Source organism: Xiphias gladius, chromosome 3 (genome assembly GCF_016859285.1).
Source record: "Xiphias gladius isolate SHS-SW01 ecotype Sanya breed wild chromosome 3, ASM1685928v1, whole genome shotgun sequence".
NCBI classification, from domain to species: domain Eukaryota; kingdom Metazoa; phylum Chordata; class Actinopteri; order Istiophoriformes; family Xiphiidae; genus Xiphias; species Xiphias gladius.
In genome coordinates, this window is record NC_053402.1 from 25,608,748 (window position 1) to 25,747,249 (window position 138,502).

General features: G+C 45.1%; 9 protein-coding genes, 1 long non-coding RNA gene and 1 other non-coding gene across 21 annotated transcripts; 7 read left to right on the forward strand and 4 right to left on the reverse strand.

The window, feature by feature from the left end:
• The first annotated feature begins 1,188 nt into the window (after positions 1–1,188).
• trnas-uga lies at positions 1,189–1,270 on the forward strand. Its single transcript has one exon. It is a non-coding gene; the product is annotated as a tRNA-Ser (tRNA).
• Positions 1,271–1,914: 644 nt separating this feature from the next.
• Positions 1,915–17,941, forward strand: LOC120788313 (suppressor of cytokine signaling 7-like). The gene is given in 11 exon segments (XM_040124013.1): positions 1,915–4,051; positions 4,054–4,271; positions 7,581–7,642; positions 9,906–10,010; positions 10,142–10,279; positions 12,542–12,681; positions 13,754–13,922; positions 14,840–14,968; positions 15,445–15,580; positions 16,911–17,053; positions 17,829–17,941. Coding segments are annotated over 10 exon segments (2,847 nt in total). The 5' UTR covers positions 1,915–2,422; the 3' UTR covers positions 17,032–17,053; positions 17,829–17,941.
• On the forward strand, positions 17,836–38,771 carry LOC120788319 (properdin-like). Of its 3 annotated transcripts, XM_040124029.1 has the most exons (14): positions 17,836–21,493; positions 23,290–23,555; positions 23,665–23,736; positions 26,456–26,594; positions 26,913–27,076; positions 28,014–28,181; positions 28,400–28,609; positions 28,708–28,875; positions 30,359–30,550; positions 31,067–31,240; positions 32,186–32,383; positions 33,441–33,552; positions 34,079–34,233; positions 38,663–38,771. In XM_040124029.1, exons 1-13 carry the CDS (start codon positions 21,366–21,368, stop codon positions 34,215–34,217), a joined length of 2,130 nt encoding a protein of 709 aa, XP_039979963.1. In that variant the 5' UTR covers positions 17,836–21,365; the 3' UTR covers positions 34,218–34,233; positions 38,663–38,771. The 3 variants fall into 3 exon arrangements, with proteins under 3 accessions (XP_039979963.1, XP_039979964.1, XP_039979961.1); XM_040124027.1 differs by lacking the exon at positions 38,663–38,771 and having other exon boundaries at positions 17,837–21,493; positions 34,079–35,827; XM_040124030.1 differs by lacking the exons at positions 30,359–30,550; positions 38,663–38,771 and having other exon boundaries at positions 34,079–35,827.
• Positions 22,109–23,450, reverse strand: LOC120788347. Its single transcript, XR_005707223.1, has 2 exons — positions 23,364–23,450; positions 22,109–23,026 (listed from the first exon to the last, which is right to left on the reverse strand). It is a non-coding gene; the product is annotated as an uncharacterized LOC120788347 (long non-coding RNA).
• Positions 38,772–39,327: 556 nt separating the features above from the next.
• On the reverse strand, positions 39,328–49,510 carry LOC120788312 (NACHT, LRR and PYD domains-containing protein 3-like). Of its 5 annotated transcripts, none has more exons than XM_040124008.1 (10): positions 49,254–49,510; positions 48,207–48,868; positions 47,570–47,705; positions 46,926–47,272; positions 45,960–46,067; positions 43,234–45,079; positions 42,435–42,608; positions 41,847–42,020; positions 40,854–40,900; positions 39,328–39,889 (listed from the first exon to the last, which is right to left on the reverse strand). In XM_040124008.1, exons 4-10 carry the CDS (start codon positions 47,197–47,199, stop codon positions 39,339–39,341), a joined length of 3,174 nt encoding a protein of 1,057 aa, XP_039979942.1. In that variant the 5' UTR covers positions 47,200–47,272; positions 47,570–47,705; positions 48,207–48,868; positions 49,254–49,510; the 3' UTR covers positions 39,328–39,338. The 5 variants fall into 5 exon arrangements, with proteins under 5 accessions (XP_039979942.1, XP_039979941.1, XP_039979945.1 ...); XM_040124009.1 differs by having other exon boundaries at positions 39,358–39,528; positions 39,687–39,889; positions 48,207–49,510; XM_040124007.1 differs by having other exon boundaries at positions 48,207–49,510.
• LOC120784246 (serine/threonine-protein kinase WNK4-like) lies at positions 49,505–76,691 on the reverse strand. Its single transcript, XM_040117865.1, has 25 exons — positions 76,387–76,691; positions 75,397–75,936; positions 68,125–68,297; positions 67,375–67,595; positions 67,036–67,193; positions 66,872–66,960; positions 66,417–66,636; positions 66,081–66,323; positions 64,778–64,973; positions 64,442–64,641; positions 63,079–63,152; positions 62,561–62,696; positions 62,344–62,460; positions 61,403–61,555; positions 60,980–61,034; positions 59,232–59,339; positions 58,143–58,717; positions 57,369–57,426; positions 57,217–57,293; positions 56,812–56,860; positions 54,932–55,201; positions 54,718–54,901; positions 52,578–52,783; positions 52,364–52,458; positions 49,505–50,888 (listed from the first exon to the last, which is right to left on the reverse strand). The coding sequence occupies exons 2-25, from the start codon at positions 75,811–75,813 to the stop codon at positions 50,886–50,888; spliced, it is 4,077 nt and encodes a 1,358-aa protein (XP_039973799.1). The 5' UTR covers positions 75,814–75,936; positions 76,387–76,691; the 3' UTR covers positions 49,505–50,885.
• Positions 76,692–81,298: 4,607 nt separating this feature from the next.
• On the forward strand, positions 81,299–84,180 carry LOC120788235 (leucine-rich repeat-containing protein 3B-like). Its single transcript, XM_040123841.1, has 6 exons — positions 81,299–81,459; positions 82,556–82,681; positions 82,811–82,975; positions 83,189–83,267; positions 83,774–84,019; positions 84,133–84,180. Exons 1-5 carry the CDS (start codon positions 81,328–81,330, stop codon positions 83,980–83,982), a joined length of 711 nt encoding a protein of 236 aa, XP_039979775.1. The 5' UTR covers positions 81,299–81,327; the 3' UTR covers positions 83,983–84,019; positions 84,133–84,180.
• Positions 84,181–87,023: 2,843 nt separating this feature from the next.
• psmd3 (proteasome 26S subunit, non-ATPase 3) lies at positions 87,024–99,923 on the forward strand. 2 transcript variants are annotated; one of them, XM_040123714.1, is made up of 13 exons: positions 87,056–87,147; positions 87,250–87,426; positions 89,399–89,589; positions 90,221–90,361; positions 91,440–91,576; positions 91,842–92,032; positions 92,502–92,605; positions 92,682–92,796; positions 93,252–93,371; positions 93,627–93,730; positions 98,224–98,379; positions 99,019–99,069; positions 99,634–99,923. In XM_040123714.1, exons 2-13 carry the CDS (start codon positions 87,255–87,257, stop codon positions 99,709–99,711), a joined length of 1,560 nt encoding a protein of 519 aa, XP_039979648.1. In that variant the 5' UTR covers positions 87,056–87,147; positions 87,250–87,254; the 3' UTR covers positions 99,712–99,923. The 2 variants fall into 2 exon arrangements, with proteins under 2 accessions (XP_039979647.1, XP_039979648.1); XM_040123713.1 differs by lacking the exons at positions 98,224–98,379; positions 99,019–99,069; positions 99,634–99,923 and having other exon boundaries at positions 87,024–87,128; positions 93,627–93,796.
• Positions 99,924–105,987: 6,064 nt separating this feature from the next.
• Positions 105,988–113,691, forward strand: LOC120788449. The gene is made up of 5 exons (XM_040124300.1): positions 105,988–106,310; positions 107,914–108,086; positions 108,182–108,292; positions 110,171–110,302; positions 110,388–113,691. The coding sequence occupies exons 1-5, from the start codon at positions 106,295–106,297 to the stop codon at positions 110,586–110,588; spliced, it is 633 nt and encodes a 210-aa protein (XP_039980234.1). The 5' UTR covers positions 105,988–106,294; the 3' UTR covers positions 110,589–113,691.
• Positions 113,692–117,082: 3,391 nt separating this feature from the next.
• Positions 117,083–124,656, reverse strand: samd14 (sterile alpha motif domain containing 14). Its single transcript, XM_040117878.1, has 11 exons — positions 124,620–124,656; positions 123,568–123,725; positions 122,776–122,892; positions 122,497–122,731; positions 122,294–122,393; positions 121,785–121,853; positions 121,526–121,682; positions 119,729–119,851; positions 119,527–119,589; positions 118,804–118,959; positions 117,083–117,865 (listed from the first exon to the last, which is right to left on the reverse strand). Exons 1-11 carry the CDS (start codon positions 124,654–124,656, stop codon positions 117,710–117,712), a joined length of 1,371 nt encoding a protein of 456 aa, XP_039973812.1. The 3' UTR covers positions 117,083–117,709.
• Positions 124,657–132,188: 7,532 nt separating this feature from the next.
• Positions 132,189–137,574, forward strand: LOC120805508. Of its 4 annotated transcripts, none has more exons than XR_005709560.1 (5): positions 132,189–132,604; positions 133,166–134,421; positions 134,778–134,908; positions 135,439–135,602; positions 135,786–137,574. XR_005709560.1 is itself a non-coding variant. In XM_040155804.1 (3 exons), exon 3 carries the CDS (start codon positions 135,838–135,840, stop codon positions 136,675–136,677), a length of 840 nt encoding a protein of 279 aa, XP_040011738.1. In that variant the 5' UTR covers positions 132,194–132,604; positions 133,166–135,602; positions 135,786–135,837; the 3' UTR covers positions 136,678–137,574. The 4 variants fall into 4 exon arrangements, 1 of the variants encoding a protein (XP_040011738.1); XR_005709561.1 differs by having other exon boundaries at positions 133,166–133,603; positions 134,177–134,908; XR_005709559.1 differs by having other exon boundaries at positions 133,166–134,908.
• The last annotated feature ends 928 nt before the right edge of the window (positions 137,575–138,502 follow it).

Sequence of the window (138,502 nt, forward strand, 5' to 3'; positions counted from 1 at the left end):
TGTCGGTCTCAAACTGACTCGCTGGACTCGTGTTACATAATCTCAGTGTGGTTTTATTAAACCTCGGCGGCTGCTGAAGGTTCATTTCCCCAGTAAAACCGATCGTGATTCAGTTATTACCAGAGAAACGACATCACAAGCATCTTCAGGCTGTCTGATATAAAACGGACTACAAACTCAGGTGTTTGAATATTTACGTCCATAAAACCAGTCTGCACTTTGGCTCTTTTTAGATCTTATTTTTACTTTTTTGTACTTGAACCATGAAAACCTCATTGAAATTAAAAATCTTTTTTTCAATAGGCAAGTCTGGACTACCGACCGGCCCCCCTGGGCCCAGACCCTGAGGGGTCCTAAAAGCCCCAGGTTCATCTCTCTGCACTGGTCCTGGGCATTTGATTGGTTGCAGATGTGATAAATTATCTGAGACCCGGATCATCAGCTAATGAACCGGCCCTGAAACTAAAACTAGTGACAAGACTTTGACAAAACTTTACCTGACGGATCTTCTCCGTGCTCCTCGATCATTTACCTGCCTTTACAAACATATGACCTCCACTCAAAGTATAAAGTAAAAATGCTCCTTAACTTCAGTCTCAAAGTTCTGTTACAAGTAGAAGTCCTGCATTCACACCTTCACTTTAAAAGGGCCAAAAGTCGAAGTACTTGTGCAGATTAATAATAATCATCGACGCATTCCCGCGCTCAGGACTTTACTGTGGCAGCTGCTGAAGCTGGAGCTGGTTTTCATGACTCGGCTGCCGCAGGGTCGAGAGTTTCGCAGGTGATTATATTTGGTTTCCACCGTTTACATGCGCAGAGTGACCGCAGCTGCCGGACAAGGGCGGAGCAGTAAAAGTACAGTATTTCTCCGGGGTTCGGTACAAGCACCTCGGCATTGAACCCGAACGAATGAATCTTGCTGCTTACGTGACAATCGCTGGTAGTAATCCTACAAGTCCGATGTAACTGACAGGAGTACTTTTACTTTTTGATACTTTAAGTGCAATGTGATAAAAGTTCTGTACGAGTGCAGGACTTTTACTTGTAATGGAGTACTTTTACAGTGCGCCGTCGTTACTTTTATGTCTGAAAGCTTCATCCGCCGCGGGTCTAGGACCGGACCCCCCACCTCCCTCCCTCTGTGGGTGTGTCAACTCCGGTCCGGGAACCGGTCCTCCGGGAGCAGCTGTGATGGCCGAGTGGTTAAGGCGTTGGACTTGAAATCCAATGGGGTCTCCCCGCGCAGGTTCGAACCCTGCTCGCAGCGACAGGTCTGGTTTTGGAGACACGTGATCTCTGGCGCGCAGCCGGTGCTGTTTCTAGTCGCAATATTTTACAATATTTAACCAAAAACATCTTGGTCACACACAAACTGAACGAATCCTAATAATGTCCATGTATTTGTTTACGTGTGTCGGTGTGTTATCACGTGACCACAGGTACCGGAACCTGCGAGGTAAGTGGAACTTGCGTTTGAGGTCAAGAGGTTGACCCCTGAGGTCAAGATGGATCCCCGCTGTCAAAACTTTAAAATAAGACTAAATCAATAAAAATCAATGAAATAAAACAAAAGTAAAAAAATAAGACTAAATAAAATAAAGTCAAATAAGAAAAGAAAACAACAGGAGATCAAATCAAAGGTGAAAGGAACAGGTGAGGAGGGTTTGCTTGTGGATTTGGCCCCAGGTGAGTTCACCTGCTCACGAATTCAGGTTCAGTTGTTCTCAGAACCATCGACAAATAAAAAACAAACAAACTGCAAATCCAAAACCGGGTCCGGTTCCATCTGACGGTTTTTACCCACGAACAGTGACGTGGTTGTCTGGCCTTGGACCGAGCAATCGATCAATCGATCATGGAGGCGACTCGACCGGAGCTCTCAGGTGTTTGTGGCACAGCGAGAGACAGAGCGAGAGACAGAGCGAGAGAGAGAGAGAGAGAGACCTCCGGTAGTGACGGAGGCTCTCCGGTACCGGGCAGCGTTCGCCGTTGGAGGTTTGGGTTGCGGGCCCCGCCGTTCACAGTGTGCACGAGCCTCCGTTTATCAATCAGCACCGATCGATTATTGATGCCGCCGCTGCGCAGCCGCCCCGCGCGCCCCCCCGTGTTGTCTGACCGGAGGATGAGGCGGTAGGAGGCCAGCAGCTAGCTAACGCTACCGAGCGGCGGTACCGGGAGGGTTTCTCATGTCCGTTCATGTTCTGTCGTCGTCCAGCCGAGCCGTTACCGTCACGAACCGGTCCGGACGTTACATGGTCGTCGGTCGGTCGGTGTTCCGTCGGGCTGCCCGGGTAGCTCGGCGGGAGGATGCAGCCGCTAGCCGCCGCTAGCCGCCGTTAGCTCCGCAGCCGTTTATTTATCTCGGTGTTATGTAAGCGCGGAGCCCGTGTAGCCGCGCAGCTAACGTTAGCCTGTCAGCATGAACGACGCGCAGCAAGAAATGTCCCCGGACTTCGTCCTGATGCGGCTCGTGTCCGCGGCCGAGTACGACCGGCTGGACGAGCCCGACGACCTGATGTCCGGAGGCGGCGGGTTCGGGCCCGTCAAAGCCGTGCTGGGACACCACGGCGGCGGGTTCGATCTGGACCCCAGCGGCCCCTCGGCAGGCCTCGGCTCGGCCTCCCCGCACTACAGCTCGCCGCTCCCCGGAAAAGGCGAGCTGGACGGCGGGCTGGTGTTGACGCAGGCCCCGCAGGGCTCCGAGGCGCCGCTGTCTCCTCCGCCGCCAGAGGACTTCGCCATAGCGGCCCAGCGGTTCGTGGACTTCCCGGTGCCGCACGGGCACGGCTCGGGGGCGCACGGGTCGAGGGCGCAGCTGATGGTGTTTCAGAACTTGCTGCGGTCCGGAGACCGGATCCTGGAGTTTGGACTGGAGCAGCCGCCTCCGGGGTTCCTTCAGGAGGAAGCAGAGAGACAGAGACAGCAGCAGGATTCCGGATCAGGCACCGGTCCCGGCAGCACAAGAGCCGGTCCCGGGCCTGGAGGCGGGAAGGACCAGAGCTCACACTGCATCCCCTCTGCAGAGGAAAACCTGCAGCCGCAGCAGCCGCAGCTGCTCCAGTGGCACCCGGTCCTCAGACTGTCCAAAGGGTCTGACGGGTCCCAGACTCCACAGCAGGGCGTCCCGACTCTGGACTCTGAGTCCGGGTCAGTCCTGTGCCACCGACACCGCCTGCTGACGGACCGACTAGCTAAATGGCCCCCCGGCCTGCTGGACCAAGCCTTGCGTCTGGGCCTGCTGGAGCCCAGGAAGAACTGTTCCGCCGAGGGAGAGGACCCGGTCCTGGCTCTGGCCCGGAGGCTCGGTCAGCTGGGTGAGGGGAGGGAGGGCGGCGGCGGCGGCGGAGGAGGAGGAGGAGGTGGTGGGGGAGAGGAGATGGTGCTCCCACTGCCTCGGTGCTCTTGTCACAGTGTCCTGTCCTCGGGGACGGGGGGCATGGGGCCTGGCGAGGACCCGAGTGAGACCAGCGACGCCCTGCTGGTCCTGGAAGGTCTGGGGTCTGAAGAGGTGGGAGGGCTGGGTGAGGGTGGGGACAGGGATGGAAGGGACATCGGGGATGCTGAGAAGGGAGAGAGGGTGGGGGGAGTTGGAGGTGTGGGGACTTCTGGGGGGGCGGGGCCCGTGTTCTCCAGCGGGACTCTGAGCGGTCTGATGCGGCAGGTCCACAGACTGGCGGAGGAGGCGGGGGTCTGCACCGATCAGAGATGCCGGTCATCGCTTGCTGTCCTGGGTGCTGCGATGTCCCTATCCCCCTGTGTGGAACCCCGCCCCCCCATCGGCAGTACCACCACCCCCTGTCTGTACCCCCCTATCCGCCCGCAGGCCCCCCTGTCCGCAGCAGCCCTCAGTGGTCTCCAAGTTTCCCCTGACCCCCTCCCCTCCTCCAGCCCGGACCCAAGCCACCGGCCACAGCATCAGCACCAGTCCCGCTCCCAGCCCCAGAGCCGCGCCACCACCCCCAAACTCGGCATGGCCTCGGGGGGAGCGGGGCGGTCCGCCTCCCCCCTAGTGGTCCTGGAGGGGGAGGGGGAGGGGGAGGGGGAGGAGGAGGCGGGAGGGAGGGCGAGAAGACACAGCGGGGGAAGTCGAGGAAAGGGGGGTCCCTGAAGGTCCGGCTCAGCAAGCTGTTCAGAACCAAGAGCTCCAGTGGGGGGTCGGGGGGGCTGCTGGACAAGAGGCCCTCCCTGGCCTCGTCCACCTCGTCCGGGGGGAGTCTGCTGGATGTGTGGGGGTCCACCTGCAGCAACACGGAGCAGGACAGCAGCAGGTAAGAGCACTGGGGCGGGGGTGTCGGTCCCCGTCAGGAGGGGGACTCTGACGATCCAGATTCTTGTTTGAAACCGTGTGAACGTCAGACTTTGTTCACGACGCTGATGATGGTTTTTTTCTGAGCTGCAACTACGTCAGTGGACTGACAGAAATTTAAGTAGCAGCTATTTTGATGTTTGAGTTTCAAGCAGAAACTGTCAAATATTCTCTGATTTCAGCTCCTCCAACCTTCGGACTTGCTGCTTCTCTGTTTTGAATCTTTCACACCGATTTTTTTTTTGGGGTTTGGAGCTGCAGGTCGGACACAACGAGACGTTTGAAGTCAACAAACATTTTCCACCATTTTTTTTGTTATTTCATAGACCACCTTTAATCGGTTAATCAGAACAAATTAAATTATATATTGTGGATTAATTGTCATTGTTTTGTCTATAAAAAGTGAGAAAATGACGAGGGATGCTCGTGGTGACTCCCCACATCCTGGTGTCGTCAGACCAGAAGTCCCAAACCCCAAAATCTTCGGTTTACAGTCGTATATTATAAAGAGAAACGGTAAATGATCACATTTGAGAAGCTGGAACCATGAAAAATTTGGCATTTTTGCTTAAAAATTTAAAGGAGACGTTTACTCAATTATCAAAATAGGTGCCGACTAATGAATCGACTAATCATTGCAGCTCAAGCGTCCGGTGTCATTTGAGATTTTCCCTTGAAACCCTTCAAAAAGACGTTAGTTTCAGGAAAAACGTTTGAACAGAAAACAGCAAACTTGTAACTCTGGACTGCTGGAAGGACCAGGGAAGCATATCCTCACGGCAACGTCGGTACCGTTTACCCCGAGCAGGAGAACTGAAGAAGTGAAAGCGCTGATGGGGACGACCACAGGTGTCCTGCCTCCTGTCGTCGCAGAAACCTTCCTTTGCTGTGCCGCTGTGAAGCATCAGCACATGAAGGACGTGAACACTGTAAAGACTATTTCAGTGTTTCCAGCTTACATTTAAACAAACCGTAGATACAGGACCAGTGTGTTGCAGGTCCCGAGCTACGAATCGGGAACTTTTTATCATAGATCCTGTACAGTTAGATACATGTAGGTGTAAACGCCTTCACTCACTCTGTCGGCCCCGTCTGCATCCCTGCACGTCGGCACCTCGGCTTGTTTGTTTTTGGGTATTTGGACTTTTGGCCGAACAAAACACGGTGTTTCAAGATGTCATGTTCATTTTTGCAAAGTTGCGATGGGCAGTTTGGACAATTGTTTTTTGACAGAAAAACAATTTGCAGCTATTTTGATAATCAAGTAGCGTTTAAGGTCATTTTTCAAAAACTGCAAACATTTCTCTGTTTTCTGTCACAGTAAACTGAATCTCTAGGCTTTGGACTGTGAGTCGGACAAAACAAGACGTCTGAAGACATCACCGTGGACTCTGGGAAAATGGGACAGGCATTTCTTTCGCAGTTTTTTGATATTTCATAGAACAAACGATTAATTGATTAATCGGAAAAATGATCGGCAGATGAATCCATAATGAAAATAATCATTAGCTGCAGCCCTACTTTACAGTTTGGCTGAATATTTTCATGCTGCACAGTTTTACATTTTTGGATGTTTTTTTTCTCCCCCATGGGAAAAATGCATTTGATAATATCGTCAAAAATGAACACGTCATGTACAACTGATGAGACGAGAAGCAGCAAAGCAACAGAGAATGATCATTCATTTTCAAACATAACCTCCATCCCTCCTCTGGTGTCAATTTCCCCGCCGTTTTCTGTTTTTTTTCTGTTTCTGAGCTGCAGCGATAGGTCGACTAATTGATTAGTTGATTGGCTGAATAATAATTGTCAATTATTTTCGATAAACATTAAAGCAATTTTTTCTGCAAAAATAGCAAAAAAAAGTTGTTTTCAGCCTCTGAAAAGTGAAGATTTCCAGCTTTTTTGGACTGTTGGTCGGACAACCACGACGTTTGAAGACGTCAGCATAGACTCTGAGGAACTGACTGTTTTCTTACATTTTAAACCCTTAATAGTTGATCGATCAGATCACAGAACAACTGACAGACGAATCAATAGTGGAAATAATCGTTAGTTGCATTTTCAGCTTCAGGGGTTGAGAGAGACGGTTAGACCGCTTCTCACCTTTTTCATCAGGTGTGTCACTGAGTTCTGCATCGGAAAATTACTTTGGACTCCACTCCGTCCCCGTTAAAACATAATAATCTCTTCTCTGTGACTCCAGCCACGAGGAGTCACTTCTGTTCTTTCTGTTATTCTGTCCACCCCTCCTGTGGCTGTAACCGCTGGTCTCAGGTCAGCATTAAGCTCTAATCTGAAATTGAACAGCAAAACAAACTTTGGAGGGACTCCGGGAGAACTTTTTGGGCGACTGTTGTCATGGCGACAAGCATCCTCGCCGTTCAGGAGAGGGCGCGGTTGCCATGGCGACAGCATCGTTTCACTCAACAGTTGAACCTGCCAGAGTCCAAAGCTGTTCTGGTTAGACGGAGCCCGTCTCCATGGCAGCAGCGTTTGGTGACGTTGAGGCGTGGGGGCGTGGCCTCCTGGTCTGAGTGCTCAGGTGTGTAGAAAGCTGTTTAAATCCCCATCAGCTGATTGTCAAACAGCAACAGGAGGTGGAGACGCTGTCGGACACTTTAAAGCGTCTATAATGTACAACAGACCCAGTCAGAGACCAGCTGCTGGACATAGCGGAGCATTTAACAGCTAAAGAGCCAGATGTTTCCCTCAGGAGCTGGTGGAGACCAAAACCAGAGCTAAGAGAGAGGGAGTACTGCACTAGGATTCATCAGATGGACTCAGACACCTGATCCAGGTGAAGGATCATGTTGCTCTGTAACTGCTGTGGGGGAAAAAAACACATAAAAAAACCCCACATTAACTGAAAAGCTGACGATACGTCAGTGTTGTGTTCACTGGTTGTTTCTGCTGGAAACACAATCATCAGTTAGTGCAGGTAAATTAGTAGGTGGATGAAATTTCTCGTGGACCTGCTTTTATGGTAAAGTCATGTTGGTTTTGTTTTAAGGTGTGAGCTCAACAACAACGTGGTGAAAACTGTGTTTTAATTTTTGCGCTTAAAGAACTGACTGGAGCATTTTGATTGTCACGGCGCGGAAACATTTTTGTGGTAGGCGCTGAAATCATCCAGGTCTCAGTAGCACACAGACCGAGTGGTTTTAGAACAGTGGAGTCATGGCGACAGTGGTGATGATGATGATGATGAAGCTGCTGCACTAACTCTCAGTTAGAGTCAAACTCTCTGATGTTCCTGTGTTTCCATCAGGCTGCAGGTGTCCAGACCTCACAGTGCCTTCTCTCCAGTGCCCTTCACTCCTGCTTTCACTGGTAAGTCTAAATGTATGCTGTGTGTGCGTGCAGGTGTGCCCTTTTTACATGACTTTGAGTGAGCGGTGGTCTCTCGGGTGGTTTTCAGCTCCAGTCAGCAGCTCTCTGATCTGCAGCAGCTTCGGGTTTTTGTTCTGCAGAGAAGAGTCCGGTTCTTTCGGCGCTGAGACTTTAAAACTAAATCCACTTGAACGGTTTTAGATAGTTCACGTCTGTCCCAACGGTCCTCACATGTTCATATGTGCATGTAAAGACTTGGGTTGGTGTGCGTGATCGTTTCCTCTCGTTCACATTGATGACACAACTACACTGTAAGACCTGGACCTGGAGGACGAAATCCTTCTCACGCTGATCCAAAGCTACCAGGAGGCTTCATGTGAACTAAAGTGTCTGTGTTGCCATCTCCACTGCGGCGCAGCAAGAAAACGCAGCGGGTCCGATTTACTGAGGCGATGTCCTCTGGCGTTTTTATCAAGTTCATGGTCGCAGACTGTGGACTCGGTGTCTGATCCACTAAAGACACAGTCAGGTCCTGGACTGATCTGTATGAATCTCCAGTCTCACTGTGAGCTCAGTGGGATCACTGTGTAGTCACTAAGCTCAGAGGAAAACTTTCCCTGATGCTCAAAATATAACTCAGCAGGATGCAGTGTGAGTACTAGAGCTAAGCGGATGTATCACCTGGTCCCAGATCTCAGACAGTGTGTGTGGTCTACCAGGGACAGTTAGTGTGAGTGTGGAAATATGAAAGACAGTTTCGAGCTCATTTAGGGACAGTGTCTCCACCAGAGAGCTCAGATGATTTTCACTGTAAAATGTCGCGGACATGACAGATCTGAGTCGAACCTTTCTTCAAACCACGTTGATAACAGGTTCAGGTTCAGGTCTGCTGTCATTTCCACACACGTGCTTGACATACCGTACACGCAGGGAAAGGAAATGCGGTTCCTGGATGTAAACGGGGTCCAGTGTGTTTGCTCCTCTTGTTGTAAACGTGACGTGTCGGCGGAATTTCAGCAACAGTCCTGAAATTTTCCTGACCGAAGACGGCGAGAAGTCGTGGTGGTGCTGCGCGTTGCTCGCTGATGCTGCCGTACGGCTCTGGCAGACCTCTGCGGTAACGGCGGCGGGCTCCTCTCTGCAGACGGGCCGGCGTCGGACCGCGCACCTTTCCCCACAGTCCCTGCTACCGGTCCCACCAGACGGCGATGAGTCCCCGTCGCAGTAGTGGCTTAGTCCGTCCGGCTCCATGGTCCCTGATGTTGCTGTGTAGCCGCGTTTCAATTAAAGCAAAGCAGCGGCAGTTGATTTGACGCCGGATAGTCCGTCATACCCGACCTCCAGAAGATCCGACAAAATGCCCAGAAATATCTGGTCCTCCAGAGGCCGCTGCGTCTGCGCGCGGCGCCATGGAACCACGTCATCATAAACGTCCGTGTTTATGTGTCGGCTGATATATTGTTATCAGGTATTTTAGTCTGAGCATCAAAATTCAGTGAGCGTGTTTACGTGTGCACAAGTGTCCTGGTTGTTTGTTACACCTGTAAACACCTTACCTTGGTTTTGAGAAACCTAGAGGTGCTAGCTGGAGTACTCAGGCAGAGACCAGGATCCTGTGACATGAGAACTCCTGATCCAGGTCTCTGGTTTGTTTGTAGGTTCTTTGTCAGCTCAGGTGTCATAGAAGTGTGTCAGTAAAACAAAGGCTACGCTGCATGTTGTTGTTTTGTTGTTTGAAATCCAGCAGAACGCAAACTCTCATTCTCAGTCAGGAATCAGGACACATCTGCAGAGACCTGGATCCAGTTCTGATCATGTAAACTGGGAGCTGAATCACCAGGTTTCTATGGATCCATGTACACATCATGTTTTTTATTTGATGAGAGCAGGACACTTAACACACTCAGCGTCTCAGCTCTTTGTGTTTGCATCAGAACAGCCCAGCGGCTGGACCGGCTTTCTGAATCCAGTCCGCCCTGCTGCACTCAGCTCTTGTTCTGATCCCAGCAAACGATTCACAACAAATGTTTTGAACAGAGCAGTTTCTTCTTCTGCTGAAACTTCTGCTTTCTTCTTCTGTGTTTCCAGTGCTTCCTCCTCCTCCTCCTCTTCCTCTTCCTGCTGTTGAACACTAACATTTTAAATTTTCACTCCTCTGCTCTAACATCTCTTCCTCCTCTACTCTGTGTGTGTGTGTGTGTGTGTGTGTGTGTGTGTGTGTGTGTGTGTGTGTGTGTGTGCGCGTTTAAATGTGTGTGTCCAGGTGAGACGGTGTCTCTGGTTGATGTGGATATTTCTCGGAGAGGGGGAAGCTCTCTTCACCCCCCGACTCCCCCTCCCCCGCCCAGACGGAGCCTGAGTCTGCTCGGTACTTTTCTTCTTCTTCTTTCACTCTGTTTTCACTTCCTGTGTGTCTGCGTGCGTCCTCCTTCCTCTCAGGTGACTCTGGGGTCATGTGACCGTGAAACGTGAGTACTTTTCTATCTCGTTGATCTCCAGATGACTTCGCTGGTCCTCCTCAGCAGCAGGGGTCGTATGTGGAGCGCAGCGTGGGGGCGTCAATGCAATCTCTGCCCCCGCGACCGCTGGCCCTGCCCCCCTCCCTCAGCACCATCCAACACAGCCTGAGCCTCAACGGTGAGACACGCGCACACAAACATATAAACAGACCATAAGTATTTGGACAGTTACACATTGTTCTTTCCCAGAATTTGGAGACGAGAGATTGGTGTTAAAAGAATCTGTTTAATAATTATATTTTTTGACTAAAAAGAAAATGTTTCTAAATGTTCATAAGGAAATATTTGTAGGTTGTGACTTGGGATTTTATTCCAGATCTTAGTACAGGTACAGACAGTTAATAAGGAAAAGGTCTGGAGTTAAAGTTAAACGACAATGTGAGACAGTGATGTTCAGGAGTCTCTGGTGGTGATTTATCCGTTGAACCTGCATCAGCTCCCCTTTGGGTTTACGGAGCTTTAAAGTGAGTTCAGCTCGTGGTTTATCCGTTGACTAGTCTGGTTCGCTCTCGCCGCTCTCGTAACGCCTCTTTCAGAGAAACAGCTGTAAAAAGCCTCTGTCCGCCGCCCGCTCAGCAGAAAAACAGCAGACAGACACTCAGGGCGTTTATGTGCCCGACTGTGTCTTGACTCTGAGCAGTTGTCCACCAACCAGCGGAGACTGTAGGAGGTGCAGACGTATAAACCTCCATATAACGTTGATTTGATGCTTTTCCACTTTTCCACAAAGACGAAGCAAACGAGGCAGAACATGTTAATCAGTGAGCTTTGGAGCAGGGCAAATGAAAATGAAGGGGCACAGTTATTTTTTAAAGAAATAATATGGATGTTTCTCTTTTTTAAACATTAAACATAAAATATGCATAATACACAGCAGTAGATCACTAAGATGCACCTGGACCAGGCTTCTTCGTGCTTTTCAACCAGCACAGAGTCGACTAAATCATTTTAGGCTCTGAAGATAGGGTTGGTATTCTAGCACATTTTTCATTCCCTTTCTCTTTCTTGAACCTGTTGATGTTTACTGTTCGGCTCTTGAAGGTCACTTAAACTATAAAAAACATCCAGAACATCCAGTGGAAATGTGAAAGGACAGCAGCCTGATCATGATCCCAAACTGAAAATGACATCAGGTGGATTCATCCTGGGTCTGGGTGGTGAAAAGACAAGTTTACATCAGAGCGGAAGATGCTAAATGTCGATTACATCTGTCTGTACAGTTTGAAGAGTTGATTGGCTTCATTTACTGATCTGATCTGAATGAAATTCCAACTGACTGAGATTCTTCTGGTTGTATTATAGAAGACGTCTCACTCTGTTGGAGTTGTTGTGCTACAGAAACACTCAGCGTGTACACTGTTGATACAGAGTGGAGCGTCTTTTACCTCATAAACAAGCTTTGGCTGACAACAGACCAAAGGGTTGTGTTGAGGCCTGTTTCCCCACCGGCTGCAGGGAGCACACAAACACTGCATGTCGTCAGTTCAGTCCTGGAGTCGGTCAGTTAGTCGGTCGGTCAGGCAGTCAGTCAATCTGTCAGTCGGTCGGTCAGCTAGTTAATCAGTCAGTTAGTCAGTCAATCGGTCAATATGTCAGTCGGTCAGTTAGTCAGTCGGTCAGGCAGTCAGTCAATCTGTCAGTCGGTCGGTCAGTTAGTCAGTCAGTCAGTCGGTCAATTAGTCGGTCGGTCAGGCAATATGTCAGTCGGTCAGGCAGTCAGTCAATCTGTCAGTCGGTCGGTCAGTTAGTCAGTCAGTCAGTCGGTCAATTAGTCGGTCGGTCAGGCAGTCAGGCAATCTGTCAGTCGGTCGGTCAGCTAGTTAATCAGTCAGTTAGTCAGTCGGTCAGTTAGTCAGTCGGTCAGTTAGTCAGTCGGTCAGTCAGTCAGTCGGTCAGTTAGTAAGTCGGTCAGGCAGTCAGTCGGTCAGGCAGTCAGGCAATCTGTCAGTCGGTCGGTCAGCTAGTTAATCAGTCAGTTAGTCAGTCAGTCGGTCAGTTAGTTGGTCGGTCAGGCAGTCAGTCGGTCAGTTAGTCAGTCAGTCAGTCGGTCAGTTAGTCAGTCAGTCAGTCGGTCAATCTGTCAGTCGGTCAGTTAGTCAGTCGGTCAATCTGTCTGTCAGTCGGTCGGTCGGTCAGTCGGTCAGTTAAGTGCCTGAATGTTTAGTGTAGTAGTCAAGGTACAGCAGCCGGGACGCACCGATACAAGGAGAGAAAGAAGTGAAACGGTTCATGTTCAACAGGAAGGCAACAACAACAGTGCAGAGAAGAAAGAACCGGTTTCTCCTCAGAGAGTGAAGTGAGAGTCGTCTGAAGTCTGAATAAAGACCAATGAAATCTCGACATGTCGAACTAGCATGTCTTTGCTCTGTGTGTTGCTCAGACACCTTCCTGCGAGGTTTACCGAGGCCAGTCCCCCTGCGCCCCGACGGTCAACATCCCCCGCCCCGACTCGCCCCCCGCTGCCCCCTCAGTCGCCCCGACGGCAGCAGCTTCGCCACCAGCCTCAGAGAACTGGAGAAGGTTGGACCCGGGGCCACCTCTGGGGCCCCTTAACCTTTATTTATTTATTACACAAGGAGGCGGCGTATCAAACTTGTCTTCACGATGAAGGTGACGTTTAGAAACAATTTAAATCATATTCTTCAACAAACAACACAGGAAAAGACTGATCGGTACCCGCCGAAACCAGTTCTACTTTTTTATTAACAGGCAACATACGTGTCCTTTTCCTCCAGCCGCTTTAGTAGGTAGAGGTAGTGACTGATTAAATCTAAATTCTGAGCAACATGTGCCAAATCTTTCACAAATATTTGATAAGAAAATACATCAGTAATATCATTTTTCAAAATCCCTTTAAGAAAGTTTGTAAAAAATTGGTGAATAATGAATCCGAAGGTTGGATGTGAATCATAGTTTGTTGCAGCAGTGGAGACTCAGTCATGCTTTTATCGCCTCCTGGAGGAAGAGAGACGCCTTGTTAATGAAATGAAAAAAAAGAACAACAAATAATCATTTAACTATGGAAATGTAGGCTTGAACACAATTAACATACCAAAGAAAAACGAGAAACTCCAGTCTGGATCCCAGTACGGCTCTTTGTACCATTGGAGCCTTAGAGGGTCATAATGCCTTAAAGGGAATTAATTGTCCAGGTATTTTTGTTTTTCTTGGAAAGCGAATAGAACGAAGTGCAGGAAGAAACACTGAGCTGAGGAAGAACTTGGATAATTTTCAAGGATACTTTTGTATGGAAGCCCATTTCCACCATTACCAGAAACACATAAGAAATGGTAGTAATGGTTAAATGCTCATGGTAACTCAAAAGTTTGACTTCAGCTAAAATTATGAGATCAAAAATCAAAATTCTGCCTTTTTTTTTCCTTGTATTTGGACTTTGTATCCCTAAATTTCATCGATGGTGACTGGCAGAAGTGGCTGGATGGATCTGGAAAATTTTGGAAACGTTTTGGTGAATTGAGATGAATCAGAATTATTAGTGAGGGGGTGTCAGCGGTAACGTGTGTGTGTGTGTGTGTGTGTGTGTGTGTGTGTGTGTGTGTGTGTGCGTGTGTGTGCGTGCGTGTGTGTACAGTGTGGCTGGTACTGGGGCCCAATGAACTGGGAGGATGCTGAGATGAAGCTGAAGGGGAAACCAGACGGATCGTTTCTGGTTCGAGACAGTTCAGATCCTCGATACATCCTGAGTCTGAGCTTCAGGTCCCAGGGAGTCACGCACCACACACGCATGGAGCACTACAGAGGTAACACACACACACACACACACACTGTAGTTTAACAATGGTAAACTGACGGTAATGGTCTGTAGAGTCAGTGTTGTTTTCCTCACTCTGGGTTCACATTTCAGACATTTATTGAATCGATCTCCTGCGTGTTACTGGACACTGAAACTCAGGATTTAAGGACGAGTGATCAGCAAGTTTCCACAAAGTCATAACAGCTACGGACGTTTTCCCTTTTCCGGTTCGGTCCGGTCTGGTGTAGGAACGTAAACCGGTTCAGTAATCTCTGTCAGCAACCTGTCCCGACGACGTCATGGCGCTGAAGCCAACTTGTATTGCGTTAGTAATAAGCAATATGACGACGTGATGAACATAATATCATGTTTGTTTATTAGCGGACAAATGGAGCCACTAGTGTCTGACGAGTAGGTTGAACTGTGGTTGTGAGAAATAAAACCAGGATGTGTCACTCAGTCGTCCTGCTGGTCGTGGCGCCGCTTCGCTCTGCTGCTTCTTCTGTAGCGTTTTTTGGTGGTTGGCAAACCAGCTCAGAGGTGCATTAGCACCACCAAGTGGACTGGAGTCGCTACAGCCTCGTTTATCGGCTCTCTCTGTTTCATTACGTTCCACTCGGGAGCATCTGCCGAGTCAAGTGCGACACCAAGCGGTAAAATGTTTTGCACCGGTCCAATCCTGTGTTTGGCTTTATATAGAACCCGTTTGGAAATGTTTACACCGGCCCAACGCTACTGGTTAATTAACATGAGACACACCCCAGTGAAGACAGCAGCTCGTAGCAGTGATGATGCTAAACGAGGATAAACGGGTGCAAACATCAGCCATCAACCCAACGTTAGCACGAATAACCTCGGCTCCTCTCTGACAGGACGCTGCTCACATCGAACTCTCACCTTTTATCCTCCTCCTCTGTCCTTCAGGAACGTTCAGCCTGTGGTGTCATCCCAAGTTTGAGGATCGTTGTCACTCCGTGGTGGAGTTCATAGAAAGAGCCATCATGCACTCCAAGAACGGAAAGTTCCTCTACTTCCTGCGCTCCAGAGTACCCGGTAACCAGCCAACCAATCACCTCTCACTGTCTGTCTCTTTATGACACAGGTCCATACTCAGACTATCAGTATGTTCCTTTCATTAATGTTGGATGAATGTTACAGCTGGTGGAGTTTATCTGGTTTATTTAAAGGGCAGTTTCACCCAAACCACAGAAGAAAGGTCTGTCACGCTGTCTTTGCTCTGGCGGTGTCTGTCCAGTCAGAGAGTTGTGGGGATCTTTGTTTGTGGGATTTCTGAATGGGTTTCCCACAGCCTGCTTCAGCAGGTGGAACGTGCCCAGGTGTTTTGTTGTTGTGTTCACACGAGAACATGCAGCCATCGGACACGATAGGGTCTGTGTGGGGACGATGCTCAAAGCCCCTACAGGTGCTCGGTCCAAGTCCGCCGGCGTGTTTGAGTCTGTATGCGTGACACGTCTTTAAGAGTGTTCTGGGAACCTTCCTAGTTCATCATCTGTGTGTGTGGTCCTCAGGTCTGCCCCCGACCCCGGTCCAGCTCCTCTACCCGGTCTCCAGGTTCAGCAGCGTTAAATCTCTGCAGCATCTATGCCGCTTCTGCATCAGACAGCTGGTCCGTATAGACCACATCCAGGAGCTGCCGCTGCCCACGTGAGTCTACGTTTGTCCTGAGCCCCTAAACCTAAATCTCACAGTAATCTTAATCCTAAAACCATTTTACTGCCAAACAGCCCTTTGAAGAAATGACGACCAGAGACAATGTGAAAAATCAAACTTTATTTATTGTCCGCGGTTGTTGAAATTCGTCTATTAATGACAGAGGACAACACTTAAAACATTCCAGCCTTAATGCAGGAAGAAAATGTCCTCACGCTCCAAATATAATCGGTGTGTTGGCGGATCATTTCTACAGAAAGGTGGCGGACATTAAACTGTGTCTCAGATGTGTGAGTAAACACAACTTCACTCCAGACTTAGGTGCCAAAACACATCCTTTTCGATATCTATCTAATATAAAAAATGTTTCTTGACAAACCTTTTTCAGTTGGACTGTAAATGTCATTGTTTAATGCAGGAACACAAACACGAGAACTCTGATTAAAATACAGTAAGAAAAGAAACAACATGATGATTTAAATGAGGAAATTTCCAATCAGAGGATTAATGTAAATATACTGTGAACAGATTATAGTCTGGATTTGGGACACAGCTCTGGTTTCATTAGTATGGTACTGTGGTATTTATGTAACTTTTATTTGAGCTCAGCGACCTCTTTTTCAAGGGAGACCTGTCCAGGACGGCAGCATTAAATGTCAATAATCAGTTTGTAGACTGAGTTTGGTCCAGACGTCCCGCAGCTTTTCCAGAAGACAAGTGGTCAAACGGTCCGTTGGAGACGTCTCCCTGATGAATGAAGAGATACAAAGTGGTGATTTTCCTCAACCTGTTCTCTTCAGTGGCTCATAACTGATCTATTGAGCATCAGTCAACATTTATCAACCATTAATAAATCTATTGATTACAGTTTATAAGTGGTGCCTTATCAGTAAGAGGGACCAGATTAACGTAACAGGTAAAACCAGAGCTGTGTCCCAAACCAGACTATACACTGCTGAGAGTATGAACTACTACACTCATGTTGCCGTAATCCAAAACGTCCAAAACGTCAACAGGCTTTACAGCTTCGTGCTGACGGGGGGCCGATACAAGACGGGCGCCATCAGCGCCATCAACTGCGACTTTAACGTGTCGCTGCATGTTTTTTTTACTTTAACTTCCGTAGGATCTCTGTGGAGCCCGTCTCACCGTCATCGGCAGTTACCTTTAAATGTTAACCTGCTGCTGAGTTTATCGCGAGTGTTTTATGTCTGACGAACCGAAACACGCCGGCGACCGAATATCGGTCTCGCATGAACGTCTGAACCAGAGACACTGTCCGTCCTTAGAGTCGTGACATGGCTAAAAACCGCTCTCTCTTCAGGCCTCTGATCGCCTACCTGAGGAAGTTTTATTACTACGACCCCGAGGAGGAGATCAGCCCGACGCTGAAGGAGAGGGGGCCGGAGCAGAGCAGCCAGCCGGGGGTCGAGTCCCAAACGTAGCACTGGAGCCTGAGAGGACAACGTGAGTCAGGTTTAACATAAGAAACGCTTCACCTGAAAATCAGTCATTTACGTTTTAAACGGCTATAAATGCATTTTGATGAGTCCTAACTACGACTCGACCGATCTGGAAGGTGACTAAAATATCTGCAGATGCACTTTGAGTGGTCAGAAATCCTTTAAGATGTCTGGGGTCTCAGATTCGGAAGGTTTTTCAGACCGACAGCGTGTTAGATAGATGTCATCCACAGAGCTTCCGTTTGAGCAGCGTTTCTTCGGCTTTCACCAAATTACATGTAAACTTTGTAAACTGCTCAGTCAAACCGGCGGAAGAATTTATTTATGAAGCGCAGGAATTTATATCACTTTTGTGGGTACTTCCCAGCCGTAAATAATAATCCCTAATAATATAACTGACGGAGGTAACGCGATGAATTACTGAGCAGCATGTCCAGAGCCTCTGTCTGAAGTGTTTATGTTTCCTGTTTGAAAGTCCCAGAGCTCAGTTAAAAACACACAACCACCCAAAAAAGACCAAAAAAACCAAAACTGACTCACTGACACTTAAAACGATCCAACCACGGTCACCGCAGAGCAGAGATGTTGTTATTAAATGTCCAAAAACACATCTGGAAGGGATCCTTTCTCCACTCGGAAGCTCGTCATTCCAGTTGGAATGATGTGGCCCGAATGCAGCCTTGACTCAGACATGAGACCGAACGACTTGTGCAGCTTTAAGTAAAATCCTGATTCGCTGAAATAATAAAAACATGTTTCCTCTCTTCTTCTCCCTCCAGTTATTTTCTTTTCTTTGTTTTTCGGACACTCGATCAGCTCACTGAGGACATTCAAACATCCGGACTGGACTCACAGACTGCAGCCAATCAGCTCCCGCCGCTCAGTCCTGTATCCGGGCGAGTTTCAGATGATCCGCCCTCCTCCGGGCTCTCCGATTGGCTCACGGGGAGCCGACAGGGGAGGGACAGGGGATGTGGAGACTCCGCCTCTCTTCTGATGTCATCACTGAGCAGCTGAACTAAAGGAAACTTCACTGTTTAGCGACAACACTAGAATTTGTAAAAGAGAAAACAAAGAACCTCCGTGTGAGGAGAGAAACATTCAGTCGCCTCTAGGATCCTTTAACTTCCAACACTGGAACCTGATCATGAGAAAGCACCTTGGGATTTGAACTGACAGTGACTTTAAATGTTCAACGAGTACACAATAACACTGGAGGCCTTTCTCAACACAGGGTACATCAAGTCTGAACCTGACCTCTCAGCAGTGCGCAGTACGATCAATTCTGCACCGGTTCAACAGAAATTTCTCAACCCAGAGTCCATTTAGTAACTTTACTGGAACCTTCAGCCGTGTTCGACGGGAGAGATGTGGTAACACTGGTACATAAACATCCACAGAGGGAGCTCTGTTGTTAAACCGCCCAATAAAAACACAGGATTAACTTCACCTTCTACGATGGGGGATTAGAGCCACTGTTAGGACAAACATCTGAGAGTGAGAAAACTGTTACATCCAGAATAAAGTCAGCACGACCAGAAAAACGTTGCCTCGAGAACAAAATGCCACGCGTCACGATTAGACTGGGATGCTTTATTAACGCCGCTCGGACATATTCGAAAAAAGGCGAGATTCATCTACGCTTCATCGTAAATGTACAGGACGCTGCCGAGGTTTCATTCGGTTTCGTGCTTTCGTGACTTTATGTTTTAAATGTAAAGTTTCAGTGGCCCTAATAATCCATCGTATCGGACAAACCACTTCGGCTCCAGAGATCTTCCAAAGTTATTCTGTCTTCTGTTCCGCAGAAACGTCGGATCCGGCTGAGGAGATCGTGTTGTTCCACAAGAACACGAGAACCGATCGGAACGCAGATTGGGAAAGGCCTGGACACCGCTCGGTCTTAGATCCCAACATGTCTCCCAGCTCAGCGCTGATGTCGGACACCCAAAGATCTGGGAGACATTCTGGGATTTTGTGAAGCTGAGAGCTAAACTGAGAGCAGGGATCGTATCTTTAACACAAACGAAACAGGTGAGGTCAAAAAAACCTCGGCACCAAATTGTCGATCGGTTGACAAAACGATCCACCACCAGCTGTTGTGGGGCTTTCAGCATCAGGTAACACTACAGAGTCTTCAGAGGGAAAAGAGAAAAATTCTCCGCACTGTTTACGTCTGCTCACTATCGACAACGTCGACGTCTAAATTTGACCCGAACCAGATTTTATCATCCACAGTTGTGTGATAACTGCACACATCCTCTGCTGATGACACCATCAGAATCTCCGGAACTGAATGGACCTTGTGCTGAGATTATTTTGTAAACACTTCCAAATGATTTAGCGCCGAGTCGGATCCGTCAGCTTTCATGTAAATCTGAATTGACACGAACGGTCGTTTTTAGGCGGAGACTTTTAATTACTGTAATTCTAATGCGTTTTCATTGGTTTAGAGCCAGATCACCTGCTTTTCTGAGAAATCTTGAGGCGCGTCTAAATAATTGTTCCCATATCAGAATCGGGCAACTGAAGGCCAGGGTCTCCTTGAAATGAACTAGTTTGACGACCACGTCTAAAGTCAAAAGTGTTTATAGCTGTTACCGATGGACAGACGGGGTGAGGATCAAACCCCGCCTACGTTCACACCTTCGCGCACCTGACCATTCACCGAATAAAGTGGCCGAGGTCGTGGTTGTCCGAAAGCTGAAAACAAAAGTCTGACGTCAGAATGGAGGTTTCACATGCCACCAAGCTCTTTGTTTGAAGCCTGGCGCGCCAACGGTTATTAGCCTCGGGTCTCGGGTCGGGTTCGGATCTTAAAGATGCTGGTTCAGGCTGAGTTCTCATGCAGAAATTCAAATCTACGACAGCCTTGAATCGAAAACACACAAACCCAAAAAATGCTATTCACGCTCCTCCTCTTGTTTCTTTCTTTTTAAAGTACCGAGTCACGATTTAAGGAAGAAAGGGCTCGACTACAAGAGCAGTTACAGATAAATTAGGGCAGAGTTTGTCTGTGCAACGGTAAAACTTGATTATGGCTCATGCCTGGCTTTTACTTTTGTTTTCAATTTTGTTTGCCAAGGATTTGTCAAGAAATTGTTCTAGAATTCACTGCCCTGTGTAACGGAGAGCAGGAACAGCAAACCTCCACATTGGTAGGAAAAACAGGATCCTGGAGGCGACCGCCGCACTGACTATTGTGGCAGTATTACCAAAAAAAAAACCAGAAGAAGAAGGGGGAGGCTTACCGTGACGACTACTGAACTACAACGTTACCTTGGTGACGTCAAAGATCCTGACGTTTCACTGGAACAAGCTGGTGTTTGGATGGACTGGAGATTTATTGACTCAGACACCGGTTCTGAGCGAGTCCTGTCCCAGCAGAGACTGGGAAAACTGGGGACACTGGAGCTTGGACCTGAGAACCCTGTGGGGACACTTCCATGATGTCAAAACAGCGAAGGGGAGGAGGGGGGACACACATAATAATTACAACTGCACACTGAAGGACTGGAGACCTGCTGAGAACTGAAAGATGAAATGTTATTTTTGGTGTGGGGGAACAGTGAAGTAGTAATCTGTCATCTTTGGTGCAAAGCGGCCATTTTTGTGCAGTAACCTGTTAATAAAACAGTGTGGGCGGGGCTTACGTTTGTCCGCAGGTGGAGCTTCTTTCTGTCTCTGTTCTCGTAAAGCCAGCAGGGCTGGACGTCAAACCTCAGCTCTCTCCTGCTACAGACCGAAACGTGTCTGTAGCAAAGTAAAGTATCAAAACTAGTTCCAGCCCTGGCAGTTGGCATCAAATGTCTCATCAGGTTTCTCTTCGATCAGATTTTTCCCTCGTTGAAATCATTTCTCCACGTTTAGACTGAATTTTATTCAAAGTTGTTGCACTTTGGCTTCTTCTGTTCAGTGGGGGGGGGTTTTGGAGAAAAGCATGAATCAAACTAAAGCATCGAAAAGAATTTCACAGGAGAACCAGCCTCGGTTGCCAGAACGCTATCACATCAGACTCACAAAGTATTGGACGCATTAAAACCTTTGTCCTGATGATGGCGCTAGAGGAAAAGCCAGCATCAGCAGTTATTCGTCCGTTTGTCCTGAAGGGAGCATGCAGTGGTTGTGGAGGTTTCAAAGTGTCCCACCTTAATGTCTTCTGCTGCTGACACAGTTTTGCTGTTAGCCGTTAGCATCAACACACACTAACATAGGAACTGACTAAGAACTGGGAGCTAAACACACACACTACCTGGTACAGGTGACAGTAAGTCTTCAACCAGCGGGTTTCTCTCTGTCTGAACCACGTCGTGGACATGTTGACTCTCTACAGACTCCTCCAGGGTTCACACCACCATGCTGGACTGACTCTGACCGGCCTGCAGCTTCGTCCTCCGGTCTGCTCACCTCTGCAGCCCGCCCCTCCGCACCTGCTCTGTCTCAGGTAACTTTATTGAAAAGAAGAACCTTTCTCTAGTGGTTCCGGTCTCCAAAGGCAGGTCTAGAGCCGCTGCCGAAGTAAAAGCTGAACCAAGAGGCAGTGAAATGAGTCTCTGCTGTGGATGTGCTCAAGTTAATAGACCATGTTCAGTATTTACTGCTGTGGCTGGAATAAAAGGATAAAGACATTAATAGTTTGTTGTTGTTTCAGCAGGTCAAAGCTGATTTAACAACAAAACAAGGCAGTAAAACAAGTCGTTTCTGTTCAGTTTATTAAAACAAAGAATTCAAAGTTTGTAGCTAGAGCTAAAATATTCGACTAAATGTATTGACATGAAGATTAACACGCTGCCTTTATAGTCTTATATCACTTCATTTGAATAGTTACAGAAATTGTAAAGTTGACCTCAAAAAAAAGTGTTTAAAACAGACAAGTTTCCTGTTGATTTGACAAAGTGAGTCGAAAGATACTTCATTCCTGTCAACAGATGAAGTTTCCCAGCAGTAAAAGAAGAAACCTTGAACTAAAACTATTTCTGTTCCCAGTCGTTTTCTTACATCAACAGAGAACACGTATTTAATCCATTTCACTCCGTTTTAAGCTGTTTTTTAAATCATGAAAACAACTTGATATTTAATATTCAAAAGATCATTTCTTAGCCAGGACTTCAGAAATACTGAGGCCCCCACACATCTCAACACTCGGATGATCCCTGTTTTGTTTTGCATTTGCAGCCTTTGTCCTGAAACTCCTGGGAATCAACAGCAGCTAAAGGTCATGTCTCAGGTCACTGCCTCTGTTTGACCTTTCATTCCACCTCACATGCCGCCAGCAATGATTCGGGGTCGTAAATGCTGAAATAAACAACGTGTGCATTTTTAAATCCAGCGTGTGAATTCCCCTCAATTTCCCAGAAAAGTCTGACGACATCGCGTGTCCTCAGCAGTCCTCCAGCTCTGTTTGTTCCTGTTTCGCTTTGAAAAACTGCTCGGAAAAATCGGTTTTAAACTTCACGTAGTTTCGTCGCTACAGAGAAACCGCCCCCCCCGATTTAAGGAACTTTATTGGTATTTTAGCTGCATTAACACAAGTCACTACCAACACACACTTCAACCGTACATTAATATTTAAAACACAACCAAAATAAGAATAATGATCCACTTTATTTGTGTAGAACTTTTCTTAACATAGTTGCCGAGTGTTTTCCAGGAGAAGAGGAAAGAAGTGGGGGGGGTCATTTGAGTGGCCGGTGTCTGGTGGGGGGGATGTCTGACGCTGATTAACAGGTGTGTTTGGGAAAGTCCTCACTGGCTTCTGTTGATTGACGCATCGTGTGTGTCGGGGGCAGCCGCTCTTCAGTCCGGTCTCTGCGCCGTTTCTCTACTGTTGCTGCCGGACGTCACGTGATGTCGTCCAGATGTGATTTACTGTTGTGAGGACACGACGAAAGTCTTCTGGACAAAAACATCACAAAGTGTAACTGTAATGCTGAGGCTAAGGGGGGCATCGGGGTCAAGGTCTGGTCCGGATGGAGCTCTGAAAACAGAATTTGAGGCCTTGAACGAGACTTTGAGGTTCTAGCTCTCTCGGAGAAGAAATGCTGAGCAAAGCTCAGTGTGTCCTCGAGCTCTGCGTTGAATGCGCGAGGACAGTCTTTAAAATATTTGAAACCCGATGGAACATGCGCTCAGATCGCCTGCGGGACGCTCCACAGTTTTGTGATCTGGACCCTGTGTGTGTGTGTGTGTGTGTGTGTGTGTGTGTGTGTGTGTGTGTGTGTGTGTGTGTAACCCGTGCAGAGGCTGCCAGTTGCATCATGCGAAGGTCGGTCGGGAGGCTGATGACCTTTACAGGAAACCCTGCATTTACTCACCAACTGGTTTTCGTGCTTCAGGAGGACTTGACTTGACTTGCACTCCCGGCCTGCAGACCGACCCGGACATCGACCACAGATGCCACACATCGGAGCCCCAGACAAGCCATGAGGCAACGCTAATCTGGTCTGAAGATCGAATGCGTCGCCGTATTGGAACCTGCTGTTTGTCTGCACAAACAAACGGACGCGGTCAGCAGAGGGTCAGAGGGTCAGAGGGAGGATCGGGGCTGAAGGTTGGAGGGAAGAGCAAAGTGAGGAACTGATTCAGACTGAACATCCGTCAGTTTTCTGTCCTCAGGTCTCGGCAGCAGCGGGAGGATGGGGGTTCTGCGGGTTCTGGTTCTGCTGCTGGTTTCCGTGGAGTGTTCAGGTCAGTCTGAATATTAAGCCTTAAAGGCCGCTGATTAGATTTTAGCTCGACCAAGGGACGTTTGGCTTCTTGAAGGTTTTTCTAACATTGTCTGACGATCCGTGATTCTTATAAAACACTCTCACCATGTCCTGGTACTGGCACCGGAATCTCAGGACTTTTAACACGGATGCGGATCAAACACCGTTGGAGCACTTTGCTCCGATCGATGACGCACATTCCTGTTCGTGCACGTGTCTGAAAATTCATTACACAGATTAAAATGTTCGGACTTGAGTCGCGGTCCTGGTCTTTTCTCTGCTCTGAAAGGTAACTGTGGAGTTCTACCACCGAAAATGTCGAAAATGAAACCAAATAACAAAAGAGCAGGAATACAGCTGCTGTGGCGCGTGGTTCCGTCTCCGTGCAGCCTCGCGGCCAAAAGCGGCTTCAGCCCGTTTGGTTCTGGCTCGAGGGTTTTACCTGCCGAACATCGAGGAGCCTCGAGGGGTTTCGGTCCTCCGGGAGGAGCAGAGGTGGATTCTGGCCCCGGAGCAGTGAGGGGTTTTAAACCAGCAGCAGAACCTTCGAATCTGTTCGATGAGTAACTGGCGCTCAGTTCTGCGGGTTCTTGTTCTGGTCCCTGTTCCACCCTGCTGGACACGGGGCCTCGAACTCCGACTGTTTCGGACCGTCAAGAAAACACAAGCCCCTCGGACTTGGGTTTTTCCTTCCAAGCTCTGAACCGAGCTGAGCGATGACCGGATCCTTCCCCTTCTGCTGCGGGAAGCGACTTCGGTCTCCTCTTGATCCAACGGGCGGAGGTTTCATCGCATCCCGCTCTTTACTTGCTCTAGAAACAAGAGTCACTGGGGGACAGAGACGGGCACGGCCCCCCCAACGTGGGTCCACACGAGTACGCGAACCCAGGAGAAAGTCCGGCGGTTCGCGTTCCTCCACGGACGCCAAGTTTGTCCGTGGTCATGGAAACGCTCCGATGTCTGTTACCGTCAACCACAGAGAAAAAACCGGGCTTCCTGACGGTCTACCGGCGCTTGTCCGTGGGTGAGGACCGCGGACCGGATGTGTGCGGTGCTCAGGCCTGCTGACGGATCGCAGGGATGTAATGTCGTCACCATGACAACAAGATGTTGTCGTGGAGACTTGCGGGGTTTTAAATTGCTCTGGTTAATGATGTCGGCCTGTTGTGGTTCCGTCTTCATGAGACTGGTTCAGGACTGTTCTCGTCTGTGTTAGACAGAGAGTCCTTATTGTCTCAGAGTGAAATTTGTCCTCACAGGCCAGACAGAGACACACACACACACACAATACGTGAAATGTACACTCCGTCGCATACATACACACAACTTTCAAGCCTCTGGCTGTATCCCAACCAAAACCTTAATACACGTGAGTGTGTTGCTGTATGTTAAAGGCGGGCTTCCAGTTATAGCGATGGGGGACGAAATCCACAGTCCTCATCCCGTTCAGCGGAAGCTCGTCTGAGGTTTCAGGGGCCTGAGTTCGTCAAACCGAATCGGTCTCTTCCACCGTCGTGTTTTTTTGTTTTTTAAATAGAAACTTCAGCTCAGCACAAAGTGTGTCCTTTCGATTGTCCAGTTAAAGCAAAGAAGAAGTAAAAGTTACCGCGGCAGCTCGTTGCACATTCGCCTGAAACTTGGTTGACTCATACACTTAGAAACGAGAACAAACTTTCCCCGTGTTGAAATCCCGGAAATCGTCCACATGCAGACAACAACACGCAGAGGACGACGGAGAGAGGGACATTTGTCTTTGTAAAAAGCGTCCTGAGCGTGGAAGCGTGTCGATGGAAGGAAAGAGTTGGACTGAATCCTTGCAGGAGCTCACAAGTTTCCATAGCAACGCGGACACACCTGTCTCCTAGGTAGGACCTGAGCCATTGCGGAGCGGTGGCGTTAATACCTGTCCAGGGTTCGAGACCATCTGAAAGGACATCGCTGGCACAACGCTCCTGGATTTGAACGATTGTTTTCAGTTTGAGTAGCAACGTGAGCCGAAGCAGAGTCTTTCACCTCTGCATTAAAAGTCTTCAGTAGGTACCTACGTTTTCCAAGTGAACTGGACTGAACCGCGAGCTTGGAGGTTTTCCACGGCCGCTCCGCCTCGCGGCGTTTACGCTTCGGCTCCGTGAAATCATAAATCATCCAGGGCATCGGAAGGATTAATGAATTAACGAAGCACATTGGAGCATTTCTGATTCATCTCTGTGACGCAGGTTGGCACGGCGGCGCAGTGGTTAGCACTGAAGGTTCGGCCGGGGCCTCCCTGTGTGGGGTTCGTCCGGGTGCTCCGGCCTCCTCCCACAGTCCAGGACCCTCACAAGGATAAGGGGGACGGCTAATGGATGGATGGATCTGCGAGACAAAGGGAAGGCTCTTTGTTTGTTCTGCTGGGAAAACACCAAATAAAAGACAGCAGTGATCCGCACTGTAGCCTACTGCCCCCTGTTGTCAGTGTGTCCTGAGTAATGACGTTTCTTGTCGGGGCTCTGGTTCTGGTTGATCCCGAGATGTGGATCCAGTGTTTGTGTGACCGTGTTTTGGATGTGACATTAACTGTTGTGCTGAGCTGCGTGTTGGTAAAGAAACTGTGCGGAGAGTTTTAAAGAAGTGAACTCGGTTCAGAGAAATGTGGGTTACAAGCTGTAAAATAACTGTAATTTCTGTGTGTGTGTGTGTGTGTGTGTGTGCGAGCGCAGAGTGTGTGCGGTGTTTTGCACGTTTCAACCTGACCTCGGGTCAGTGTGATGAAGAGATCGGTGAGGTGGACGAAGACGACTGCTGCCAGAACCTTGAGTACGGTTACCAGGCAACAGATGGAGTGTGTCAGTCCTGTGGGTCAGTGCGCGCACACACACACGCACACACACACACACACTCTTTGACCTCGAGCAACTTTAAGTCTTTACCATGACATTGTGAACCTCGAGGGAACCGTTGAGCAACATTAAGGCTACAAACAACCCACAATGCATCACTCTCTGTAGCCAACCTGGTCACTCTCTTCTCTCCGTTCAAAACCCATAACTGATGATGTCAACACGTCATCACACAACCCCCACTTCCTCAAACCTCATTTCCAGAACAAAATATTGTCTTATATTTGGGCCAATACTGTGTGTGTGTGTGTGTGTGTCTTGTGTTTTTTGTTTTCAGTCATCTGGTGTTGTCGCCATGGTCGCCATGGTCCCAGTGTAACGTCCTGTGTGGGGAGGGAGTGAGGCAGAGAACCAGGACGTGTTTCGGCATCGGCCAATCGGAGTGTACCAACAGTAACCTCAATCTGCAGATGGAACCATGCAGCGGCACCTGCTGCAACAGTAAACACACACACACACACACACACACACACACACACACACACACACAGTTGTGTTTGCATCACTTCAGAGGACATTGCATTGACCTTAGCCCTATTTGGACGGGGGGGTGAAATCTTCACTGTGCTCCTCGATAATTGAACTCATCGTTCCGGGTTTTTAACCCCGGTGAAGTGACTAACCTAACATTACCCTAACCTTACCCTAACCCTAACCTAACCTTACCCTAACCCTAACCTAACCTTATCCTAACCTTGACCTAACCCTAACCTAACATTTCCCTAACCCTAACCTAACCTTATCCTAACCTTGACCTAACCCTAACCTAACATTTCCCTAACCCTAACCTAACCTTATCCTAACCTTGACCTAACCTTGACCTAACCTTACCCTAACCTTGACCTAACCCTAACCTAACCTTACCCTAACCCTAACCTAACCTTACCTAACCCTAACCTAACCTTAACCTAACCTTGACCTAACCCTAACCTAACCTTACCCTAACCCTAACCTAACCTTACCCTAACCTTGACCTAACCTTGACCTAACCTTACCCTAACCTTGACCTAACCCTAACCTAACCTTGACCTAACCCTAACCTAACCTTACCCTAACCTTGACCTAACCCTAACCTAACCTTGACCTAACCCTAACCTAACCTTACCCTAACCCTAACCTAACCTTACCCTAACCTTACCCTAACCTTGACCTAACCACAAACCCATATTCACTTCAAATTGAATGATTTAGGTTCATTGTGACGATTTTTGTTTTGGTCTCCAAAGGGAAGTCGAGTCCCCACAATTTGACTGCGTAAACCGACTGTCCCCACAACATGAGTAATACAAGGACACACACACACACCTTAATCAATGTCAAAATGCTGAATTTGAGTGTGTGTGTGTGTGTGTGTGTGTGTGTGTGTGTGCGTGTGTAGCGAAGGGGTGGGGCTTGTGGGTCAACTGGTCGCCCTGCTCGGTCACCTGTGGAGAGGGTGGAGTCAGGAAGAGAACGAGAGGCTGCTCCAGTCCTCCTGAGTGTCGCTCGACCTGCAGCGGTCCTTCAGAGGAGACAAAGAACTGTCCAACACTCAGCGTCTGTCCAGGTAACCTGTCTCTACCTGTCTGTCTCTCTGACTTTCTGTCTCTCGCTACCTGTCTCTACCTGTCTGACTCTCCTTTTCCAGCTGACTGTGTCTCTCCATCTGTCTCTCTGTCCGTCTGACTGTCTGTTTGCCTTTCTGTCCTTCTCTCCACCAGTTATTTTCTCTCTTTCTGTCTCTCTCTCCTCGTGACGCTCCCTCTCTACCTGTCTGTCTTTCAGTCCACGGTGGTTGGTCCGGTTGGTCCGGTTGGTCTGAGTGTTCTGGTTCGTGTATAGACGACCAGCGTAGTGATGTCATTGTCCCCACCAAAGTGCGATATCATTTCTGCTCTAACCCCGCCCCCTCCAATGACACGGTACCACCTGGTAATGGCTGCCCTGGAGACAACTACCAGGTCAGCAGCTGCAGTGACCTTCCCAACTGTCCAGGTGAGAGGGGAACCGATAAATGAAGTTGCCAGATTCATAGTTTGAGCTAAAGCCTTTCATGAAACCCTGACGTGCGCTCTGATTGGCTGTCTCCGCAGTGGACGGCAGCTGGGGGGCGTGGTCTCCGCCTGGGGCGTGCTCTGTCTCCTGTGGGGAGGGACTTCGTATGTCCGTCAGGACCTGTAATAAGCCTGCTCCGAAATATGGTGGTCGATTTTGTGAGGGACCGAGCGCTCGGAGCAGCGTCTGTCAGAGTCCCTGTCCAGGTAACGCACACGCAGAAACTCACACTAGTCAGGTCTCCACCTGAATGAAGCTCAAATTTTAAAGGAATTTCCAGAAAATGCTCCAAAGAAAGTGCGAGTGAAGTGTTGTTGACGGAGATGAGCAGCCGGTGGAGCCGATTCTCCAGTTGCTCGTTAAACCACCACAGAAGAAGAAGGACGCGGCGAGACGGGGTCACTGAAAGAGCTGCAGTCGAAGCTCGGACAATGGAGAACCACGTGGAGAACGTGATGGAACCGGACGTTTCTGCTGGTTCCAGGTGTTGATGTGAGGAAGGTTCCGGTCTCCTCACGGCTCCTCACAGATTCTGACGGTTTCCTCTCTTCACGCTTCACGGACGTCAGCGTTTATTCTGTTTCACTTCAAGCTTTAGCCACAAAGCTACTGTTACACCAAACACAAGCGTAAAAAACATTTTTTCCAGTGGTTCAAGGTTGTTTCCACTCGCATTTTTATGCAAAAAACAGGCGGATGGAAACACTTACAGAAACACACAAAAGCAGCTGACACGAGATACAGAAGCTATAAACACTTAAAATGATAAAAAATATGTTTGCTGTTACGTTAAAATGTTCCCTGCATATTTATAAACATTTTAGTGAATAAAAAAGAGGAAGAAGATGAAATATTCCAGAGGAAATATGGTGTCTTTTTGCTTTTCCATAGTGTGAGGAAATAGAATATTTGCAGTTCAAATAATCCGGTTGAAATTCACACACACATTTTCATATTGACATTTAAGGTATTGATTAATTCACGTCTACTCGCGCATTGAGCAACATGCGAGAAAACGTTCCACCTCAAAAGTTGCCGGGACGTGCCGGTGGCCTTTGAGCGACTCGGTGAATTAAATAATTGTTTTCTTCCTAGCCAAGGGCAAGTAGCGACAGCGGTTACGCAACTTTCGAAACGAGCCACAACTTAACCGTGCGCCTGCACACATGCGCTTGCACCGTAGGTGCCGTCCGTCACTTGGCACTACACCTCTGCTCGCCCATACCCAGCATTCTCCTCTCAGGTCACGGACATACTTGCTTTTAGCTTCACGTTTGTGTGCGCATCAAGACGTGCAGTTCAGCACGTGACCTGTGGCGGCGGCATCACATCGCTCCGACATTGCCATAGAGCTTTGAAGAGAAACTGGTAGAACTTGCCCACCTGACAAACCATCTACACTGTCGCTGCTGCCGTGATCTCAACATCCGCAGCACCGTAACGTCCTCGGGTGTTGCCGTGGTTTCTGTTTACGCTGTGCAAACGCAGAAATTCACAACGAAGGCAGTCTGTTTCCGGCTGGTCGGGCCCTAATCTGCCCCCTAGTGGACGTACATTTTTAATCCAAAGTACGCAAGCAAACGTGAACAGTGAGACTCAAGTTGCAGACGTTGTCTAGACGTGTACGCGTAGGTAAAAACCGGGTACATCAGCGGCGTAAGTCCCTCTTCCTGTGTGTGTCTCTAACAGTTGACGGGTTCTGGTCCGGTTGGTCCGGCTGGAGCGAGTGTTCCTCTTCCTGTATCCCACAAGGCCAAGCTTCCCTCAGGACTCGCCAGCGCTCCTGTTCTAACCCCGCCCCCTCATCCAGCCCACCCGGGAGGGGTTGCCAAGGTGACGGTCGCCAGACAGAGAACTGCAACCACCTACCTCCGTGCCCAGGTCCGCCTGTCCGTGCGTCTGCCTGTCTGTCTGAACACATACCACTGTGAATGATTTACCGCGTGTCCTGCCACTCAGCCATAATAAAATGTGACTCTGCAGCTGTGTGAGACAATAATGAACTTCCAGGCGTTTTAGCGCCTGCCAGGTACATTATCGAGTGCTAGGTCTTTACAGTCGATTACTACTACCAGGTGTCCACATGGAAACAATAACAGACTCCAAAGTGTCCCCATAATAACGGACTCCCAGGTGTCCACATAAGGACCAATACAACAAATAACACAATAAGAAGCTCTCAGGTCTCTCAACATCTCCCAGATGTCTACGTAGACACAGCATTGGAGGAGGAGCAGGTTCGGCTTACCTGGTCCTTATAAGGACACACCTTCACAGATCACGCCCAGCTCAGGAGGCCGAGCAGCAACTGCTTGCCGTCTGAAAGCACCTTTAAAGAGGACACGGGTAATGACTCTCTCTCTCTTCCTCTGTCTTTTGTGTCTCTCTCTCCACCAGTGGATGGAGGATGGGGGTCTTGGTCTCCCTTCTCTTCCTGTCCTGTTACCTGTGGGGTGGGCCTTCGGGTTTCAGTCAGGAGATGCGACAGCCCTGCCCCTAGACATGGCGGCCGACCGTGCCCTGGAGAGGGACGTCGAACCAGCGTCTGTACAACCAATGTCCACTGCCCAGGTGCACACGAGATTTCTGTCTTTTATTGCGTGAAAATTGTCTCTCGGGTCCGGTTTTAAATCGATCAGTCAGCTGCGACTCGTCCAGTAGGGCGGCCGGTCGCATCAGCCTAATATCTGTGTCCTTTTTTTCCACCGCTGTATATAGATAAGTGCGGGTTGTGGGCAGAAGTAGACAAGCTGCCATCACCGTGGAGGCGCTTCACCACCTGCGCGTTACACTGCAATGTATGTCTAGGATTTAACCGTTTGTAGAAGCCGTTATGTGCTGAAAACGTAGTCATCAACTGCCATTAAAATAAAGTTTATAACCTACAGAACTTTACAAAGAATTTTAGTCCAGTTTTACTAGTCAGATGCCTTTCTGTTCTGTGCTTCTCCAAAACAAACTCTCTTTAAAACAAAAAAAAGAGAGGTCAAGGAGTAAAGGTCACAGTCTTCCACTCCGCAAAGACAATTTTGCTCTTGTAAATTTCCATTATCATGAAATCCTCGTGTTTGAGCATGACCATGTGAGCATTATGACCAAGAATGGACTGCCAAAGATCGAACGATCGCGTTATCCGGGGCCGATGGTGAGCTGCCACCCCACTGATCTCTTGCTAGCTTGGTACTACATCTTGAGGCGATAACGACCCCCAGGTGTCCGTGTAGAGGCGATAATGACTCTCGCGTGTTTTCATTCAGGCGATAACGACTCCCAGGTGTCCAAAGTTCATGTTAGTTTTTCACAAAGTCTGTGTCATAACTAATTTCAGACAAGCCTTTAGAGACCGAACGACGTCCACAATCGCTGCGATCAACACAAACGTCTCTGCTTCCACTGTCGTTGGAAAACGTGTTCGCTTTGATTCTGACGCCGCAGTAATGTTGGTGAAGTCTGAGAGCCCAACACAGAGATCGGCGACCAAATTCGTACGTAAGTGTAACTTCGGTCTCTTTGCAGTGGACGGAGTGTGGTCGGAGTGGTCGCCGTGGAACCCGTGTAAATACCCGTTTGGTGGGCGGGAAATCCGCTGCAAGCAGCTCGGCGGCAGCCAGACTCGAGAGCGTCAGTGTCTCTACCGAGCCCACAACGGATCCATCTGCAGCGGAGACACCCTGACGGACCGACGGGTCTGCTATGATGTCAGCAACTGTTACCGTGGGTGACACACACGCTTGTCTTTCAGTCCTCACGGGGACCCATGTCAACATAACGCATTTCCAAACCCCCAGCCCTTCCCCTAACCTCGGCCTGAAACCAGGTCATACTTTCAAAGGGACATCTGAAGTAGGGAGGACCAAAATGGCCAAAATATCCTCACAATGCAGAAACGTGCCCACAACAGTGGTCTAGACCAGGATACATGACAAAACTCAATCAGTTTGCCAAACCTGAGACACTCCGTGAACCGCCCCTGCCACATTTTCTCCTTTGTTTTTTCTCGGGCTTTTTGAACGACGCTTCGAATACAGTGTACAAACAGAATAACAGCAAGTTATTAGAGAAAAAACCGACGACAAACAAGGATATAAAGGAACAACATGGAGTTAAAAATATATAAAGCACAATGAAAAAAATAATTATATATTTCAAAAATCAGCGCCAAGAAAAAATAAAAAACATGAAATCGGTCCCTCCTTAAACATGAGCCGGGTTTGATCCACCTACACCTTTATGTTGCATTATTACATGACTTTATCTTGGTAGTAGTAGTTTTTCCTTCCGTAGCTGTGCGTTTGATAAAAGTGCGTTTGTTTTCTACTCCAGCGTAGCTGTTATGAGCTGCTGCAGAGCTGGACTGCAGGTTGTTACCACCACTTTCCCCAAGAGTATCATTCCTTTCTCCTTTCCTCTAAAATGTCCAGTTGTTACTGTCTTGTTCTCTTCCACTGTAGCTGCGTTTAAGTACCAGCAGGAAGCGGTCAGTGTTTTTTTTGGTCCCCAACCCATAATCTCTAAATTGTTGTCTGTATTTTAAAGTGTTACCAAACTTTCACGTATGAATTCATGGCTGCATTTTTAAATGTCTCCTCAGAGCTGAGATGGGATTCAGTGAGCCACATGATGGAATAACATTACTGACCGATTTTATCATCAGCCAGTCACATGCTTTTTTTTTTTTTTGTGTGTTTGTTTGTTGCTCTGTGTGTGTGTGTGTGTGTGTGTGTGTGTGTGTGTGTGTGTGTGTGTGTGTGTGTGTGTGTGTGTGTTGCAGTGAAGGGAAGCTGGGAAGGCTGGGAGCCGTGGAGTTTGTGTAATCCGTCCTGTGGAGGAAACTCCAGACGCTTCAGGAAGAGACATTGTAAACCTCAATACAGCAACTACAGGTCAGTTCGCCGTTTCGGCAGGACGGGTGTGTTTCCATCCGCCTGTTTTTATGTGCATTTTCAATTTGAGCGTAAAAATCCAGAGTGGAAACACCTGAAATAATTAGTGAATAAATGACGACAGACGTACACGAAGCATGTGACTAAAACATCACTTAAGCTTCACCGAAGACATGAAAAACGTCAGATCTGTGTGAATGTCATAGGAACAGTATGGATGTTATTCACGGCATACTGGGCTGGTCATGTATCAGTAACATGTCGGAGATATGTTTGAGGTTATTAAGAAACCGAGTTTGTCCACTACAGACCTGAGAAATGTCCCAAACTCGACAGATGTGGGACACTTTTCTTTAAAAAAAATACATTCACGGATCCTTATCAAAAATATTTGGTTTTATTGTGTGTTTATGTCAAACTTACAGATATATCATCAGATTCTTTTCATACGCTCAAAAATATTCTGCATCAGCTGGACTGATCACCTCACTGTGTCTGAATGGGGTGGCGCTGTTGTGTGTTGCAGTCCTACCATCGGACGTCTGAAGGAGAAGGCGACGTTCTTTGGGACTCCACGTGTCGACTGTGGCTTAGCACCCGACGGTGGGGAAAAGATTCAGATCCAGCCCTGTGTCAACGCCCCCGCCTGCCCCACTCACCCATGAGTTTAACCACACCGACGTACGCAAAATAGCATTAGAATCCAACAGTCCTCTAATCAGTTCTCCTTCATGAAGATTGTTATGTTGGTGAGATGTTGATGAAACTGTAGGATCGTTTTGGAAGATGCAGTGTGCGCTGCTGTTGAAATGCAGTGGTGGAAGACGAACTCAGTTTCTTTACATGAGTAGAGTTACCAATATATTGATTTAAAAATGTGCCATTACAAGTGAAAGTCCTGCGTTTAAAGTGCTGCTCCGGTAAAAGTCCAGAAATATCATCAGCTTCATGTAGTTTAAGCATCAGCAATAGCGGTTGGTTGTGCAGCGTTTTACTGTCGGAGCTGCTCCAGGTGGAGCTGCTTTCAGCTACGTCATAGACAGGGAGAGGGTTCAGTCCACGGGTTCCCAACCCGGGGGTCGGGCCCCTCCAGAGGGTCACCAGGCGAAATAAAAGTGGTCGTCAGATGAATCATGGGAGAGGGAAGAAGAAGAAAGACAGTTCTGATCCACTGATCTGCATTCAGTTTTAGAGAAATATTGAAGAGTTTTTCCTCATTTCGTTTTGAACAGTTATTAAACATTTATAGAGGGGAATTGTCTATTAGGTGAAAATGCTTTTATGATTTTACATAAGAAACCCCAAAACAAAAAGGTCGGAAATCGCTAGTTTAATCTTTAATAATCTGTCGCAGTACATGAACTCACTGTATGTTTTTATGTAAAGTCTTAAACTAAACAGTAACCAGTGGAAAAAAATGTTATATTAAAATATTTTTCTCAAAATTTTACTGAAGTACAGTACTTGAGTACTGTTACTTTCCACCACTTCTGAAATGTACTGCACTATACTGACAGGTGTTTCTAATATTTTGTCCACCCCATTTAAATCAGTAAAGACTGGCAGTAATTAAGAAACAGGCAACAAATGAATTAAACAGCATCACTCACCAGTTAATGTTTTGCCGATGAAAAATAAAAACCGTCAAGTCGCTGATCTCAGAACTGGAGCGTGCTCAGTTACCTGTTACCATAGCAACACCAACAAACAACAGCTTTTATCTCTGGTTGACCTGCTTCAAGTTTGACTTCTGGCATTTCTAGTATAAACTCACTGTTTGTCCTCCTTCTTGACTATTAAAGCTGTTTATCATCAGAGTCTGTGTAGATTCATCTCAGTTGTCCAGGAAGTCAATGACACTTTAAAATAATACCCTCCACAGGGCTTTTATTGTGAAGTTAATGTTCCTGTGGATGATGTTTGGTGACATAAAACTCTGCTGCAACACTAAAAAAAGTTTGTCCCCTGCCGGCTGCAAGTAACAATCCCAGGTTCATTAAAATCTAATGCTCCAACGTTTACTTTGAGCTGCTGTAAAGGCAGATCGATCCCCAGGGTGTCGATACCGATGCGACGTGTTGTTTTGAGTATGGATAGGCCCTGTACTATTCAACTGGATCAATACCAGGAAATGATCATGTTAGATCACATCCGGGACACATGAACTCTCTTCTTAGTGCTGCAGTAATTATTATATTTAGATTCTCTCCTGCTGTTTGTGTGCTGTGACCTCTTTAATTCAGAGAATTAACCTAATAAACATTTGTTATTCAAACAAGGATGTGATTTAAAAAAAAAAAAAAAAAAAGGGGGGGGGGACAATATATTCGTCAGTGACCTGATAAAGACGCATTCAGCTCATAAATCAGGACAAGTTTCTGTCTCCTAGAAAACGGTGCATCATCTGCTTATTGATACATCCTGTACCAGCCCTACTCAGTGTTAACTGTCATTCAAACTCTGACCTTCCTTTAATTAGCTGGTACACAGCAGTGGGGCCGGCCCTATAAACAACAATATCCCCGACTGACTGACTGACGATGCTACGCCATTGGTTGGCCGGCTGAGTGTTGGAGTTTCTCCATCGGTCGTTGCTTTTTCAAAATGAATTGGTGCAAACAGTTTCTATTACGCCATCAGGGGTCGTTTACATGCAGCGCTGCTGACTTAGCGCCTTTGTCGCTAGATCTACCGACTTTTCAGATCCTTTAGTGACTTTACAGACAAATTTAGCGACTTTCTGGACAAACCTCAGCTGCTTTCCGTAGAAGAGAGTCGCCAGTGCTGTCGTTCAACGGCAGCTGACACAGACGTGACTGAGCTTCTAACTTTCTCCCTGACTGATCATTTTACAGGTAAATGTAGCTGAAATCACAACACAGCCGTCGTCTTTAACTTATGTGTCTGGTGATTCTGTCAGACGACGTCGTGGTTATAAAACCAGGATTTCAGCAGCAGAGCAGCAGCTTGGAAGTGTTATGGAAGTGACTGCTGGTTAACATGTCGTCTCAATGGGCCACGTTTCAGTCACTGTTTCATACTTGTTCCGTCGTCTGACAACAGAAACAGAAACACGTAGATGAGAACAGCTTTGTTGGGAATTCAGCTGGATTAAACTACTGTGTGTGTGTGAGCACAGAGAGCAGGAGAGAAGCAAATAGATAAAGGACGGTCCAGCCACATACCAGGTTTTGACCTGGTCTTGTTGTATTGGCCAACACAAACCTTCAGACCAATCACCTGTCTCGGTGGACAAGTAGAGGGGCGGGCTGAAGAGGTGAGCAGACCGGAGGACGAAGCTGCAGGCCGGACAGAGTCAGTCCAGCATGGGGGTGTGAACCCTGGAGGAGTCTGTAGAGAGTCAACATGTCCACGACGTGGTTCAGACAGAGAGAAACCCGCTGGTTGAAGACTTACTGTCACCTGTACCAGGTAGTGTGTGTGTTTAGCTCCCAGTTCTTCATCAGTTCCTATGTTAGTGTGTGTTGATGCTAACGGCTAACAGCAAAACTGTGTCAGCAGCAGAAGACATTAAGGTGGGACACTTGAATACAGAGACAGACTGCTGCAATTTATGTCAAAAATCAAAGACATAACTGAGCCAGACCTGAACCCAGAGACACGAAACACGCGTTGATATGATTCAGTGAGACGTCCACTTCCTGAGGACATCGTTATCTCTGACGTCCCTCCAGAATAAAGCTCCAGAAATCCACTTAGAAACCAGAGGAACAAGAGGCTGCAGAACTTCATTCAGAATCTTCCTGTTTTTAAGTTTCCTTCAGTATCACAGTGACCCAGTGACAGTTGTCTGTACATCCACGGCTACACTGCAAACAGGAGCTGATTAGAGTTCATTCAGCAGACTTAACTTTCCAAAATGTGAACAAATACGGGCTAAAAAACAGGGTTCAAGCTGTAGCTCACTCCATCCATGCCAGAATCGTACTGCCTGTTTCTGGCAAAAGTTTGCATCTGTTCATGTAAGTGAAGAGTTTTAATGTTAAATGTGACATTATCCAAAAGAAGTTAGGAGGTGAATAAACAAAATAGCTTCATAATACATATGTTTAAGCCCATATATAACCTGTATACAACAAATATTGATTTAGGTTTTATCTGTTTACTGCACTTTGTATGGAGTTCGCTGATAATTAAAAAAATATTCATGTCATTATTTTAAGCATCCTCACTTTACCTTTAATGCCTAAAACGTTTGCACAACACTGTACATGTATAAAGGATGGACAAAAACCTGGCTCCTAAATGAAGGGTAAAAACTGAGAAAGTTTTACAGTGATAGACCAGATCTAGACTCTGAGTGGACGACTGCAACACTGAGCACAGACTTGTTTCCTTTGTGGTTTGTTGTGACTGAGCGGACGGACAATTTGTCTTCTTCGGACAGACAGAGGACCAGGAGGACTGTCCTCGGACCCTGCGGGGAGGAGACGTCTCCCGCCTGCTGGAGCCTCATGTTGTGATCAGCTCGCGTTTGTTAACCTGATGGAATGAGACCTGAAGTGTCGCCGCTAACTTGGCTGATGGGCTTTGCCAAAGGCGTCGGTCTGCACACTTTCGTTTCTCGTGTTCTGCATCCAACAGTTAATGTAACTCTTCAAACAATGAGACAGTCATGACCACTTTACGCAGAACAGTTAACACGTTTGACTGTGGACGTGTCCAGACAACACTTGGTACGAACTAATTCTTCTGAATCTTACTGTAGGAAAGACAAATACAGGTAAATACGAAAAAGAATGTCCACGCACCAGGATCCACACAGAGTCTTTTTAATGACAGGCTTTTGATCAGGAATGTATTGATCTGATGCAGCCCTCCTCCCTTTTTTCTCACTCGTGGCTGTTATTGATTATAGTAAATACAAGTCAAAAGTCTTGGTGCTGATCGGTTCACACAGAACACAGGTCCACATTTATGTGGAGGTCTTGTGATGTGACACCACCGCAGATATCAGACTAAAAAGAGGGAGTATCTGAAGTCTCTATAAAAAAAAGCAGAAGGCTATTGACCAAAATCTGAGAAGCCCCTGTGACCTTTTTTACTGGCTTTTTAAGGCGACCCCTAACTTCAGCTTGTCCGTCGGCAGATCGCATCGGCTTCCTGGATGGAGATGACGAGGTCTGGTTTGGAGACTGGTCCCTGGTTGATTACGAGACAAGAGCAGCGTCTTTTTCTTTCCTATCATTTCTAAACGGACGCGCTGTCCTCAGCGGACATCAGCGATCCTGTTCAATGAGGCTCCTCTGTGTCGGAGGAGCCTCATTTCACAGCAACAGACGACTCACCTGGACGTATGGAATTTACTGATTCCATTTAATCATCACAACTTTTGTATAACTGATGCATCTGATGTCAATGAATCCAGTCCTGTCGGTTTCTGTTATGTACTTCAGATAAAATGATCATAAAACGATTCATATATTCGATTGTAAACTCATTTGTGCTTAATTCAAGGACAATTCTGCACCTTACTGAGCAACGTTTAGCAATATCTACTTGACTTGCATTAATGTACATGATATTGCAGTATATTACTGCGTGTAACTTCAAAGTTACCACATATCTTTAGTTCCTGTTCACAGTCTAGTGACCTTTTTCTATTTTCTATTTTTCTGTCCCTTATGCCATCAGTGGAAAGAGTGAGTCAGACTAATAATAATATCCCAGAGTTGACTCTCGACAGGGAACACACAGGCGAGAACGATCTGCTCATTTCTGAATAATCGCTTCATTTTCAGATACATCCCTCAGAGACACTCCCTCTACAGCCTACACAGAGACACCGAGGACTTGAAGTCAAAGACAGTATCAAACCCCGCGATGCCACACCCAAACCCAGGATAAAGAGGTTCGGTGAAGTTGGCGTTGAAGGTGTGGAGGTGGATCAGGGAGTCAGTGGCGAGACCGTAGAAGGACAGCGTGCCGGCAGGACAGTCCACATACACTGCTATTCTGTTAGAGACGGAGGGGGGGGAGTGCAATTTTTTTCCAGTGTTGTTGTGACAGACAAAGTAATTGTTGAGAAAGCACCACAGACTCCAGGACTGATTGTTCTCTCCAAACCTGCAGTGAAAACCATTTCCTTTTCTACTGATTCCTCTATAACTCACTGCGACGGTGACTTGTCCTTTCCACTCGACCTCCCAGTAACAGCGACCAGTCAGTTCATTTCTACAAAGCAGCTGAGGCCACTCGTCAAATCTGTCTGGATGATCCGGATAGGACTGACACCCCGAGACATATGCCACCTTCCTGTCAGTAAACTTGAGGTTGCTGTTTACTGTATTTGCGTCCAGCTCCAATTCGCAGGCATCTGAGGGAGACGAGAAGACACAATGAATGAGACTGGTTCAATGTTTATATTAGGTCCGGCACGAATCCTGGAATCGGCAGTGAATAACCAACTATTCTGAGCCCTGACCAGTCTGGTTTCAGGCCTTTGCGCAGTACCATCTCTGCTGTTGTAAAGGATGTTTCTTGGCCTGACTAATCATTTCCATTTAAGGATCGTATTGAAACTCTCATCACCAAACTGCGGCTCAGAGACGGATCCAGCTTCCCTTTGAAGTGTGGTTGAAGTATAGTTGAGGCAGTCTTTCAGTCCCAGATCACGGTGATATAATCAGCAGACGGGTTGCTGCTTACATTCTCAGACCCCTGGAGTCAGTTGATCACTCTGCCCTCAGATTCATTCACCAGTGCATTCTGAATATCAGAGTCGGTTGGTCCACTCTGGCGCAGAGAGGACCAACCGATAAACACCTGTATCTCTTCATCCATAAAGCCCCCTACTGGACATTCACCACTCTACATAACATCTATGCCGGACTGGACCACAGGATCCCACCGAACTATCTTATGCCTCAAGTCCCGAGGGTTTAATCTTAACCTCCTAGCCTCAGTGTGCAGTTGTTTTCACTGTGTATTGTCCTCCTTTGAATTTTTCAACCGTGTATTTCTCTGTATCTCAACATCATCACAAATGAGGGAAACTTCAATGATTTTCTTGGCCTGAGCCTAAAGGTTTGACTGAATGATTGTCCTTAGGAAGGGTGAAGCCATCCCACAGTCTTATCCCAAATGTCCTAAAGGTGTTTTCTGTCTTAATGTGAAGCGAAGCGCGGATGAGACGGCATATATATAATCCATGCAAAGAAACTAACCATCCTCTCGACTCACATCTCATTTTTAATTTTGATGTATTAAAAGTTCCATCTAACTAGATGAAAAATGTGCTGTTTCGCCCTCGTGAGTCAAATTGAATAAAAAAAACTTACACTTCCTCAGACCGGGTTTTAGCCTCTGCTTTCCACCGTAGTCCAACCTGGAGGAGACACACAGTCAGATGCTGGTGGTGCAGTGATAGTTATGAAGGGCATAATTTATGGTGCATAGTAAAGGAGAGTTTGTGTTGGTCACTCTTCAACCAAGAAATTACCTTTACATAATCATATTGTGCACATATAACGTTTCTTTGATCGTCAAGACTGTTAACTATTACCACAGCTTCAGTGTCAACATGAATGCACATAAAATGACCTTCGATCGGGCAGAAATTTGGCCAGATTCTAGAATTAGCTGGGGGGACCAATCCAAAGTTAAAACTGGGCTTAATCTATACAGCATTGGTAAGCACTACTGAAATACTTTAAAGGCGCTATATGTAGTTTTTCGCTGTCGCTACATAGCCAGCGTTAGCATTAGCTGTTTACTTTCCAGTCTAGAAGAAACGTTGCGAGTTCAGCATCAAACTTCACTCCTTTACTCGCCAAGAGCCGTCTCCGGTGGCGGAAGGCAGCGCCGATGTTAACTCTTGTTTTGCTTCTCTTTCTATCGCTTCTTTTCTTCTACTGGAGTTAGCATGCTAACCGGCTGGCACTGGCGGCCCGTCTATCACTTTCAGGTAGTGAGTCACTGTAGCAATAGTCTGCCGGGAAGTTGTTGCTCTGGTCAGTAGGCGTATTATTGCCTCTTGTGTTGAAATGCAGCGATGGCTGAAGAGCTTGGCAAGGGACCATCACCACCACCCGCTCCCCGCAAAAAAACACGTTTACATATAGCACCTCTTAAATCTTGAAAGTCCCAACCTGTTTTAAGGTGTTCACTTTGGTTTTAAAAATGCAATCCCAACTGTGCTGCGAAATAACAGGATATTCAGGAAATAATAATAGGAAAACAACTGTTTGATAACGTCAGCAATTTGTCACGAGCTAAACGCAATTAAAGATGAACCAGGATAAGCTGTGTAAGCTGCTGTTGTGTCTCCATACCTGAGAGTGTCCAGTCTCCAGAGCGGAGCCACCAGTCCAGCAGACAGCAGCTTCACTCCGCTGTCCCCTGGATGATTGTAGCTCAGGTCCAGCTCTCTCAGATGGGACGGGTTAGATCTCAGAGCTGAGGCCAGAGAAACGCAGCCTTCCTCTGTGACCATGCAGCCTGACAGCCTGCATGATCATATTGAAAGAGTTTTGGTTTACACTGTTACCAACACCAACAGTTACCTCAAGAGTAGTCTGCCTGTGGAAGTACATTCTGTATATTATGTCACTTCACACAATTCCCAACAGGCTAAGATTTCAGTTAACCTTACCTCGCAGTACAGACACATTTAGTAACGTAACAGTAACATTAAGTGACAAAAACTATCTTCCTAAAAAGTATTAAGGATAAAGCCCCATACTTTGGGGGCTCATGGTGTACGTAGGGACATCACATACACATACCGTGATGCTTAAGTAATCAAAGTTTTGTACAGCTGCTTCTGTTTTGACAACATTACCCATTTGAGAGGTTTGTTTTCCTTTTTTAGTAAAAACTTTGTGGAAAACCATGCTCATAAAATAAGGTATGAAATTGACCTGAGAGTTTCCAGTGTACAGTGTGGACTCTTTAGTCCAGCAGACAGCAGCTTCACTCCTGAATCCTGCAGATCATTGTTACTCAGGTCCAGCTCTTTCAGACCAGAGGACTGGGAGCTGAGAACTGAGGACAGAGCTTCACAGCTTCTCCATGCTAGTTTGCAGCTAGTGAACCTGAAAAAGAGGAGAGTTGGATTTATACTTCTGCGTTAAGCGGTTATGCCGTACCTACAGCAGCTCCATGCGTGAGTTCTGAAGCTGCACCGTAGTCTATGCCATAGCCTACGTTGTACGTGGTCCTCCTCAAAAATGTGTCTACATGTTGGGGCTGTGGTGCCTACAGAGACACCATGTGGCGATGAGAACTGTGATGGGCTGATATTTTCTCTTACAAGTTTCTGGTGCTTATAGAGATGTATCAGAGTGAATACAACATGAAACACACTGAAACCTTCTGCTTACAGCACCGTCTGCTCACCAGCTCCGTGAATTAAACAGCATAAAAACAGCGACTGCCCAGAGTAGTCTTATAATCAGCAGCTAAACATGGCAGCCCTTCCTGCTGCTCACATGACAACGTAAATAACATTAGGTAAAACCAGTCACTGTGGGGGATTCCATTAAAACGACACGCAACTGTTTAGATTGTGCTTCTGAACTATAAATCAGAATCTACGCCATAGGTCTATATATTGTGGGAGCGTTAAATCCAGCTTCAGGGATTCCAGTAAGAACTGCGACACTGTAATGAAACATCACATTTCATGTTATACATTTATCCACTTAGCTGTCCACTTACAGAGCTTTTTTGGAGACTCTGACCACCGGCAGCAGCCTCAGAAGAGCCTCCTCTGAAGCAGAGTATTTCTGCAGGTCAAACACGTCCAGATCTTTTTCTGATGACAGTAAGATGAAGCCCAGAGCTGACCATTGAGCAGGAGACAGTTTACCTGCGGAGAGACTTCCTGATCTCAGGGACTGTTGGATCTGCTCCACTAGAGAACCATCTCTCAGTTCATTCAGACAGTGGAACAGAAGGATGCTTCTCTCTGGAGAGGGACTCTTCCGGATCTTCTTTTTGATGTACTCGATTGTTTTCTGGTTGGTCTGTGAACATCCTCCTGTCAGTGTTAGGGGGCCCTGTAGATGATTCTGCAGTGAAAGACCCAGGAGGAAGCGGAGGAACAAGTTCAGGTGTCCATTCGGACTCTTTAAGGCCTTGTTCAAAGCATTTTTGTGGACATTTGTTGCAGAGGTTTTGCTGAAACACATCAGCAGGCTTCGGAGTGTCAGTCTCGGCGCAGGCATCACATTTTTGTTGTATCTGAAGACTGATACGTTCACATGAACAGCAGCCAGAAACTCATGAATGCTCAAGTGAGCAAAGCAGAACATCTTTTTCTGGTCTTCATCCTTCCTCTGCCCACACACCTGTTTGAAGATCGCTGTGAACAATCCTGACAGCTTTGACGCTGCTCTGGCATTAATGCCACTCTGTCTCAGGTCGTCCTCGTCAAAGACTGTGTTGCTTTTCAGTAGCTGCTGAAAGGCTAGTTTTGCCAATGACTGAATGGATTGTATGCACTTTTCTTGGTTATACTTCTCCTTTGCTTTGTTGAACAGAACCAGCAGGAAGTGGATGTACATCTCAGTCAGGGTCTTGGGCAGCTCTCCTCCCTCTCCGGTTTTCAACACATCCTCCAGAACTGTAGCGGTGATCCAGCAGAAGACTGGGATGTGGCACATGATGTGGAGGCTTCGGGATGTCTGGATGTGGGAGATGATCCTGCTGGCCTGCTCCTCCTCTCTGAATCTCTTCCTGAAGTACTCCTCCTTCTGCGGGTCAGTGAACCCTCTGACCTCCGTCACCACGTCGACACACTCGGGGGGGATCTGATTGGCTGCTGCAGGCCGTGTGGTTATCCAGAGGCGAGCAGAGGGAAGCAGTTTCCCCCTGATGAGGTTTTCCAGTAGCACTTCTACTCTCGTTGATTTTGTCACATCAAGAGATTTGTTTGTTGTGCCCATGAAGTGTAGTTGAGAGCGGCTCTCATCCAGTCCGTCAAACACAAACAGAAGTTTGAATTCACTGCCGTCAAAGCTGTAGTTTCTTGTGTTCTGTAAAGCCGTAAAGATGTCATTAAGAGTCTCCTCCTTAATGCAGTTAGTTTCTGGGATACATGTGCGAATGAGCTCTGCCAATCGAAACCTCTCTCCGCTCCATAAATTCAGCTGCCGGACAGTGAAGGGGAATATGAGATGCATATCTTGAGCGGTTCTTTTTTCAGCCCAGTCCAACAAAAACTTCTGTACAAGGAATGATTTGCCAATTCCTGCGCTCCCATTGGTCAGTACTGTTCTTACGGACGGGTGCTTGAAGAGGTCGCCGGGGTTAATCGGTCTCTGTGATTCTGCTGGTTTTCCTGTTTCCATCTCAAGCTTCCTGACCCCATGCTGCGTTTTGGTGTGTGTGTCCCAACCATCTGTGACGAACAGTTCCTGGTTGATAGCACACAAAAATTCTTCCTGCTGTTTCTCTATCCCCCGTTGTTGTGCACACTTGAACATGTTCTGGAGGTCAGACTGCACTGCGAGCTGTTGCGATGTGTTGGGTTGCGGGGGCCGTACTACTGGCACCATCACATCTGTGGAGAACACAGTAACATCCATGAAAATTGTGAACTAGGAAACGGTATTGCAGTACAAGTGTGCCCGTGAAGTTTGCGTCATACCTGCAGCCTGTCTTTTACAACCTTATCATCTACTGTGTCAAATCCTGACCTCAGGTAGAACTAGAGCTGTGTTTTGATATCCTTTTTGGTTCAGCTGAAAAAATACCCAGATTTCTTGATTTAACAGCTCTCATATTGAACCTTGTATCTCTTCTCACTCTGTCTTCTACAAAACAGAAATGTAGAAGAAGTGTAATTATATAAACATCACGTAGGTGCAGGCAGAATCAATGGGAAAAGTAACTGTTGGAAGCGTGTAACCATTTTTAACCATTTTGACCAGATGACGGTCTGACTGGGATCAAAACGTTGTCCATTTGAATACATCCTGGGTCTTGGAGCCAGTGTGCAGCTGTTACTTTTTCCATCAAAACAAGAGAGATGTAGAAAACATTTAGGTAACGTTAGCAGCTTTCGTGTTTTTGAGCTGATGCCGATCGATGCTGTGACCAGTGGAAACTGATGGCAGATCAGCTGTAGTTGATAAATATTTATGCGCTTTCTGCAGCAGGTAAGTGGACTGTGTGCTTTTGTAGAAAACATCCAGCTGTATGTATAATTTTGTTTGTACCTTTTGTTTTGTTTTGTTAGTTGAAAGACACAAATCTTCTTAAATCACTCTTATTCTTGCAGAGTCCTGATTTGAAGGACAACATTGCAAGCTACTACCCCCGGGAGACTCGCACAAGTCCCCGGAAAAACGGGATTGTAATGAGGGGGCGTTACGTGGCATATTTTTTCATGTCGGAAACTTTCACAGGAATCGTCCATACAAAGCAGAGGACAACTGTACCATCCGCCTGCCTGCTGACAGTCGGGAGGTCAGAGAGAAGAGAAGTCTTTGGTTGGACTGATGAAGCTGCTTTGTTCTCTGAAGTCTCTCCGACATCATCAACCTCCACTGAAAAAGAAAGGAACATGTCAGTAGGTCACATTATACTTTGTGCTGATCGTGTATTTATTGTTTACCATCTTGTGACATTCAGTTATTATTTTTACTTAGTTAAGGAGCATTTGTAACTCCTAATCTTTCCTATTGCTATGCCACATTATCTATGTTTTCCTATTTATCGGCTATGCTGTGTTATTCATGAATATTCTCTCTAAGGGTACAACCAGCGATTATTTCGTTCTCGATTAATCTGCCGATTGTTTTCTCAATTAATAGTGAACCAATCCCTTTGTCTTGTGAATTAAATTTCTTTAAAAGAGATTGTACATGGTCGTTGGATTTTTTTTCCATCATTATGAGTCAAAGATAAATACGCTTGAACTTGTATCGTTGTTTGGGCTGTTCTCTCAAACCCCGTTCTCCCAGGGAACTGTTCCCTATTTTTTTTCTGACCAATGACCAATTAAGTCGGTTCATGGCGGTCTTTTATGCCGATGCTTTTTCGGAGCTAGCTTTGACAGCGGCCACGCTGTTCGCTGTTCTAATCTGGTCGGTCCTACTTTGCTCCAGAGCCTTTTCAGTCCAAAAGTTTAAGAGACGATACGTTTGCTGACAGTTGTCTAACTCGCGTAATATGTTAATTACGACCAAATTTTTCATGTGAAATGCAATGATATAAAGTTTCTGTGTAATATATTTGTGAGCAGTTGTTCGGTACGGCGTGGATTTGATGGCCCATATTACTCAAGTGAGCTGCTCCAGCTGACTGAGCTGTAGATATAATGAGTATATAAACATAAATCTTGTCGTTATTTTCTCAGACTGGTGTGACTGCAGAATGGACTGATCTTTTTTTCTACGACTGACCTTCAGGTCCTGAGCCAGTGTTTGACAAACTCTCCACCAGGTCATTCCTCCTCATCCTCTTTAAAACCTTCCTGGCCACCTCCACACACTGATGGCTGTAGGTCTGCATCATCAGATCCACTGTGTCCGGCCTGTCCGCATCCTCCAGCTGGCATTTCGGGATGGACGGGAAGTCTTTCAGGAAGTCGGCCTGCTGCAGGTACCACTTGAAATGTTTTAGCTCTTTATCTCCCAAATCCTCCAAAGTTTCCAGCAGATCTATCGCTGTCGCCATCGTTTCTCCCTCAAATCAGGACAAATCTCCGGCTCCAAGGACGATTAAGGATTTAACCCCATCACAACAGTACCTGTGGGTGTAGACAGGCGGGAAAAGCTCGGGTCATGGGATATACAGGTGAGGTTGGGCAGTGGACTCAAGCGTAACCTTTTAAAGAGCAGTTTTAAGGTGTCAGAAACAGGATCTCTGGTTTGACATGTCCGAATTTCAACATGGTTATTCCACCTGGCCGAAACTATGCAGTCAGTTACAACAGTCTGTCATCAATCCTCCTTTCATGAAGGTTCAGTTTTCAGTTTGAGAGGTGAGGGTTGATGATTTTGGAGGGTGCAGATTGTGTACTAGTGTTATAAAGAGAGATACCTACCATCATTGATATAGATTGGGTGGAAATGATGACAAATATCCCAGTTTTGAGAGTCTTTTTGTCTGCTGAGCGCCGCGTCATCGGTGACAGTGGCGATTCTTTTTTGATGCTGTTTTACGGATGAGTCCGTTTATTTCTGCAACAAAGATTTAGAGAGATGCTCTGAATTTGTTTTCATTCGTCAGCAATTTATGAATTTCTTTCCTCTGTGCCAGCAAAACACGTTACAGCAGCCTTCGGAAAGTCCTGCGGGTTAAACTGGACCAGCCGAGTGCCGTCAGCGCCGGCTGAGTCTGACTGACTCTGACGGACTCACTATAAACACACCGAAAACACTCGCCAGCCCAGCAACGTTAAGGCGTTCTCTCCATTCAAAAACACTATCTGAGGCTGTCCACATGTGGTACATAGTCCTCAAATGTAACACAACACACTTCACTTCCAACGTCTTATATCTGGGCCAATACAAAAAACAATATGGAAGGAAAGATCAATCTGATGAGTAAGCTATTATTTGTACATGATGTGACTAACTTAATGCATACTTTAAAAAAAACCCAGCTAATTAAAAAAGTACTACTGGTCCACAGGCAGTAAAGATGGAAACATGTTTGTAGACACACCCCGGTTGTTTTACCTTCACACGTGAACAGGACGAGCTGGAAAGTGAATTCATGCGAAAGCTGTAGTTTATTAGCTGGTGATGATGATGGGAAGAGGACGAAGGAGACTCCGCTGACACCGTCTCGGTTGCGTATAAAGGTTTATTCAGAGAAGTGCAGCGTCAAGTCGAGCACCTGCAGGTCTGCTCGTGAGAGGGGGTGAAGCCGGTGAACTTCGTCGTGAGGTCGGTTCCAGGTTCGGGAAACACCGAACGCACCCGTAAATCAAACCTTGAACAGAGGAGCGGATTCGTCCTGTCGCCTCTCACGCTCTTGTGTCTGACTGGGACCTGATACTTTGAGCTTCTGTCCATTCGTTTATCAGAGGCTGCTCCTCCTCGGTCCCCGAGCGGGTCGATGCTGAGCAGGAGCGGAGGCAGAGAAATCCCACGAGGAGGAGACAAGATAGCCTCAAGTGACCTGTAAAAGGATGTTCGTCTCTATCGGCGGGTTCCCCGCTGTGCGGACAGATGGTACAGATGTAGCCGGACAGGAAACAGTGATCGTGGAGACTGAATGTAGTTTGGCCGCACCTGTTTCGCTGATGTCTGTGGCATCTGCTGTTCCACTCGGCGGCTCTAGTTTCAGGAAGTCGGCCGAGGTGTTTCCATGCTGTAACCACATCCTATTGCTACAACTGAAAACAGAGAAAAACTGCTGCTGCACTTTCGATTTATAGTCACGATGTGTTTTTTATGATGAATGACAACACGACGTTGTAAACAGCGCAGTTAAAAAAGGGAAGTCCTTTCTAAGACATTTCAAATCGTCGTTCTGGAATCTTTTTCATTTGAACAGTGTTTGACTCAGATATGAGCTGCAGGATCCCGTGGAACACACACACACACACAGTATGTTTCTGTGAAGAGCAAAGGATTATGACTGAAAGTTGGGTTAGAGCTCCAGATCTCCGCCGAATGAAAAGGGCCGTTCTGTTGGAAGTGGACGTGCAGGAAGAGAAGAGGTGAAACTCAACAAACGTAACTTCTACATGACATTTTCAGGTTTTCAGAGAGACAAACCTGCCAGTTGGACCAGGTCGACGTTTCCGCTGGTTCGACAGATCCACATTATAAAGACCAACCGTCCACCTGTCTATACATAAAGGTTCGAACTACCAACCTACTACTAACGATTCTCCTGCTGGTTTATACAGAGCGGAATGGTTTATTTCTGGTCCGCTGCTCCTCTCGGAACCCTCCAGGCCTCTGGGACAGGTCGGCTTACTGTCCCAGAGGCCTGGAGGGTTGGAGCCCAGTGTGCAGCCGCCAGCTGTTCGGCGATCACATGACCACCCGTACACGGAGCCAGGGAAACATCAGCAGGCAACGTTTCTAGCACCGACGTGGCGGTGTTGTGTTCACATGACACGGACGTTTCAAATCCAGGCGGCAGGTCCTTCCTCAGACTCCAAAATGGCAGGACTCCTACCACATCGGAAGCTAAAATGAACACTGAAGCACAAAAAAGCATCGTCATGGCGTTTTCATAATTCGGCCATTCGAGGGTAAAAACGGAAAAAACTTCAAATCCAGGAGACATTATTGCATTTTTAATGTTTGTGAACAATTCAAACTTTCAAAACTCAAATGAAATAAATCCGGTAAGTTTTCACCACAAACATTCAAACATTCATCTTCCTCCAGAGTCCAAACCCACACCTTCATCTCTTCATGTCTCAAGCTGGATGTCACCTGATTTCATCATCGCTGGCCCTGCTGAAGGTTTCTGTTCCTCCAGTCGCCACCTTAAATATTACAATCATTATTCCTGAAATCGTCTTCAAATGAGGCAAAATGTGATTTAAAGCCGCGTCCAGTGGATCCAGATTCTAAGCAGATGCGTGAGACAGAAAGACAGACCGTGGAGATGCAGAAGACTCTGAACCCGCATGCAACAGATTCATGCTTAAACCACATCTGAATAATTTCTATCATGCATCAAAATGATTGTGACTCAATGAGCAGCAGTCCAAGTTCCAGTTAGCAGAAACACCCTGAGTTTAACACTCGAGAACTCTGAAGCTGAGCGGCTTCGAACACAAACACAAAAATCTGACACCTGGTTTGAACTGTGGCAGATAAACTGTGTGTTCATGCAGAAACCCTCTGATCACAGTCAGATGCTGAGAAAATAAAAGTTTTAAGGCCCCTAAGTTGTTGAGTGCTTTTAAATAACTCATTCATTTCTTCAGATTTTCAGATTCAGGTTTCTGAGTTCGACTTGAGGTTCATTTTTGTCTCCTCCTGTGTCTTTAAAAGGATGATTCCCGAGCTCAATCTGACCTGTTAAACCTGCAGAAACTCACGAGGAACACGAAGAGAAAGTCAAAAACAAGAAACTGTCCTTTCGTGAGGCTCATTCAGGCTCCGTGTTTTCTTTCTAAAGTGCTGCAATGTCATTAAAATGCTCGATTCTCAGTTATAAATATAAAACACACGGTAAAACACAGATTAAACAGAATAAATCTAAAATCCTAGAAGTTAAATCACGTCACAATTTTGGATAAAGCAAAGATTGTCATGTTTCTGCAGCTTTGATAATAAAGTGGCTTGTGTTCACTCCTCTTCCTCTCGTCTTTTCTTCCTCCTCCTCATCTTTTCCATCATCAGAGATCGTCTTCGTGTCTTCAGTCAGTCAGCAGCTCCTCGCTCTCACTGGAGGAGAAAGGTCAGAGGTTAGTTAAAACCACAGCAGACTGGTCTCTGGCAGCGCTGCATCCAGTGGCGGTCTACTCAACGCCACAACCAGCCAATCAGTGCTCTTCATTTTCCCAGGCGTGGACACATGAACGCAGTTTTTATTTAGAAATAAAATTAACGCGAGAAGCCGCTGGATTGGTGGATTTCAGATTTTCTTGCTGTTGGAGCGTCGACGTCTGTCTTGACCTGTGGGAAACCCCACAAGTCAGACCGGCCGGACAGGAAACAGTATTCGTACCATTGATTCATAATTTATTCCAACCCTGTCTCAGATACATGGTTCTCATATTTCACCAAATAATTTTCCCAACGACGCTGTGGTGACAAACATAATCTCTGGAGGACATGCAAAGTTCAGGACTGTCAGACCAGAGACCAGGTCCACGTCCAGAGTCCCGTCTTCGGTTCAGGTTGGGGAATGATGGTGGTTTTGGTTCAGTGTCTGAAGTGGCCGTGAACTTTTTCTGTATCAAACCAGACCGGGATCTTTCCCGAAACCTGACCCAGGTGCTGTGAGAGTCTAACCAGAACCGTACACCAGTTTAATGATGCTGGAGCCGCTACAGGTGGAAAGCAAACGTCTGTGAACATTTTACTGATACGTTCGGTGTCGACATGTGCACGACTTGTCAGATACGTAAATAAAGAATATTTCCTCATCACGTTCATAGACAACGTGATCCAGTCTGCCTCACGCTTCCTTCAGAACCTCTCCTATAAATGTCATTTCTCGTTGACAGGTTTGTCTGTTCAGCTGATCTGCAGTCGGAAGCAACAGAAGACAAAATGACGACAGGAGTCTACCTCTGCTGATAAAGATCATGTGATCGAAGGCTCCAGCTAATAAATGCACCTTCAGTGTTAAAAGGATGGCTGATTATTGGAATTGATATTTCATCCTAATTTACACAGAATTCATACATTTTTTGTAGTAAATCAACAGCAGGTTTATGAAAAAGTCGTCAGAAATGTTGGTATTTCTTATAAAAGGGGAAACCTCACATTTCTCGAGGAAAACCAAGTTTTTTTTTTGGCAGCCAGCTACTGATTTACACTCCACTTTGAAGAACTTTAAAAATGTTGATAGGTAAAATAAAACTGCAAAAGGAAATAGGATATTGACATGACAGATTTAAGCTCCTAAAATGGAAAATAGAAAAGTTAAAATATAAAAGCTTTTAAAGTGGAAATAAAGCTTAAATTCAAAAGCTTAAATGGAAATGTGCCATGGCAAAGGAAAACAAAAACCTTTAAGATAGTTAAAGAAAACTAGAACGAGTATTAAGATATTAATATTTTCCTCCTTGCGATTCCATCAAAGACAAAAACTTCCAGCCACTTCAGTTTCAGATCTGGGTTAATTGAGCCTCCATAAAACAGCAGTTTTTAGATGAGAGTCTGGAGCTGTAAAGACGACAGTGTGAACTCACAATGCAGCTGTGTTCGGGGGCGAAGGTCACTCCTTTCCCTGCTCTCTCCTGAGATCCACTGCTGCTGCCGCTGACCGAGCGCTTCCTCATGATGCCTGACCGCAAACACAACAACAGGGAGCTTTTTATATTATTATTTCATCTTATTATCGTAACAATATGATTCAGTTTTTTCCAGCAGGAGTGCTGCACAGGCTGCAATGTGTCCTCCCACCTGTAGGATGAAGCACGTCCAGACGCTGCAGGCTGTTTTTGCGAGCAGGAGGGTAGTTTCCGGTTTTGGAGAGGCGGCGTTGGCGATGGTTCAACATGGCAGCTGGAGAGACGATACCAGGGGGCGGTACTTTCCCCATCCTCAGGTACAGCTCCTTGATCTCTTGCTTCTGATTGGCCTGCAGGCTCTGCGCTTCCGCCAGGTGTCTGGGAGAAGGAAGGAGAAGATTCATGTAGCATTCAAGGAATTCTCAGCGTACGGAGGGTAAAGTGAACGAACTCTGGCGGTAACAGACTGATTTATTGGAAATCCTCATTAAAAAAAAGGAAAAAATTAGACACGCATTTGCTGATCTGAACTCTATTGTGCATACATTAACATAACATCTGAGCGATTTGACATAGAACAACAGATGTTGAAGAGCTGGAAGCAGCAGCTTAATCCTGGCTTTTGTTTTGACGAGGAAAAGCGGTGAATCTTTCCTCAGTCTTTGTCGTTCAGTTTGGAGACTTCAAATCTCATAGGAGTACTCCGTCGATTTAGTTTCAAACGTCCGTTAAGTTGGCAAAGTCGCAGAGGAGAGACAACAAGTTGTCTCTGAAAAGTTCGGCTATCTGATTCGTTATGTTTTGTGTAAATCTTCTTATTTTCAAAATTCACTCATTACAAAATTCTTGCATCTATGGGTGTCGCTAATGGAGGAAATAAAACTCTGGTCTTCGGGCCTCTGCTTAGGCTCAGGTCTCAATTTTCACAGTCTGGTTTGGTTGGGTACGGTCTCAGTTTTATGCCTGTGCAAAGGTCCACAGCAGGGGTGGAGATATCCAGATTTTTAATCCCTTGGATGGGTCAAAGTCCGAAAACACTGGATCCTACATTTCCCACACTGCAACTCAGTGGTGCCTTTTGTTAGACTTCCCCTGCCTGGCAAACAGCTATGTGTTTCAAACCCCAGTAAAAACCCCAGTTGTAAGATTTGCAAGATTTGCGTTCTGTTCTCGTAAAAAGGAACCAGTTGAGAACACGCCGGGGAGACTACTGATCTGGTCTGGGAATGCCTCAGGACCCTCCAGGAAAAGCTGGAAAATGTTGCTTGGAAAAGGGATGTCTGGACTACCTCACCAAGGCTGCTGTCACCCCAAACTGAGTCTGGATAAGCAGCAGAAAATGGATGGAAGGAAGTTTTCCGTTTTATTTTAGATAAATAGGGCTGCAGCTATTAGCTAACAGTTACGTTTTAGTATTGATCAATGTGCTGATTGTTTCCTCAGTAAACTGAGGGAATGTTTCGTCAATCAAATGTCAGAGAACAGTGAAAGATAATCATCACAATGTCCCATAACTCAAAGGGGCGTCTCCAAATGTCTTGTTTTGTCCGACCAAAGGTCAGATTCCAGTGATAGAAAACGGAGGCACACTGGAAATCCTCACATTTGAGAAGCTGGAACCAGAGAAGGTTGCGGCTTTTTGATGAAAATGCATCAAACAATATAGTTACAGATTAACTTTCTGTTGATCGATCCTTCTTCACAGAATGGACTCACTCACACGTCGAATTGTGTGCTTACTTTTTTTTTTTGCATTAAATGTTTGGGTTAGTTAGTCACAGATAAACTGTAGCAGTGAAGAGTCATAAAGTCGGACCTCAATGTCAGTTATACAGCAACATCTAAAGTTTTCGAAACCTTAGCTAACATCAGCCACCGAGTGAGGCTGTAGCAGTTAAACCTCTGAGCAGCCTGAACTGAGGAAATATGTATGTTATTGCTTATGAATTCCACATGGTCGAAAGGGCTGTGTCTTCTTCTGTGTGCTTTATTCATTTCTAAATGAGTTGGTGTACTTTGCCGTAATGAGTCGTTAATATTACTACTAAAGGTATTCTGTTTTAACATGGACATGTTATTTAGCCTCTTTATTTTTTTAAAGTATATTTTGGCTGAATAAAAATCTCGACTCACTGAGTAGTCTTATTAGACAGAATCTATTGGCGGCTCAGGCTTTCCTGAATGACATACTCTTTCTGGTCAGTACAGTTGATATGTTGTTATGTTTGTTTTGATGACACAACTCAGACCAGCTGACTCACTGAGGGAAAGATCATCAGTATCATCTCATCCATCATCAATCTGCCAATCACCTTTCACGGAGCTCCTGTACTTCCTCCAACAGCTCCTCATTCTCGCTCTCCGATTCGTCAGAGCTGAAGTAGGGTGCAGGGCGGCTCCGTGATTGGCTGAAGCTGCTGCCACTCATCCCGGGGCTGCCGGCTGACCCGTCCCACAAACTGACGCTCAGCCTCTGACCCCCCCTCCTCTTCCCCTCCTCCTCCTCCTCCTCCTCCTCCTCCTCGCCCCTCCCCCTCCTGTCCTCCTGTCCTCCAGGGTTGTCATAGCAGCCACCAGGTGGGAACACCCTCACTGTGCCGATGGTACTCTCTGATTCACTCTGTTCCTCTGTGCTGCTCTCCGAGCTCTCTGATTGGCTCGGCCTGGAGGGGGGTGGGGAGTGGGTGGTGGGTGTGGCCTGATTGAGTGGGCGGGGGTCCTGATGAAGGACAGCAAGGATGTCTTTAGAGGGCGTGACCTGGAAACGACCAACCTTAAGGACTGAAGGTTTCTTCACTGCAAAAAGTTAAGAAGAAAGTCAGAGTATGAATAGCTGTGGGGCTAAACATGTAACCTTTGTCCTCAGGGTGGCGCTAAAGGAAAGATCATGAAAGAAAAATCAAAATCGAATTTGAAATGGAATTGATCCCTCTAAACCAGACATCGACTGACATCGCGGTAGTTAAATTGGGTCTCTAACAATACAATTAAAAGGTTAAATGTCTCTAAGGTCTTAGAAGTTTTCATGCAGTTTAAATGTGTCAAAGAGAAACAGTTCCCATCATCTTCCAAATCCTCCACCATGTTGTTCCTTCTTGGCATCCATTGGTTTCAGTTACGACCACAGTCATATCAGATCATCTACAGTCACTGAGCACTTTATTAGGAACCCCACACTAATACTGAGTAGTTCCTCCCTTTCTTCTCAAACAGTCTCAGTTCTTTGTGAACTGGATTCCACCAGATGTTGGAAACATGGTTTTGAGATTCTGGTACATGCTGACATGATTGCATCACATCATTTCTGGAGATTTGTCAGCGTCACATTCCCGCTGCCAGTCTCCTGGTCTACCACATCCCAAAGGTGTTCTACTGGATTAGAAGATGTTCAACTGTGGCCATAAAGGGAAGCACATGGTCAGCAACAATACTCAGGTATGTTGTGGCGTTCAAACCATGATTGATTGGTATTAAGGGGCCCAAAGTTTGCCAAGAAAACATTCCCCACACCATAACACCACCACCATCAGCCTGGACTGTTGACACGAGGCAGGTTGGGTCCACGGGATTCATTATGTTGGTGCCAAATTCTGACCCGACCACCTGCTGCTTCAGCAGAAATCCAGATTCATCAGACCAGGCTACATTTTTCCAGTCCTGAACTGTCCACTTTTGGTGAGCCAGTGTCCACTGCAGCCTCAAATTTCTGTTCTTGGCTGACAGGACTGGAAGCCGACGTGGTCTTCAGCTGCTATAGTTCCTCAGTGGTGAGCAGGCTGCTTTCCTGCTCACCACAGTAGTAAAGAGTGGTTATCTGAGTTACTGCAGCCTGTCTGTCAGCTCCAACCAGTCTGGCCATTCTCTCATCAACATGAACTGCTGCTCACTGGATGTTTTCTGTTTTTTGCTTCATCCTGAGTAAAAACTCTAGAGACTGTTGTGGACTGCTGTGGAGAATCCCAGGAGATCAGCAGTTTCAGAAACACTCAAACCAGCTTGTCTGGCACCAACAATCATGCCAGGGTCAAAGTCACTGAGATCACATCTTTTTTCCTCCATTCTGATGTTTGATGTGGACACTAACTGAAGCTCCTGACCTGGATCTGCAGGATTTTATGTATCGCACTGCTGCCACACGATTGGCTGATTGGATAACTGCAGGAATAGGCAGGTGTACAGGTGTTTCTAATAAAGTGCTCGGTGAGTGTGTCAGTATCAATATATATATTAGTTGAGTAACAACAAATATCGGCTGTTCAGCACTAAAGTGAGATACTGAAATTTTCAAGTTTACCCACTGTGATTGTTTTGAAAAACTCTGTTTTTGGTGGTTGGAAAAATATTGTACAGTCAAGTTTTGAACAAAACTGAAGAAGATGAACTCTCAACAGACAGTTGTGTGTTACCCTCGTGAATAGGAGACAGTCTGGGTGATGGAGAGACGGGGGGAGACACCTGAACAGGAGAAAGAATATCATCACTGGAGTTATAGATGGAAGCTGACGTCTCATGGTGCTCCTTATTTATTCATTATTAAGAATAATAGTGGTAATTCAATTTATTTATAGAGCAGTTTTCAAGATACTCATAGATACTTTACATTTTCTTACAAAAATATATAAATAAATAAATAAATAAACACAATAGACATTAAAAGCACCTTTTTTTCCCCCCCAAAAAAATATACCTAGTTTGGTGTCGATAACAAGTAATAAACTTAATGAATAAGGAAAAGGGAAAAACAAAAAACTGTCAAAAAGGTAACAAATATAATTTCATATAAAAACACATTTTCTCTGTATGTGTCTTACTCTGTTGCGAGGAGTGAATGGAAGAAAACTGGGACTGGGAGCACTGGTCAGAGTGGGAGCAGAGACGGTTTCTGGACCTGTAAACCAGATAAATGATCAGTGAGTCCATTCAGTCTGGTTTTGATGTCACTTAATGACGTCAGCAGACTCACCATGAGGGGGCGGAGCTGAGGCGACCTTCAGCTGAACTGGACTGTGATGCTGCAATGGCTGAATGAATGAACAAGTGAACTAATTAATGAATTAAAATTAATGAACGAACGAGCGAATTAACAAAAATGACTGAAAAATAGGAATGAATGAATGAATGAGTTTAATAATAAGTGAATAAATGTTCCAGCTTCTCATTCTGAGATCCTTGTCACTTCCTACATGGCTTTCTTTAATCCTCTACCCTGACTACAGAAACTTGATTAGTCTAATCCCCTACCTGGACCACAGAAACTTTATAGCTCTGAAACCCAGCCCGATTAGGGAAAAGGGGTTTGTCTAATTCCCTACCCTGATTGCAAAAACCGTGATTTATCTAAACCCCTACCCTGAGAGCAGAATACTGGTATCTCTGATCCCCTGCCCCAATTACCGAAACCATGTCCAACTAAACCCCTTACCATATGACTACAAAAACTGGATTTCTTTAATCCTCTACCCCAGTTAAAGCAACCTTGGTTCCTTAATCCCCTACCCTTACTTCAGAAACATGGTTTGTTTAATCCCCGAACCTGACTACAGAATCCAGGTTTGGCTAATCCCCTACCTTGATAACACTAATAGGGTTTCTAGAAAGCTGGCCACTGTCTGGGTACTGAAGTGCAGGTAATCACAGTTAATATTTTTGAGACGCTCCTGAACACACCGTCCGCACAAAGGTGAGCCCATGTCATGTTTCAACAGAGGCTCACCTGTCCCTGATCCTCCTTTCCTACCTGAGGAACGTCTTGAGTTCGGGCGGGCAACGCCACCTGCTGGCTGTCATGGGCAGAGCCTGTCTGAGGGAACGGGGGGTTGTAGGGAGGTTGGGGGGAGAAGGGAGTAGAGACAGAGGCGTGTGGTGGGGGGTGGACCTTAGGGCCCAGGGATGGAGACATTGGGGGAGAGAGAGGGGCCTGATGGGAGGGGAATGGGTGAGACAGGGGCTGGGTGTTGGGGAGAAAGCCCTGGTTTTGGGTCCCAGGCGGGGGCATGAAGGACTGGGCCACGCTCATGGCCAGAGAGAGCATGTTGGTCAGAGTGAAGAAAGGCTGGTCCGGGGAAGGCCATTGGGGAGGGGGAGGTTGAGGGGGAGCAGCCGGGGAAGAGGTGGATGAGGGGGTGAGGAGGGAGGGGTTACTGTGGACTTGGGGGAGGACGGGGGCAGGATTCTGGGTGGGGAATGAGACGGTGTAGGGGGAATAGAGGGGAGATGGTAGTTGATACTGAGGAGGGGGGAGGTGGGAGGTGGAAAAGGCAGAGTCTGGGTGGGGATATTGGAAGGGGTAAAGGCGGGGCTGAGGGGAGGAAGCTGGAAGGGGATGGGGGGGTATAAATTATAAATCATGAGTATCTATCTCAAGATGTTAAAGGGTGTTAGACAGGGTTGTCCTCTGTTTCCATATTTATTTGTTCAATTTTACAAACATGTAAAAAATTAACCATTAAAATCCTCATTACACGTGGATCAGAAACAAAGATTTCTATACATGCTGATGATTCCATTCTTCACTGAGGTTAGACTTTTAAATTTCAATAAACGTTTCAATATTCCCTTAAATCTAAATAAGGTTTAAAAGAAAAGAACAGAGGACCCAGGGCGTTTCCCTGAGGGACCCCATAACCTATTGAAGACAGAGAGCAGCAGGATTTATCTAAATGTTGGACTGTTCCTTTAATTTCTTTCAGCAAATTAAGGAACTGAGAGTGCATAATTTCTGAAATTAGTCTAAAACAATAAAAGGGACAATGTCTATCAGTTGCAATAAAAATACCAAAGTAATTAAACTAAGAGAGGCTTTAACTCAACAGGTGTGTTCATGTACCTGACGAGGTGTGAAAAGACTGTGACCTCAGCGGCCTGATGGAGGGCGTGGCCCCAGGGTCGATGTAGAAGTCAGTGCTCTTTAAGGGGGAGGGATCAGCATCAATGTCTGATGGGAAAACACACCAATTGATGAATCAGTCAAACTATCTATTTATCATAAGTATGTAGCTATTAACTGAAATATATTTGAAAGCTGATATGAGTCAGAGATTTGGCTACATCCATACATAACCACAGATACCAACCAAATTATGTGTAAAATCTGCCAAAATAATTGAAATATCAAATTAAATCTGTCTATGGAATCTGATCTGAATCATACTGAATCTCAGTGTATCTTAATACACTGAATAAATGAATAAATTAATCTGTGTGTTTTTTATATCAGATCAAGGACCATGTACAGTACCAGTCAAAGTTTTGGACAGACCTACTCATTCAAGGGTTTTCTTTTATTTTTTACTATTTTATACATTGTAGAACAATGCTGAAGACATCAAAACTAAATGCATATGGAATTATGTAGTAAACAAAAAAGTTTTCATCAAACCAAAATATGTTTCATAATTTAGATTCCCCAAAGTAGACACTGTTTGTCTTTATAACACTATTAGCAATATTGTAACCGGCGTTTTCAATTACAAGGTTTGCCTCTTCGACAGTTAATTGATGGAATTTCTTGCCTTCATAATGATTTGAAACCATCAGTTTTGTTGTGCCAAGGTAGCGTCGGTATACAGCAAATAGCCCTATCCATAGTAATCCATATTAAGAGAAAGAACCGCTCAGCTAAGTAACGAGAAATGACGGTCCGTCATTGATGGTCAGTCCGGAACATTTGAAGAACTTTGGAAGTTTCTTCAAGAGCCGTTGCAAATACCATCAAACACTATGACGACACTGGCTTTCATGAGAACCGCCCCAGGAAAGGAAAACCAAGAGTTACCTCTGCTGCAGAGGATAAGTGTTACCAGCCTCAGAAATCCCTCAGATCAGAGCCATCATCAGGCTTCCCAGGGTTCAAGTAGCAAACACCTCTCAACATCAACTGTTCGGAGGAGACTGCGTGAATCGAGCCTTCGTGGTTGAAACCCCTTCTTAGGGAGACCAATAAGAAGAGAATTGCTTGGGCCAAGAAACACGAGAAATGGACATTAGACCAGTGGAAATCTGTACTTTGGTCTGATGAGTCCAAAGTTGAGGTTTTTGGTTCTATCTTGTGTCTTTGTCTGACACAGAGAAGGTGAACAGATGGTATCTGCACGTGTTCCAACCGTGACGCCTGGAGGAAAAGGTGCGATGGTATCGGGGTGCTTTGCTGGTGACGCTGTTGGCGATTTATTCAGAACTCAAGGCACACTTAACCAGCATGGCTACCACAACGTTCTGCAGCGACACACCATCCCATCGGGTTTGGCCTTGCCGGACCATCATTTGTGTTCCAACAGGCCAATGACCCAGAACACACCTTCAGGCTATGTGGTGGCTATTTGACCAGGAAGGAGAATGATGGCGTGCTACATTAGGTGACCTGGCCTCCACAATCACTGGAAAATAGAAACATATGAAGAAAATAATAGAAACAGAAAAACCGTCGGATGAGAAGTTGTGTCCAGACTTTTGACTGGTACTGTACATGTAGACACTCTTTACACCTTCTTAATCTTTCTCTAAACTATCTCTATGTCCCTCCCTTCTTCTCTTCCCTTATATTCCTCGCTCCCCTCTTTCTCCTTCCTTCTTTACCAGGTAGTGAAGATGAGGACAGAGTCCTGGAGAGGGCCTGGGTGGACACGTTTGGCTGCAAAAAGTTAAATAAGATTAAGAAGAGTAGTCAAAACAGAAACCTCAGTTTACATTACTGCTGAGCTGTAATTAGTAATTTAATTGATTGATTGTTCCGGGCAGTTATCTTTAAACAGAAGAAAAAAATATCAGTCAATCATAACCAGTCATTTTTCTTGTTACGGTTTCTACAGTGTGTCAGATTTTCTGTTTCTCTGTTTTCTATGACAGTTAACTGAATCTTTGGGTTTTGGACTGTTGGTCTGGAACATTTGAAGACGTCACCTTGGACTCTGAGAGACTGAGATGGACATTTTTTTCACTGGTTTCTGAAGTTTTATAGACTAAATCATAAATCAAAAATATCACGGCACACACATATACCGTGGACTCAGGCAGTGTGGACGCTGTCGGGTTAGACAACCTGTCTGTGTCTGCTGGCTGCTGATGCATCATTGACTCCGCCCTCTTAATGGTGTCATACATGCGGAGGATGAAGCCTTCCCGCTCTGATGGCAGGATGAAGTCTCTGTGGAGCTGAAAACACACACAGAGCGCAGAAATTTAGATTAGGATACTTGGAGCTGGTAACTGGACCCAACAAAGTGTTTTAAAAAGTCAGTACTGACATACACAAACAAAAAGTGACCATCCCACCATGTTCCATAAAACTCTTCATATTAAATAAAATGACAACAGTATTACATTGTACATTGTGGTCATTGGGACAAGGTTAACATGACAGGGTTTCATTTACAGAGCTTTATTTAGTTTGGTTTGTAGGAACCAGAACTCTTTTATATCAGATAAGGTAACCTCAATGAAGGGTTAAAAACAGCAGGGAATGTAGTCTCAAAATCATCCGGGAATTGAGTGGAATGAACTCATTTTTCATCTCTGACTTATGGTAAACTCAAAAGTTTTATTCCTTTAATTTAACTGAACTTGTCCGTTTTCATCGTCAGACCCGGAAACACGAGTTCTTCTGACTGTACTGACTGAACTGTTGTTGACTGCGCTGGACTTGTTTTCTTGACGTCCGTGGATTTAGTCTGGCTTTACCTGATAACTGACAACAATGTTTAAATCTATCGAATAATTCGTAATTTAAAGAGTACATTTTGTCTTCGCTGGCCTCCGGAGGTTTCAGTTCTCACCTGGCTGCACAGATGCACAGGTGAACTCCAGTACACCGTGACATCATGGTTTGGTGTGGTTAAATTTTTAGAACCTATTAGTTATTAGTGAAGCTAACCTCAGTTATAACTAGAACCCCAGAGAGCACCTGAACCGGTACCGGGCTCTGGTTGGCTGTTGTTCCTCACCATCACAGAGGCAATGTCCTCTGGATTGTCTCCGTCCAGGTCGAATTTAAACGTCACCATCTTACTGTTGTGCGTCTGCAGCTGACACTCCACCACCCGGTCCACCATGTCTGACAGCTGAACACACCAGACACACAGAGACAGTATCTGCATACGGTTTGTTGCTCCGTTGGACATTATGAATGAATCTGCTGATTACTGTGAGTCATGTTTTCACCGATATGATTCTCAGGCGAGCCCTCGCTCTCCTCCTGAACTGCTTCGTAGCCGCTCTTTTGGGTGCTTCCTGGTTGCCCTTGTCTGATTGGCCCTCATTGCCGTCACTCAAACCTGAGTGAACATCAGAGGCGTTGCTACAGACAGAAACAAAAAAGATGAGACAACAGAAGGTAAAACGTCCATATGTGAAGCAAAAACCCTCTTAATCAGCCACAAGACAAGAACAAAACAGATTAATATGATTTAATGGATACGCGAGCGTGTGGTCTTTGTAAGGAGCAACCTTGAGAGTGAGGCCTTTTTGAAACGTGAGGACATTTGAGGAAAGTCGGGACATTTTTAGAAAGCGAAGATTTCCAAAACTGAGTGCAAAAAGTGAGATTTTTTTTTTAGGAAGTGGGGACATTTATGGAAATGGAGGATTTTGCTAATTTACAATAGTTTTTAGATTAAAATGGTGTTGATTAAGGTCCTCATAAATATAGAAGTAACTGAGTGTGTGTTTGTGTGCGTTACCTGTCCACAGGTGAGGAGAAGCCGCAGACTGATCCAGACGGCGGTCGCTCGGTATTAAGGGACACAGCGATGCTCTGGAGACAACGTGAGGACACAAACAGAAAGATACAGACTCAACTGATCCTGATTCCGTTCTACCTGAGTGTCTCCTGATGAATTCGCTTTCCCGTGATTCAAAAGGGAAACCACTTCCAAAAGGTCAGTGAACCGATGTCAGTTTGTTTTTATCTCCTCTAGAGGGGGACAAAGGTGCATCTCCGAGACGTCGACGCTTGAACCTTCAGCCTCAAACACGACCGACGACAACAGAACCTGAACTTATACAAGGCTGTCAGATCAGATCAGATCAGATCAGATCAGATCAGATCAGATCAGATCAGATCAGATCAGATCAGATCAGATCAGATCAGATCAGATCAGTTCTGTCTGTAATATCCTCACTTTAGTTTCAAAACTCTCAATCAAAATCTGCATCACTACTGTCAGTGACGTGACGGAAATGACTGATAAGGAGTTAAGTGATCAACTGCAGGGCATTCAGCCGTAACAGTGCCTCCTGTGGACACAATGAGTACTTCAGCCTCCGCAACGGCAACAGCGTGATCGACCACGGGTCAAACATCAAAACCTCTCTGCTTCCACTTACATACGAGCAGCTGTGTAAAGTACCAAAACACTTAGTTAGCCCACATAAGCGTTTTCTGGGAAGGCGTGTTTATCGAGATGAGTCCTTTCATTCTTAATTCAGTGAATAAAATGAAATATAAGGTTTTGAAATTAGGATATAAAATGAGGATGATAATGGGATCGATCTGGAGATGAACTGTGTGAATTATTTCAGTGAGCAAATATTAGCGAAAAACAGCTCACTCCCTTTTTTTTTCTTTATCTTACTTCCATTGGGATTCATCTATTTTGAAATTTACCAAAGTTTCAGTGAGTTAGCTGTGGGCTGCAACCGAACTCTGTTTTTAACCTGTATTTCTTCACATTTTGCACCATTGCTGAAGCTGCTGAATCAGCTGTGATCAGCTCCTGTTGCAGTGCAGCCGTGGACGTTCAGACAACTGTCACCACTGAGGGAAACTTAAAAGCAGGAAGATTCTGAATGAAGTTCTGCAGCCTCTTTTTCCTCTGGTTTCTAAGGGGATTTCTGGAGCTTTATTCTGGAGGGACGTCAGAGGTCACGACGTCCTCAGGAAGTGGACGTCTCACCGAATCATATCAACACGTGTTTCATGTCTGTGTTCAGATCCGACTCAGTTACGACTCTGAGTAGAAGGTGTGAGATTGGGACTAAATATAAACAGCTGCTAAAACTGGGTGAAAGAGTTGAAGCATTCTAGCCCCGCCCCCTGCTCACCTTGGGGAAACGCAGCACAGGAAGGGGCGGAGCCTTGGATGGAGGCCGGGTCACGGGGGCACGAACCTCAAGGCGAGGGGTTTCCTGAGCCACCAGAGCAGGGGCAGAGAATGATGGGATGGGGGTGGGGTTTGTGACGGGAGGGGGTGTGGCTTCAACCTTCTCTGGGACGCCTGAGGAGATGTCCATCTCACAGTCCGCTGCCATGGCAACCACAGGAAAAACAAAGCATTTAAATGCGAAGGTGTACGACAGAATTTGGTTTCACAGATTCAAGAATATAAATGAAAATATTAAACTAAAATAGAAAAAACAAAAACAAAAGAATGCCCTGACATGTAGCGGAGGAGTACGAGGTGTGTTTGGCGGTCTTTTCCTCCTCGTCTCCGTCTCCCTCCGCCCTGCTGAAGACGCTGCTGATCCCAGAATCCACCGGGCTGCCGCTCGACGACAGCGCCGATGATGTCAACGTTACCGCGGGCAGGGCTTGCATCCCGGCGGGGGCGGGTGGTGAAACAGCAGCTGCGTCCTGCTGCGAGTTTAAAACAGAAGCTCACAAACAGCAACTGGTAACTTCACTCTGACTCGTGTATGTTCTTCTCTGATTAATGAAATAATGAAATTAAATATGTTCAATAAATATCTTAAATACATAAAAATAATCAGACGATTGGTCTCATTAACTGAAACTCACCATCCTTCTTCTATCACTGTTTTGTTATCATAGTCAGGTCGTTATGTAGGAGAGTCATTTGACTGATTCTTTGCTTGAAGAACAAAGAATACAATCTTGGTTGTTACAATCAGAACAAATCTTTAGTGACGAGGCAAAGAAACTGAGTCCTAAACCTTTTTCAACACTTTAAAATATCGTGAAAAAATCCATTAGTGTGCTGAGGTGATTTCAATTTCTCTCCAATAGAATCAATTTGTGTCAAATATTGTGTGTCTGTATCTTCAAACAAGAAAGAAGTTTGGTCGAGTACTAGAATCGAGAGAAGATCAAATTTAAACCTGATTTTAGAAAATACTCTAAACGTGGAAAAATGTTGAAAAATATTTCACTGCACTGGCAGGAAAAAAGACGCTACGGTTGTTTCTATTTGACCACTGAATTCTAATATTTTCTCACCAATTTCCTGCCACTGTAAATCAGAAATTTTAATACCTTTTATTATTTAATTTTAACCTCCACATTTAACATTTAGCAAATTACAAACAACAACTAAATGGTTTATAATGTTCTGTATTGTGGTTGTGAGCAGACATGAGGACATTTGTGTTTTTTATTGTCTGTTAAATTCTAAAACTTCAATATAAAATCATGACTGGTTTATCAATAGGTAACGAGTACTTGATGAAACAGTATTTATAGGTTGTGCTAATGAACGTGACAGAGGAGGGTGTTCAACTGAGGTGTCACTGGAAAAAAGGAAATTAGCTCCTCAAACAAACACACATACACACGTATCGAACATATAAACCATACGGAACAAACATCAACATCAAGGAAAACAGATTTACTTTCGTTACATTTTAAGATCAAAAACATTTACAGTTGTAGGTGTAAACTCAGCCAGCAGGAGGCACTGTGCGTCACCTTCAGGCCAAGTTACCGCAGCAACAGCTTTAAACACACCTGAATGGCTACCTTGCCTTCAGCAGTCGGGCTTGTGGCAGGTGCCGGCTTCTGATTGGACGGTTCAGGGGGCCGGGGGGTGGGGTCAGGCTCCTCCTCGACGACAGCGTCTCCCTGGCGGTTCAGAGCTCCCTCCAGCAGGCGGCGCTGTTTCTCCCGCTGACGCTTTATGGCCGTCACGCGGTGTCTGATCGCCTTGGCTACCAGCTTATAGTCCGCCTCGCACACGAAACCCAACACCACCTGAAAGACAGAGGGAGAGAGAGAGACACACAGGTGAGACACCTGCACCTGTCTCCTGTCAGGTGACGTCATCAGTGCCGCGGCATCAGGTACCATCTCCTGGGCCACCTCCTCGGGGACGTCTTTGTACAGCTCGAACAGGAACTCGATGGCGTTGTTGTCTTTGTATTTGCCGTGAAGCTTCGTGTTGTCGTCCATTCGCAGCCAGAGCTTCAGCGCCGCCTTCGAACTGTCGTCGTCCTCCGCCAGCTCCACGTGGACTCCCAGCTGCTCCTGGAAGAACCGGTGGTCCAGCAGGTCCTGAACCGTGAACCTGCAGGATGAAACGGACACTGACCGCACTGACCACACGGCAACAAACCAATGGAGTCAAACGTAGTCATCTGTCCTCTGGGGCTGAAGCCAGGACGTCAACAATACCGAAGTACGTTGTTTCGTACGAGTCCTGCTTTACCCGAATTTCTACAACAGAGGTGGCGAGTGCGGAGTCCGGAGTTTTCCTTTAACTGAAGAGTTCTGGGGTAAATGCTGGACCGTGGCCACATTACCTCTCACTGCTGTCGGTTTGGATGCAGCCCTCAATGATCTCCTTCAGCTCTGCGACTTTTACTTTGAAAAAGCTGTCCGGTTTGATTCCCTGAGAGACAACCAGACGGTCAAAGACCTGAACAAAAACTGGAAGTCGACAGCACTCAGGTGGGCGGAGCCTTACATTGGTTACTTTGCGGTAGATCTGGGCGGCGTTCTGACACTCAGAGTACGGATACTCGGAGGTGGCCATCTCCAGGATGCACATTCCGAAGGCGTAAACGTCTACGGCCTCGTCGTACTTCTCCTCATACATCTCAGGAGCCATAAACTCGGGGGTCCCTGAACGCAGCAGCGTCACAGATTGAAGCACAATAACAACAGCGCCGTCAAGTAACTGCATCTAATGTGCAACTGTGACTGACAACCTGGATTTTGACTTCATTAAATGAAGGATTTAAAAGGAGTTAAGGACTGTTTTTTCAACATGACCCTGCTGGCTCCACGTACAGACTGTTCTTACCGATGACGCTCTTGGCGAACGAGGCCTTCTTGAGCGTGGCCAGGCCCAGGTCTCCGATCTTGACGGAAGCGCTGGGCCCGGTGATGAAGATGTTGTCGCACTTGAGGTCTCGGTGCAGGATGGGGGGGCAGCGCGAGTGCAGGAACTGAAGCCCCTTCAGGATCTGGAAACTCCAACGCTGCAGCAGCTTCAGCTTCATCTGTCGGAACCGGCGCAGGTACCTGGAGGGGTTTAAAGAAGAAACACAAGCCCCGTCGACTCAGGTGAGGTTCAGAAGGTGAAAGCTTGCGGGGCGTTCGGGAACTAAAACGTCTGCTTTTTTCCTCCCTCTAAACTGCCTTGTAACTTCTGTTTCAACAGGTTTTACAGAAACAAAGTCTGCTTGCCGTAGAGAGAAAAGTACCTTCCAATTTTGTACTTCAGGGTCTTTTATTTTTTGAGGTCACTTATATCAACTACGCATCTCTCGTTTTACTTCTGCATTGACACTAAGGTTTCTCTGCATGGGATCAGTGAAGTTTATCTTATCATCTTACAGCATTTGAACAAAAATGTGCGTTTGTAAATAAAATGATAGTCGCAAAGAAGAGGTCAACCTGGTTTAAAACGGGCCGGTACGAAACCTGCTGTGGAAGAGCCGCTGACGAGATGTGTGGCACTTTCAATTTAAAAATAATCTACACATATGAATCTGAAGTCGGAGTGCGGCCCGATCCCAGGAGGTTTTGCAGGTCCTGGTTCTGGACTCACGTTTTGAGGGTCCCCGACGTCATGAGCTCCGTCACCAGGATGGTGCATTTTTGGCTCTTCAGCGTCGACTTCCAGGAGTCGAAGAATCGGACGATGTTCGGATGCTGCAGACCTTTCAGCATCTCCACCTCCTCGCAGAACCGCTGACGCTCCACCTTGTTCAGACGATGGGTCTGATGGGGTTCGAGATGATACATTAATATTGATGCTTCAGCGACAGAACTGATTAAAAAGCTGCGAGTCGACTGTGTCGACTGAGGAAAACCTCCACCATGAAGGACACTGAGCCCTCATACGGTCTGTAACAACACACAACTAATGATCTGCTGACAGGATAACACACAAACGTCTCACATCACTGCCGAGCATGATGGGAAATCAGCATCGTGGTCGCACGCCCGCGCGCACACTCACACACCTCTGTTTGTTTGTTTCTGGAGACTCTGATGTTTGTTTTTAGTTTGTTAAGGTTGGTCACAAAATCACTGACATGTCCTCGCATTTAACTGCAATGGACAACCAGAAATAATTTGAAATAAAAAATATAATGAATAAATTAAAGAATGGAAAGCGAATAAAGTAAACTGAAGTATAATAAAATAAAGGAAAATGTATAAACATCTCCTCGGGATGAGCCAGTGTGTCGCTTCCTCTCCTTCGTCTCAAAACCAGAATCCGACTTTATTCACCAAGTTCAGAACAGAAGAGCAAACTGAAGAAAAGAGAAAAGCAATAAATGGAAATTCTGGATGAGAGAGCCGAAGACGGAGGGGGCCTGATAATTTACAAAAATACAAATACACAATAACAATAGATTCAGCTAAGCTAAGCAAGGGAAGTGACCATAGCGTCAACGTACGCAACGTCAGATAAATCCAGTCAGGCACTAAACTGTTTGATTAAAAAAACCCACTGACTGATCGTTAACGTTTTTCAGGCGGCTGACGCAAATAAAACCCTTAATATTCTATTCTACAGTAGGACACAGTTTGTAGCAGCTGCACGTTGGAGCACTCATGCAAAAGACAAGAGCAACAAAGGGACATAGAAGGTTCCCTGTGGAGTTTCTGGACGAATGTCGAACCAGGTTGAAGTTTTGCTTCAACACAATGTGTTGCCCTGGGAAAGACGCCCCCCCCCCGAAAAAGAACCAAACAATCAAAAATAACGCAAGAGCCCCTTGGGGATAAATGACTGAACGCTGGATTTCTACTGTTTACCTGAGCAGCATTAAAGCAAAAGATTCACTATCTGCCGATTTCTAACTTTCTAACTTCGATGCGTCTCCAGACCTGTAACATCCTGCGTTTTGTGTCTGATAAACCCTCAGACTCATGGATCTGTTATTCAAACCAGACAAAGCGGATCAGATTTCATGTCCTGCTTGGTTTCCTGGGCTGGTTTTGGTCAGTATGCCCACTAGTGAGTGTGTGTGCGTGTGTGCGTGCGTGTGTTGTCCAGCTCTTCAAAGGGCTCTTGAGACTTTAGATTGACGGCACTGTTTCCCAAATAAAATGAAGCTTCGTCTGCTTCCCACTCCTCATCACTGATTACGTTAATGTCTACGTGCGGCGTCCATTTCAGTCAAAGATTTAAACTGATTTATTTGGGCATCGAGATGTAAAATGAACCAGTAATTCACAAAGATCTAATTAAAAATGACAAATTACAGGCAAAGTTTTTCAGAAGGAATGAATTGATGAACTGTACCAGTCCCCAGCAGGTGGTCGGATTCCCGTCTGTGGTTTAGGCAACAACTGCTCTTTGGTTCAGGTTCAGGAAAGACGGTGGTTTTGGTTCAATCCTAATAAACAGGTTGTGTCTGAAGTCACTGTGAACTTTTTCTGTATTGAGCCAGACCAGGATCTTTCCAGACCCTGAACCAGGTGCTGCGAGAGTCTGAACCGAACCATAAACCAGTTTAATGACGCTGGAGCCGCTACAGGTGGATGCTGAGCTGCCGGATCAGGAGACAGGGTTGTTTTGACATGTCGCAGTAGGTGTAAATAATAAAAGTAATGATGTGTAAATTCGGCATCAGGGTCCTGGTCTTGCACACGCTTGCTCAATGTCACACTGTCATGGATTACGGGGACACTTGAACACAACAGAGCCACGTTGGTGTTATTAGTAGCATATGTGCTTTTCCCACTATGACTATAAGTCAGAGGGTTGACTGGGGAGACAGTCTGTTATAGGGTAGCGACATTTTTGGTCCCAGACTGAGGGTGCACACACTACACACTGATTTCAGACTGGGACTACTGATCACAAGATCATTCAACCGACGGGATTAAATTATGGCGACACTACGAGAAAACCCTGTGAGAGGTGGCGGTGGGGCCGACTGTAAATGCGATGCGTTTTCCCCCAAACATGCAGGATCTTGCAAAACCGCCCAGGATGGATAAACTTGAATTCACTTTTAATATACAGGAATATCATAACGTCAGACATAAACTGAGCACCACACAATCATCCAGGGAGCTGCACAGTTCACTAAACTGCCTGAGGACCAATCCTCCGAAAGAACAAGTAAAAAAAGTCTGAGTGTAAAAGCATCAGATGGAGGGAGCTGTGCCGTGTGTTGTGATAAACTTGAATTTGAACTTGACATTTATGTAACTAATATATCTGCAGCCTGTAACTGAACTCTGATGATATTTTTTTGTTACTGCATTTACCTCTAAGACACCAGATACACGAACCCCATCTCACCTCCAGCTGCTGCACTCGGTTGCTCTCCCTGTCTCTCTCCCTTCGTCGGGATGTTTGCTTAGTTTTTGCACTTTAGTCTTTAATGCATCTTACTCTGTCAGTCCATCTCCTTAATAAAATAAAATAGAATAAAATAATGTAATCATAATATAATATGCTTGAACCCGAGGACTGTGCCGACCTTAGGTTTTACTTTCGGTCAGATGTGGACACAAGTCAACAAATGAATTACGACAGGGACGGTCCTCACAAGTAGAGTGTAAAACGTGTTTATGTAATGTATGTAGGACCAGGCTGCTGCTGACCAATGGGAGTGAAGGACAGGTGACACGGTGACGTGTTGAGCGTGTGGTTTTAATGACCGTAAATACACAGCAGGAAGATCACCACAGAGCTGACCTTTGACCTCATTGACTGTGTGTGTGTGCGTGTGTGTCTGTGCTGTTATCAACATCAACCAGCAGCTGTCTGTCCAGTCAGATAGTGTGTACACTACAACAAACTGCTGAGTCACTGTTATCACACACACACACACACACACACACACGTTTGTCTTTCTGTACTTGTGAGGACCCTCGTCGACGCAATCCAGTCCCGAGCCCCTAACCCTAACCTAGACCTGATTCCAACCCAAACCTTCAAACCAGGTCTGAACCTCCCAACGGTCTTTTGAAGCGGTGGGAATATCCTCACAGTGCAGAAATGTCTTCACTGGAATGATTAAAAACTGAAATAGGTCCTCACAAAGATAGCAATACAAGCCCACCCGCCCCCACACACTGTGGTTATGTCATTTCGCTCATGGAGAAAAACACGGAGATTCTCGTTTGTCGGGTTGAGACCGATCGTCGATCATCGATCATTGACGGATCGATCGATCTGTACTGCGGTGGAGTCTGAGGAGTCGCTGCTTCACGACCTGTTTTTTTTTTTCTTCTGTCATTCGGTTTCACCTTTTACAGTTTTGTTTGGAGCCATCACACAGGTTTCTGCTCTGACCTCCAGTTTGCATTATTTACACTTTGTTTCTGACCTATCAGGTTATTTCTGTCACTAAATACTACGATACCCATGAGCCTCAGCTGCTGTTGCCATGGAGGAGAGTCCAGTCAGAGGTGTTGAGGGTAATTGTAGTTAGTGGAGTATTTCCATTTCCTGCTACTTTATACTTCTACATTTCAGAGGCAAATGTTGTACTTTTCACTGCGCTACACTTATCTGACAGATAAAGTCGCTAGTTACTTTGAAGTTAGATTACATTTGACCTAAAACAGCATGTGAGGGTCTTATAAAACACAATACAGTGACTTAAGGTGGAAGATTAAACCAGTGGTTCCCAACTTTCAGCTTTTGAGCCTTTTCAAAGGAAGCAGAGTGATGTTGGGGCCCCAGTCAACTTCTGACGTTATCTCACGTGGTTTCATTGTAAAATGATCCGCATTTCAAAAATACCAGCAAAGATCAGAGAAAAAAGGATATTTGTGAATCAGAACTGTGTTTCTTCTTCTTCTGTCCTCTCCCATGAATCACCTGACGACCCCTCAGGTTCACCTGGTGACCCTCTGGAGGGGCCCGACCCCGGGTTGGGGACCCGCGGACTAAACTCTGTCCCTGTCTATGACGTAGCTGAAAGCTCACAGGGCAGTGACAGGTGCCGTTTTGCAGGACAAGTGCTTTTACTCTGATACTTGATGTACATTTTTCGGATAATGCTTCTGTATTATTTTGAGTTTGAATGCAGGATGTAGTTGAGTAGCTCTACGTTGCCTCTTTGGTACTTTTACCTAAGTAAAAGCTCTGAGTCCTTCTTCCACCACTGCTGAATTCAAAATGTTGGTGCCAGAGCTGCTGAATTCAACTGAAGTTCACCCCGACACGAAAACTGAACCGATTTAAGCTGCAGACACGTCGTCTTCAGCTTCCACCTGCCGTTACCGGTGCACGACACAGAAATTTGAGCTCTGTGACCGGATGTATCTTGTAAAAATGCACCTTGTGAGTTGAAGATGAACAGATGATGGTCCTTGTGGAGTTTGGAGGCTGAATACGGTCCATGGTGGTGGTTACATAGATGTAACTGGAACAAAATCCAGATCGACGGCTTAACAGTTACTGACGGACGATGCGACAGCTCAAAAAAGTGAATATAACGAAGTGTAAAGATGAACACTGACTAAACTGTCAGGCAGTCTTTGTGTTTCAGTCCAGGTGAGACACACCTGGATTAAACTCAGTCTAAAGAATGAATGAAAATGTCCAGATTGAAGCAAGTTCATGTGTGTGTGTTAAATATTCACTAAACCTACTACACCTGAAGAGCCCACCTCCATCCAAATATATCACCTAAGGTGTCGGGTCCTTAAACTGAGCCAATCGGAGCCAATTGGCACAGTCATCGACACCCCCCCAATAAAACTATAAATTCTTCCTGTAAACTGAGATACACCGTGACCTCAGATAACACGCACAGTTCACTCACCCTCTCGAGGAAACACAAAATTACCATCTACAAGTCTAATAACTAAAAACAAACGTACAAGAAAGACCATCCAACTACATTATCATCATCTATATAAATGGAATAAACAGTATTTAAGTACACTGGACAAATGTAATCCAGATCCATCTAAACCGGGTCCTGCATGCCCCAGACTGCCTGCCTGCTCGGCTCAGTGAGTACAGTCAGTTTGAGGACGTAAATCAAATATAAATAGAGATGTAATGCTTTTAGGAAATTAGAGATCTTCACAGGGCCAAAGGATTCATAAAAATGAAACGAAAAACTCAAACAGCAACATGGCGTCGTGCCCGGCTCGTGTTACAGCTCAGGCGTTAGTAAACCCGAACCCGTGTCTGAAACTTGCCCACAAATATGAGCAGACAGTCGGAACAACAGCTGACTACAGCAATCCCATCTGTTTCAACCTCCGGGGCCGACAATAAGGCCTCACACCACACAGCCTGAGCCCGCAAGACGGCACTCAGGGCACCAACAGCTACAGAACGGCTGGGCGTTCAGGGGATTTGACGAGAACTAAAGTCCAGTGAATTAGGTGTGACTTCCTGCAGGATGGAACCAGCAACGGTCTCAGGTGGAGTCGGAGCTGCTGCTCCTTCTGTGCGACGACTCCACCGCGGACACTAAATCGGTTTTTTAAAGGTCAGCGAAGGTGGATCGTCAGATTATCACCTCGGTCGTGGAGGACAGTGCTTTGATGGACAAGTCTGAGAGTCCTCGGAGGTCCCCGCAGCAGAGTCTGGGAGCTTTAACTGTGTCACATTTTATTTTGTCTGGAACAGTTTGACCTCTCAACATTATACCATCCAATACAACTGACATTAACGCTCACTTACAGGCCCCCACTTTCATAACTGATGTTTCCGTTTTCTGTCTCTTTTATTTTGAAAGGTCCCGTAAAAATGGCTCTGTACTTCCTGTAAAAGCAGCAGTTTGAGGTCGGATTCATGTCTCAGCTTCCTGTAGGGCCTGTAGGTTTAATCTGCCCCGGTCGCGTTCCTCCGTGGCTCTTTGATCCGTTCGGTCACCACGCCAACAGCAGCCGTTGCCACGACGACCACTGACTTTAATTAAAAGGTTGTTAAGGATCATTAAAAACACACAGCGTGAGCGAGCTGTGTTTGTTCTCGGATGCTGAGATCACAGAGCGTTCAGCCTCATCGGAACTGATTCAGATCAATAATCAAACGAATAAACCTCAGGGTGCGACATCACCTCACTTTCTAAACTTAGTGGAAAATAACGATGTGCGTCTGACGTTAAGGAGCCGCTGTAGGAAGAGATCAGGGGGTCAAAGCGTTTCTCCCTCTGAGCCAGAGTCCACTGCAGAAACATTCGTTTTTACTCTTTGGCAGAAATGAGGCTTACACCTTGAAATACTGTATGATTGATAAACATTTCTAAAAATCTCTTTGGTTGTTCCCAGACTTTGACAAAGTGAGCGAGTCCTGTGATCAAGTTGTGTCAACTGGTTCCGGTTCGAGGTTGCAGAGAGCTCACTCCGCGCAGTGAGTTATTTCAAGCTATTGCGACCGTGTTGTGTAAAAATCCTGAGTGACCACAGTTACATTAGCTAAGATTGGACTTTTGTGTGTTGGACAGACCAACCGACCAATCAGACTGCTCATCTTCAGCATCAGGGGCGGAGCTTCACAGCACCTGGAACGGGTTTCCCCTTCATTTCATTTCAGTGTGTGAAACAGGACAAGCCGCTAACTTGAATCAACGACCGCAGCTCCATTCGCTTGGATTCATTCAACATGCAGCGCCGTCTGCCGCCTCGTTACCCGCCGCCGGACGCTGGCGTCAGGACCTGCCGCCTCAAGTTTTGACCTTGTGAGCGTTTTCTTGGTGAACGTGTCGTACGACTATGATGAAAACCGCTGGACCGTGTCGGTCTGACGCAGAGTCTCTGCAGCTCCGACCCTTTCACCACATTCAAATGAAAACTGTTTCCGTGCGATGCAGACGTGTGCGTTGTTTGTTGTGCGTGTACACACCGTGTGTTTTCCTGTGTGTGTGTGTGTGTGGGATACCTGTAGTTCACACCAGGCCACCTCCACCGTGGTCTCGGTGTCCAGGCCTTTGTAAACCGCCTTGAAGGATCCTCGTCCAATCTCGATGTTGAACTTGAGGAATCGTCCATCGGGAGACGAGGCCACCGCCTGCGTCTCCTCTTCATCATGCTCCTCCTCCTTCCGTTGCCACAGTAACGCCTCCCTGTTAGACTCCGACATCATCGCCCCCGTCTCCTCCCCCGAGTCTGAGCTGACATCCTGATTGGCCAGAGGGCTCACTGCGGCCTCTGATTGGGCAGCGGGGTCATCCTTTGACGTCGTCATGGTAACGGGAGAATAAGAGGGACGAAGGATGGGCTCCTCCTCCACCTCGTCCTCTTCTTCTTCTTCTCCGGGTCTTTTCTCGCTGTGGTCCTCAGCGGTCCAGCGCAGCATCCTGCTCAGACTCTCCTCTTCCTCCTCCTCTTCCTCACCAGGTCGTGGGTGCGGGTCATGTGTCGTCTCTTCGGTGACGCTGGTTCAAGTCCCTCGCCGCGATGCCAGAGGAGTGCTTTTATTCTGACAACACGTGAGGAAATAAAATGTAAAACACAGATCAGAATTCACAAAGTTTCACAATAAAAGACAAAAGAAAAGACAATGAATAGATCAGTCTTTTGTGTTTATTGATATTTTTAAATTAATATTTTATTTAAGTCACAAACACAAAAATATAATGAAAGGAACGAATCTTCATAAAAGACTTTAATATATAATAGACTTTATTATCATTACCGTAGGCAGGTTTGTTTTATTATTGCATTATTTGATTGGTCTGTATGACTTTAAATATCTATACAATTTCAGAATTTCATCACTACCATTAATATGTAATATGTCTTTATTAAACTGATTATAATATCATTATATTGCATTACATCTGATCCTATTAGATCATATCACATGACGTGACACCTCGGAGGAGACCGTGGGGTTTTAACGGCAGCTCTCTGGTGGTGGTGGACTCACTGTGGCTCCAGCAGCGGGTGAGTTAATGAGGCCGAGCGGAAAAACTGGAACCAGTAAAACCACAACAGAAACCAGCAGAGCTCCAGCAGCAGGCGCCGCTGACCCCGGCAGGATCTTCGGAGTCCAGGTTCAAACGGGGTCCGCCTCAGTCCGGCTCTGCGACCGAACTCCGACGGGGCGACTTCTCGACACAGAGCAGGTCCTCCCGATTCTTCGTCGCGTTGTTTCTGAGAACGCACGAGTCGCTTCAGCACAAAGTCAACGCGCTGCAGACCGAGCGAGAGCACGAGCTCTATCAGCGCCGAACAGACTGCGCGAGCTGCAACAAGCCCCGCCCAACGGACACCTGTCACCTGCCTGATAACAGGACACGGGCGCGAGGCCGTGGGACGCGATAGAGCTTCCGCTCCGGTCTCGCCGACCGAGCAGCGGATGTCTCCGTGTCCTCGGACCGTCCCGCCGCCGCCGTGCGGACCCCAGGCGCGCTTCCCTGGGTGTCGTCTGCCAGGCCGCTCACGGGTCGATGTCCCGTCTCTGAGCGGTGGAGGTCGCACCCGCAGACCACGCGTAGGGTTTAAAATAATACCGAAGCTCCGTTTTTCGGGTGAAAACTGATCATTGAATCTATATTTTCATCGACGCGGACTGAACCTCGGTGAACGTGAAGGCGGGAAGGCCGCAGCTGCTTTTAATAAAGATGTAAATCCAATGTTTCGTTTGTTTTTCATGCTTCAGTGGTAGTTTATTGTTATGATATTTTTAATTTAAATTTTGTTTTACTTCTGTGATTTAATTTTAATGAGGTTCTATCATTTTGTTATTGTGGATCGTTCTTGAAATGATTTGTTATTGCTTATATTTTCATTATACTGATTATAATGACTGTTTTTAATGTATGTATTTGATTTCATTGGATTATTTGTTATATTTCTATTGGTTTTTCAGTTCTATGTATTTATCTAGAATTATTTTCTACATTACCTTTTTATTATGAATGTGTTTATGAACACTGATGATGCTGTGTGACACGTGGATGTATTTATGCGTTTGTCGTCTGGTCATGGTTCATTATCTTTTTTATTTCCATACAAGTGGTGATTTCATTTCCCGCCTCAGTTTACTGCGTTGTCGTGTGACGTTGTGTCCAGCAGAGGACGCTGTCCTCGCTCTCATTTATTTCTTTAAGTCACTGCAGATATTTAACTCTTCCTCACTCATATTTTTTGGAAAAACATTCAATCGATATGAAGATAACGTTTTCCAGAGTGTCAGCGAAGCTAAACGAACCTTACTCTTTACCGGAGGTTACGTTGATAACTTGACCATAAACTCAATGTAAAAGTAAATATCGAACTGCTGCAGCAGCACAGACACAAACCTTCATGTAACTGACTGATTTATGTGTCAGGAGAAGATTCATCTGTGTCTCCTCCTGCAGGCTGACAGCTCGCTGCTTGTGCTTCTTCTTCTTCTTCTTCTTCTTCTTCTGCTTCTTCTGCTTCTTCTTCTGCTTCTTCTGCTTCTTCTTCTTCTTCTTCATCTTCTTCTTCTTCTGCTTCTTTTGCTTCTTCTTCTTCTTCTTCTTCATCTTCTTCTTCTGCTTCTTCTGCTTCTTCTTCTTCTTCTGCTTCTTCTTCTGCTTCTTCTTCCTCTGCTTCTTCTTCTTCTTTTGCTTCTTCTTCTTCTGCTTCTTCTTCTTCTTCTGCTTCTTCTTCTTCTTCTTCTGCTTCTTCTTCTTCTTCTTCTTCTTCTGCTTCTTCTTGTTCTTCTTCTTCTTTTGCTTCTTCTTCTTCTGCTTCTTCTTCTTCTTCTGCTTCTGCCTCTTCTTCTTCTGCTTGTTCTGCTTCTTCTGCTTCTTCTTCTGCTTCTTCTTCCTCTGCTTCTTCTTCTTCTTCTGCTTCTTCTTCTTCTTCCTCTGCTTCTTCTTCTTCTTCTGCTTCTTCTTGTTCTTCTTCTTCTTTTGCTTCTTCTTCTTCTTCTTCTTCTTTTGCTTCTTCTTCTTCTGCTTCTGCCTCTTCTTCTTCTGCTTGTTCTGCTTGTTCTGCTTCTTCTTCTTCTTCTTCTGCTTCTTCTTCTTCCTCTTCTTCTGCTTCTTCTGCTTCTTCTGCTTCTTCTTCTTCTTCTGCTTCTGCTTCTGCTTCTTCTTCTGCTTCTTCTTCTTCTTCTTCTTCTTCTGCTTCTTCTTCTTCTTCTTCTTCTTCTTCTTCTTCTTCTTCTTCTTCTGCTTCTTCTGCTTCTTCTTCTGCTTCTGCTTCCCTGTTAAACAGCATCAACATGTGAGTACAAACCATCTTCTCTTTGAATGTTTCCACAGGGAAAACACAGAATCTGTCGGTTTGTGTTTAATGACACGGTTTAAACGCTGAAGGTTTGGACTGTCTGCAGCACCACAGCTTTGTTTCAGTCAATCAATTAATCAATCAGTCGATCAATCGATCGATCAATTGGTATCTGAAAGTAACGATTGACCAAAACTGCCAGAATAAGAGCTGCCTTAGCTGGTAAATAAATAAATAAACATAAAAAAATAAAAAAATAAAGTTTGTTAAAAAAAAAGGTGAATAAAATCATTAAAAATAATAGTTTTTAATCGAGATCTTTTAGAGTAGTAATACTTAGTAATCATCTTAATAAAATACTCTGTTACAAGTAAAACTCTTACATTCAAATGTTACTCAAATATCCAAAGTAAAAGTACTCATTGTGCAGAGTGTGACCCCTATTTCTATTTTACTTTATATATTCAATGATTGACATTATTTTTGGATGAATATCACTGGCAGACTGCAGCAACACTTTGCTGTAACAGCAGGTGCACTTAACTTTTTATGCTGTTGGGTTTCATCTGTAACATACATGATATTTTATAAAATGACCATATGTTTTATTCATTCAACCTGAAGCAGGCGAAGATGTCAGATACAGATACAAGAGAGAGGAAATACTAACATTAAACTATGAACTCAACAATAAGAATATTTCACATCTCGATCCGACAGACTTGAATAAAGTTTGTAACTTTCGATAAATAATAAGACTGAATGACAGAGGGAGCATTAGCTCAGTTTAATGTGGTGAGTTTACAGCTGCGTTGAGAAGGATTTACTTCTTTTCTTTTCTCCTCCACCTGCTCCTGAAGCAGTGAAATCTGCTGTTTTTAATCTCTGCAGTCAGTCGGAGGATTAATCTGTCCATCGTTTTATTCTCTGTATTAATCCGTCCTCTCTCTTCATCTTCGTCATCTCTTTGTTCTCTCGTCTTATCCTCCGTCTCACTCTGTTCACTTTCTGTCTCCGTCTGCCTTTGTCCTACTTCCATCCTCACTGTCTGTTGAGTCTGTTTTTAGGTTTTTAAGGAGACAAACACAGATTTCACTCCCAAAGAACTTGTAACTATTGACTTGATTAATATTGATACATGATTTAATAATGCAACATGGATCAGTTATCCTCCTGACTAGTGTTTTCAGCTCTGTTCTTCATCACGTGGACCCAGAACCGGAACACAGACCTGAAGCAGATATGTGGCTTTATACCAAAGTGATGTCTCTCTCATTCTTTCTCTCTGTCGCTTCCTGAGGTACCACAGAAACATCTCAAAACCTCTGCAGCCCCAGACGGACCCTCTTTGAACCTCCAACCCCCGATGAATTCACATTCACAGTCGATTTTCGACATTCAGAGGGATTCAAAACCCAAACTCGGTAAATTGAAAGAGATTCACCAGCTTGTCTTCACGTGAGAAGAACAGACGACAAAACTCCATCTGTTAAATCTTTAAAGAGCGAAATCTAAAAAAAAAAGCTGAGCAAAGACCAAAAATCTTCATCAGCAGCTGTCAAAACTTCTCCCTCAAGTATTTTGTCATAGAAATAAGACCAGACAGGCGAAGCCGACAGCTGTCCCGGGGCCCCTGACCCTCTGGTGGCCCCAAAAGCCTGAGGTTCACTATGTTTACCATCATTTGATTAACTGGTTAATAGAAGCAGAAACAGCCTCAAGGTGGCTTCACTCTTCTTGTGCAAATCTTCCTGTTTTCCAGAGTCAACCTGTGTCAACATTTAGTTTAACACCTTGAATACTGAAGCTGACATGAAGCACATGCTCAAATAAATTGGCATTTAAAGGTCTTACAATCAAACTAGGCTGAGGAACATGGGGGCGTCCGTGGTCTCATCTCAGCGGCTCTTTGGCCCCGACGTCTCTGTAGAGTTCTGATATTTTGTTTAACTCCTTCTGCAAGATAAAGTTTGGTGTGAAAGTTTTTAGTTGGTTTGAAGGTAAAGTGAAGCTTCATGTTTTTACTGGACAGTTTAACAAAAGGGCTGCTCTGTTTTTTTCAATCAAAAGCAATAAATAAATGTAAATGAAAATGAGCTGAGAATGTGGGGTCTGCATTACATGTAGTTTTATTTTTTTAATAAACATCACAGGTTGGATAACAGACACTGTCAATTAGGTGAATTTTTTCTAAAGGTACCTGTACAGCCGGGTACATTTGGGCCAGACTGGTACAGACAGGTACCGGTGAGCTGCTGCTCCAATCACAAATCGATTGTACTCTAACCCCCTTCTTCTTTTAAACCAAGCTGCTTTCCTGAAGCTAGTTGACCGCCCTGCCGGAGCTGTTCGGGGAGCAGAAAATCTTCTTCTGTATTGTCTCAGACTTTAATCACCGTTTGAACTGATTACTCCTGCCTCCACCAGTCAGACTCCTCCTCCAGCTGACCCTGAGACGTGAGGTGAAAGTGATGACTCACGTTGGACAATCTCCGCATTAACGTCCATCAAAGAGAGGACGTTCACTCAGTGTCCCACACTGAGTCTACCACCGCCCTCTTCTTCTGTGGTGGACTTTTCACCACAGAGGATGCTCCTTCTTCTTCTTCTTCTTCTTCTTCTTCTTCTTCTTCTTCTGATCATCCCGTCCCCCAACCTGGCGATGACATCATCACCATTTACCATCCCTCTCTGGTGCCATGGCAACAGATTATCTGCCAACAACATCTGTCAATGTTTGGAGATGCCGGACGGAGGACTGACGGTCGGCTGCAGTGGACTGAGACTGACACAGGTCTGTGTGATGTTTTGGGGGACACATACATGTTTGTGTCTTATGGGGACCAGGTTTTGTGTATGCACTGTGAGGACTCTTTACCCATCTGAAAACTAAAAATCCAGTCACCACAATTTTACAGTTGATTTTCAACATTTGGTCTTCTTGCTGATACTTTCAGAAATCCTGGGACAGGTCCAGGACGTGTTAAGCCTAGCTTAGCAGAAAGACCAGCAGCAGTTTGAAGCTGCTAGCCTAGCTTCAATAAAAGTAGGAAAAAAACGAGATAAAATTTGTTGCAAATTAATTTTCGACCCCAGTCATCACAAAACCCTGAACCCCATGAGATCCTGGTCACAAATACTGAATACGATTTTATCAACAACAAGAAGCAAGTAACAACCTAATATGATCTTGCTAGCTAATGTACGCTAATTAGCTAAATTTAGCTGACTTCTTAGTTGTACCATGCTAATTTGATTCATTCGTTGTTTCCACACCACTGAATTCAGCTGCTAAGGAGCTAATACTTGTTAGAGTCAAAGCGAACATTGCTCAGCTGACATGTTAGCTTCTGAGCCATCGCCCCCAGTCTTCCTCCTTCTGCTTGCAAGAGGATTTTCCAAAATGTTGAAGTGTTCCTCTAATATGTCGTTTGATTGCTTGTGAGATGTCAAGCTGAAGTGTTGTGTAGATAACATTAGCTCTCTAGCTAACAAGTGTTAGCTCATAAGCAACCATTCTTTGGGTCAGATTAAGTAATGAATTTAATTAGTTTTGAATAGCCGGAATACAATTTGTACATGATGGGTGCACTAAAATTGACATTAACTTAGTAACTAATGTTAGCATTAATTGCCCCCATTTTCGACATGGCAGTAAAAGTTGGCAGCTCCAGCAGGATCTGAAAGGTTTTTATGATAATTGTGGCTGAAAATGACCAAACGTGTAGCAGTTTTTCTCACGTTAAACACATTTATAGAGAAAGGCTGACAGTTTCCCTTTGCTTGCTCAGTCCTGTATTTATCTGTGTCGTGACCACACAGAGCTGAAACTGGTATCCATCTGAAACATTTGACTGTCTTTAACCTGCTCAGGTGTGTCGGGTCCTCAGGTACCTCTCGGCCTCTCTAATCTCACCGTGCGTCTGTTTCTGGATAAAAACCTGCTCCGCTCTCTGCCGACTGACTCGTTCTCTGATCTGTTCATGCTGGATGAGCTCGACCTGTCGCACAACCAGGTACTGAACACGCCTTGTTCCAGTTAATATACAACAGAGATGCACAGAAATCAAAGGAACAATGAAACTGTAGAAAAATAATATTGGTGTTCATTCAGTTTTCAGTTTCAGCTTCCTGTTTCCTCTCAGCTCTCTTCTCTTGAAGCCGGTTGTTTCCGTGGTTTGGTGTCCTCTCTGCGCTTCCTGGACCTCTCATCCAATCGGCTGTCAGCATTGGACCCGGCGGCGCTTGGCGGGCTGCGAGCTCACGCCAACCTGACGCACAACCCCTGGCACTGTGACTGTAGGATGCAAGTGAGTTTAGAAGGACTTATTGAATAGTGATTAAAAATAGTGCTTATCATCAGGAGGTGTGTGTCTATTAACAACAGATGTATGACAGAGGTAGTTCGACGGACTCAACCCTTCAGGTAAATATTGTTTCGGAATATTTTGTTAATCAGAAGAAAGCTGGTGGATTCTCTGCAGGATCCGGTTTAACTGTATTTCTGTCTTGTTTGTGTTCAGCTGTCGATGCCTCGGTTGGATCTGGACCCGTCCTCCCTGACTGAAGTCATCTGTCAAACCTCTGACCTCCCAAACCTCGGTACATTTACACTCATCACCCAACATTAATATTTTTAATATTACCTTAAAATTGCAATATGTTACGTGCAGTTATTTTAAGTTGTGTTACATTATGTTCATTAAATGTTACGGTTCACTGCGTTACATTGGTTAGGTATATACGTTACCTTAATGTACACTGTTTAATGTTATGTTACATCATGTTATGTTCAGTTAATGTTACGTTAAAGTTACATTATTTTCAACAGATGTTAATTTGTATTATGTCTACTTAATGTTAAGTTATGGTTAAGTTAATTTAATGCATGAAAATTAAAGTGTCAAGTAACATAGATGTATGTTATACACACAGCTGGTACAATAGTCAACGGCAGTGTTATAAATTTGTTGTTATTAATTACTCCTTAAGTGAATCATCTGTCTCTGGAGTCTGATGTTTAACTGAAAACCTAAATAAATCATCAGCTTCCGTGTGACAGTCAGTATTTCATGTTGTAAACTTGTCTGTGTGTTTCTGTGTTGCAGGAGCTGTTGGGATGCCATTGGTTTTACTGGTGGAGGACTGGGATCTGTGTCTGTCTGTGAGGAGAACCACTGACGTGGTGATGCTGGTCACCATGTTCCTCTGGTTCTCCATGGTCATCTCCTACCTGGTCTATTATGTCCGACAGAACCAGCAGGACGCCCGCCGACACATGGAATACCTCATGTCCCTGCAGACCCGGCAGGCGTAGAGGACGTAGCGCCACCTGGAGGAGACCAGGAGGACAGGTGGTGTAACATGACCACAAGGGTGCAGATTATATCGTGGAATCGATATGTCCTGGAAGTTTTTGAAAATCTTCTGGTTCTCTTTCTCATCTGAGTCATTTTATCTCCTCAAGGACTCCAGGGAACCTCTTCATTGACCCTTAAAGCCTCCTAAGAAGTCCTGCATCCTACATAAGGACCTCTAAATTTACCTCAAAGAAACCAGTAACCCTTCCAAGGACCACTTGATCCTCTCAAGACCCATAAAACCTGCCGAAGGACACCTGGAGCCTTCTAAAGGAGCCTTAGAAATGTCTCAAGGAATTGTGGATCTTCTTTAAAGCCCATAGAACCACATGGATGACTTCTAAAACCTCCTTAGGAATCCATGAGAGTTCCTCAAAGTTTTTTGGAATATCCTCAATGCCCATAGAGAACATTAGATCTTTCCAAAAGACACCTGTACCTTCCAGAAGACCCCTTAGATGTTTCCAAGGACTCCTTAAACATCCTAAATAACTTCTCAAAAATCTCTCAAACTTTTTCCAAGAGTCCTGGAACCATCTCAAGAATCACTAGAGCTTCCTCAAGGATTCCTGGAACAGGGATCTCACACAGATCTTTGCTCCCGCACAGTTAGTTTCACTCCTTCATTGTCCAACTGTGCCCTGTTTGTTTTATTAAGGCTGTTACCATGGAGACCGCCTCCCAGCTCAGATAACAACATCACGAGAGAGCTGCTGTCCTGGCTCCTCACGTTGTTTTCCTTCAAATGTTTCTTATTGCGGATTTTTGTCTTTATCTGAAACCGACGTTGTCTGAGCTCCTCAGTTTCTCTTCACAGTGTTACTGTATGTTTCCATCACGACATTTTAACTGTGCAAATGAATAAAACCTGTCATGTGATTTTACGTGTTAGAAATAAATGGACTCCAGAGAAAATCAAACCCTTGATGATCTCCTTCATAGTGTCCCTTGATTTGTTAAACCGAGGCTCCCCACATTGACAGAGATATTTGTGTTTGATGTGCTTTTAAATGAGTTCAGACTTCGTGCTGACTTAATGTCACTGATTCGTTCTGTCTTCACGTCTGTAAAGTTTCCATCATCAGGATGAAGGTTTTATCGCCTCATTAGAGAACTAATCAGTTTTATTTTCAGTCATCAGTCAGACTGAGGCTGCTGGATCTAAAGATCAGTGCTGACAAACCTGACTGACACCAAACACATTTCAGATTACCAGGTTGTTTTATTCTGTAAGGACCTCTATGTACAATACACCTAGACAGATACTGTACATATATATAAAGGAATGAGTGAAGGTTTCTAATTTCCAAACGCAAATTAGCTCAAGAATTTTCTGGAATCTGTTTTCTCTTTACTCTAAAATAACAACAACAATAATCAAAAAAGGTTTCATACACAAATGTGTGATTTACATTAACCAGAGCAGGGGACTTACAAAACATTTAACACCTTAAACCATTTATCATCTTAATAACAATGATTTTATTGCAGTGATTTGACATATTTGACCCTTTCCAGAAACCACATCCTGATAACAAAGCAGCTGAAAGTTGTGTTCCACTTGTAGTGAAAATATTTGTAAGTATTGATTGATAGCAGAGAGATGACACGCAACAAACTCAGGGATGTTGCGACACTCTCAAAATAAAGTGGATTAAACCTTTTTTTTTAAAAAACAACTTCAGTTGGGACCTTTTTCCCCAGTTACAGATTTTCAAAACCTGGAGGCGTTGATTTTATTTGACTTTGTAACGAGAGTTCAGAGAAAAAATCCCCCGAAAATGTTTAACTTTGATCAGCAAATGACTCTTTGAAAACATAATTTTTATATTATTATTATTTTTTATATATATATAATTATGATGTTATGTGGAATAACAGACATTTTGTCAAAGAACGAATCATATTTTTTTAGAACTAGTTTGAACACAAATATATCTGTAGTATCATGAGTCACGAGTCTACAGAAAAGACTCGTGATGGAGGCTCTTCACTTTCAAACAGCATTAACGTGACACCTCCTACTAGTCGCTTGGCTCGGTTCCACCAGTTTTACACTGAACCCTGGTTGTAGACCAGCCCTGCCCTCTGGTGAGTCCTCACTGTACTACAGGGTCTCTCCCCAGCCTGGAGTTCAAGACTCAAGTTTTTGTTCGACAAATGTGTTTTGTTTATTTTTCGTATCAAACTATTTATTTATGTATTTATTTGCTTTTGTGTTTATGTCATGTTCTGAAAAGATCCCGGTGTTATGGTGTGTTCAGTCCTCATAAGATCCTGGTATAATTGGTCGGGTTCAGGTGAAAAACTACAGGTAAACATGTCAGTTTGAAGTTGGGTAATGGAAAGACATTTACTGTGGGTCCCGGAGGATGGTCAGCTCAGCCTTCAGCCAATCAGCAAATGATTCCTTTAATGAAAATTGTGAAAATTATCATTAAAAATGATACTGAATAGGTCAGTGACTCCAGATCAGAAGAATCAGAATCGGAGTCAGAGTCAGAGTCAGGATCAAAATCAGTTTTATTGGCCAAGTATGTTTGTGAATACAAGGATAAATAAACATTAAGATATGAATATGACGTGCAAGCCAGTCAGTGAAGCATAAAAACCAAAGGAATACACACATATAGTTAAGTAAAAGATAAAGAATATAAACATATGACTATTTATGTACATGCAAGTGGGTTAAGGCAAAAAGATGCATACGCATAGCAACAACAACAACCAACACACACACGCACACACACGCACACACACATATCTGACAGGTGAAGACCAACAACATGTTTCGACATTTTTGAGAAGCACAGTTTGGGTCTGAGTGTTTTCTGTGCAGAGAAACTAAAAACTGAGGTCATAGTTTTACAGTGACGCTGGACTGTACAAGGATCATCCTACAGTGAAACATCACGTTATTGATCCATTATATTAAATTGAAGCTGCTTGGAAAAAATGAAAACGCATTCTCGCTGAATATCGATCCATCTGTTATCGATGATCTGAGTCTGCTCTGTTGTTTCTGGATCATCTCATACTGCCTGCAGTATCCCACAATCCTCCGCGCTCCAACAGTTGCCAGTCATTGTGACGTTAGCCTGAGGTGAGGAGTGACTGTGCAGGTAAAAACCTGGTCCAGACCCGGTTCAGACCCGGCCCACGTCTACCTGTTTTAGCTGACGGAGCTTCGTGCTTCTCCTCACTGTCTGCCGCTTGTCTTCCAGACACTATGAAGGAGACATCGGCCAAACGGCGGGAGAAAGCGGGAGGCCGGGACCGGGACTCCAAAGCCGATAAGATGAAGGCTGCGGGCCCGGAGCCGCAGGACGTGGAGATGCCGGAGGAGGAGGCAGCGAGCGCGGCTAAACAGCCCAAAGAGCAGGACAGCCTGACCCTGGACGGTAAAACTGAGAGTTTTATAACACCCAGAGCTCGGGACAGGAGCCGGTTTATACCCGGAGATCATGTTTTTTTCTGTGGGGTTAGCCTGTTAGCACGGCAGGCTAACCGAGACCGGACGAGCTAACGTCAAACAACCGTTAATGTGAATAGTTTAAATTCAAGAGGGGGACAGGGACGGTTAACGCACATCTAACGGAGAGCATCTCTCAACCGTGGCTCTGTTATTAAACACGTAGTAAACACCACAGACCACATCAGACCAGGTCCAGCTCAAAACCACTTTATGCAAACTCAGCAAACCTGGACAACAAAAACCAAAAACTGTTTCAAACCCGGAGTCATGTGTGTTAGGACTCTATTCTGTCAAATCTGTTTGTGAAAATAGTTAAAAAAAATAATTGAAAAAATTGTAAAGTAATGTTCCTTACAATGATTATCCATCCAGACCACATCAGACCGGGTCTAGATCAAAAACCACTTAATTTAGACCCGTTAGACCTGGATTAGATAAATAAGCGGATTCCAGAGGCTGGTGAATGCGGACTTGTCAAACCTGGACCAGGTTAATGTGGAGCCCTAAGTACTTTAAGATGTAGGCTGATGATTATTTTGTTATTATCAGAAAATTTCCTCAGGTAATCGACTGTTTAGTCTGTGGGATATTAAAAACACTTCTCACAACTTGAAGTGACGTCTTCACGTCTTGTTTTGACCGACCAACAGTCCAACCCCAAAGATACTCAGTTTACTGTGATGGAAGACGAAGACAAGCAGCATATCCTCACAAGGTGAAAACCTCAAATGTTTGCTTGAAAAAGGACTGATTACCGTAATCACTGGAGCTTTAGTAGGAACAGGAGTTTTTAATTGAATTGTGATGAGGGCTGGACGATACGTCCAAATTCTCACATCACGATACAGGGGATTTAACATCCGGAACACGATACATATCCCGATACAGCACATTTTCTGTAAAATGTCATGTAAATTTTGCAGATGTAACTTGCAGCAGCAGCCGTTATCTCCTTCCATCTTCATGACTTTTGGCCATATGCTTTGCCGCGGTTGAAAGCCTGTTGTAGCGTCTGAGTCTGGGGTTTGTTTTGACCACTTGACTGTACTTTTTGAGGCTCTCATCCGTAGACTCTCTCCGGACTGTTTGACTCCATTCTTGCGTAGGTGGTAAAAGAGGTTAGTGGTCCTTGAGTCTGTTGTGGGGACCGGTCTGCAGCATAATTTGAGAAGTACGGTTTTCTGGTCCGTGTCAGACCTTTCATACTCAAAAACCATGTCCGTGCAACAGAAATAGCCCCTCTTTTAGCTACAGGGACCAGGTTTCGTCTTGGAATGGTCGGAGTCGTCCTCCTGTTCGGATTTACCCCGTTCTGTGTCACGTTCACTCTCCTCTATGTTTGTTTGTGTTGCCTCCAAGCAAATTTCCTGCCTGCCTCTGTGCTGAGTGGAAGAACACAAAGCATCGACCATGTGATGAAAAATATTGCCGTAATGAGTTTGATTTGTGACACAACAAAATAAACAATATATTATATTTATATATGTAGCATGTTGTGAAACGATAGAGGTTTTTCTCTCGTCAAGTGATGTATATCGTCATACTGCGCAGCCCTGATTATGACTGAAAATCATAGCAAACTCTGGCATCGTGTGGCTGCTGCCTTTTAGCTCTTTGAATGTTTATCTGTGCTGTAAGTGCTTAGCTATTTCACTGAGAATACACGAGATAAACTGGAGCTAAAATGTGTAAAATTATTAATGAGCTTCTGTATGAAATTCTGAAACTGCTGTTATCTCATTTCTGTTTTTCTGTTTGTTTCTCCTCTTCCTGTCTTTTGTTGGGCCACACCTCTTCTGACCTTCAACCTCACCTAATCTGATGTTCATCTTCTCCTCCCTCTCCTCTGATCTTCATCAACTCCCCTGATCTTGTCCTCCTCTTCTGATCCTCCTCAGACATTAAGGAGCATGTGAAGCAGATAGAGAAGGCGGTGTCGGGGAAGGAGCCTCGTTTTGTTCTTCGTGCTCTCCGAGCGTTACCGTCCACCAGCCGCCGTCTCAACACCAACGTGCTGCATAAAGCCATCTGTGGCTTCTTCACCAACAACACCACCACCAGAGACTTCCTGCTGGGCTTCCTGGAGGAGGTGAGGAGCCACAGCATGATCAGGGATTGGTTTTAGTATTGATTAACCTGTCCAGTATTGATCTGAGTCATCATTTAGTCTGTAAATAACACCAATCCTGAGTCCAAACTGATTCTTTAACCTGGTACTTGAGTCTAGTTTTGAAATAATTAGTTTATTAATCAGTAAGTCGATTGGCAGAAGATTGATCAGTATTGATTGTAATGATTTAAATAATCATTTTAAAGTAATCTATCAAACAAAAATTACAAACTTTTGTAGGTTTAGTTTTATCCTCTGGGGATTTGCAGTTATTCTGTCTCATGTCATCATGAACTAAAGCCTATTTAGATTTTTAACAATTTAGTTCAGACAAAATAATTAACTGGACGACAAAACCTTGAGCGCTGAGTGTCTGCGGTGGACACCAAAACCAAATGAAAGTTTTTTCGATAATTTACTTTGGTTACAATCAGCTTTTGTATTTTTTTAATGATCAGAGTTCAACGTCTGATCACAAACAGCTGAACAGGATTCCTGGACTGATACATATATTGTGATACAGTTTTAAATCGACTAAAAGATGATTTTTATCACAAATACCTGATCAGATAATCAGTATTGTTCCCTGCTGTCTCTCTCTGTCTCTCAGCCAATGGAGATGGCGGACGGAGACGTCCAGTTTCGTCCGAGGACAGGTAAAGCAGCGGCGGCTCCTCTGCTGCCGGAGGTGGAGGCTTACCTGCAGCTGCTGCTGGTGGTTCACCTGACCAACAACAAGAGATACACTGAGGTCTGTTCCTGTTTGTCTGATGGTCTCTGAATGAAGGTTTCACCTTTGACTTTGGGAAATAGGCATGTTTGAACTCTTATCGGACATTTTATTGACCACACCTTCTAGAAAAGGCTGTGTGTTTGATTTCACTGAAGGTATATACACTGTGAACAGGACGAAATGCCTTGAACTATTAGTCATTTGTGGGGGACATATTTAGTAGGAGATGCAGTTTAAGTTGTTGTACTGAAGGCAGTTAAAGTGTCGGTTGAGTTGAAGCATTAAAAGGTGTCACAAAGTGTAAACCGGTTGAGGTTAAATCACTGAGAGCATTTAAAAGTTTAGTTTCAAGGTCAAACCCTGGGGGCCGGTGAAGCTGAACTAACAGGTAAAGAGTCCTGGAAGAAGTAGGGCTGACCCGAATGCCTCGAAGCTCTAAGCCTCCACTGTTGCCATGGTAATGGACATGCAGTTCAGTGTTTGAATACTGCATTTGTTTTTTATTTTTGTTTTTATTGGTATTGTTGTTAATATTATTATTATTATTAATATTATTATTTTTATTGGTATTATATATGCACTAGCACAAAAATCCCAATTAGCTCATGAAATAAGAAACAGACATCCAACATGAATTATTATTAGTTATTCTCAGACACAGACATTTAATCTTAGTGACAGTTCTGTGCGTCACAGTTCCCATCTAACGTTACCGACACTGGGACAGTGACACGTGACCACGTGACAGACTTACAACGCACGGCTGCGCCAGCAAGGTGTGGGAAAAGTCGAGCATCTGGAATAACGTCCAGATTCACCGGGACGACGCCCAAAACGTCTGACGCATCTCAGATCTACATCGAGTAAAATTGCCAGTAACAGCTGAGCCCTCTTGAAGTCCGATTTTCATCCTCGTCTCTCTGCACCAACTCACCCATCACCTCTGTATGTCACAAAGGTGGTGACAGTTGGGGGGGCTCTGATGGGTCAAGGTCCAACCTGTAGCCTGTCACTGTCTCTACAATATGCTGCTCTGTGGCTCCGGCATTGCTGTTTGCTGATTTTTGCGGTTGATGATCATCTTTCATGTTTGCAGGCTCAGAAAGTGTCAGACGACCTGCTGCAGAAGATCGGGTCTAAGAACCGCAGAGCTCTGGATCTGGTAGCTGCTAAGTGTTATTATTTCCATGCCAGAGTGTACGAGTTCCTCAACCAGTTCGACATCATACGCAGGTACGTGCCCTAAAAGTACACACAAACACTCTGTCTGACACAGCAGCAGGTTTGAAGTTAGGGCTGGATATTAATGAGGGTAGGAATGAAAGTGGAGCAAGAAAACAGTACATGAAATAAGCACCCGGTTTACTGTTCTAGTGCTCGTAGTGCAGCCAGTCCAGCTGCAGGTGGACGACCACACGGGTCTGCAGGGGCATGGACAAACTGACATCTTGTGGACCCTCACAGCTATGCCGTCTCGCTCTGTTTTTAACCCTTTCAGTTTCCTCCACACTCGGCTGCGTACGGCGACCCTTCGTCATGATGCTGACGGTCAGGCTGTTCTTCTCAACCTGCTGCTCAGGAACTACCTGCACTTCAACCTGTACGACCAGGCTGAGAAACTGGTGTCCAAATCAGTGTTTCCTGAGCTGGCCAACAACAACGAGTGGGCCAGATACCTTTATTATACAGGTGAGACTGATCCCTGCATCGCATTTTAAATTTTTTTACTTTCTTTAATTAAATCATTTGTATTTTATTATTTTATTTATTTGACTGTATCTAAAGTTACTTTTTATTACGTTTTTTAAAATGTAATAAATAGTAACCTTAGATTTTGTTTCCGTTTTAGTTTTACTAATATCTTTATATAATTTAGTATTATGCTGTTGTGCTAAATTTTTTAAAAGTCTGTCTTTTTTTTTATTTGAATTTTATTTTTTTTCTTTGTTTTTGGCCGCCTTAAATTTTCACTGGCTTTTTTGTCATATTTCGTAATTTACTGTGAAGAGTGACAGAACATGGGTGGCAGTCTTTCTAGGTTTTTTCCCACATGATGAAATACTTCATTGATGTTATTTTTATGTTTAGCATTTGGACTTCCTTTTGTGCTCCTGTAATGACCCGTGTATTTACCTGTGTGTCATGTGACGTCCCGCAGGTCGTATTAAGGCGATCCAGTTGGAGTACTCCGAGGCTCGCAGGACTTTGACCAACGCTCTGAGGAAAGCTCCACAACACACCGCTGTGGGGTTCAAACAGACGGTCTGTATAAAGTGACACTGGGGGGGATTATTTATCATTTCAGTTCGTGGACATTAAACGTGTCGTCTGTGTTCAGGTCCATAAGCTGCTGATCGTGGTGGAGTTGTTGTTGGGGGAGATTCCTGACAGACTTCAGTTCAGACAGCCGTCACTCAAAAGATCACTGATGCCGTACTTCCTGCTCACACAGGGTCAGTATTTATACGCACGCGCACACACACACACGTACGTTTGTACGTCTAGACTTGTGAGGACCCTCACCGACATATTGCATTCTCTTACCTCTAACAATAACCCCAACCGTCTCAGCTAAATGTTTGAATGCTGAACTGAACCTAAACCTGAGTCTAACCTGAACCCTCTCCTGTGAGAGTCTTTTGAGAGTCTAGCCCAAAATGAGGACTTTGTAAAGAATTTTCTGATTTTACAAGAAAGGTCCCCACTTTACAAAATTGTCCCCACTTTACAGGTCTACACTCTAATTAGTCTGTACAATAATATAAGTGCGCACACACACACACACACTAGTGTGTCCTCACAGGACAAAACATCAGCGCTGTGGCAATAAGACGGATTATTTAATATTAATTGTTACAGATATTTAATTTTATCTTGACTGAGTATCTGTATCTGTATCTGTGTGTAGCGGTGAGAACAGGTAACCTGGCCAAGTTTAACCAGGTGTTGGAGCAGTTTGGGGAGAAGTTTCAGACGGACGGGACGTACACACTCATCATTCGCCTGAGACACAACGTCATCAAGACCGGTGAGCCAATCACAGGCCACATCGCCTCTGACATCACACGTTACCGTGTGTGTTCACAGCTTCAGTCCTCACAGCCTGATTTCACTGGAGAGACTGGAAGAGTTTTTTAATATTTGAATTTATTTTCTGAAAGCCGGTTCCTGTCCGTCCGTGTGTGTCCTATGTCTTTGGTTTGGGTAACGACAAGTCAGATGTTTCAAACTTAATAATTAATTTACATTTAAACAGTATACATGTGTGTTTATGTGTGTTTAGGTGTACGTATGATCAGCCTGTCATACTCTCGTATCTCTCTGGCTGACATCGCTCAGAAGCTGCAGCTCGACAGTCCTGAGGATGCCGAGTTCATCGTCGCCAAGGTAACAAAGAAATGGTTTACGGGTAGTCAAACTCAGTCTGACTTGGTGTGATTTGTCATGTGACCACCTCTAAACTCGGTCATATCAATCACACAGCAGAAAAAATAAACCGCTGGATGTAAAACGGAGAAAACTTTTCTATTCTTAAATCTGTACTGAGAATTTTCACTGGCTTTTTTGTCATATTTCGTAATTTACTGTGAAGAGTGACAGAACATGGGTGGCAGTCTTTCTAGGTTTTTTCCCACATGATGAAATACTTCATTGATGTTATTTTTATGTTTAGCATTAGGACTTCCTTTTGTGCTCCTGTAATGACCCGTGTATTTACCTGTGTGTCATGTGACGTCCCGCAGGTCGTATTAAGGCGATCCAGTTGGAGTACTCCGAGGCTCGCAGGACTTTGACCAACGCTCTGAGGAAAGCTCCACAACACACCGCTGTGGGATTCAAACAGACGGTCTGTATAAAGTGACACTGGGGGGGATTATTTATCATTTCAGTTCGTGGACATTAAACGTGTCGTCTGTGTTCAGGTCCATAAGCTGCTGATCGTGGTGGAGTTGTTGTTGGGGGAGATTCCTGACAGACTTCAGTTCAGACAGCCGTCACTCAAAAGATCACTGATGCCGTACTTCCTGCTCACACAGGGTCAGTATTTATACGCACGCGCACACACACACACGTACGTTTGTACGTCTAGACTTGTGAGGACCCTCACCGACATATTGCATTCTCTTACCTCTAACAATAACCCCAACCGTCTCAGCTAAATGTTTGAATGCTGAACTGAACCTAAACCTGAGTCTAACCTGAACCCTCTAACCAAGTCTTTTGAGAGTCTAGCCCAAAATGAGGACTTTGTAAAGAATTTTCTGATTTTACAAGAAAGGTCCCCACTTTACAAAATTGTCCCCACTTTACAGGTCTACACTCTAATTAGTCTGTACAATAATATAAGTGCGCACACACACACACACACTAGTGTGTCCTCACAGGACAAACATCAGCGCTGTGGCAATAAGACGGATTATTTAATATTAATTGTTACAGATATTTAATTTTATCTTGACTGAGTATCTGTATCTGTATCTGTGTGTAGCGGTGAGAACAGGTAACCTGGCCAAGTTTAACCAGGTGTTGGAGCAGTTTGGGGAGAAGTTTCAGACGGACGGGACGTACACACTCATCATTCGCCTGAGACACAACGTCATCAAGACCGGTGAGCCAATCACAGGCCACATCGCCTCTGACATCACACGTTACCGTGTGTGTTCACAGCTTCAGTCCTCACAGCCTGATTTCACTGGAGAGACTGGAAGAGTTTTTTAATATTTGAATTTATTTTCTGAAAGCCGGTTCCTGTCCGTCCGTGTGTGTCCTATGTCTTTGGTTTGGGTAACGACAAGTCAGATGTTTCAAACTTAATAATTAATTTACATTTAAACAGTATACATGTGTGTTTATGTGTGTTTAGGTGTACGTATGATCAGCCTGTCATACTCTCGTATCTCTCTGGCTGACATCGCTCAGAAGCTGCAGCTCGACAGTCCTGAGGATGCCGAGTTCATCGTCGCCAAGGTAACAAAGAAATGGTTTACGGGTAGTCAAACTCAGTCTGACTTGGTGTGATTTGTCATGTGACCACCTCTAAACTCGGTCATATCAATCACACAGCAGAAAAAATAAACCGCTGGATGTAAAACGGAGAAAACTTTTCTATTCTTAAATCTGTACTGAGAATTTTCACTCGATGCTGACGACTTGACAGAGTTGACCTGTCAAAGCAGAAATACCTCGGCCAAAACATCGGTCACCGCCTCAAACGAGGCCTCGTTACGTCACACTCATATCAGGGAGGTGTCCCACTGGTTCTAAATACAGGATGTTCATGTCAGTCTGCCTCAGTATTTAAACACAGAGCTGCAGACTCTGTTTAAAATGATCAGTTTTTATAATACAGGCATCACTGAACAAAATAACATTAATGAAAGCAGTAAATGGTCTCAGATTTAATCCATCCTTACAAATATAATACCAAGAGTTTGACTAGCAGATGGTGCCGCCTTGAGTACATCAAATGCTTCGAAGCAGTGCAGCATTTACGACGCGAGAGCTTCATACTGATTCCGATCTTCAGAAAGCTTCGTTTCCCTCGTCACTAACTTCACCACTGGTGGGGTAAAAACTGTAGTTTGTCCTGAAGGAAACGATATGTTGTTACCTAAATCTGAAGGGTTAATCATCTGTACGGTGGCCTATTTAGGACATGTGAGAAACAGCTCTGCACTGTCAACTTTCATCAGTGTAAACTGGAGTTTGTCAGACCCAGCTGAACTTCATTTTTCTCTGTGTTTCTCTTTTTGGTGTGGTTACTGACTAAGTGACAGACCTGTCAGTTACAGAGTTCATCTCCTGCTGAATGATGCCAGACCAGTTACCTCATACACTGATGACCTTTAGTTAAAAATCAATATTTGTTGTTGTTGGGCAGTGACAGAAACATGCAGCACAGAGTTTAAGGTCACAAAACTGGGTCAAAACCTAGTTTATTGATGGACTCGTCCTTTATCTGTTTGCTTCTCCTCTTCTCTCTGTGCTCACACACACAGTAGTTTAATCCAGCTGGATTCCCAACAAAGCTTTTCTCATCTATTTGTTTCTGTTTCGGTTGTCAGACGACGGAACAAGTATGAAACAGTCACGGAAACGTGGCCCATTGAGACGACATGTTAACCAGCAGTCACTTCCATAACACTTCCAAGCTGCTGCTCTGCTGCTGAAATCCTGGTTTTATAACCACGACGTCGTCTGACAGAGTCACCAGACACACGAGTTAAAAACGACGGCTGTGTTGTGATTTCAGCTACATTTACCTGTAAAATGATCAGTCAGAGAGAAAGTTAGAAGCTCAGTCACGTCTGTGTCAGCTGCCGTTGAACGACAGCACTGGCGAGTCTCTTCTACGGAAAGTAGCTGAGGTTATTCCATAAAAACTCTACATTTGTCTCTGGGTGCTTTTGTGAAGGAAAGTCACTAAAGGGTATGAAAAGTTGGTAAATGTAGTGACAGAGATGCTAAGTTGGCAACGCTGACTGTAAACGACCCCTGGTGATGCAGTAGAAACTGTTTGCACCAATTCATTTTGAAAAAGCGACGACCAATGGAGAAACTCCAACACTCAGTGAGTCAGTTAAGCAGGGACGTTCGCCTTTATAGGGCTGGCCCTGCCGTTGCAGTCCAGCCAGAAGCCAGTCTAAATACCCTGCTGAATTAAGGCCGGAAATTTCTATCACGGTATAATTCGAAGCTCAGACGGTAACGATTGTTTTTTTTGTCAAACCACTGTAGCTTCTGTCGTCCGACATGATTTGCAGGTTGTTGTTTTCTGCTCGTTGTCTGACTTTTCAGTAATGACCCATGTCCATATAATGTAAGCTGCACCGGTCTTTTTCACCAGCTCGTCCTCCTTGTTGTTGTGTTTCAGCCCTTTCAACTATTTGTTCTGCCCCTTCTATACAGCCAGTTCAGGGCGGGACTGTTGCACCTGTAATCCGCCTTGCCGTGCTGTGTAAAAGGAACGAACACGGAATTGGGGGGGGGGGGGCTTGTTTTTCCACCTTTAAGCTGGAAGCAGAGGTAGTCACTGAGCCGAATCGACGTCTGTGTGAACGGGAGAGCCGGCATGGCGGGACGGTTGTGCTGTGTTACACTTGTCACAACAGCATGCTCTCTAAAATCGTTGCTGCCTCCAACTGGTGTAGTTGCGTCATTGCCATTTTAGATCTGTGAGGTATACCAGTTGGCACGGTACAGTCCAAATCCGTACCGTAGAGCAAATTCATACCGGTGTACTTTCTATGCCGTTTACACCGTCCACCCTTATGCTAAATCATGTTGATTCTCTGAGGCCTGCTGCCAATTGTTAACCAGTGTCTTAACACTGAATTGTGATTGAAGTGAAATAATATATTACTTCAAAAGGTGAAATTGAGACAATTAACTGAAGCAGTCTAACTCGTTGTGAACCAGAACAACACACCAAGACTCAAAGTGCCGACTACCCCGTTGAGAAAAAAAGACATTTACTAAACTCAGGATTTTTGCAGGATTCAGCTAAAACCAGGACAAAACAGTGAGACAGAAAATGTCTGTTCTGTCTTCAAAAGTTCAGTTCTACTTACACCTAGAGCACAGCACTAGATCTCAGAATCAAAATCACTAAGTTACAAAAGGGTCCAGAGGCCGAGGACGGGACAGGTTCTGCTTTCAGACTGACTGGTGTTTGGACCAATCGGCAGCAGCCACTCCTCAGGTCAAACCCATGAATACGGCCAATCAGGGAGACACACCTGCAGATTTAACAGAGCAAACACTCTCACACAAAAAACAGGAGAAAGCTGGACACCAGCTAGAAATACACCCGGGGCTCTAACACCGGTCTGTGGCCCAGCTGTGTGTTGTGGTGTTCTGATGAGTTCCGTGTTGTTCAGGCGATCCGTGACGGAGTGATCGAGGCGAGCATCAACCACGAGAAAGGCTTCGTCCAATCAAAAGAGACCATGGACATCTACGGCACCAGAGAACCTCAGCTGGCTTTTCACCAGAGAATCTCCTTCTGCCTGGACATCCACAACATGTCTGTCAAGGTAACGCACACACGCCTGAGACTCCTGTATTGTAATAATGTGAAATTAAATGTAGAAGAAATAAACAGTGACAAAGTCATTGATCAGTTTGAATTGATTTATCTTCTAAAAACCAGCATTCATACCCCTCAAGTTTGAGGTTTGACTGGTTCTAATTTTTAAAAAACAACAACATGATGCTGATGAAAAGGTGAAGATTCTGCTCAGACTCAGAAACGGATAAATGGGAAATGAAGGTGAGCAACAAAGTTTAAGTTCATTGATCCTTATTGATCTGAAGCTTAAAGTCAAGAGTGCAAACCTGTCGTCACGTGACTAAATATACAAGAGGCAGGGATTTGTGTAGAAATGTGGTTTTTAAAGAGAGTTTGATTTGTTGTTCACCTCCTCCCTGATGACAGCAGCCTGGAAATAAACCAGATTTTAATCTGTTTTCTCAAATATCATGATGAGACTCAGAATCGGTTCAATCTAGATCTTCCCATCCCACCTGCACCTGTTACATAACTGTTTATAGACACACACTTTATCATTTAGGGTCTTTGTCAGCTGTATTAACGTGGCGAAGACAAGCACAGCCTCAGTCGACTGATCAAACTGAAGTAATCACTGACTGTCTCCATGTATCTCCTCCTGCAGGCCATGAGGTTTCCTCCCAAAGCTTACAACAAAGACCTGGAGTCAGCAGAGGTAACACACACCTGGTCACACACCTGGTCACACACAACAACAGATCACAGGTGCAAGTGAGCTGCTTGCTTATTTAGCCTAACGTTAGCGAATGTGAATGTGACCTGATGAAGGTCTGTTGATTCTCAGCCTCAGCCTCAGCCTCAGACAGAACCAGGACTTGATGTCTCATTTCCTCAGCTCTTCCTCCACGTTCACCTTTTGTCCTGATAAAGTCAGTCTCGTCAGGCGTTCGCTTCCTCACAAATCTTCACATTAAAAGCCTTCTAGCATTCCCTTCATAGGCAGGCTTTTAATGTGAAAAAACATCAGGAAGTAGCTTAAAATGCATCAGGAGCAGGAAAAAGAGAAAAGACTGGAATAAACGAGAGAAGGTGATTTCTGTTAAAGTAAAACAGAGCAGCCGAGTCTGACATGAATGTTGTTGTGCCGATGCATTAGAGCTGAACATGACAAACATGATAGAGAATCTAACGTGAGCTGTGGGAGCAGCTGTTACACTGCACTTGTAGTTGAAGTACTACGTGTTTAAAGCTCACTGTGTGTGTGTGTGTGTGTGTTCAGGAGCGTCGGGAACGTGAGCAGCAGGATCTGGAGTTCGCCAAAGAAATGGCTGAAGATGACGACGACAGCTTCCCATGATCCTCTATATGGACTTCCTGTGCAGACAGGAAGTAGTTCTGTGTGTGTGTCGCACGCTGATGTTAGTAAATCACTTATTACCCACAATCCCCCTCTCCTCTTTTTTTTTTCTCTGGCGTGTATTCTGCTGTTGCTTCTGAACTTTAATCTGCAACTGTTTGGTTCTTTTTTTTCTCTCACTGAGATAAATAAAGACATTCTGACTTTGTTTACACACGTTTTGTTTTTGTGGATCTCTGGGTAATGTAGTCTGTTCTCTGAAGCTCTGACGCAAGCTGCAAACCAAATTACACTCAGTAATGTTTAGTTTTTGGATGGTGTACAGGTGACAAACAGCAGGAATAATTAAATGTCTCGTTAAGATAGAAAGCAAAAATGTTACTGTGGCAGCAGTTTGAAACTTGGTCTCATTTCCCAAAAGAGTCTGAACTGAAGGAACCAAAACCTCCAGCTTCTATTCAGGTTTCTGTCGTTTGTGTTCGTCTTTAACTCTGATGGTCTTTGTCACGTGGAATTAGGGATAACGTTGAAATCAGACAGTTATATGTTATAGATCTGATATTCCCGGTTTTATATTTTCAGCTTCCTGTCTCCTCTTGATTTCTGCTGCCTATGCTGTTTATATGCAGCCGCTCTGGCACAGAAATGACAGAGTGACTTTCACAATAGATGATGCTGCGTTTCAGAGTGAAGGTGTGGTCTATGACTCTTCATCTTAGAGAGTGTTTAATAAGGGAAGGTCGTTTAAAGCGCGCTCGGCTCCACGGACAGGCGGCGTTAAGAAGACGTTAACGGTGCGAACTCGCTCCTCAATTCTGCTTTGAGAAACGTGCATAGAAGTTAACGATCCATCATGGAAAATCCTCCGAACTTGTGCGATTGATTGGGATTGATCGGGAAACGGGGCCCAGGACTGTGGTCGTGTCTCTGTAAAGACGGCAGCAAAACAAAAACATGAAAAACAGTCTGAAGAAAATCTGAAGGTTCAGAGTTAGAGGTCAAGGATCTGTGCTTCACCGTGTGAACAGTCAAAGTCTCTTGTCTCACCGCCAACACTCCTGAAACGTTTCCTCTGCAGAGCTTTTCACAGCTGCTGAGAAGATCAGTAATTTCACTCCGGATATTTTACTGTAAATTAGTATAAAAATAAAATGTTTTTCGCTCAATATCTAGTGCAAGCGTCGCAGCTCCTGAAGCTCATTTCAAAATCAGAATCATGTCATGTTTCATTGGAGACTTTCAGTTATTTTTCCTTAAAGTCAAATGATTTTCTACGTGAAGCCTTTTTTCCTTCCGCGGAGCTGAGTTGCCAACCTGGGGCGCCGCGACGTCAGAGGCCCCGAGGGCCCGGTTTCCAAGAGTTTCAGTTGGTTTGTGGTTGTGATTGATCAGAACACCATTAACGCATCGACAAACCAACTCCTGAGGAGCAGGCTCTGTCTGTATTTAAACTGTCCTAATGATGCATTTCATTATAAATAATGTACATTTTTAGAATCTGCGTCACAGATTTCAGACATGAAACAAAGTTAGACACTGGCCGGTTCGGCGGATTGTATCCAACACGTTCAGACTTTGTTGCGATGATTCTACACGAAACAGATTTTACTGGATAATCCAGCGAACCGTCATCTCTGGTGTAACTGGATTACGTTTTGACTTGTTCCTCAACTCATCCCTATTAGTAAAGAATGGATTAAAAGCTGATTATCATGGTCTTTTTCCAAAGCTCTGGTGTAATGAGGCTCAGTCTTTGCAGCAGGTCTCAGTCATTCAGGATCCTCTGGACCTCCAGCTTGTCTCGGGAGGAACTTTCAGTCTGAAGATTATTTTTGCTGTGCTGAGATGACGAAGCAGAAAACAGTGAGAAACAACTGGATTCACAGCTCAGAACAAGACCAGCGTTGCACCGCTGTTACACAACTGTTTCAAACAGTTTGTTCAGCTGCATTTAATTTCACACCTCAGACTGTTTTCATGAGAAATGCCTGTTTATGAATGTGAAATTCAAATCCTGTCGCAGTCTGAAAAGGAGCTGCATTCTTAAAAGTGAAAGAACTAACCTATGAAACCGAAAACTGACGATCACCTTCACTTACTTCATTCAAACATTCCCCTAAAAAAAAAAACCGAACTACAAAACTAAAGAAGTTTAATTTCATCCAAAGACGACACCTTTTCGAATGAAAAATAAAAGTCAAATCGGTTTAAACAAACATAAATCACGGATGGCAGGACGTGGACGAGCTGAGTTCCTGATGGTCCCGAGGTTTTAGGAGCCTCAGATCAGTTTGTTCAGCAGCAGCGCTCTGACACCAAACCTGAAACTTACCAAATCAGAACTGACCCAGAAACAGCTTCCCAGCAGCCTCTTTGCTCTGAGCTCCTCCAGCTGGAAACGTTTCATAACCTCAGAAAAACCTCTGAGTCAGCAAAAGGATCTGCAACAGGCCTCAGGCCGTCAGAATGTATTCAGAACTGCCACAGAAAAATTTGGAAATTAGCGTCTGTTGCGAAGGAGGTTTAATGGAAAGTTCCTCGATTGGTTTTTTTTCATGTTGCGTTCATGAATTCAGTTTTGGCACCGAGTAACTGTGAGCTTAGGCCTGAGGGAGAAACAAACACAGAATTCAAATAAAAACATTTAACACCATTTATCTCCCAGAGTTCAAAGCTGAGAAAACCCTAAACAAATGTCACCTGTCCATTTCATTTATCTTCAATGATCATCTCTTGATCCGTTTTACATCCGTCTGCTGCCTGAATTAAATCCATTTCCTTTCCTGCCGTAATATATTCTAGATTCCAGGTCCAGGTTTTTCCAGGGCTTTTGACCGTATCTCGTGGTCTTCCTCTGCAGGGGGAGGTGGCTCAGGTGTCATCATCGTCCGAGCCCGGTTTGTTTCCAGCGTTCTGTCCCCGCGAACCCATCCAGTTCCGTTCGCTGAAGAAGGCGGTCCGAACATGGTTGAAAGTCCCGGAAAGCTAGTAAGTGAATGCTGAGTTTAGGATATTTGATGACAGACGCTGTGTTTGTTCCCGACATCGAGAGTGGAAACAGTTTTTTGTTACTTGATGCTGTCACTAGTTAAATCTGAATTAAATCTCAGAACAACCCGAACAAAGTTGAATTCTTCTTTTGTTTAAATTTGACGTTTTACAGATTTTGTTTCGTATAAACTTCATTTATAGTGAAGCATGTCAGACTCAGCGTCTGCGTAAAATGACCCTTCAGCTCATTTCAAAATCAGAACCATGTCACGTGTTGTTGATGAGAGACTTCTCCTCAAAGTTCATCCCCAGTTTTTCCATATTAAGCTTTGTACCATCTGTAGAGCTGAGTTACCAACCTGGGGCCCCGCACCTTCGGGGGCCCCGGAGGCCCCGCGGTCGCTCTGTAAATGTTTGATTAACCAAATGACCACGACGGTGAACAGCGGGAGCCTGAGTGAAATGAATCACGGCGTAAAAACGCTGTTACTTCCGTCAGTAAAGCTCCACAACTGCGAGGAGCTCGGGCTCCGCCGATAAAAGAGAAGTTCGAAATACAGCGAGTCCTCGGGCCCCGTCCCCGGGCCGGAGAGGGGTCTGAAGACCTGCAGCAGGATTTTAAATCGACAGTCTGGATCACAGAGTGAATAACAGCCCTATAGCCACGAGTCGGTCGACACCGATGCTATTCAACCTGTCTAAAGGTTGAGAATGGAAACGCGAGTAAATGCGGGGGCCGGCCGGGCTGGACGGGGTTTTCGGGTCCAGAGGATTCATCCGCATCATGCACTTACATTCACCTAAGGTCCCTGTGAGGTGGAGAGGCTTTGAAATGCTCCTCTGAAACACAAGTGACAGAGCGAATCCTCCCACATGGAGTTCAAGGACCTCACGTGTGTAAATGTACTTTGATGTTACTTTCCACCTCTGGTACTTAGGACGCTGTTGATCACCACGGTGACAGTCTTTACCTTTTCTTACCTCCGCTGAGGAAAGGTTTTCCGTTTTCTTCTCCGCCACAAAACGGCTTCACCTGCAGGTCTTGATGTTAGAACGGCGCCGCTGAACGTCGACGTGTCTGCGATGATGGCGAAGATGTCGAAAGTCTGAGTCTCATTGTGTGAATCAGACAGGAAACAGTTTGTTCTGATTGTGAAACTTTGACGCAAACCTTCAAATCTCTGCAGGATTTTACAAACACCTCACGTGTTCTACTGAAACTTTCATCATCATATAACAATGCCACGTGTTCTCCTCCGTGTCTCTTTACATTCACTTTATTTCCTGCGGTGAAGCCCAGTGGTGAAGCCTCAACCCTAATTCAAGTGTTCGCTTGAGACTTTTACTGCAGGAAGAGCTGGAGGAAGAACTCGGATCCTTTCTTCGAGTAAAAGTACAACACAACCGTGAACAAGTACTCAGTTACAGCTAAAAGTCCTGCGTTTGAGATACTGCTTAAATCAAAATACAGAAGTCTCATCAGCCAAATGTCCCTGAAGTATCAGAAGCGAAAGCGCTGGTGGACAGAGGAATGGCCCCCGTGGCCGATCGACCTCCAGTCCTCCGCTCATACTCCATCATTAATACCGATGCGCTGAGGTGGATCGAGTTTTAACGACTCTATATCATGTCAGGAGGTTTAGTCTCTGGAAATGTTCTGTGTGTGACGATGCTGGTAACGTAAGGACAGTCAGGAGTCTCTCTCTGAAGCGGAGTGGAAGTAAAAAGAAACATAACCCTCAGGTGCCATCGCCTGAAGTACTCGAGTACTTAGTCCCTGTCCAGTGAAGTGGGACCGTTTCCTCCGCAGAGAACAGCAGCAGCAGGATGAGGACATACGGCCTGGACACTAAGAGCGTGTCTGCGTTTCCTGCTGAGTCACAGTTCTTCCAGGATTTCTTAAAGAAAACAACATGACGACACACGGGAAGGAAGTGGAGCTGAACAATGAACCACTACACACACACACACACACACACACACACACACAGAACAAAAAGCTTCATCCGTAAAATAAATCAGGCTTTATTCTCAAGACAGAGTTTAACAAATAAAAATAGAAGTAAATAATCCCAGCTAAACTTAAAAAACGAAAAATAAATGAAATTTTAAAATGAATGAAAAATACAAAAAATAGCAAAGACACTGATGGAAAATAATAGAATCTAAAATAAAGAGTAAAAAACTCCTCATTTCATATTTCATGTTTGTACTTTGTCATGAATGACTCGGTGGATTGTATATTTTAGTTATGGCTGAGTTTCCCGTGATCATCTCCCTCATTCTTTCCAAAATGAGTTCATTTGACTTTAAACAAACTCTTTAATTGAACGCGGCTTTAATTTCTTCCAGCGGAACCGAGACTTTTAATCAAACCTCCCGATGCTGCGTTCAGGTCCCGCGTGATGATTCACGACCCAGATGTTGATGAAATCTGTGACTGCGATGCTCTGATGTGACGTGAAGGCAGCATTAGGATGAGAATCCTGGGATGGATTAGAAAGCGACAACAAACAGATGTTTGCATCTTTTGTAAATGACGTGGTCAAACACTTGTATTTTGCTTTCTGTTGTGCTGACGTGGCCCAGTGGCGGAGGGTAACTAAGTACCTTTACTCCATTACAGTCCTTAGGCTCCATCTTGAGGTACTCGTACTTTGAGTGTTTCCACTTGCACTCTTCCGCGGGGCAGAGGCTGCTCGACATTGATCCGTCGGCAGCCGTGACTGCTCAGACTCAGATTTCGCATCAACATGTGGGGAATCATAAAAACCCTCTACCGGTCTATGACGCAGCCGAGACCAGCTCCACCTGCCGTAAAACGCCGCCGAAGCCTCCGTGACTCCGGATCAGTGACGTAATAATACAAGACAGGAGAGTGAAACGCTCACGGGGACATTTTCCTGCAGGATGCGGGTTTTTCCTTCGCACACTGTGGCTACATGTCGTTTTAAATACCAAACCTACGTTTAATTAAGTGGCATTTTCAATGCAGGACTTTTACTGAAGCATTATGATGGTATAGCACTGGTTTAACTGGACCTAATGGGAACTTGGAGGCGAACTGGTTAATCCGGCTGCGTCAAAAGCTGCATTCTTTCAAGACTTTGATCCATGAATGTCTCTTTTCACACCAGTGACCCCGAAAACCCGCAGAGCAAGCGACGGAAGGCACTTTGGGTTTCACTGTTCTTCCGAAATAAAACTTGTAAAACTCCCCCGACGTGTCCGAGGTCAGAACCCGGGTCTAAGGTAGAAAAATGGAGGTGTGAAGTCACGTGCTTTACGCCCGCAGGTAAGGCGCCTGCAGCTCGCTGTGTCTGATACTTGCAGCTCTTACACTTGCGTGTTTTTTGTTACAGTTGCATTATTGCGCAACAAGTTTTCACAAGCTTCGTCACTTCGGGATTTATCGCCATGACTCCGCGGTGAGTCGTTGAAGGTGCAGTTGGACCCCGTCAATGGAAAACCCCGCAGGAGAGCGTGCACATAAAAGGTCCAAACTCCTGCAAATGGAAGCTGAAGGAGATTCGAGCGAGTTTACCGGCGGACAGACACCGAGACAGAGAGACGCACAGCCGCCCTGACAGACATGAACACTCTGATAGGTAAGAGCGAACTTGCTTATCTCGGAAACTGGCTCTGCATGGGATGAGGAGAGAGGAGAGGCCGACAAAATCAGCAGAAACACGCACTGAGTTTGGTGACCGATGGTCAAACTCTGGCAAAAGCAAAGTTCCCGCACTGGGAAATTCGACTTCTCTGTCAAATGTCAACCTGTCCGTTCACTGTGCGATCAGCTGAGAAGACCTGCGCACCTCCTCTACCTCAGCACAACCTGGACTCACCTGAAACTGCAGAGATATGAGGGATTATTAGTGCCGGGCGCGATGCGGTATGGGGGGTCGTTTGTGCCAGAAATGCTGAGTGGGAATGTAGCAAAGCCGTAACCAGCACGAGACGGTGCAGATGTTCATGCTCCCTCGAGATGAACTGTAATAACTCTGCCGATCCTCTGACTTTTCTTCCAGCGCCATCATCGGGTCACAGTTTTAATTGTACAGTACTTTGGTTTATGACCAGATACCTGCAAAACTAATGACATTCCCATCAACCTCAGCTGTACTTTCTGTTTACTGTTAATTAACTAATGGTAGCATGCTAACATGCTAAACTAAGATGCTAAAGATTGTAAAGATTTGCTAAACAGCAGTTAGCTCAAAGCACTGCTGTGTGAAAGTGCAGCATCATACAGCTGCTAGCGTTGGTGGAGACTCTTATTTTGGTGGCATTCTCCCAGCTAACATCCCGCCGGCTCTCATCTTTAGAGCAGAGTAGATATGTACACAACACGCGTACATTTACGTGACATTCTTCCATGACATATGTTTCCATTTCTCACTTAAGTTCTGTAAACCGAGAAGACTGTAGGTTTTATTTTTGTTATGATCACACACAGGCCGCCCTGTAAAAACTACGGCTGGTTGAAAACTCTAAATGTATTTTTCCTCATGCTGTAGGGAAATATTGGTTTCGATTCAGCACTGTTCAATATTCAAATCTGTTGAGGCTTAATTTTACAGTGAACATCAAGTCTGCATCAGTGTTTGTCTGAGTGACATTATTGATGCTTGGTTATGCATATTGATTTGAAAAGTCTAGTAGCTAACGCTTTTATTAACAGTTAATAAATGATTTACTAATTCCTCATAAATTAGGTATAAACCACTGATAACAGCAGCTTTTTGGTTGGAGGTTGTAAAAACAAAAACAACAACAACAAAAACAAAAAACAACTGCTGGGGTTAATTTTTTCTATTTGGAAAAAATTTCTGCAACAATTGTTGGTAAACTTTAATAAATACTGATGTTTTTTTCACTTTCTAGTAAACCATCAAGTCTGCAGTTATAAATGTGAAGAGTGATAATAGATTCAATCTGACCCAGTAAAAACTGATTTTTCACAACCAACAAAAGCTGTTCTTATTAACAGATTGTAACTGATCTATAAAGCGTTAATTAATGATCTATTAATGTGAATAAAGTTATTAGTTACAACTTAAAAATCCACAGTAGAAGGTGTGTCAGTAGAAATCCTGACAGTTTTAAATGTTGTCACTTCTTTCTACTTTTATCACTCTTCATATCCAGAAGTGTTTTCTGGCAGTAATGACCCTCCATACACTGACCTCTTTTCTTTTTTCCCTCCAGCCGTCGCTCTATTGCACTGCTTCCTGTTTGCAGTTTTGGTTCAATCAGCTCCCGTCGGCATGGCGTCCGACCCTCCGCCGGCGTTCAGGGAAGCAGCTGAGCGAGCGAAGACGCTGGTGGAGAAAATCTTGAGAGACCTCCCCGGCATGCACACCGCCACCGTCAACACAGAGGTGAACGACACGTCTTATTGGCTGGTTCAGCTGGACTCCTATTGACTGTTCTTCTTCTTCTTCATGGGTTAATAACCTCTTCCTGTCCTCCTCAGGGTTTGACCTTTGACCCCTCCACCCAGACCACAAACCTGCAGATGATGGTGACCTCACTGGGCATCCCTGCCGCCCCCGTCCTCAAACCGCTGTCCGAACGCTTCACACTGGTCAGTCTACAAATCTGAGGGGGGTGTTTAGGTTCTCGAGGAGATTCTGGAGGTCCTCCAAGTGGTTTTGGGTGTAGCAATTAGAGTTTTTCCCCTTAGTGATTCTTTGGATCCTTGATGAGGCTCTAGGGGTTGATAGGAGGGTCCATTGAGCCCTCAGGGGGGTTCTAGGGGTTACTGGGAAGGTTATCTGTGTCCTTGAGGAGGCTCTAGTGGATCTTGATTTGATCTTATGTGACTGCGAGGTTCTTTAGGTCCTTAGTGGATCTGGAGGTTTTAGGGGTCCTTCGGGTGGATTTTTGAGTAACTAGAGGGTCATTCCTTGACGGGGTTCTTGTGCTGGGTGACTAAAATGGTTCTTGGGGTGTAACGAGGGTTCTGCATATGATGAGAGGGTTCTTTGGGTCTAGGATGTTCTAGGGGTGATTTGGGTTCTTGATGCGTTTGTGGGGGATCCTTAAAATGGCTCTGAGAGGGTGACTGAGAGGGTTCCTGGGGTCCCTTACCTGAAACTGGAGGTTATTGAGGAAGTTTTAGGCGTAACCCCCTAGTTACTCAAATTTTCGGAGTAACTACGGGGTTCATTGAGTCATTGTGTTGGTTCTGGGAGGTCCTTCGGGAGTTTCTACAGGTGTCTGCGGGGGTTTTGGGTCCTTGAGATGGTTTTTGGGGTGTGTAGGCGTTTCTGTGGGTCATAGAGGTGATATTTGAGTCCCTTAGGTAATTGCAGTGGTGTCTATGTGGTTTATTTTGCGCTCAAGGTGGGTCTATGGGTGACTAAGGGGATTTATCTTGAAGTATCTCAGGGGTTCATCTGGTCCTGGTGGTGGTCTTGTGGGTCCTTTAGAAGGTTTTTTGGGTTATTGAGGGGGTTCCTTGGGTCCATGAGGCAGTTCTAGGAATGGCTGAGGGGTTCTTTAGGTCCTTAGTGGATCTGGAGGTTTTAGGGGTCCTTCGGGTGGATTTTTGAGTAACTAGAGGGTCATTCCTTGACGGGGTTCTTGTGCTGGGTGACTAAAATGGTTCTTGGGGTGTAACGAGGGTTCTGCATATGATGAGAGGGTTCTTTGGGTCTAGGATGTTCTAGGGGTGATTTGGGTTCTTGATGCGTTTGTGGGGGATCCTTAAAATGGCTCTTGGGTGACTGAGAGGGTTCCTGGGGTCCCTTACCTGAAACTGGAGGTTATTGAGGAGGTTTTAGGCGTAACCCCCTAGTTACTCAAATTTTCGGAGTAACTACGGGGTTCATTCAGTCATTGTGTTGGTTCTGGGAGGTCCTTCGGGAGTTTCTACAGGTGGCTGCGGGGGTTTGGGGTCCTTGAGATGGTTTTTGGGGTGTGTAGGCGTTTCTGTGGGTCATAGAGGTGATATTTGAGTCCCTTAGGTAATTGCAGTGGTGTCTATGTGGTTTATTTTGCGCTCAAGGTGGGTCTATGGGTGACTAAGGGGATTTATCTTGAAGTATCTCAGGGGTTCATCTGGTCCTGGTGGTGGTCTTGTGGGTCCTTTAGAAGGTTTTTTGGGTTATTGAGGGGGTTCCTTGGGTCCATGAGGCAGTTCTAGGAATGGCTGAGGGGTTCTTTAGGTCCTGAAGGAGGCTCCAGGGCTACATGGGAAGGTTCTCAGGGTCGTTGACGAGACAAACAGACAGTAAATGTTTTTGAAACGCATTAAAATACGTTTGACTGACATTTGCTGCCACATTTAGTATTATCTTAATATTCCTCATCACTATTAGTAAACTAGAATGATCTGTCAGGACTGACCGGCTCCGTGTCGCCCCCTGTGTGTGTGAATGGAACTGCACATCTCTGTACTGTTTCAGTCTCAGTCATACGCTGTGATATAATACTGATGTGTGTGTGTCGCCCCCTGCAGGACATGTGTGTGAGTCGTATGTTGGTGGGCGGTCGGTTGTACCAGGGGCTGCTGGGAGTTTTGTCTGAAAGACTGAGCGGACTGAAGGACCTGCGGGCCGACCTCAGAGACCTGCTGACACACATCAACAAGGTAAGTCACACACCTGACATGACATCACTGCTGAGGACAGAATCAGCTGCGATTGGCTGCTCACATGTCCGTCTGTGTGTTTCAGATGAAGGAGGTGGCTCAGCTTGGCGGCGACAGTTTGGATCAGAACCAGAGTCTGGATCTGGCCTCTCGTCTCCACGGTAACTACGAGGTCCAGGTGGCGGTCCACCTGACGCTGACGCAGCTCCGTTCCTTCTGTCACGACCTGATCCGCAGCCTGAGAGCCGTCGCCACCTACAGGCCCCAGTCTGCAGGTGCACGCTAAGCCCCGCCCGCCAGGGGATGACACAGCGCTGCGTTCAAGGACAAATGGGAAAAATCAGCATCACTTGGACGGAGCTAAAGCCGATAAAACAAAGAAAGCTGAGGCATCCGAAGGTTGTGTACCCGCTGGGGGAGGCTGCAGTGCCTCATGGGAGAAACTTTATCGATCATCCATCAGTTATTGACAGTCAAACAAAATCACGTCTTTTTTTTTCCGTCGGGAGTTGCCGTACATCAGCATCACCGACACATGACGGGATCAGACCTGTCTTTGTCCTGTCAGGTGTTTCCATCACAAACCTCCAGGACAAAGTGTAAAGAGACATTAGACAGCAGAGGAACTCAGCAGCATCCTGCCGTCGTCAGAGCTTAAAGAACTCAAATATTTTGCTTCTGGGGCAACCAGACGCACAACATAATAAAAATTCTATTTATTTTTATAGAGTAGACAAGAATAAAATACAAACAATCCAGTCATTTATAAAAAGTGGTGAGAAATCCTCAGCCGCCCTGTATCAGTAGTAACAACGGACATTCAGCCGAAAAGTCCAAAATATTTCGAAGTGGACAAAGTAGAAAAAGTTCGGGACAGTAAACTCGGTTCCGTCTCTGAGTTTTATTTGCCAACGCGTATAAAGTTCAGAGTTTTTGTCCTCATAAATGAAATCGCAACGCTGTCTCGACCTCAGTCTGTCAGAGCAGGCGTGTTTCGGTCAGTGCGTCCAGTCACTGAACGAAGCTGCCGTCCTGAACTTTTCCTACTCTCGATAACACAAACATCCCCTTTCTGAGGACGGAGCGCTCTGCATGACAGAAGCAGCAGCACTTCTCTTTCACCATACAACTAGTGCAGATTTGCTTTAACCTCAAAACAATTATTCTTCTGGACTTTGGTGGCTCCGTGAATTAGAAAACAGGAGAACCAGAAAAATACTAAAAAACTATGGACAGGCTAAAGATGAAGTTAATGTTTATGATATCTGTGCAGGAAAGACACGAAAACAACTGCGGGCTCGGCGAAATCAGCAGAACAGATGTTATTACCCACAGCTTTGTGGAAACTGCAAACATGTCAACAAGTCAGGAAACGTTCTACTGAAAGCGGCCGCTGAGTGGAACGTCTTTGTGCAGAGACAACCTTTGGGGAGTCTGCAGGAGGGTGACGTCTGTCCCTTAAGCCTGAGGATTTATTTATTCATTTATTTATTCTGATGTGTTTGGGCAGCATGCAACGAGTCTAAACAGAGGACTCTGAGACCACGACGCCCCAGGTCGTCTCTAAACCTGACGTTTTATCGTGGCAGTCGACTGCTCTGTGATCAGTTTCCTGCTCAGTATCTGAGGCTCTGGATCCGGTCGCCTCAGTCTGAACGTTTCCCCCGAGCTTCTCATCGGCTCCGCAGCCACCCAGGAGATATCCCTGAGTGCTTTGTGTGTCGCAGCTCGTCGGCCTCGTCTCTCAGTCGGAGGATCAAAGCTCTGCCTCGTGTCTTTCAGAAAACAATCGGCAGGAATGTAAATGAGCCGGACTGGGACTCAAACCCTTTCAGGGATGAAGAAAGAGATGCAGGTCTGAACCTGCTCGACTCTCTGAGCACACACCTGGCCTGCTGCTCTCTTTTCTCTTTACATCTTTCATCACACGCAGCCTTTCTGTCAAATTCTGCAGCATTTTCAAAAGCCGCCAAAGTAAAAGTCCCGAAGCTGCAGGTCGACACAGAAAAACAACTTGCAGACGTTGGAGGAGTTGAAATCAGAGACTCGGAGACGAACTGCTGCAGTGAAAGAAGAAAGAGACTCCTTGCTTCGCTCTCTTTCCGGTTACTAAACTGTCACCCGCCTGTCGATTCTGAAACATTTCAGCTGAAAGTTAGTTTCTTTACTTTCCGCGGCACCAGTAACTGCTGCACGCTCACATTTTAGGTCACAACATCAGGAAAAGTCTGATTTTTTAAGCTCAGATTGGCTCTTCAGCGTCAGATCGGTCACAGATACAACAAAGATGATTATTTCTTCATTTTCAACAATCAGAGCTGCAGCGATGAGGCGGTCGATCAACGGCTCAGTGGCAACCAAAGGTTCCAGCAGCAGTTTTTATAATCGATGAGTTGTTTGAGCAGAAAATTGGACTCTGAGAAACATTTTTCAATTTTAATCATCAGAAGAATCAATAATGAAATGAATCGTTGGTTGCAGCTGTAATCAGAATTAAATATTGTTCTGCAGTCGTATCAGAGCTGCTCATTGAAAGGAATCACTTCCTGCTGCTGCTATTCCAAATTAAAGGCTGCTCCGCTGCAAATCCAAATGGCAGCTTTGATTGTGAAGCAGCAACAGGAAACGTGACATATTCATCACAGAGGTTGACTCTGCTTCTGCTTCTGCTGTTCGCTAAAACTTCACGTGAACAGCTTCTGATCGGAGATTTATCATTTTTATCATTTTATTTATTATTGATATTTATTCGGTATTTATGGTGAAATATTTATTGCTCTACTGTTTCTGTTATACGTGTTTGTGTGAATCATTTTATTCTGGAGGTCTTGGTCAAGCGGTTCGTCGACCCTCGGGTCGTGACCTCATGCGTGGTCGCAGCGGACTGAAAGAATAGTATTGATCTGATGTATTTTCAGTATCAAAGGAGGGACTTTTACAACGGGGTCAAAGGCCAGAGGAGGCTGAGGAACGCTGCTGCGTCTGTTTAAGCTGAAGTGCAGAGAAGGACGAGAGAGGTTTAACATAAGCAGAGAGAGAGAGAATCCCAGAGTCCTAAAGGAAGTGAAAATTTTCTCAGGTTGAGCAAGGTCAGCGATGACGTCAGAGGCGTGTGCGTGTTTGAACACGAGTATTTATGTGTTTCTATCTCAGAACAGACGTGTTCAGATGTGAGACTGAAACAGGAAGTCCCTGTTGAAGTAAACCCCATGGGTGAACGGATTTCTATCCTTTATTTATTTTTATTTATGAAGAAACAGATTTTTATTTAACTTCTCTTCACTTTCTTTCCAATCACGGAGAAGTATTTATTGTGTTCACTGTGATTTCTAAAACCTAATCAGGAGTCTGTGCTCATGTACTTTGATTTCTATGATAATAAAAACAGTTTTCCACAGTTTTACTGTCACTCTGCTTTTTCAGTCCACGTCTTCCTGTCGCTTTCATTTCACATTAAAATCTTCAAATGCACTGTATTTATCGCCAAGGTTATTTATATTTAAATATATATATACTGGGTGTGTGGAAAGTGGAATATCGAAATATAAAAGAGATGATATCTGTGGTTCTGCTGAACAGGTTTCGATGGTTGTTTTTTCAACTGTCTGACGGCGTTAATGGTTGCGGACTCTTTAAAGCGTGGACCTCTGAGCTCTAACAAAAACACGTGCAATGCGTTCGTGTTCATGAGCTACCAGCCTTCTTCCTCCACACTCATTGTCCTTGGGGTTCTGCTGCGTTTCTTTCAGGGGCTCATCGACAAAAAAACACAAGCAAATGATCCATTTTAAAAGTTAACACAGATTTATTTATTTGAATGTGGACCGGCAGAGGTCGGAGGTCAGTCAGTACAGAAACAAGCATCAGACTCTGTTGTTTAGTTTTTATCAGGCAGCAGGAGGCGGCGTCAAACGGCTGACGATTAATAATCTGAACATCTGCCCTCGTCTCTTTGTCACTTCTGTTAGCACAAACTCACAGTGTCTGTTTGTCCCTTCAGCGTTTCTATCGAGTTCGGCTCTAACAATAAGAACCGTCCTTTGTTCTGTCGCGGCTCCTCATTTACATTTCGGCCTTCGCAGATTCAGACTGAAAACGCCAAAGTATTTCAAACACGGAAAGAAATCACGCGCTTTTCTTTAGGAAAACAGACGTTTTTGCTCCTGTTCTCTTTTTCTTTTAGTTTTTTCTTTTGTGATGTCTCATCACACATAGAACTGATGATGTGTTCAGGTGCTTCGTACGGAAGCAAAGAAAGGACATTATAAATTTTATTAGCAGCTGAACATTAAATGCCACTGAATTTATAGAGATGACGTATTTTGCTTTTAAAATGTGTCTGAATTTCTTGTTCTGGAGGTCATTTCACATGGTGGAATATTTATTTTTGGCTGGAAACTAAATTTTTCTCCAGATTTTTTGCTCATCTGAGCTTCTCTTTCTCAGTAGACCAGATGTTTAAGATTCAATTTGGTGTCTAAACTGAATCTCTATCATTTGATTTAAATGTTCCGATTTGAAATTATTATTTTTGGAAATTTGAAAATTAGACACTTCTTCTATTTCATATTTTATATCTGAAATTGCGCGCCATAAAAAAGGAAATACTTAAAATGAAGAAGACTGAACTTTTGTAAATGTCAAAGAGGAGGATTTCAACCACATGACCAGATGTTTTTTAGTCAATTGTTTAAGAGCTTTAAATCTTTATTCATTTACATGTCAACATTAAGTTTTCAGTAGTGATTAAATCTCAAACTGAGGTATTTGCTTCAATCAAATTATTATGACCTTTCTTTGCTTCCATACATCTCATCTTTTGGACTCCTCCCTCAACACCTGCTCACAGCAGCAGTTGACGAGGAGAACCTGAACGCACCTGAACGTACCTTTATGCAAGTCTCTGGTGTGCAGTGGATTGTGGGATACTAAGGACCAAATGAATTGTCCTAAAAACTCAGATTTATATGATATAAAAATTACGGTGGCTCCGAAGGACAAATCACAAATACATGCAAATCGGTGTTAAATGAGGCCCCTTCAGACCAACTAACATGAATGAGTTCAACGTTTTGCAGTTCCTCCTGGGGCATCCAGAGACACTCCCATGCCAGATGGATATGTAATCCTTCCAGCGTGTTCTGGTTCTGCCCTGAGGTCATCTACAGGCTGGGTGTGCCCGGAAAGCCTCCGCTGGATCCTACTCAGATGCCTCTACCACCTTTCCATATGAAGGAGCAGAGCTCTGACGAACGAGCTCCCTCTGGATGTCAGAGCTCCTCACCCTGTTTCTAAGGCTGAGCCCAGACACCCTACGGTGGAAACTCATTTCAGCTGCTTGTATCTGCGATCTCAATATTTTGGTATCAAGCCAGAACTCAGGACCGTCGGTGAGGGTCAGAACGCAGATTGACCGGATAAATTGAAAACTTTGCCTCAGCTCCCTCTTCACCACGACGGGCCAGTACAATGACCGCTGTACTGGTGACACGGCGCCGACCCGGCTGTCAATCTCCCGCTCCATCCTACCCTCACTCATGAACTAGACCCCGAGATACTCCAGCTCCTTCATATGGGGCAGCCACATCACAAGCCCACGGGAGCAATCCACCATTTTCCAGCGGCACAGAACCATGGGCTCAGACTTGGAGGTGCTGACCCTCATCCAGCCACTTCACACTCAGCTGCAAACCACCCCAGCGTACAAAGGTCACGGTCCGATGAAGCCAACAGAACCGCACCGGACGTTCTCTCAAGCTTTCTGCCGGAGGCTGAGCAGTGTGATACCCCGATAACTGGAATACACCCTCAGGCCCCCCTTTTTAAAATGGGGACAACCACCCCGGTCTGCCAGTCCATAGGTACTGTCCCCACGCAACGCTGACGAGGCGTGTCAGCCAAGATGGCCCAACAATCTCCAAAGCCTTCAGCATCTCAGGGCGAATCTCATCCACACCTGGCGCCTTGCCGCCGAGGAGCTTCTCGACTACCTCAGCAACCTCTGCCAGGGATATGGGGGAGGCTCACCCCGAGTCTTCAGACTCGGCCTCCTCCACAGAGGACGTGTTGGTCGGGTTCAGGAACTTCTCAAAGTGCTCTCTCCCCCGCCCAACAATGTCCCCAGTTCGAGTCAGCGGTTCTCTTCCCTGGCCGAACACAGTCTGAGCCGAGCCCTATTTTCCCTTCCTGAGTCATAAACGATTTGCCAGAACTTCCTGGAGGCCAACCGAATGTCCTTATCCATAGCCTGCCACGCCCGAGCTTTGCTTCCGCGACTGCGGAGCTGCCGCCTTTCTGGCCTCCTACTTCAGCCTGACGGCTTCCTTCACCACTGGTCTCCACCAGTGGGTTTCTAAGGTTGCCGCCATGACGGGCACTGTTTGTTTGTTACGGCCAATCCATGATGAGCAAAGAAGTCCAGTAAAAGCAAAGCACCGCTCAGGTTCAGATCAGGCAGGCCGTTCCTCCCAATCATGCCCCTGGAGGTTTTTCCACCGTCGCCAATGCGAACGCTGAAGTACCCACGGCAGAACTATAGAGTCACCAGGTGGAATCCTTTCCAGGACCCCAGCCAGAGACTCCAAGAAGGCTGGGTACTTTGTTGGGGTATGGGTCCCAACAACAAAGCTCCCAGGATCACAGGCACACACAGGGACACCCAAACCCCTCCACCACATTAAGGTGGCAATTTTTCTCGGTGGTTCATTCGATAATTTTCGTTTAGTTTTCATTCGGTGATAAAAACTAAGACTTTTTATGACAGCTCTTTTGTTTTCAAAGGTCACTTTTTGTTCAGTTTTAGTCTCTCGTTTTTTTTCACGCGAAAGGTCGTCATTAATCCTAGTTTGGATGATTGACGACACAAACAACCTCAGAAACAGAAATATTAAGACTCGGCTTTAGAAAATAAAAGCGAGTGACAGGGAAAATATTGCAATTTGTTGCACTGCTGGATTTGTCCTCAAGGGCCACCGTAAGAAACAGACTTTAGTGACAGCAGAGCCTGAAATATTTCATAACCGTTCAACTATTTTCCTTCATGTCAGGATTCGGCCTCAGTTCAGACTCCAGGACCTGATTTTTCTTCTTCTGCTCTCATCAAACTTTCCAGGACATGATGATTACAGTTGTCATTTTCCAGGACTTTTCCATGTCTGGAAGGCTGCACTAGAGATTTCCAGGTTTTCCAGGACGTGTGGAAAGATGGTTTGTTTTGTTTTCTTTGAGTGTTCACACCTACAGGTCTCCGATCCCCTTTCTTTCTGTTCCATACAACCCTGGACCCTGTAAGAACTGTCTCTTTGTCGTCCTCACATGCATCCCTGCCTCTCTTCCTCCCTTATGTCTCTCTCGCCTTCTACCTGTCCTCTCCCCTGGTCGCCCTCTGTCTCCCTCTGCTGGCGGTCTTCAGTTCCTGCGCTGCTCCTGGTCTTTCCTTCTTTGTTTCTCTTTCTGTTTCTCCAGTTTGTCCAGAGCTTTTCTCTCCTTCTCTGCTGCAGTGTGGATGTCTTTAATGCGACGCTTCAGAGCGCTGCGATCAGAGGAACTGAGCACGCCCAGACTCTGCAGAGGACAAGGTAAGAAGTCAGGCTGAGATGTTTCTGTTAGACATTAATGACAGCGGCACTACTGCAGCTACAAAAAGACAAAAGTGAAGGGAAATATTTCTCTCTGCACTTTATACCTTTGTCCTCTGATCTGTGGAGCTGAACCGCACCAGCATCGGTTTTAGGATCATTTATGAATCGGATCAGTGAGGAGGTTTGATGCCAAACAATCTAAAACCAGAGGTTTTTCAACCCTTTTGACGCATGATACCTTAAATTACTTGAGTGTCCCGTTGCTGTCCCTCACTACAGGTGTCTGACTTGGACTGAATTTCACCTCCGACCTTCTCAGACGGTTACGGGGCTAAAAGATGCAAAACTATCCAACATTTCATTAAACAGAAAAGGTTTAAGAAACCAGACATTTTAAGGAAACTATGACCTTGTGTGATGAAACTTAATTCTTTTCTTTTCTTTCTTCTCCTGAACACGGAAAGTCAGGAATGACAGAAATAAAAATACTGGTGATGAATCAAAATGATGAAATTCTTAAACATAATTATAGAACAAGTACAAGTGAAAATCGTAGAACATAATTTGCTGTGTCACGATTTTGTCTAAAAAAGGGAGAAAATCTTTTTTCTGTCCTTGAGAATCTGAAAGCGACCCTGCCCGGTTTAGATGTACTGAGCATGCTCAGACCCTTCAATCGGACAGCAGCGCTGTAGTCGGGGAATCTGTGTATTCATGGTCCCAGAGGAAGATTTCTGGTGATTCGGGTTGATCTGGTTTCTGGATTTAGACTCTGACGTGGGACTGTGTTGTAGTTTGAGTCTAAACAAATTGAAGATTTGAGGTTTTAGGCTGGATTTGACCCCACGACCTCTCTGGTCTGCAGCAACTCTCACACTCAGTCGGACGAGGGACCGTCTTCATCGTCCTCCTCACCCTCACCTTCAACTTGCTGCCGTCCATCTGCAGCAGCTGCTGTCCGTCGATGTCTCTCGCACTGAAATCGGGGACATACTGCTCCATGTTGAGTCCTCTGAGCCACTCACAGACCTGCTGAGTCGTCCACGAGGAGACGACACAGGACGGTTCATCGCTGGGCTGCGGCAAAGTAAAGACGCTTTATTCAGGGTTGTGACGACTGCAGTGCTGGAAAAACTACTCAGATCATTTACTTCAGTAAAAGCAGAGGATACTCCATTACTAGCAAAGGTCCTGCAAGTATTAGCATCAACGTGTGCTATAACTATCAACGGGTCAGGTTCGTTATCACGATGTTACTGGATCATTATCGTTTTGCATTAATGTGAGCGGTACTTTAATACTGTGGTGAGTTTGCGCACTCTTTTTCTATAACAATATGTCAAAGTTCATTCGCTGATCATGTTTACATGTAAAATATTCATCTGTAAAGTAATGAAGAACTTTAGTGGAGCTGATCATTTTCATTGTCAATTAATCCGTCAGTTATTTTCTCAATTAATCAATAAGTAATTTGTCTATAAACTAGCATAAAAGAAAATGGCATAACATTTTCTAAAAGTCAAGTCTGAAGGAATTCGAAACGACACGTAATTTGTTTGAACGAATTCGAATCCTACATTCGCTCGAATGTTTGAATTGGAATAAAAAGCGAACGCCCCGTTGGACAGACGGACTTTGACACACCTGCGGGAGGTGAGGACGCTGAGGACGGTGTCTCCGTGTCTGTTGCTGGCATTTCTGTATCGACTGAGAGAAACCGAACTGTGTCATTCACTATAAACCCTGTGAAGTTTCAGGACGTTGCTCTTGTTCTCTGCATCTTTTCTTTCTCTCTCCTCTCAGACTGAAACAGTGATTTTCAGAAGAATCAGTGTGTGTGCGTTACCTCATCAGAGGACTGGGACAGGGTGTGGTATGGATGGGAGGATCTGGAGGAGGAGGAGTCGACAGGAGGAGAGGTGGAGGAGGAGGTGTGAGGAGGAGAAAACTCCTCGCTGAGAGCCGACTCCTGCGGGACGACGAGAGAGAGAAGGTTCTTTAAAACCTCTTTACATTTATCTCCTCTTTTCCTCTTCTTTATGTCGTTTGAGTCCAAATTGTCTCACAGGTTTTTGAATAGCTTTGAATTCTGGTCCACACTTAATAAACAAATGTCAAAAACATGTACAGAGTTTGCCCACCAGGGGGCGCCGACAAGTTGGTTTTTACCCCATAGAATGGCCCAAACACTGCAGATCCGTCTCACATTTCTGGATCCTCATCAAAATGTTTGTTCTACATTTTTCTTCTTGTCATGAAATCTCATGTTCAGACTCAAACCAGCAGTGCGTTCGTCCGTCTCGCAACACCTTCCCTCCTCTGTCTGCGGCTCCCATTGGTTCCCACTGAAGACGTACATCTTTAAAAACTCCCACGGATTTATAGTTTCATTTCTATTAAAAGGTCTCAGTAATTTTCCTGAAACAGCTGCTCACCGTAGTTTTTTTAAATCAAAGAAACAGGAGGAAATATATAGAGCATCTGTTGGGGACTATTTTCAGCGGCGGTGTGTGTGTGTGTGTGTTGGTGGCGACGAAGGAACACGGGCTCACCGATGTGGTTGAACGGTTTGTGGAGGCAGTGGAGCTCTGAGGCTCGGAGGAACCGGATTCATCACAGGACGTGATGGAGACAGTCAGTGTGGGTTTGAGTCTGAACACGAGGTTTGATGACGGACGTTGGCCAACATACTGTGTCATTATCAGATGTTTTAAAGATATTTACATCAGCTTCAGAGATCAGGCATCAGTCAGGTTCTACTGGCCACACAGTAAGAGCATTACTGCCTCCAACGCACGCACACACGCACACACACTCACACACAGACCCTCACACACACACACACACACACACACACACACACACACACACACACACACACACACACACACACACACTCACTCACACACACACACACACACACACACACACACACTCACACACAGTAAGAGCATTACTGCCTCCAACGCACGCACACACACGCACACACACACACGCACACACACGCACACACACGCACTCACACACAGTAGAGCCTATTACAGCCATCAGGCAGCGCTCAGATGGATGTTTAATGGAGCCTCTTTCCTCTAATGGTGAAGAGTGAGAGTCTGAAGAGATCAAATGGACAGAAAAGATCTTCTGTGTGTGTTCATGTTCACAACACACACACACACACACACATAGTTCCTACAGCCTACAGTGTGACTTTCTGTGTGTGTGTGTGTGTGTGTGTGTCGTGGTGGTTAAGCTAAAAGCGTCCAGGACAGCGTGTAGACAATCATGAGCCTGTGTGAGCTGGACCATGGTCACTATTACACCATGGCAACAGGAAATCCTGCTTTCTGATTGGCTGGGTGGTGTCTGGCTGCAGTTTCTGCCAGAGTGAGGAATCTTGGAAACATCATTTTACTTTTCTTTGCTAAGATCATAAGGTGTGTAAACAGCATAGTGAGATTCATGTCTCCTGTAAACTAATGAAGAAACCATCGAAGACAGAAAACCATTTTGAAGGGGGGGGGGGGCTGAGCTGATGAAAGGCCTTTAATGTGACAGTGGACGGGGGGGAAATCAGTGGTGAAGAAGAAACGGACACATCACGAAAACAGGTGAACATGGAGGAAGAGCTCGCTTCGTTCCGTACCTGGGAGTGAGACTTGCGAGGTCTTGGGGAGCTCAGCGGCGGGATTTTGGGGGAGCAGGGGGGGGTCCCCGAAGAGGACAGTGACCCCCGTCCTTCAGTGAACCAGGAGAACGGGACGAAGGATCCAGAGGAGCGAGACGGACTCTCAGATGGCTCTCTGAGGACAGAGGCCAAGGACAAGACAGGAAAAACACCTAACGCATCTGCTTTGTTAAATGTGAAACTTTCTGAATGGAAGTTTTGAATGGGAAGGCCCCACCTGCTGCCCACAGAGAGCCTGTTGGATTTATCTTTCCTCACCCTGATGTACGAACGTCTCAGAGTCACCCTGAGAGACACGGAGACATTTTTACTGACATTATTTCAAATACGGCGAGTTTTAACACGTTTTACTCATTTACTGCATAGATGTACACAGTCACAGTGGTTTGATGCATTTTGGTGTTTATAAAAACTCGGAACCTCCAACTTTAATTCACGACGCTCTGATTAATTACCACAGCGTCTGCACCGTGTGATCAATCAGCCAATCGCTGCTACCGGCTGAACCTCTGAATCAGACACATCCCGGAAGATCTGGTCCCCTGATCGGTTTCCTCGTTTACTAAATGTACCGTTTGTCCTCTGCTGCTTTCCATACAACTGTCTTTAATTCGGGCTCCGTGAGCAACTGCCACTGGAAGAGTCTCAGAGTTCAGGTGAGAGCTGCAGTCGTTGCGTCTTATACAAATTAGCCCAAATGTGTGTGTGTGTGTGTGTGTGTCTCACCCCAGGTCCAGGAAGCGTCTCTTGGTTTTCTTGTCAAAGACGACGGTTGGACTGCCGGGATCAGCTGGACTGGTGTCCCGACTCGTATCAGATACCAACACTGTCTCACACACACACACACACACACACTTACAGTCATTAGTATACACGTTTTTCGGGCATCATGAGGGGGGGGGTGATCAGGTGTGTACAGGTGTGTGTACCTTCGCTGTCGGGCCTCCGGTTCCTCCTCATGTAAACAGGTGAGCCGTTGGAGGACGGACAGGATTTGGACGGCGAGCTGCTGGGCGTCACCAGAGCCTCCTGAGACGTCGCATTGGTCAGCTGGTGGTACCGCCCCCGTGGGGGAGCGGCCAATGACGCGCCTCCGTCCTCTGGAGAGCGACGCACCTGAGGAATCAAAGTGAAGCAGGACACAGATTCATGTCGAGGTTTTCTCTCCCTCGGTTTGACAAACCGTCCTGAGCTCTGATTGGTCTCACCAGGGACGTGTCGAAGGAGAAGGCGGGGCTTCGAGCCGACAGCAGCGAATCGGGAGAGGGAGAGGAGCCTCGCATGGCCAGGTGGAGAGGTGAGCGGGCAGAGTGTAACGGGCTGTCCTGATGACACACACACACACAGAGCTGTGTTTAATGGTTAATGATCAAACCAGACTCACCGAGTCTCTCAGGTGTCAGTGGAAAAAATCCGTTGTTGAAATATCAGATTCTTAATGAACTAATTTACTGAATAACCGACTAACTGACCTGCTAACTACCTAACTGACTAAGTTTATACACAACCAATGAACTCACCCACAGACTAATAGGGAACAAATTAACACATAACTTCATGAATATTACAAACCAACAAATTCACTGACTGATAAAATAACAAAATGCCTGACTGGCTAAATAAATAAGTCAATTACTAGAAATCTTCTCATTAACTCAGGTTAATTGGGAAGTTACTTATCATCTTTTACACAGGCAACGCCTCTCCTTCCCTCAGCCCCTTTCTCTTAACTTGTCTCTGATCTGTGTCCTCATATGTCCTTTTTGTTTTGCTCTGTTCTGTCAAATTATTCATTTCTGTCCTTGATTTATTTCATCCTTTCAGTTTGATTTAGAATAAACTAGTGTAACCTGGACACGATGACAGCATGAGCATCTTTAATGTGATACTTTCATATCCGATCCGCATTACACGCAGGTTATTCTTCGCAGCAATATTCGACAAAACTCAGACTCTCCTCCCTCTGAACAACGTTTATTGACCTAAAATAAAACCGGCACCTTCCTGTCGAGGCTGTCGTCCCCTTCCGTCGAGCTCACGCTGTCACGGTAACGGGACCTGGAGGGGCGGTGCCTTCGGGCTTTGACGGACAGCTGGGCTCGGCCTTTCTGGATGCTGTTATCCAGCAGCTCGGTCTCTGGGATCGCCTCGTTCAGGTCTGAAACACCAACAGAGTCTCCATCTTTTTACCGCCTGTTTCCGTTTGGTTTTTATCCACAGCCTGGTGTGAATTCCCTCTGTCCTGCCCCTAAAGAGCTGAGAGGGCAGTTATCCATCCCATGACCCTCCTGATTAGATGAAGTGACCCAAGGTGTGTTCAGGTGTGCTCTGCTTCCAAAGACTCGAGCGCTCTCAGTTCAGAGCAAACACACCTGGCATTCAGGTGGGAGTTATCACATGACACGGTTAAGCTTCGACTGAGTTAAAAAAAAGTCATAAATTCACTTGCACGAACAAAACTTGAGGCTCGAACCTTGAGATGTTTGATTTGAGAGAACTTGCTGTAATTATAACTATAGTAATGATCTGTTAACTGTCCCTGCTCTTTCATCTGTTTCTACCTGCAGATGTCTCTGGTTTCTCTCAGACTCACCCTGTACTGAGTGATTTTTATTCGTTGTGTTTTAACTTTGTGTCGCCGTCATGTCGCTCTGCACGTGGAGACGTGCAGTCATGAGAGGAGCAAATATAAACGCCCCCTGCTGACGTGGTTGAAAACTGCTGTGGATCCGCTGTAAACGCCCCCTGATTTTAAAAAAGCAACGACCAACGATGTAACTTCATCAAACTCAACTCTATCAGTCGCTCAGTCGCTCAGCCAGTCACGGACATTCGATGAATTGTGATGACACGAGTTTCCAACATAATGAGCTCCTCTTCCTCCTTTTCATCCTCCCACCACTCACCCCATCAGAGCTCCATCAAATATTCAACATGCTGACCGTCTTACATTAGTTGTGAGGACACTCATTGACATAATGCATTTCCTAGCCCCTTAGCCTTACCTAAACCTAGACCTGATTCTAACCTAAACCTAAAACCAGGTCCTAACCCTCAAACAGACCTCTGAAGGCGTGAGGACTGCACATAGCGTATTCACTTTCCTAAAATGTCCTCAAACTAAAATTTGACCACACAACCATAGAAGGACATGTAGACACACACACACACACACACACACACACACAGACACACACACTAATCAACTAATGTAATATTTTTAATATTTAACTTTTCATTTGAATGAACTCTAAGAAGAACCATAAAAACTGTAAACAAAAGAATCAACAAACCCAAATTGTTTTTAAGATTGAATTAATAAAAAAAAAATGAATAAAGCTCTAAAATTTAGAGACTTGGAAGATTTGAAAATAAATGATTTATTTAGTAAAAATAGTTGTTTAAACATACAAAAATCATTATGACCTGAGAAAGTTGTGCAGAATTAAAATGGACTGTATTTCAGTTAAAAGTGAATTTATGGAAGAGTTACAGTGAGGAATTGAAAACATACAGGAAACTGCAAGTTCGAGGGTTTTTTCTTCTAAAATTAATGTAATGAACAAATATAATTTGTGTTGTGTAATTACTTACAGACTAAAGTAAAATATCATTTGTTTATATTGTATTATTATTACTATCATTATCATTATTACTCTTATTACTGTTACTGCTACTACTATTACTACTACTACTGTAAATTTTTATTATTACTGTTTCAACATGAACATAATGTGGAAATGGCCTGTGTTCAATATATAGACTTCCTCTCTCTCCTCCCCCACATTGAGCCGACAGCAGTTTATTTCCCAGGGGGGGGGTAAACCTGAAAGGAGGGGGAGGAGTAGATGAAGAAGAAGGACAGAGAGGTGGAGGGAAGAGGACATGAAGGTTTTGGTGGTGAAACATATTCAGGAGACACAGCGAAAATACAGACTTACAGAACCAGATATATCTGGTATAGGGAATGGAGGGATGGTGAACAGAGAGATGAGAGAGAGACGTTAACTCACTGATGGGAGACAGAAAGCGAGAGAGAGAGGAGGGGGAGGGCTCAGAGGGAAGAACAAATCATATTAGAGGGGGAGGATGGAGAGACATTAGACGGTATTAGAAACTGGAGGGGGAGAAGAGAAGAAGGAGCGAGAGGAAAGTAATCTGATTAGATTCAGATTTTTAGATATGTTTTTTAAATTTCCCACAGTTATCTAAATGAAATCAAAGTCTTCCCAACAGTCTAAACAGTTCTGTGCTTCATCACGTTTTTAATGCGACCTCCATCAGTAGAGCTGCTGAAACTACCTGACACTTTTCTTTCCTTCTGTTTTTCAAACAAACAGGCATAAACTCTGACACCGACATGCAAACTGAATCCCTGAATCTGTGTTTACTGGAGTATTTTATATAGTTGTGCAGTATTAATGACTTATGCCAGCGGTTTAGAATTGACTTCCCTTTAGGTTTGACTGAAGTTATAGCGCTATAAACCTTTCATATCAACACATAACTGATGCCGAGGAGTTTATTTTGATACAAATAAGTAAAATAAGAAAGAAGTCGTAAGAAGTTACAAGAACTTCTGCGAATAGTCGGTGTTGTGATACATTTGAATGATCCTTTAATGACCTTTAGACTATTAATAAGACGGAGACAGGAAAAAAACGAGACATGCAGGACAAGAAGAGGAATGGATGAAAAAGAAAGCGAGAACGACCACACTGTTGGTGGCAAACAGCTGAGTCCTCATAAACCACATACAGGAGTCCATACACATTGACCGGATGAAGGTATGTGGGGACACGTTGCAGCTCAGAGGATACAGACTGAATTAAAGTGTCAGTATCTACAAAGACCTTAACTGTGTGTCTGTGTGTGTGTGTGTGTGTGTGTGTGTGTGTGTGTGTGTGTGTGTGTGTGTGTGTGTGTGTGTGTGTGTGTGTGTGTGTGTGTGTGTGTGTGTACTGTGAACTTGTATTACTCACCTTATGGGGACACAAATCTGTTTACATAGTCACACTGTGGAGACTTGGCTTCCTTTTGGGGACAATAAGCAGGTCCCCATAACATAAATAATTAAATTTCAGGGTGAAGACTTTGGATAAGGTTAGGGTAAAGTTAGAGTTAGGGTAAGGATAGGTTAGGTTAGAGTAAAGTTAGGTTAGGTTAAGGTTAGGGTAAGGTTAGGTTGGGGTTGGGGTAAGGTTAGGTTAGGGTAAGGTTAGGGAAAGTTTAGGTCAAGGTTAGGTCAAGGTTAGTTTGGGGTAAAGTTAGGTTAGGGTTAGGTCGAGGTTAGGATAAGGTTAGGTTGGGGTTAGGGTTAGGTTAGGGTAAGGTTAGGGTAGCGTTAGTGTAGGGTTAGGTTGGGCTTAGGGTAAGGTTAGGTTGGGGTTAGGGTAAGGTTAGGGTAAGGTTAGGTTGGGCTTAGGGTAAGGTTAGGTTGGGGTTAGGGTAAGGTTAGGGTAAGGTTAGGTTAGGGATAGGGTAAGGTTAGGGTAAGGTTAGGTTGGGTTAGATTGAGGTTAGGTTGGGTTAGGGTAATGTTAGGGTAAGGTTAGGTTGGGGTTAGGGTAAGGTTAGGTTGGGCTTAGGGTAAGGTTAGGTTGGGGTTAGGGTAAGGTTAGGTTGGGTTAGGGTAAGGTTAGGTTGGGGTTAGGTTGGGTTAGGGTAAGGTTAGGTTAGGGTTAGGGTAAGGTTAGGTTGGGTTAGGGTAAGGTTAGGTTGGGGTTAGGTTGGGTTAGGGTAAGGTTAGGTTAGGGATAGGGTAAGGTTAGGGTAAGGTTAGGTTGGGTTAGATTGAGGTTAGGGTAAGGTTAGGTTGGGTTAGGGTAATGTTAGGGTGGGGTTAGGTTGGGTTAGGGTAAGGTTAGGTTGAGGTTAGGGTAAGTCTCAGGAAGTGAAATCAAGTCAATGTCATGTCCTCCTTTAGACAAATATGTAGTTCTTCTGTAAATCATATGCCACAGGGGACTGGAAGTACCTTGTTTGCAGGAATGTCTACCTGCCTATCAAATTTTCATCATCAAATTTATATGTGTCACATTTTTAATTACATGAGAAAAGAAAATGAAAATGAAATGAATAGAAAATGAAGGGGATTGCTGTAGAAGCATGTATGTCCTGTTTTTGCTGTCTGGTGCTGTCTCATTTTGGGACTTTTGGTCTGAACTCTCTTTTTTTTAAGGTGTTTTCTAATCTTGCGTGGGACTGGCTGCTGTTTTTGTTGCAGATCATCGACTGGACATGTTGTTTGTGATTATTTGTGTCGTCGTTGTGTTATGTTGCCGTCTGGTTTGGTGGGGATGGGGAGTGTGGGGGGAGGTGTCACTGTCAATACTTTTGTTTTTTATTTTATATGTCTGTGTTTGCTATGGGAATAATAAGAAATGTAGTACACAGTGTAATGTCCTCGGAGGTGTCGGAAACACGACTGTGTGTGTGCGTGACTCACCAAACACGCTGTCTGTATCGTCCAGGCTGGCAGACATGGCTCAGCAGTTACTGTTCAGAGAGGCGGACAGAAAACGACAGGAAGAGATAGAATTTAAAAGATGGAACAAAGGCGTCAACATTTGTAATCCGTGCAGCTGAATCAAAAGGAGCAGTCCGTCAGCCGAAGTCAACCACTAATGGGAAATTTATCAGCGGACCACACCAGCTGAGTCAGGTACGGAGGCACAGAAGGGTCAAAAAGCAGCATGAGTCGTCTTAAAAAGTTGACTCTGTCGACAACACCAAACTTATTGCAGTGGTGAAATCTCACTCGGAGGATGACTGATGTCTTTTTCACTCTGTAAAAGAAAACGTCTCAGTGATGCTGTCCTCCTGGTTTCCGAAATAACAACCGCAGATAAACTAGAAGATCGTTTCTGTCCCGACAGGTTCCCAGAATCCCACCGCTACCTTCCTCCACCCCCACCTCCTCCCTCTTCTCCCCTCTCTGAGCAGTTGACCTCTGAAAAGCCTCATTAAGGATTCAGCAGAAAACACAGACTGATCATAAAGACAGAGGGAGTCCCGAGGCAGGAAGTCAGGAGGGAGACGACAAGACTCAGCTGATCCCGCTGACCCACTTCCGAGGAGGAGAGATGGATTTCTTCCCTTCCAGCTGTTGGTTTCACTGCATTTCTATCAAAATCACCCTGCAGCGACTTGAAACTTGCTGCAGAGACAGCCAGTGTTCAGTTTTTAATGAAGTAATAATGATGATGATGATGCTCAGACGAAGATATTACAGCCTCTGGACTTAATGTCCCCACGAGGTCTGTTCAGTTGCTGCTCTCCAGCCCTTTCCTTTGTATCACATGATCTATCGCAGCTGTACATGGCATGGACACATCGGCGTGAAGTGTAGATCCCAACGTTAACTCGGCCTCACCCCATTCTCTGTTCAAATGTACGTATGTCTGCTCCAATCCTAGATCTTATCCTTCTACTATTTTATCCTTGTCTCTTTTTGTGGTTCTGAAATGTTGGGTTGACTTGACTCGATTCCATTTTGTTGGTTTTAAATGTACCTGTTGGTGGCACAATGCTTGTTCTTGTCCTCCTACCATTTCATCCTCATCTCTGATCTGCAGTTTCTAAATTTGAGTGTTTGTCTAAATGTCTGTTTTTTCGCTTTGCGAAATCTGGTTTTATTGTCCCGTGTACGCAAATCCTGCTCTCGTTGGACAACCTTGTTTAAATAAAGGTTGAATGAATGAATGAATGAACGAATGAATGACATCGCAATTTTGAATATCTAGAGTTGGATGACAACTGAGTAACTGTCACTCGTAGATCTCAGGTACATTTGTCCTGCAGAGCTCTCGCAGGAATGGGTCAAAAGTCTGACCTTTGTTTTGATTCAGGAAACTTGAAGTCCTCTCGCATTAGTTTTGTTATCTCGTGTTGCGAATCGGTGAAACGCAGCTCTGCTCTCTCCGTTGCGCTGGCAGCGTTTCAGAGGTAACGTACTTCTCATCGGAGTCGTAGCTCAGTCGAATCTGAACACAGAGATGAAAATAAATAAAGCTCCAGGAATCTACTTAGAAATCAGAGGAAACAGTGGCCGCAGAACCTCATTCAGAATCTTCCTATTTTTGCAAACAGGAGCTGATCACTGCTGATTCGGCAGCTTTTAATGGGACAGTTTGACTGAATGGAAACAGATAGAGGCTAAAAAATGTGGGCAGAAGTTATGGCCAACAGTGTAACCCGGCCATGGAATGGAATGGAATCGGGATGGGGTGATGGTGAGTTTTGCGGGGGCAGCGGTTGTCTTGTCTGACAGGGTAAACTCCTGCGATTTATGTTACTGGATGGGGATCTGTGGTGATCTATCCTTTACACGGAAAAAGGGTTTCCAGAACACAACAGTGGTGGACAAAAAGGTGGAATAACACGTAGCTGAGAGCGAGGTGGAGAGGGAGAAGTGGGCAGGTAGCCCAGGAGAAGGGCCATCTGCTGCCTCACCCTGCAGCCGCTGCGAGAGCAGTAAACAGATGGACACTGTGGACTTCCTGTACCAGGCAAAGAGGCACCGAAGTGGAGCAAAGGCACCGATAAATGATAAAATGACAGAGAACACGTTGTAATCTGAGCATTTGAATTGTCAAAGAGAAGGAAAAATGAAAAGTGTTCAAGCTGCCAAAGTGCCCGTGAGCGAGACTAGAGCTTCACGCCAACTTCACACTAAAGTGTCCGACACCCCGACCGAATTCTGCAGCATCTTGTTTTACATGCTTCCGTGTGCTTTGTGACGTTTTGTGTTGCGATTTGCATCCTGTGTTTCGCCTGATAAAAACACTAAACGTTGTTTTGGGTTGTTTCTGTTGTTTCATGTTGTGTCATGTCACGGCAACACTCTGGTCTGACTTGTGTAGTACTCCGTGATTTTTGTGATGTGTTGTCATTTTGTACTACATCTCATTTTGTGTCGTTTGCGTCATCTTGGTCTTCTCATCAGGTCCTGTCTGTTTTGTCATGTGTCACTTGGTTTCTTGTCTTGTGTTTCTTTGTACTGTATCATTTTGTGTTATATCTTATCATTTTGTTCTCCTGTGTCATTCAATGTGATGTTGTTACGCCTCAAGTCTTTTGTATCTTCTCATGTGTTTTTGTGTCAGTTGCGTCATGACATGACATCTCGCGTCGTGTCGTGTAATGTGGTTGTGTATTTTTGTCTCGCATCACGTGCCGTCATGTTGTCCCGTGTTATTTTCACGTCATGTTGTGTCGTACTGTTGTGAGGTGTCGAACGTTACGTTCTAAGATTCTGTGTCATGTTAAGTCATTTTATGTCGTGTGTGTTCTCGTCCTTTTGTTTCATTGCATTTCCTGTCTGTTCATGTGGTGTTTTTTGTCATGACTTCTATCTTTTAGTGTTTTGTTATTTCGTTTAGTGTTGTTTCGAGTCACGTCATTTCTTTCTTTGATGTCCCGTTGTGTCATGTTTCATATTGTGTTGAATTGTCTCAAATCATTTTGTGTTGCTTTGTGTGTAAACTGCATTCACAACATTCACACCTTCTGAACGAGCAGACATTTAGTGAACGTTAGATTGATCCGATAGCTGCTTCTCAGACTGGGTGGAGATAGTCTCTCTCTCTCTCTCACACACACACACACTGAGGTCTAATGAGAAAAAACACATTGACAACAAACGCAAAGCTCATTCTCACAAGACTGGAGCTCCAACAGGAAAATGCACCGTCAGACCGAGAGAGGCAGCGGGGGGAGGATGTTTGGCAGAGGAAAAGATGGTGGATGAAAAAGAGATCAAACCAGTGAAGACAGAGATGTACAGACAGAGGACAGAGGACAAGATATGGGGGAGAAATGATGACAAACAGCCAGAGAGAGGGAGGGGGAGGGAGAGCAGCTGAAATATCCGGCAGGTAAAACACAAACAAACAGATAAACAACTCACCTTTCTCTCTCCCTCTCTCTCTCTGACGGTTGTCATGGCACGTCACCCCCTCTCTCTGACTCCCCCACAGGCCGGTCGGTGAGGACAGTGACTCCCAGGGTTCCACGGGGCTCAGCTCCAGGCCAGGCGACAGTCTGGGCTGCGGCAGGAGGATTGTGGGCGCTGTAGTTTCCTCTTCCAGGACACTCAGGCTCGTCTCTCAGCCGGCTGAAAAGTGCCTGCTGACGGCTGGAGGCAGAGTGCGCGGATGCTGGCTCACCGCTACTCAGCAGAATACTGCAGCCTCCATCTGAAACAGCAGCACCAAGGACAGCTGAGACAGACTGAGGGAGGGGGAGGAGGAGGAGGAGGAGGAGGGTGTGAATGTGCAGGGAGCAGAGAGAGAGGGATGGAGGAAAAGAGAAACACCAAGATGAAGCGAGAGAAGACGGGCAGCGGAGGAAAAGGATGCCTATATATACACGGTTGTATTTAGATATACTGGTATATAATTTATATCAGAATCATTATGTATAACATGAAAAATTCAACGAGAACAAAACTGATCAATAAAAGAACGAATTGAAAATCATGCAGAATAACAAATAAATATAGAATGAAAATAAAAATGACGAGAATGAAAAATATTCTTTAAACACGTGATACAATTTTAGATGTTGATAGAAAATGACATGCTCCTGAAGAATGACGAGGGACAGAGACAGAAAGAGATGAAATGATTCCTCAGCATCGGTAATGACTGTCCTTCATTGGAGGTTATTAAATGACTTTTGAAGGAGATGACTCTTCAGGGGAGTTCACTGATGATAATGAAATTATTTAGGGGGGTATGGAATAAACAAGCTTAAAAGGAAAAGAAAGGGGAGGAGATCAATTAGATGCACCTGTGAGTCGGGGGAAGGGAAAAGCTACCAAAGACAGCATGGAGGAGAACAGAAAGAGGAGTGAGAGCGACTGAAGGAGGCGATGATGACAGTCTTGACCGGGGCCCTGGACGTTAAAAGCCCCTAGAGACGAAAGTAAAAGTAGTGAAATACGGGAAATAGAACTGTGGCAGCTGGATTTCCTGCAAGTCACCAGGTTCAGGTGAAGCGCGGGAATTCATGTCTTTACCGGAACAACAGAAAGTTAAGTCTTCCCTCATACACACCGTCACACACCGTCTCACAAACCGATGTGGTCGTTTGATTATAAACCCACGTCACACACTGATGATACAAACAGACTCAGAACAGATCAATACACGAAGACAGAAAAACATCCACTTCATTTCCATTCGACGGGTTTTCAACTCATTTAACGAGTGTTATTGTTCAGGGCAGGTTGTTATACTTCTCATCAAAACAGAGAAGGCCTTTTTAAAACTGGATTAAATTTGGTTGAAAAGTCTGAATGTTGTAGTTTGTAATTGACCTTTATTTGAGTGACATCTGATGACGGTGCAACACAACAGGATCTGCTGGACGGATTTCTTGTCAGAAACTTTGCTGAAGCTTTCACGAAAGTAAAAATCTTTCAGATTCAAATAAAATCCCTCATGTTTACTTGGGATACAACTCCACCCTGTTTCAGAACAAGATCTGAGAGCAAATAGTGAGACTCTGACACTATTTAGCAAAGACGGTTTGTTTGGTTTTGTTAGATATATATAATAATATTTGAGTATCTTTTTTTTTTTTTTCCCCCAGAAAAACCCTGACCGAGGTCCCCAACACTACAACCCCCTGCTTGGCTAATTTTAGCTCCAGAGTTAGAACTAGGGGGGATTGGAGGGGGTCTGACCCCCTCATTACTACTTGGACCCCCCCCCCCAACAGGTAAAATCAACAGTTGGAGGGATCTAAACATTTATTGATCTTTCTCACCGGTAGTTATAACTATTACAAATACTTTGCCGTATTCACACCTGGCAGAGTCCTGTAAAGCGATTTCAGGAACACCTACAGGTGGAAGAAGACCCGCCCCCCTCTGCCTCTGATTGGCCAACTATAGGCATGAGGAGTGGTGGGGTGGTTAGGGTTGGAGGGACGAATGACGCTGTCCGCCTGCCTCGTCATTGAGGTGGCTCACGTCCTCATTGAGGTCTTGCTCCCGTGTGTTGCTCAAAGCCGATAGAGACGCTGTAGGTTAGTGAACCTCGCTAGCTACTGTATCGCAGCCTGTTTAATACACTTTCCTTTCTCTCCTTCAGAGTTTCTGGATTAGACTGTGTCAAGTGTGTACGGATGAAGGCTAACGTTAGCTAGTTTCTAACCTTCGCCTTAAGTTGCAGTTACAGTTAAGGCAAAAGTTAACGTTTGCCTTACCTAACATTAGCTAACTAGTGTTAGCTAGCTGATAGCACGCCCTGTCATTTCCCATGTTGACTTAGCATTTCATCACCGATATAAAATGTCATATGTTATCTAATGTTAGCTAACACCGGTGCTCAGTCAGGGGCAGTGAGACAATGGAAGACCAGTTGTTGTTTAGATACATCTCGACATCAGTATAGAGTTTATTATTTCATTTTAATAGTCTATTGTGTGGCTGTGGCGGTTTAGCCTTTTTCCTTTTTGATATGGGATTTTATAACAGGCACCTCCTTTGTTTTCAGTCAAGAATTCAGGCGTTTCACCTGGTTGGGTAAGTGAACAATATTAAAATCCACGTGTGCTGAAGGCCCAGTAATTGTATGAGTTCAAATGTTTCTTTCACAGGGTCCACAAGAGCAAGAGGAGAGGAAATATCCAGAACTTTTTTGGTGCTAAGAAAAGAGCAAGTTGAAACTTGTTGGAAGTCAGTGACACGCACACACACCGAGACAAACAGCTGTTTCGTGCCCTTAACACGTCTCTGGATAATAACTGTAGCTGGTTAAATCCTTTCTGAGCTGTGAGTGTTGAACGAGACTGTGACACTCCTGCTCCGTGACGTTAGCTCAGGTGGTTTACAGGAATTGCAGGTATTTCAGAGCCGTGTGTTGGGATTTCTGTCACAGCTGTAAAACAAATATGATCAGATGTATCTTAGATAACAAAACGTGTTTGACAAGGTGTTTCTGTTTTAATATCCATCCATAAAATAGCTAAGTAGCCTTATTACTTATCCATGGAGGGTCACGGGGGGGCTGGAGCCAATCCCAGCTGACATTAGGTGAGAGGCTGGGTATAACCTGGGCAGGTTGCCGGTCATCTAGTGTGGCTGCCAACTCTTGCTCTAACGTGACCGGGTTACTGTCTCATTGGAGACTTTATTTGGGAAACAATGGGGATTACCGTGGTACTCTCTGGAGCCATGTGGTTTCACTTTCACTTGTAGGAGCTTTTTTACATGAGCCAGTAGGAAAAAAAAGGGGAGGGCAACAGGGTTGGAGCAGGATTCCATAAAAGCTGAAGCTGAACCTCCAGTGTTGGACGATAACGAGCTGACCTGTGTTTGATCGCAAGCAGGTAAGATGACACAAACAAATGACATGTTCACCTCATAATCTCACTTCTTGTGTACTTTGTTTCTCAACAGTTACTTCAGCATATTACAGACAATATTTCAGTGAGCTTGAACTTTCATTCTTGACTCTTTTGATGTTAAGTGATAAACGTCTGTGGGGTTCTGTTAAAACTTCGTAGTGTTTAATAATTAATTAATAATAATATTCAGTCTGGATCCAGCAGAAACTTCAACTTCTTCTCGTCTGAAGATTCATGTCGTCCTATAAGCAGTTTATAGAGTCATAATCATCAACATCTGGACTGACGTGGAGCAGTATATGTAGGCATATGCTGCAATCTGAGGCGGTATTGAACACTGTGTGAATGTGCGGGGGCTCCGATGGGACAGTCCCAGTGTTTATCGTCCTCGTCAATGACCTTTGACCGGTCACTCAGAGCATCTGACCAACACAGTTCATTTACACTCTAGTACATCTACACATTCTTACACTTCATTGCCAACGACGAGACTTCTTGTTTTTGGTCTTCAGGTTGGAGGAGGAAGAGTTGGACTCGTGTTTTCAGTTTGTGAGCGGACGATCAGCTGTTTGAATATGAACAACTGTGACACAGACGCCGGTCAGAGTCCGGGAGAGAAGCCTGAAGTCACGCAGACTGATGTAGAAGAGATGGAAAAAGACATGGATGAAATTCAGTGGGTATCTGAAAATAAACAAAATCGTAGAGAAAAATAATACATCATTAAAGGTTCCCTTTGTTGCTGAGCTCCAGATCTAGAAAGCACGTCATCTTTTTAAAATGCACTGCTGAAAACTTTGACTTTGAATTTGTTGAAATGATATGTTTAAGATGCTGCTTTTGTAAATTCTTCCTACAGACGGGCCCCTCTGAGATTCTCACATATTGTTTTGATGTAACACATTCCAGAGATGGAATTCATAAGGAAGACATTAAGTAAACCATTAATAAAGGTTGCAATAGAAAACTGCAAGAATGAAGCTGTTGTGCAGTGGCTGAGAACGAATTCAGAGTCTGGGGCCTTTGCCAAACTCGTGGACATGTTTCATTTCCTGCAAAAACACATCGATGAGGAAGAAAAGAAGAACCGCAGCGACATCGCTGATATCACCTTTCTGGCTCATGGATCAATCGGAGACTCCATGATCCCAGCCAACTGCCTGTTGCCTCTGTCCACCATCGCGGATGTGGTCCTGTATAATCCCTGGAACTGCCTAACCACTTCTGATGTAGTCTACGGTATTGCTACAGGACTCATAAAACCTCAGCACAGAGTTTTTAGCTGTAGGAAAAATGACGGTTGTCAAATTCCTGACGGGAAACATTGTCCCACCAACCTGCCCAACCACTGGAACTCACTGAGGAACGCTGGAGAACGGATGGTCCCAAACATCATGGTTAGTCCTCTTCAACCAGAGGATGGTGTGTGGCAAAGATTTGAGTTCCTCACAAAAAAACATGGTCCGCTGAGGAGAAACCAGATCATCATCCCGTTCATCCTCCCAGGAAAGAGAAGTGAAAGTGTTCCGTTCTTTGTAGTCACCCTGGCCCTGTCTCTGGTGCTCCTGTCCTCCAGGCTGAAGGCCACCGTCCATCTCGCTGCCTGTCTGGGTGAGAGATCTGCTGGACAGAAATTTGACGAGGACTATCTGAAAGAGCAGTACGCCTACACCATCAACAGCACTTTAATGACAGCTTCACCAGACATGTTCAAGGCAGCCTATATAGAATTATCAAAAAGGTACAATTAAGCATGTTGGCAGCTCATTTGGAGGCTGACAGAGGACTTCTGGCTGTGGCCGTGCACCTTTAAACGAATGTGACTCGTGATCGCTCAGTCTAAATGTCAGCGCAGTCGATCTCACAGCTGCTGACACGGACCTGGCTTCATGTTGGTTCTGTCGACAGTGTAGTGATTCGAAAACAATGATTTTATCTGCTGCTCAGAGACTCGGTACTGATTGCTGCTCAACATGTATCTATGAGCCCTGAAATTCACAGGTGAATTCAGAGGTTAATTTCAGGCTTCAGACGTGAGCAGATATAGATCCGGACTGTAAAGACAGTAGACATGGACCCCGTGCACACACTTTAAAGATTTCCTTTCTATGAAATGACCCCTGGAGGGCTCCATGGAGTCCAGCTCAGGGTTACTTTTAGTTTTCAGGGTGTATTCAAAGTTTTAGTTTTGAGCTTCAGCAAATAATTGATTTCAATTGTTCTTTTTTCAGACAATAATCTGCTCATGAATAACATCTAGTATCTTTCAAGTGTTCCACATTTTAGGTGTTTATTTTACTGTGTTTATTCTGCGTCCACTGAATGTAGCTGCAGAATCATAGTCTGCCTCGTTTAAAGAATAATTCCTTTTTTATTTATCACTTCAACTGACCTGATGTGAACAAACAGAAACCTTTAGCAGCGCGAGCGTCTTCTGCCTTTAAAAGAACATTTCTGTTATAAATCAGCTGTCACATGGTGAGTTAACGTTAAAGTAAAGAAGCTGCAGGAAACATTTTGTTCACTCTCTGACATGAAGAAATCCGTTTGGACGTTTGAGATATGTTTTAGCTCACTTTTTAAAAACGCAGTAAATTACCAGGTTTTGGGCAAACGAATAAAAAGTCAGGAAACAAATCATTCAGAGAGACAAGAGTTATTTTATCAATAAAACCTTTGAATGAAAGCTGTCGTGGGCAGTGTTTCTTATGAAATGCAATCCAATTCTTGCAATCCAATCCAACTGTTATGGGATGTTGTGATTTCTATTATAGCGTAACACAATTTTGTGGCAATAATTAATAAGAAAAACAAAACAACAAAAAAATAATTTGATAGCTTTTACGTTACCACTTAACACACGTCAAAGAATTCCACTTCTGTGCCACTTTTTCTATCAGTGGCTTAAAGATACTTTTTTACATCAAATATGGAAAAATTCAATTTTGCTTGGCAACTTTTATGAATAATTTTAATAACCTGCAAACCATTCAATCCAGATGATATTTTCTACCAACTCCCTTTACCCCTTTTTTTTTTCTTGCCATCTCATTCTTAACATATATTTTAGCTACAGATGTTCTAATGCACACTAAATAATTAAGAGCCTTTTACTTGTTGCACATTTTACTGCAATTAAGACGGAGTTAAAGTACTTTTTTGCCAATTCATTCTACACACAATAACCACTGTTGACGAGGAAAAATCACATTTTTGGAATTTTATGGAATTTTAACTTATATTTATTACAAATGAAAAGTTGAAATCCATTACAGTGACAGAAACACAGCCCACTGTGACGTCGTCTGACAGAATCACCAGACACATAAGTTAAAGACGACGGCTGTGTTGTGATTTCAGCTACATTTACCTGTAAAATGATCAGTCAGAGAGAAAGTTAGAAGCTCAGTCACGTCAACTGTCGTGTGGTCAGTAGAACAACAACACTGGGGACTCTCTTCTACGGAAAGTAGCTGAGGTTTGTTCAGAAAGTCTCTAGATTTGTCTCTGGGTGCTTTTATGAAGAAAAGTTGCTAAATTGTCTGAAAAGTTTTTGAATCTAGCGACAAAGGCGCT

Excerpts from the sequence above, each read along its gene's own strand:
- LOC120805508 (XM_040155804.1), top strand. The coding sequence starts at position 135,838 with ATGGAATTCATAAGGAAGACATTAAGTAAACCATTAATAAAGGTTGCA.
- LOC120788235 (XM_040123841.1), top strand. The coding sequence starts at position 81,328 with ATGACATCATCACCATTTACCATCCCTCTCTGGTGCCATGGCAACAGA. Across the intron at positions 81,460-82,555 it reads GTGGACTGAGACTGACACAG|GTACCTCTCGGCCTCTCTAA; the intron begins GTCTGTGTGATG and ends TCGGGTCCTCAG. Across the intron at positions 82,976-83,188 it reads ACTGTGACTGTAGGATGCAA|CTGTCGATGCCTCGGTTGGA; the intron begins GTGAGTTTAGAA and ends GTTTGTGTTCAG.
- LOC120784246 (XM_040117865.1), bottom strand. The coding sequence starts at position 75,813 with ATGCTGCGCTGGACCGCTGAGGACCACAGCGAGAAAAGACCCGGAGAA. Across the intron at positions 66,961-67,035 it reads TCTACCGCAAAGTAACCAAT|GGAATCAAACCGGACAGCTT; the intron begins GTAAGGCTCCGC and ends GTTGTCTCTCAG. Across the intron at positions 66,324-66,416 it reads AGGAGGTGGCCCAGGAGATG|GTGGTGTTGGGTTTCGTGTG; the intron begins GTACCTGATGCC and ends TCTGTCTTTCAG.
- LOC120788449 (XM_040124300.1), top strand. Across the intron at positions 108,293-110,170 it reads TGTCCGAACGCTTCACACTG|GACATGTGTGTGAGTCGTAT; the intron begins GTCAGTCTACAA and ends CGCCCCCTGCAG. Across the intron at positions 110,303-110,387 it reads TGCTGACACACATCAACAAG|ATGAAGGAGGTGGCTCAGCT; the intron begins GTAAGTCACACA and ends TGTGTGTTTCAG.
- samd14 (XM_040117878.1), bottom strand. The coding sequence starts at position 124,656 with ATGTGCAGTCCTCACGCCTTCAGAGGTCTGTTTGAGG. Across the intron at positions 123,726-124,619 it reads CTTCAGAGGTCTGTTTGAGG|ACCTGAACGAGGCGATCCCA; the intron begins GTTAGGACCTGG and ends TTGGTGTTTCAG. Across the intron at positions 119,590-119,728 it reads TGTCCCAGTCCTCTGATGAG|TCGATACAGAAATGCCAGCA; the intron begins GTAACGCACACA and ends GGTTTCTCTCAG.
- LOC120788319 (XM_040124029.1), top strand. The coding sequence starts at position 21,366 with ATGTTGACTCTCTACAGACTCCTCCAGGGTTCACACCACCATGCTGGA. Across the intron at positions 30,551-31,066 it reads CCACCTACCTCCGTGCCCAG|TGGATGGAGGATGGGGGTCT; the intron begins GTCCGCCTGTCC and ends TCTCTCCACCAG. Across the intron at positions 31,241-32,185 it reads AACCAATGTCCACTGCCCAG|TGGACGGAGTGTGGTCGGAG; the intron begins GTGCACACGAGA and ends GTCTCTTTGCAG.
- psmd3 (XM_040123714.1), top strand. The coding sequence starts at position 87,255 with ATGAAGGAGACATCGGCCAAACGGCGGGAGAAAGCGGGAGGCCGGGAC. Across the intron at positions 89,590-90,220 it reads TGCTGGGCTTCCTGGAGGAG|CCAATGGAGATGGCGGACGG; the intron begins GTGAGGAGCCAC and ends TCTGTCTCTCAG. Across the intron at positions 90,362-91,439 it reads ACAACAAGAGATACACTGAG|GCTCAGAAAGTGTCAGACGA; the intron begins GTCTGTTCCTGT and ends TCATGTTTGCAG.
- LOC120788312 (XM_040124008.1), bottom strand. The coding sequence starts at position 47,199 with ATGGCGACAGCGATAGATCTGCTGGAAACTTTGGAGGATTTGGGAGAT. Across the intron at positions 40,901-41,846 it reads TGGAGACTGGACACTCTCAG|GTTGGACTACGGTGGAAAGC; the intron begins GTATGGAGACAC and ends TGTCTCCTCCAG. Across the intron at positions 39,890-40,853 it reads AAAACCCGGTCTGAGGAAGT|ATGCCTGCGAATTGGAGCTG; the intron begins GTAAGTTTTTTT and ends CGTCTCCCTCAG.